This window comes from Pristis pectinata, chromosome 5 (genome assembly GCF_009764475.1).
Source record: "Pristis pectinata isolate sPriPec2 chromosome 5, sPriPec2.1.pri, whole genome shotgun sequence".
Classification (NCBI taxonomy): Eukaryota; Metazoa; Chordata; class Chondrichthyes; order Rhinopristiformes; family Pristidae; genus Pristis; species Pristis pectinata.
In genome coordinates, this window is record NC_067409.1 from 58,532,067 (window position 1) to 58,635,994 (window position 103,928).

Below are 103,928 nucleotides of genomic sequence, written 5' to 3' on the forward strand. Positions count from 1 at the left end.
ATCTGAAGGAGAGAGGGAGGAACCCAGAGGTTGTGAGTTACCTGAAACTGGAAAATTCACTGTTCACACCCCTGAGTTGCAGACTATCCAGGCGAAATATGAGGTGTTGGGACTCACCCTGGTAGTGCAGAACAGACAGGTCGGTGTGGGAATGGGGGAGGGTCAGGTGTTGCCGCCGTCGCGTCACGTGTCACGTGAACAAACACGGCGCGCGCGGGCGAGGGCGCGCATGCGCTGGCCGGGGCTTCGGCTTTTCCGGATGAAGCCGGTACTAACGGACGAGCTACCGGGTGAGAGCCCGGCTTTGGGTTCGCGCCGGTCGCCGGGTCGTAGGTTGTGGTGTCTGTCCTCAGTGCGGCTGGTTACCTGTGGTTAGTTGCCGACGCGACGCTACTGGTGATGTAGGTTGGGAGAGAAAGAAATTATAGAGCGTCGGTCGGCCGGGCCGTGGGGCGGGTTATTCGGCCCTGTGCAGCGGCCGCTGAATCGCGACGTGGAAGCGGTGGGAATGGGACTGCGGCCCCCTCCCCATGGGGGTGGGCCGGGGATGGGGGTTACGTGTGGGCCGGGGATGGGGGTTACGTGTGGGCCGGGGGTCACGTGTGGGCGGGGCGCGGAACTATTTGGTAGCGAGATCAGCAAAAATAAGAGTGACGTGTGTCAATCACCGGCAGGGGCGGGGCTTGGGTCACCGGCCCCTCCCCTTTAGCGAGGGGAAATTATTTGCGCTGGAAGCCCTGCGGGAAACTTAAATCCAGTATCCGGATCTGGTCGACGTGTCATTTTTTTTTGAAAAGCAACGTTGTGAGTGTATGTGAGATTGCAAAACAACTTAAAAGCTCACGGTTATTCCTTTTTAAAAATCATTTTTGTAAGCTACAAGCAGCCGCGATGAGCACTTTTACAGTGGGGGTTTGAGGTTGTGGCGAACTGTTGGAGAAGTGTAGCTGAGGCCAAGATCAGGTCGGCGTTAATTTTCATGAATGGCGGAGCAGGATCGCGGGGCCCACATGGTTTACTCCGGCTCCTCTATTTTGTTCTTTGGTTCTGTAAGGCTGACTGAATGTCAAATTTGGAATGGAAATACTGAGTTCATGCGGCATTTGTGGAGATAAAAACAGTTAATATCGGTGAAGTTTCTAACACATTAGCTTTTCGCTCCACGTATGTTCCCTTATCTGTTGAACATTTCCGGCTTCTGTAGTATTTAGCTTTTAGGATGAATGTTAGATTTGTCCTTTGCAGGCATTTAGTCCTGAGTATGCATTGGCTGCTCTATTGAACAAGTGGAATTATAACATACTCAATTTGGATAGCCAAAGAATCTCTTTGTATTGCTTAAAAGATATGTGGGTCATTTGTTCCAATTTTTGATTACTACCAGTTATTGCTACTACTTTGTTCTTTAGGATAATGCAAGTGGGGATATAACTGGATAATATGTATTGTAATACATAACTTGCTGTTGAAAGTGTGAATGCACACTTAAGATCAGCATATAAGATGTTTCAAAAGTTTCATGGTTTAGGAGTTAGTCTGATTTCCTCCCTTAAATTTGCAAGATCAAACACCAAAGATGTCTGACAACAAACAATGCTGGAAGAGCTCAGCTGGTCAAGCAGGATCTGTAGAGACACAAGGAGTATGTCAATGTTGCAGGTCAAGAACCTGAGAGGGAACAGGAAAGATTTCCAATATATAGCAGTACATGGAAGGTGGGCTGGAAGCTGATAGGTGAAACCAGATGGGCAGGGGATGATGGGCATATGGAATCTGGATAATGGATGATGGGCAGAGGGTAAATGGAAGGGGGTGGGAGAGATGAAGAAAACTAGGTGAACAGATGAGTGTGTGTGGGAGAAGAACACCGGGGGTGTAGGTTACCTAAAACTGGAAAACAGTGTTCATACCATTTGGCTTGTAAACTACCCAAGTGGAATACGAGATTGAACGAGAGGTGAAATGTTCAGTTCTGGTCACCTCATTATAGGAAAGATGTGGAAGCTTTAGAGAGGGTGTAGAGGAGATTTACCAAGATGCTGCCTGGATTAGAGAATGTGTCTTATAAGGAAAAGTTGAGCAAGTGAGGGCTTTTCTCTTTAGAGTGACGCAGGATGAGAGGTGACTTGATGAGAGGTGTATAAGATTATGAAGGCTCTTCACAGAGTGGACAGCAGCACTTTTTCCCCAGGGTGGCAATAGCCAATACCAGAGGATATCTGTTTAAGGTCAGAGGAGGAATGTTCAGGGGAGACGTCAGAGGTAGGTTCTTTACACAGAGAGTGGTGGGTGTCTGGAATGCACTGCCGGCTGTGGTTGTAAAGGATGATACAATGGAGACTTTTTAAAAAGGCTCTTAGGGACATGGAAGTAAGAAAAATGGAATGATATGGGCTGTACAGGAGGGAAAGGTTAGATTGATCATGAAGGAGGTTTTCATATAGTTTGACACAACATCGTGGGCCGAAGAGCCTGTACTGTACTGTTCAATGTTGTCCTTCCAACGTACATCTGGCCTTTCTGTAGCAAGGCTGAGGACAGACAGGTCGGTGTGGGAGTGGAAAGGAGAGTTCAGAGACACGTAACTGGAAGGTTGAGGTGGCTGTTGCAGACAGAGTGTACGTGCACTACAAAACGATTGCCTATTGTATGCTTGCTTTCACCAATGTAAAGGATGCCACATTTGCAAGTGCCAAATGCAGTAGACCAGGTTGGAAGAAGTGCAGGTGAACATCTGCCTTACCTGGAAGGACTGTTCAGATTCTTGGACAGTGGTGAGGGAGGAGGTGAAGGGACAGCTATTACACCTTCAGTTGCAGGGGAAAGTGCTGGGGGATGGGGAGTCCCATAGAGAGTGGTCCCTGTGGAAAGCAGAAAGTGAGGGTGGCAGAAGGGAAGATGAGACTGGTGGTGCGATCACATTGGAGTTGGTGGAAATGGCAGAGGATGTATGTTGGATACGAAAGCTGGTGGAGTGTTGTCACCAAAAATGTCCATTTGATTTATGGTCAAAACCAGAGGCAAGTAGTGAGGTCCTGTTGGCGCTCAACTGTCAGAGTATCTTTTGGGGGGGGGGGGGGGGGTGGATGTTGAGAAAGGCCTTAGATTGCAACAGTATTTTGCTCTTTGTATTTTAGAAAAATCCCAAGCCTTAAATCAGTAGCTTCATTGTGTCACATTCTGATTCGCTCCTGGAATCTCTGCTTCCGTTTTAAAATACTTCTTACAGCACCCAGACCCAACCTTTTGTCACTGAGCCTGTAATAGTGTTGTATCGTGTTAAGGATGTGGTGATGTTCTTCTGCAAGAACTTTGAAATGTTTTAAATACATTTACAGATGTAAGTTGTTGTTATTGATATTCTATATTTGGAGTGTTGAGGTTGCTGGAATGGCCTGAGTAGTAGGCCTTCCATCAGGAAGCGCTAAAGTTGAACAGGAATCTAACCTTGTGTGTGACCAATGATTTGAAAGAAATTATTAGAGAGACCCTATATCCATCTGCCCCATTTCTTACCTTGCTCTTGGGTCCTTAAGGGTAAATTCCAAGTAAATGCACATCTTGCCTTGAGCTTGTGGTCTAGTTGGAGTCTCTCAAAATGAGTTTTCACTCCTGTCACACTTCTTGAATGTCTCTGATCAATAACATCCAATGTGACTGTCAAAGGTAATGTTTTCCTCCATGTGCTTTCTTACTTTCCAGCAGCCTTTAGTTTGTTGAATACATTGTTGAACAGCTGGGTAGCACCACACATGTGGTTCCGTTTGTACTATTTGGTCGTTGCTAGAGGATAAACAATAAATGCTTCTATCCATGCCGACACTACTGCCTCTATCTCTATAGGATGTATTCTTGGCTGCTTCGTAATTCTCATCATCTTGATCTTCCTTGTGTATACCAATGATACCCTACTTCATCATGTTCCCATATCTCTTGAGCTATTCAGTCTTTATCTGTGCTCCCTCCTGGCTCTACCACAGCATTGAATCACCCACAGCTTGATTTGGGGAGGCTGTTTGTTTGATGTAATGTAGGACTTGGGGTAGGGGAAGCATCTTGGCTAGCAAAGTGAATACTGTTCATTGCTGGGGCTGGCATCTCAGATTGTTACCTCTTGGTGGATGTGATGCCTCTTCCCAGGCCAGAAACTTCTCTCTATGGTAACAAGTTCATGGTCACTGGCCACTAAGTGCAGAAAGAGGTAGAGAGCAAGAAGAAAAAAGGATGACAGCGTGATCACAGGATTGGGGTGGTCTGTCAACACATCGATCAGCTGCTGCCAGTCCCCAGCGATGGCTTGCATTCACTATTCCAGCAGGGTCTAGTTCTGAGCCTCACACACCAGGGCCAAGCAGCTCGCTGCTTACCCCTGCTCTCACAGGCAGCCTTGCCACACTCAGCCAGAGGATTCTTTGTAGGTTCCTGGTGCAGCAATGGAGAAGGCAGTGGTTATGTCAGGTCTCTGGCACTGCAGAGTTGTCTGTAATACTTCTATTTATAATGCTGTTATGACCACCTTTGGTGCTAATTCTATTAATGGTCTTGTTCTTGGATGTTAAGCAAGATACCGGTGTATCTCCTGGACTGAAAATTCAGCTCAGGGGGAGCTAAACATACTGTTTTAATGTTCCGTCAATTTTTATTCTTGATTGTATTCCTTGGAAGAAATTCACTATTTACAACTTTGCTAAGGCTTAAATACACCAGTAGTGCTCTTGACCTCTCTGTGGGAAGTAAGTGCTACTTGATAAAACTGCTTAAGATATTTTCCATCAGTTTGCTGATGGTTCCGAATAGTCTGTTTGAGCAGAAATTATTTGGTTTGAATTTGTTATGCTTTTTATGAAGAAGGCATAGCTGGACAGTTTTCCACACTTTCAGGTAGATATTAGTGTTGTAACTGTACTGGAAAAGATTAGCTAACATTGGGGCTTATTCTGGAGTGAAAATCTTTAGTAATACAGTAGGATGTTCTCTAGTCCCTCACTTTTTCTATATTTAGTGCTGTTAGCCGTTCCTCGATAATAATAGGAGTGAATTGATTTTGCTGAACGATGGACATCTCAGGAAGAAGCCATGATGGATCACCCACTTCTGACTGAACGTGATTGCATATGCATAAGTTTATCTTCAGCACCCAGATGTTGAATACCGCCATTGTTAAGGATGGCGTTGTTCTTGAAACTCCTTCCATTAGTGTTTACTTGTTTACCATTCACAATTAGATGTAGTAGGACTGCAGAACCTTAATTTGATCTGTTGGTTGTAGGGTCACTTATCTTGATCTGTTGCACACAGATTTTGCTGTTTGGAATGCACATAGTTATGTATTCCAGATGAGCATCTCATTTTTATATACACCAGTCATTGCTTCTGACATACCATTAACTGCTACTCATTCAAAATTGCAGAATTAAAAGCAACAGCAACAATGGAGTTCATATTGGTGCTACACAATAACATTACAGCTGATCCCACTCCTCATTGACCTACATATCCCTTCCTTTCGATACCTAACCAGTTCTTTTTTGAATATCAATTGGCAATTCAGTCAGGATCTTAACCACTTAAGTGCAAAAAAAAATGCTTCCTTGTGTTACTTTTGCTGCTTTTGCCATTTGCCTTCATTCTACGTTTCCTAGTTCTTGACCCTTCTGCTAATGGGAACAGTTTCTCTTTTACTGTATCTGAACCCTTAATAATTTTAATACCTCCATTAGAAACCCTCACGCCTTTCTCTATTGCAAGGAGAATAACTCCAGCTAAATTATAATTAAAGAACAGAATCACTAATGAGAAAAGCAGCTAGAAAGTCTGTCATGAGAACTAACCTCTAGAGAAAATGGAAAATGAAACTTAATGAAAACATTGTTATTACTCCTTTAGAATCTATAACTTCAGGTGAATTTTTGAAATGTAAACTGTTTCCCAAAACTGTAATTTAACACAGTGTTGAAATATATTCATTAATTCATTAAAACATTTTACTGGAAGACTCCATGCAGTGGAACTTGCGAGCCATTATTTTGTATGTTGAGATTGTCAGCGTCTGCTATCTTAGATCGAAATTGACAGTAATTTTATTGTCATTGCTTTGCTGCTCCTGGACAGGGGTATTGATTGTACCAACAACATAATCTTAAGAAATCAATGAGTTGACAAGAACGTCAAGTTTTTATGTACCATTTTTGTTGCCTTGGATCAGACCCTGAAAAAGATGTGCCTTTCTGCTTGAGATACAGTGGCATGCAAAAGTCAAAATTTCTGTTACTGTGAATAGCTAAGCGAGTAAAAGATGACCTGATTTCCAAAAGGCATAAAGTTAAAGGTGACACATTTCTTTAATATTTCAAGCAAGATTACTTTTTTATTTCCATCTTTTACAGTTTCAAAATAACAAAAAAGGAAAAGGGCCTGAAGCAAAAGTTTGGGCACCCTGCATGGTCAGTACTTAGAAACACCCCCTTTGGCAAGTATCACAGCTTGTAAACACTTTTTGTAGCCGGCTAAGAGTCTTTCAATTCTTATTTGAGGGATTTTCACCCATTCTTCCTTTCAAAAGGCTTCTAGTTCTGTGAGATTCTTGGGCTGTCTTGCATGCACTGCTCTTTTGATGTCTATCCACAGGTTTTCGATGATGTTTAGGTCGGGGGACTGTGAGGGCCATGGCAAAACCATCAGTTTCTGCCTCTTGAGGTCGTCCATTATGGATTTTGAGGTGTGTTTAGGATCGTTATCTTGTTATAGAAACCATCCTCTTGTCATCTTCAGCTTTTTTACAGACGGTATGATGTTTGCTTCCAGAATTTGCTGGTATTTAATTGAATTCATTCTTCCCTCTACCAGTGAAATTTTCCCTGTGCCACTGGCTGCAACACAAGCCCAAAGCATGATCGATCCACCCCGTGCTTAACAGTTGGAGAGGTGTTCTTTTCATGAAATTCTGCACCCTTTTTTCTCCAAACATACCTTTGCTCATTTTGGCAAAAAGTTCTATTTTAACTTCATCAGTCCACAGGACTTGTTTCCAAAATGCATCAGGCTTGTTTAGATCTTCCTTTGCAAACTTCTGACACTGAATTTTGTGGTGAGGACGCAGGAAAGTTTGGAGTAAAAAGGGTGCAGAATTTCATGAAAAGAACACCTCTCCAACTGTTAAGCACGGGGTGGATCGATCATGCTTTGGGCTTGTGTTGCAGCCAGTGGCACGGGGAAAATTTCACTGGTAGAGGAAAGAATGAATTCAATTAAATACCAGCAAATTCTGGAAGCAAACATCACACAGTCTGTTTAAAAAAAAGCTGAAGATGAAAAGAGGATGGACTACAAAATCCAGAATGGATTACCTCAAGAGGCACAAGCTGAAGGTTTTACCATGGCCCTCACAGTCCCCAACCTAACCATCATCAAAAATCTGTGGATAGACCTCAAGAGCAGTGCATGCAAGATGGTCCAAGAATCTTACAGATCTAGAAGCCTTTTGCAAGGAAGAATGGGTGAAAATCCCTCAAACAAGAATTGAAAGACTCTTAGCTGGCTACAGAAAGAGTTTCAAGCCGTGATACTTGCCAAAGGGGGTGTTACTAAGTACTAACCATGCAGAGTGCCCAAACTTCTTGCTGCGGGCCGTTTTCCTTTTTTTTTTGTTATTTTGAAACTGTAAAAGATGGAAATAAAAAAGTAACCTTGCTTAAAATATGAAAGAAATGTGTCATCTTTAACTTTATGCAGTTTGGAGATCAGGTCACCTTTTACTCGCTTAACTATTCACAGTAACAGAAATTTTGACCAGGGGTGCCCAAACTTTTGCATGCCACTGTCTCAGTGAGACTTTACTGCCTAATTGTTTTGGCTCTGCATTCTCTTAAATTTTTAAAGTTCAATGGGCTTTTTTTAAAATCTTTGTATATAATCTTTTGGTCTGTACCTTAATCTTGTGTGTGTCTGTGTGTCTCTCTCCCTCACTCTCATTTAAAAATGTGTAGTTCCTTTATTTGCTCTTTGTTGACTTCAATGCTAATTGATAGCTGGTAACAGCTGACATTGGGAAGATTTCCTTAAATATCTGGTTATCTCCAAGGCAGGGACTTGGAGATAACCAGATACTTACGGAGATCTTTCTTTGAGATCTGATTCACCTTTTATTTCACTGCAGACTGCAAAATCTGTGCTAATATTTCTGCACAAAGCTGCACTGTACTCTAAAAGCAGGTTCTGCAGGGTGATTAATTTCTCGCAATGCATCAAAAGCATTTTAACAGCACAACTACTTGAAACGATAGTAATGTCTGAATGAGGACAAATTTCTCATTTATTAGTTCGTATTGGGTATCTTGTACAATAACATATATGAAACATTACAAGAAGTTCATTCCTTCGAGCCTTTTATGTTCAAATTGTACTTAACAGAAAAGTAACTTGCCTTTAACAGTGCTTTTTTAAAAAAAATGGAAAAACTAGGAATTGACTGAATCAGTTGGACTTTAAAAACATGCAGCAGATTTAGTTTACTGATGCTAGATTTATTAAATTCAATTTCACAACTTGCCATGTTAGAATTTGATTCATTGGTTGCTGGGTTAATGGAAAACGCACTAGCGCACTTCAGGGGGTGGGGAGGGGGGGATAAATTGGAAGTGTGTCATGTTGAAATGATATCTGTTGACATCCAAAATTTAGGGTTTCTTTTTCTCTCAATTCCCTTTGGGTTCTTTTGCCATTTTGCATTGGGCCCATGCCTTAAAATCAGAGAGCCAAACAGTGGGTCCTTTGGCCCATTGTCCATGCCAACCATCAAGTACCCTTCTATTTTAATCCTACTTTTCCTCTTGCATCCTCACCAACCCTTTCTTTCCCCCCTCACTTTCTTAGCACCTACTTCCTCTAAGGATATTTTACAAGGACCAATTGACTCACCTAGAAACATGTCTTAAGCATGTGGAGGGGAAGAACTGGACCACCCAGTAAAAACCCATTCACAGGGAAAATGTGCAAGCTCCACTCAGACAGGATCCAAGCTCATCAATGAGCTTGGGTATCTGGAGCTGTGAGGCAGCAGTGCTAATTGCTGCACCACTATGCTGGCTTAATTATTGATTGATTGATTCTGATTATTGACCCTTGGTTATTTACGGTTTCAAAACATTTTGAGCACCTTTTATTAAATTTCCTTCTAACCTTCCACGTTCTGGAAAAAAGTGCTACCTTGGCATCTCTTATCTCTTCATGACTGAAATCCCACATTCTTTAATATTTTAAGAAAAATTCTCTGTACCCTCTCTTAGAATAATTTATATTTTTAGTCCTGAACATTCTGAAGGAATCTGCTGTAGCTTGTTTGTTACCTATATAATAATGAGTGTTGCAGTTCATGTTGCAGAGCTGAGGGGATTCCAGGCTGTAGGAGACAGAGTGGAAATGTATTATTTTGCTTTGGGTTTTTTATTAATTTGATTTTAATTAACTAATTTTAGTTTTCACTAAATTTGAATACTTTTTAAATGTTTCTGTTAAATTCAATGGCACCTGTGACGTGGATGCTATTTGGACCTTGTAGTTGTACTTGAATGCAGAGGGCCAATGAAATAAGCCCTCCACATTTAGCCCATGCAGACTCTTCCAGTCAGTTAGGCTCAATCCAGCATGACCTCTCCCGTTTTCTTAGCACCAAAGTTGGAAAGTTTTGGATGGATAGAAAGGTAATTAAAATATTATTTATTTATACTTCTTATTGAAAGATGAGCATGTTATAAACTTTCAGCTGGCTATAGCTAAACAAAATTATTTACTATTTATAAACCAAAATAATTTATTTTTCTTACAGTTTTGTAATGATACAAACACATACCCTTCACTGTGTATCTCTTCAATCAAATCGATAATGGAAATGATAAAGCTTTTGGAATGAATCATCTTCAAATCTAGCAGGAAAAAAAATGAGTGGTTCAAAACCTGATATTCTATGGGCTCCGCATCATGTGGACAGATTTGTCGTTTGTGACTCTGAACTTTGTCTTTATCGTACTGAATCAGTTGGAAATTTTGAAGCTAAAGCTGGTTCTTTGAGGCTTTCCGAGGACACCACAGCCACATTGCTGGCAATTAACTCTGACACCCCTTATATGAAATGTGTGGCTTGGTATCCTAAATATGATCCTGAATGTTTACTTGCTGTTGGTCAAGCCAATGGACGGGTTGTCCTTACTAGCCTTGGTCAAGATCGCAATTCTAAATTCAGAGATTTGATAGGTAAAGAATTTGTTCCTAAGCATGCTCGTCAGTGTAATACACTAGCTTGGAATCCTGTGGACAGCAATTGGCTTGCTGCTGGATTGGACAAACACAGGGCAGATTTCTCTGTACTCATTTGGGATATCAGCAGCAAATATGCACCAGAAATTGCAGTTCCAGCAGAAAAAGTCCGGCTTTCTGCTGGTGATACAGATGCAGGACTTGTAGTGACAAAGCCATTATATGAACTAGGCCAGAATGATGCAAGTCTCTCCCTTTGCTGGCTCCCAAGAGACCAAAAACTGCTTTTGGCAGGTATGCATCGCAATCTTGCAATTTTTGACTTGAGAAACACCAGCCAAAAGATGTTTGTCAATACAAAAGCTGTTCAGGGTGTAACAGTTGACCCTCATTTCCATGATCGTGTGGCATCTTTCTTTGAAGGGCAGGTGGCAATCTGGGACCTGCGGAAGTTTGAAAAGCCAGTACTGACGTTGACTGAGCAACCCAAACCACTAACAAAAGTAGCTTGGTGTCCAACAAGAACTGGTTTGTTGGCCACATTGACTAGAGATAGTAATATAATTCGTCTGTATGATATGCAACACACACCAGCACCCATTGGGGATGAAACTGAGCCTACCATAATAGAAAGGAGTGTTCAGCCATGTGAAAACTACATTGCCTCATTTGCTTGGCATCCAACAAATCAGAACCGTATGGTTGTGGTGACATCAAACAGACTGATGTCAGATTTCACTGTCTTTGAGCGAATATCATTGGCATGGAGTCCAACTACTACTTTGATGTGGGCATGTGGCAGGCACTTGTATAACTGCAGTGAAGAGGGAGAAACTAGTTCTGGAGAAAAGGATGTTGCCACAAAAATGAGACAACGAGCACTGTCAAGATATGGGCTTGATACCGAGCAAGTGTGGAGAAATCATTTGTTGGCTGGAGATGATGACCCTCAGCTGAAATCTTTATGGTATACTCTACATTATATCCTTTTGATTAAGATTCTTGTTAGCAAAGGAATAGTTCTATCAAAAAAAAATAGAAATTATTGTTTACAAAGTGATAAATTTTGCAGTAATATTTTAAGGCCAAAATTTAAATAGAGTTTAGAATCTTATTTTGTTATACTACCATATTTCAAAGGAAATGAAACATGCTATGATTTTTATTTTTGATTACCGGAAGGGTCTGTATCTCAGACGATGTGCAAAGCGATGTTTTATGGGAAATTAAACCAAGGCAGGACATGCACATTGAATGGCAGGGCCCTGGGGAGCGTTGAAAAACAGTGGCCGAGGGGTACAAATACATAGTTCGCTGGAAGTGGCAACACAGTTGGACAGCATGGTGAAGAAGGCAAATGGCATGCTTGCCTTCATTGGTTGGGGCATTGAGTATAAGAGTTGGGACGTCATATTACAGTTACGCAAGATGTTGGTGAGACCACGTTTGGAGTACTATGTGCAGTTCCACTTGCCATGCTATAGTAAGGATGTGATTAAGCTAGGGAAGGTGAAGAAATGATTCACAAGCATGTTGCCAGGGCTAGATGGCTTGAGCTATAAGGAGGGGCTGGGACTGTTCTCCTCGGAGTGAAGGAGGCTGAGGGGTAACCTTTGAGGTTTATAAAATCATGAGGGGGCATAGATAAGATGGATGGTCAGATTCTTTTTCCCAAGGTAAGGAAGTCTAAAACTAGAGGGCATAAGTTTGAGGTGAGAGGGGAAAGATTTAAAAGGGACTTGAGGCACAGGTTTTTCACACAGAGGAGTTGGTAAGTATATGTAATGAGTTGCTAGAGGAAGTGTAGAGGTGGGTACAATTACATTTAAAAGATGTGGAGAGGAGAGATTTGGAGGGATGTGGGCCATCGTATTTTTCATCTGGATTCCAGTATCTGCAGTCCTTTGTTTCTCTATGGTTATCTTAATGCTTGGTACTAAGCATAATAAACATCCTGTTTGCACTTCAGTCTGCACTGCTTGTAATGTTTACACTTTTTATAAATGAAAAATAGAATTGCAATATGCATTGCTCAAAGGATTTTGGAAAAAATCTGAAAATGATAAAAATTGAACTTCAAAAAGGTATGTTTACTATCATCTATTAGGGAAAAAAGTTGCAGTTTCTGATAGAGCCCCTAGAAATATTTCTCCATTGTAATTTTCTCTTTATTGAAAGTTATCAACGGCTTATATGTTTGCCAGATACATCTAGCTATTGTAAAAGTACTTTAACATTTAATTAGATCTCTTTCTTTGATATGATCACACAAATGACTATTATGTGTTACAACTTTTTTTGAAGTTATTATCCCAAAGTTCAAGAAGAAAGGGAGAAATTTCATTTGTCATAGTGCCTTCTACAACCTCGGGGCATACTAAAGTGCTTTACACCTAGTGAGATGCTTTTGAAGTGAAATCATTGTAATAGTTTACTGTAGTACCCAATTTTCACTGTAAAAGAGATTGAACAAAATGATGTATACAACTGGCTGTGAGCTGTCTTGAGGCTAATATGTCAGCCATCGGTGCTGATTAATGAGGACTGCAGCTGTTTGATGGCAGAAGTGCGATTGTAGGTTTGAATAGGGAATGTTCAAATTGTGGAAAATTAAGGTTACAGTATATTACGAGGAGATGCTGAAGCATTTAATTTTTTATTTTGCCAACCACTATTGAAGCTAGGAAAAAAGATCTACAGTCAATTCTTTTTCCTTTTATGTTGCTTTCCTAAATTTGTGATCACTCATGAAACAATATGCTGAAGATGCAGAACAGAAATCATCTGTGAACAAAGTGCCCCTTGTTTACTCTGGCATTAAAACGATTTTGAAATCAAGTGCAGGTGAGTATGAATTAATCTAATTGCAATTTCTGATATATATAAATGCTCGTCGTTTCATGTTCCAAGTTACTTTTCATGTTTCTTGGGATCTGACTTTAAATAACAATGAATAATTAAAAAATGTACATTATTTAATCTACCTGTTTATGCTTTTTATGGGATTTAACTTGTCTGTCTATGCTGAGACAGTTTGAAACACTGTCTATATGCACGTTTCCAGATGTAAAAACTTTGTTGCAGATTAGAACATTGGAATAGTCAGGTTCAGTTAACAAAAGCATGGATGTATTTATTTTCTAGAAACCAATTTATTCTCTGAAGCACCGTTATCACCTTTATTTGTTTGAAATTACTCCATTACCAGAGAGAAAAACAGAGAGCTATAAACATAGTTGGACTGGATCGGATCGACAGACAGATGTGATCAGGTACCAGAGTGAGGAACGATGTTTGGCTCTTCAGCTTTGTGGCTGGATCCAAAAGGGTCCAGATATTGATGTGGGTCCTTTTCTGAACTCATTGGAACAAGGAGAAGAATGGGAAAGAGCTGCTGCTGTTGCGCTTTTTAACCTTGACATCCGAAGAGCAATAGAGATTCTCAATAAGGGAGCTGCTTTAGGAAAAGGTATACCATTCATTCTTTTATATTGTTTGAAGCCATTTAATCACAAAAATGTCTCTTTTATATGTATTATTGCCTTTTATTTCATTCAATGAGAGGAAAAAGACTATTAGTTTGTTTTGAGTGACCAAATGAGAAGAATGCAGGATAGATGCTCCTTTTGTGTGTGAAGGCTTTAAATGACAACATTTCTCAAACTTTAGGACTAGTGTTTTCTGTTGGTTTTTGTTTGTAATTTTTAAGGTACTGTGTACTTTTAAGTTGACGTTCCATGGAATCTAAATTGAACTTCCATATGTTGGTTTCTAAACGTTGTACTAGGAATACAGATTTACCCACAAATCGGCACAGCTCCAGCTCAAAATAATAAGCATGGTTCAGGTTTGTGCCATTTATGACCCTTTGAAGAGACATTTACAAATCTCATTAGTTTTTTTTTAAGTTGCAAAATCTAACTAGATTTGTAATGTCTCTAATGGGTGCTTGGATGAAGTATTTAATTTAATAGGAACTGAAGAGGCTAATGCAAATGAGAAGGTTTAATAGAAATCTGTTTTTTTCCCCATTGATTCAGTTCACTCACTGGTAGTGCAGTTTTTTGGGATGAATGCATTTTGGGGTATATTCATAAAATGGTACCAGGTAACCTTTAGTACATCATTTAGTATTTATATGCAGATTAAAAACAAATTCATGTTCTATTATATGTCCTGATTGCATTGCTTCATGAAAACAAAATTGAGTTGTGATTATGCAAATGATTTTGTGTGGAAACTTTTAACCATAAATTTACCATTGTAACATATTGCACTATTTAACTCATATTGCACCTAGTTTGATAATGCTGCCCAGTGCCAAAACAGTAACCAATGTGATCCTTGTTGAAATTTATAATTGTGTGTATATACACATACATTAATGTAACATGTATATAAATATGCTCCACACCAGCTAAATTGTCTATGTTTAAATAGAGAGGTACCTATAATAATATTATTGTAGTTTTCTCTCATTGTTGATCTGAAGAGCCAGTTTAGATTTATGGTGTTTTTTTTTGTAAGAGTAGGATTTTAAACCCCATGGTCTTCTGACTAGGCTAAGACTAATACTCACTTTCATAAAAGAAAATATTAATTGTCCCACTAATTTGAAAATACACCATTTTTAAAACAAAACGCCATATCTTGAGACAACTAAGTCCTGTTTGTAAGAGCCTAACCGAAAGGGGGCTGCCAGTACTGACCAGGCCAAATTATGTAGAATTAGGGGAATCTATCTTGGTGCACTTTGCATAAGTGTGATTAGCAGCAAAACCCAGGTAGTCTGAGGAGAAAGAGACTATATAATGTGGAGGATGGTGAATCTTTAACAGAAGTGAGCCCATCAGAAGAATAAAAGTATGGTTCAATCTTTGAGGTCCTGACTACAATTTAGATGTAAAATCCTCAGTTAGGCTTGTATCTGCTGGATGACATTCTTACTCTGACTTTTGTTATGAGGCCAGGGGCTAGTAAACATCAGTATTTTTGTTTGTGTAAATAGAGACCTTACAAACAATACACTGGAAAAGGGCAAGGTCAACTTGAATCCAGTGAGTCTTCGCATCAAGGATGCACTGCATTTCTGTGGCTTTTCAATTAAAATGTGTTCCCTGCACTGCATATTTGATTATGGCAGAAACTGTAATCCTCATCTGGATCAGGTTGTTAATGGAAATGGGGTGGAGCTGGATATTTGACAGGGAATACTATTTTCAAATTGTTTTCGACAATATGTTTTTGAATAAAATTTAAAGTGGTAGTTTGTAATGAATACTTTGTGATTTGCAGCAGATTTGAACCTGAATGTTGTAGCTATGGCACTGTCAGGTTACACAGATGAAAAGGATTCTTTGTGGCGAGAAATGTGTAGCACCCTAAGACTGCAGCTAAATAATCCTTATCTGTGCGTCATGTTTGCCTTTCTGACTAGTGAACCAGGATCATATGATGGTGTACTGGTAAGCTCTTTTTGTAACATTTAATGTTTATAATTTTGATCATTAACATGTTTTGTAAGTCAATTTTGTCATTTTATTTCCATTGCCCGCTTTAGTATGAGAGCAGCGTAGCTGTACGTGACAGAGTGGCCTTCGCTAATATGTTTCTTAATGACACCCAGGTAAGTGTAAAAGTTCATAAATCCATACTCAATACACCTAACGTAATATTTATGCTGTTTGCTATTCCAGGCTAGATGTGGTAAGGCCCACTAAACTTATTTTGCTGATGGATGTCAAATCACTTGGATGTGTCCTTTGTTGCCTTTTGGAGTTTTGCATGCAGATAGCTCTATTGTAGCTGTACCAGGTTGGTAAAATATGCCTAAGTGGAGGCTGTGCTTCCCCCATTAGCCTCCCCAGGACCCATAAAATAGGAGTTAGAACATAGAACAGTACAGGGCCTTTGGCCCATGATGTTGTGCTGACCTTTATTAACCTGATCCACATTCAAACTCTTCACCTCCCATAACCCTCTATTTTTTCTTTCATCCATGTGCCTACCTATAATAGTCTCTTAAATGACCCTATTGTATCGGCCCCTACAACCACCCCTGGCAGTGCCTTCCAGGCGCCCACTGCTCTCTATGTAATAAAGAAAAAAGAAACTACCTCTGACATCTCTCCTGAACTTTCCTCCACACACTTTAAATGGGTGACCTCTAGTATTGGCCATTACTGCCCTGGGGAAAAGATGCTGGCTATCCACTCTGTCTTTGCCTCTCATAATCTTATGAACCTCTATCAAGTCGCCTCTCATCCTCCGTTGCTCCAAAGAGAAAAGCCCTAACTCGCTCAACCTCCCCTCATAAGACATGTTCTCCAAAACAGGCAGCATCCTTGTAAATCTCCTCTGTACGCTCTCGAAAGCTTTCACATCCTTCCTATAATGTGACGACCAGAACTGAACACAATAATCCCAAGTGTGGTCTAACCAGAGTCTTATAGTGCTACAGCATTACCTCTCGGCTCTTGAACTGAAACCCCTGGCTAATGAAGGCTGACACATTGTACACCGCCTTAACCGCCCAATCAACGTGTGGTAACTTTGAGGGATCTATGTACTTGGACCCTAAGATCTCTCTATTGCTCCACACTGCTAAGAGTCCTACCATTAACCATCTGCCCTGCATTCAAGTTCAATCTTGCAAAGTATATCACTTCACACTTCTCCAGATTGAACTCCATCTGCCACTTCTCTGCCCAGCTCTGCATCCTGTCTAAATCCCATTGCAACCTTTGACAACCTTCTGCACTATCTACTACACCACCAACCTTCGTGTCATCTGCAAACTTACCAACCCACCCTTCTGCTTCTTCAACCAAGTCATTTATAAAATTGATCCTTGCTTCTGATGGACTGTAAGAAGGAAAATAAGATGCTTACTAATACACCAGTACCACTTCTTTTACTTTCCATTGAACCAGAATCAATCTGACTTGATGCTGATTTTTTAATATATATATATAGATATAGATATAGATATATATATATAGATATAGATATATGTAGGACATCCTAAGATATGACATCCCAATATGTACTGATTTACATGTGTGCTGGATAATGCAGGCCTAGACTTCGGCAGATAGATTTGTCCTTGGTCTGTCACAGTTAATGTGGCATTAGGCCCTTATTAATAATGGAAGCTATCCTCAATATGATGACAAGGTATTAGCTTTGTAAAGATTATTCTTAACCCATCTGTTATTGACAGAAATGCCCACGACAGGTATGTTGGAGTAAGAGGGCCCAGTGGATCACTCTGTTGCTCTGCAAAATACTGGAAAACCATGAGTTTGTGCAAATGAAGAAGTAAAAGAAATTAGTATTAGTTGGGGGGTGGGGGTGTGGAGTTCTGGAGAAGTTAATGAGCCTGAAAACTGATAAATGCTAGAGTTTTGAAAGAGGTGACTATAATCAATGTACTGCTTATCATCTTCCAAAATTCTCTAGATTCTGGAATGATTCTTGCAGATCAAGGGGTAGCAAATGTGACCCTACTATTCATGAAGGGAGGGAAAGAGAATGTTGAACTGCAATGTGGTAGCCATGAAAATGCTGGTATCCATATTAAAGATATCAAACCACTTAGAAAATAGTAATTTGATTGAGCAGAGCCAATTTTTGGCTGCCCAGCCAAAAAAAGCAATGGATGACCACCAGGTGGAGCAGTAGGTGCAGGTGGTGCTGGAGTCCCATGAGCTAAACCATCTCAAAAAGATGTACTCTGTTGAGCTGGTTGTGGAAAACCAAAATAGCCATGTTTGTGGCACCATTGATGATTCTGCTGCAAAGGAAAGGAGGAAAAAGATTAGGAGAGCTAAAGTGATAAGGGATTCACTTTTAAGGGAAACAGATGTTTTTGTCACTCTGAACGAGATTTCCGATAGTATGTTGCCTCTCTGGTGTCAAGGTTGGCTGCAGGACATTCTAAAAGGGAAGAGTAAACACTCAGATGTTGTGGCCCACATTGGTACTGACAACAGGTAAAAAGAGGGATGGTGTCCTGCAGTACCAACTTGGAGAGCTAGGGAATGGATTAAAGAGCAGGACATCCAAAGTTGTAATGGCTGGATTACTTACAGTGCCACATGCTAGTTAGTATAGGAGTAGGAGGATAGGTCAGATGAATGTGTGGCTAAAGGGATGGTGCTGGGAGGAGAGCTTTCTGGATCATGGGTTGTTTCTAGGGATGCAAGAACCTGTATCAGCTGACGAGTCATTCCTGAACCAAAGCAGTACTAATATTCTTGCTGGTGCTGTTGGGGAAGATTTAAAATAATTTAGCAGGGGAGGGGGGCACAGAATAGATTCAGGCAGAATTCCTGGCCTCCACTCTTGTGAGACAAGTAAATTCTCCTTTTCTCTACCAATCACCAAATGTATGTTCCTCGGATACAGACTTCTCATCCTCAGAAAATGGGTCTCTCTGCTGTTCTATTGGAAAACCAAATCCACTCTGTGCAATCTTTTCTCATAACTAAATATCTCTGGTCTAAGAATATGTTTGAATATCTCTTGTACCATCCCAAGTAATATTGCATTCTTCCTTTTTATGGTATGACTAATGCTGCATACTCTACTCTAATTGTGAGCTAATAATATTTTACGGTCATTGTATAAAATCCCTGCAATTACTTGTCTTTGTTGAAGGGTAGGTGTATAAATATGTCTTGACCATCCTACCAACTGGTTATTCCAATTTCATGGACTTATTTTCATGACCAACTTCTTTGGAATTTTTTTATGGAGTTGTAGAAGAGTCTAGGGACAGGTGAGAGGGTAGGTCATTTAGGACCAAAATGAAGAGAAATTACTTATTCAGAGGGTGGTGAATCTGTGGAATTCTGTCCCACATATGGGCATACAGGCCAAGTCACCGAATATATTTGTGGAAATATGGTATTAAGGTAGAAGATCAATCCTTGATTGGATTGAGAGGCATAGAAAACCCGAAGAGCCAAATGGCATACTCCTATTTTTCTCTGTTCTGTGTATGAGTTTTTCATTATAAAGGTAAGTGGAAATTAAGTTTGTGGATATGAACTTAAAAAAAACTTATATTGAAATGTGGTCATGACTTTCACATCCTTGCATTTATAATTGCCATGGTATTTTTGTGCAGAATTAAGAGAAGCAAGTTTTACTTTTCCCAGATGCTTCAAATGTTGCTTGAATTTAGCTGCCTAATATAAGAAATTGAAATGATGCTATTTTTAGCTGTTTTGCTAAACTAATAATTGATACTGTCCTTTAGATTCTTCGGTACATTGACAAACTAACCAGTGAAATGAAAGAAGCTGGAAACCTAGAGGGAATTCTATTAACAGGCTTGACAAAAGATGGCATTGACCTCATGGAGAGTTATGTAGATAGGACTGGTGATGTACAGACAGCAAGTTTCTGTATGCTTCAAGTAAGTAAAATAAAATGGTGACAGCAATTACTATGTTTTATGTATGGAAAGAAAAGTTTGCACACTTGTAGTGTCTTTCATGACTTTAGGATGTCCCAGAACACTGTACAGCCAATTATGTAGTCTGAAGTGAACTTGTTGCAGGAAATATGGCAGACAATTTGTGCACAGCCTGCCCCCATGACAACATTGTGGGATATTGGTTGAGGGATAAAATCATCCAGGATAACAAGATAGCTTCCCTGTGCTGCTTCAGAATTGGTGGCATGGAATCTTTAATGTACTCCTGAGAGCAGATGAGGACTGATTTTAATGTCTCGACTGGAAAAAGGCATCCTTGAGAGTGTACAACTCCCTTTAATACCACATTGGGCTGCTAAAACTTTGTTTTCAAGCCTCTGATCACAAAGCCTTAAAATTGAGGTAAGAATGCTAACAACTGAGCCACAGATGTTTGTTGACTTTGTAATACAAGATTCTAACTGAGATTTAAGAAAAAAATATTTCCAACCAAAGAGCACTAAAAATTTTGAATGAGCTGCCATTCAAGGAAATGGAACTAAAGTTGGTAGTTGAGGGTTAATGAACTGGCAGTATAATTTGCAATTGAGGTGAGCTGAAGTTTTTGAGGAGTGAACTACATTTCTTGTCCTGTGTGCTTGTACATTAATGAAAGAACATCTATTTTTCACCAAATGTTGGCCCTCTTTGTGTATTCTTTGTAGGATACAAGCTTCATGATGTTAGCATTTCTTTGCATTTCCTGAATTGCTTTTTAAGGTAATCGTGCACTGCAGTTGCTGGGTAGTCTTTTTTTTGTTGTTTATACAACTGAGTGGGTTGTTTTTTTTGAGTCAATCATGCTGTGAGTCTGAAGTCACATATAAACCAGGTAGAGATTGAAGATTTATTTCCATATTTAAAAAAAAAACAAAATAAAACATTTATTTCACTAATGGCAATCCTGTAATTACTGGCAATTCCTTTCCATTCCAGAGTTATTTGATCAGCTGAATTTAAATCCTCCAGTTAATGTAGAAGTATTTGAAGTTGTCACTCCAGATCATTAATTGCAGTTTATTGATTTACAAGTGCAGGAGCATGACCACTATTCCACCCTTTCATGAAATATACTGGTTTAAATTACTGCTTTAGTACTGAAGCTTAAAACTTCATATTTTTGATACTTTAATCAGAGTCCCTAATTGTAATAAAAAGAATTCATAACAAGGAGCCAGTGATTCACGCTCAACATGCAGCCAACCAGGATGTCCTATCTTGATGAAAAAAATCTCCAGCATCTGCAGTCCTTTGTTTTGTGTCCTATTTAGTCAAATGAATGAATTGTGCAGAGCAACTCAAAGGGATGATGATTATTTTAAACAGTTACTGATTTGATTGGTAATTGCATAGAGTTAGCATATAAATGGTGGAAAGGAGTCGTGATTGAAGCATTTGTATAATATTTAAAAGAAGGCATGGTTCTAGCAGATTATTGTGAACTGTAGCTGACTTTGATGTTGCCTATGAAAATAGTTTTAAATTATTGGCTCAATGTCTTGAAAAAATGTTAACTTTTTCTAACCATGTTATAACTCTTGACCCATGGATAACTTGACTATAGTGTAGCTTACTTAAAGTAAATGTTAAAATTGTTGTGATTTTTCTATCTCTTCCCCCCCCCCCCCCCCATTTCCCCCCTCCCTCCCTCCACCCAGACAAATAAGTTCTGACCTCTGTTAAATGTGATTTCAGAGTATTTGTGAAATTTTATATTTTAACATCCTCAGGGTTCTCCCAGTGATGTTGTGAAGGATCCCAGGGTCCAATATTGGATTGAGAATTACAGGAACTTGCTTGATGCTTGGAGATTCTGGCATAAGAGGGCTGAATTTGACATCCATAGGAGTAAATTGGACCCATTTTCAAAACCTCTTGCACAGGTGAATGGATTTTGAACAAACTGAACAGTATAGTTATGTTAAAAATGTTTAGTTATGATAACTTGTTTCAAAAATAGATTAACTTGTTAACTTTCATTGGTTTCTACACTACGATAGAGTTCCAAGAACATTGGTACATGTTTCCTAGGGTTTTGTAGGAGTTGGCTATGAAGATGGTGCATACATTGGTTGTCAAAATTCTCTTGATTGTAGTACGTTTCCCGTAGAGTGAAAATTGGCAAATGTAACTCCACTATTTGAGAAAGGAGTAAGAGAGGAAAAAGGTGAACTATAGACTATGGTAACAGAGTATTTCGGAAGTATCAATTGGAGTGAGCAGAGTCGTCATGGGTGTATAAAAGAAAGTGTTTGACAGATCCGCCAGTTTTTATTGAGGTATGATATGGGGTAATATATAGGTGACCCTTACGTTTTGGCTTTTTGTGTAATGGAAATTACAGAATTCAGAAATCACTACCCAAAAATTTAAGATGCAGAGTAAAATTTGCTCTTACAGAATTTATGTGGGGGGATTTAAAAAAAGTAAATAAATTAATTTTTTTTTCAACTGGTGTTTCTTGATGCATGTGCAGATGATGCAGCCTTACATTATGGAAAATTGTGACTTGGACAATTTTCTACAAACGTGACCCCCACTGTAATGCAGGGATCACTAGTACTAGCTTGTATTGGTTAACATAAATGAGTTGTTGATGAGACCACATCTAGAAGAAACTGTATGAAATGCCAGTTTTGGTAGCATTGTGCAGGAGAAAAAGGGATGAATCTTGAGATAGGTGGAGCACAAAAATTGTGTGGGAAGTCATGGGTGCAGGAAAAGTAAGCTTGGGATTGAATTTAGGATATATTAAGACTATTCTGGGATGTATTCCCCTCCCTTTCTCCCATATGTTAAACTATGTAATTTTCTTTTCATAAGCTGGTAGCAACAGAATGTTATATTCATCATATTCTGGTTCCTTTGCTATCACAAACTTGTAACAGCAATTTCACCAAGTTGCATTTGGGTTCTCTTCAGGCATTTTTTTTAATTCCTGTATTTACACGCGATGGAACCATCCTCAAAACTTAATGGCTTTTCAATTTAGCCATCTAAATTGGGAACATTCATCATTTGCTGCTTAATTGTATTACTCTTACACAATTTCTATTTAATTCCTCAATCTTTCAGAGTGCATAATTCAGAATTGGTTATGGTTGGGGGTGAGCAAAGTACTTGAATTTTGGGTTACCCATTTAGGTCAAAATCATTGTATTAACTAATTTCAGATCTTTCGTAGTTACTAAGAGTTAATGTTTTTTGAGTAAATAATTCTATGTAACATTTTAGTCATGGCACATGAAATTTAAAAAAAAAACTGGCCTCGAATACTATGCCATTAAACAAGTTGGTTTTAGAAAATTGTCATTAGTGGAATTATGCAACTGGCTTTGGTGGTATTGATGGGAGAAATTCCTGAATGTTTATTTTTAATCTTTTAATTACTCTGAATCCATTTGTGTACATTAAGGCGGCACGGTAGTGTAGCGGTTAGCGCGATGCTACTACAGTGCCAGTGATCGGGGTTCGATTCCCGTCGCTGTCTGTAAGGAGTTTGTACGTTCTCCCGTGTCTGCGTGGGTTTCCTCCGGGTGCTCCGGTTTCCTCCCACATTCGAAAGACGTACGGGTAGGTAATTTGGGGGTTTAAAATGGGTGGTGCGGACTCATTAGGCCGAAAGGGCCTGTTACCACGCTGTAAATAAAAAAAAAATCTGTAGACCCAATACATAAATCTAAACTCATTATTTCGTCATGAAGATTGTTTAGTTCTAATAAATCAAGATGTTAATGTACTGAAATAATTTTCAAGCTTTTTATGTTTTTATTAGGATTCTTTAAATTTCACATTGTTAAATACTTAGCAATACAAAAAATTTTATAGTCTTCTAATTTAGTGCTCAGGAAAAAAGAAAAGAACTTTTCTTAACAGAGTGATGAAGCCTGTTTCAAAGCTATGTTCTTACTGTGAAATAAATTGCCAGCAGGATGCATCAGTGTTTTGTATGATCAGATTGTCCTTGCTGGAAATTCTCTGATCAATCTTTTGCCAGTAAGAGAAGTATTAAAGGACATAGTTATAATGGGTGAATCATGTTAGGATGCAAATCAGCCATGAATGAATTCTGAAGGGCTTGAGGTGTTGAAAAGCCTTCTGTTTATTACTCTCATTTGTCCACACTGGAGAACTTGAGTGCAAATTGATAAGATAATGGGCATGAAATGACAATGTTTGCAAGGATTCTGCCAGACTTAATAGACCTAAGAACAGGTGGTTGTCAACATAGCATTTGGTAAGCTGCCATCTTGTACAACTAGAACCAGTTCTTGACTCTGGAGCATTGCCTTCGAGGTAATCAGAAATTTAGTAGGAAAAATGCAGTGGTTATGAATGTATCTTCTAAGCTTCATGTTATGAGCAAAGTTCACTGGTTATTTAACATTATCACATGTAGTACTCCCGATATGTTAAGCAGATCAGTTGATTGAAATCTTCCCAGAAATAACATCTTGGAATTGAGAGAGATTTTTAATACTCCACCCCATTCTAGTCCACTTAGGGCAGTCACTTCTTGATCATATCATTAGCCATGCACAGTGAGCAAAATAAACTGTAGATGAATTCTGACCTCACTTTTATGAGTAGCATAACTTGACACTGACCTGAACATGCATAGCTATGCACTGTCCCCATCAATTCCAGTTGTACTAGATATTTTATTTGGGAGAGGAATAAAACCAACTGTTGAGTAATGGTGATAGTAAATTGTGCATGATTTGTGGAAGAGGCTTGATAGATGTGTGCAGGTTCAATGCAGGCCAGATGTGACACTATGCTGCATGAATGAACTAGATTATCTGATTGGATGTCTGCCCATGACTCGCAAATAGTTTGTGGCTGCAACACCTACAGCTCTCTTTACTGACAAACCCCTCAATTTTCCCACTGAGATTGGTAGGCTGGTCCTCAAGTGAAATTTGCTTCATTCACTGACTGCACCCCAACCCCACAATACCACTTTACTTTCTCCCAGGCAACTGCATTTCCTGCTGAGCCAGAGATCCCAGTTCTTTCTGGATCTTGTTCAGAGGGCTCCAACCATCACAGATCCATGCTGATTTGGCAGTGATCAAGAGATGCAGCCAATCTGGCCCTGTTCCAACCAGAAACAAATTACCAACAATTACAGTTGATCAGCAGGTTGAATAATGCAGCCCAGTGTGCAGCATAGAACCTTCATCCTCAGTTTGTGACTAGCACCCCCGAAGTGTAACTTTTTCTTCTAACTCGCTTGTGTGATCTCCAAAGTGAGAATGAAAGTTTGTATTTGTAATGTAACTGAAACATGGGCTCCGCATACAATCTATGTTGTCAACTTGTATTCTTGCCAATTCAAAAGCTTGCATTGATTTAAAGGGGGAATATTGATTGGTTCTAGGTTTTGAGGTAGATGAATGTAGGAGGCAAGGACATCCAGTTGAATGTTACTAACTTGCCTGAGCAAATTTTTGTGTTGAATAAATTTTATGGCAGTGCTACCCTTAAAATGTTATTTGGTTGTTTGAAGATGAATGTATTTTGATACTTTTTTATATAATTTAGATAAATTTTACGTTGTTAATTTTGGTCAAAATCAAGTTTAAATTTCTGTGGCTGACACCAAGATTGGTGGTATAGTGGAAAGTGATCTAAGATTAAAACAGGATTTAAATCAAATGGGGAAGTGGCCAAAGAATGGCACATATAATTTAACACCTCACAACTTGGTTGAGTTAAACTTTGGTAAGTTAAACTTTGGTAAGTTAAACCAGGACAGGAAAGTGTTGTAGAACATAGACCTAGGGGTACGTAGTTCCCTGAAAGTGGACACCCAGGTAGGCAAGGTGGTGAAGATGGCATTTGGCATGCTTGCCTTCGTCAATCAAGGCATTGAGTACAGGAGTTGGGACGTTGTGTTACAACTGTGCATGTCATTGGAGACCACACTTGGATATTGTGTGCAGTTCAGGTCGCCCAAATATAGGAAGGATGTCATTAAGCTGTAAAGGGTGCAGAAAAGATTAATGAGGATATTGCCAGGACTGGAGGGCTAGAATTATGAGGAGCGGCTGGATAGGCTGGGGTGACTTTCCATGGTGTGTAGGAGGCTAAGGGGTGACATTTGTAGAGGTGTATAACTTCATGAGGGGCATAGATAAGGTGAGTAGTCAGTCTTTTTCCTCAGGGTAGGAGAGTTTAAAAGTATAGGTTACAGGTTTAAGGTGAGGGGGAAAGATTTAAATAGGACCTTGATGACATTTTTTCACACAGAGGGTGGTGGGTGTATGGAACAAGCTGCCAGAAGGAGCTGTAGAGGTAGGTACAATTACAATGTTTAAAAGACATTTGGATAGGTACATGGATGGGAAAGGTTTAGAGGGATATGGGACCAGCTGAGGTAGGTAACTTGGTCGGCATGGATGAGTTGGGCTGAAGGGCCTGTTTCCTTGCTATATAACGCTGGTTGTAAAACATTTTTGGGTCTGTTTGGGAAGGGTGAAAACAGTGAACTTGGTTTCTTACATATTTGTTACTACTGTTTTTGGCATTGGCTTTCATTTCATTTGTTAGGAAATGAAGGTCAAACCTCTTTATAGTAAAGATATTGCATGTTTTTTTGTTCACAGCTGTGTATTATTGCATATATTCCAGGTGTTTGTGAGCTGTAACTTCTGTGGAAAATCCATATCGTATAGCTGCTCTGCCATACCACATCAGGGGAGAAGCTTCAGCCAGTATGGTGTGAGTGGTTCTCCTACCAAATCAAAGGTTACAAGCTGTCCAGGATGTCGTAAACCCCTTCCTCGCTGTGCACTCTGTCTTATCAATATGGGAACTCCAGTTTCAAGCTGTTTAGGTAACCACTAGTTGTTTATATGAAGATACTATCTGTTTGAAGTGTAGATCAGAGCAGTCATTTAACAACCTAGGTCGTTGTCTTCTTTGCTGATAACAGGAAAATAACTTGCCATATTTAACTTCTTTGCTGTTTTAGAATCACATTACAGTAAAATTCCAATGATCTGGCACCCTTCGGGCTATGGTGGTGCCACACTGGCAAATTTGGATTTTACTTCTATTGATACCCTTTAATTTGCTTTTTCTTTGAATATTACACAGTAGCAGTATAATAAATTTTCCAGTGAACTGAACAAGGTGAGAGTGTAAAGGAGTGCAGGAAACGGGATCCCAGGTGCGTAGGAACATGGCCTGGGGAAGTTAAAGGGAGCATGGGGAACAGAACCAGGTGAGCCACATGCTGAGCCATTGGGCTTTCCAAACAATTGCAAAATGAATTGTCACAGCTTTACTGTACCTTTGTTAACCCTGTCTTGACTCCTTTAAACATAAAATGGGCTACGTCTACCAGTTCCTGTAGCAAGTTAGTTTTAGATCTATGACCTTCTGTCATTTATGATTTCAAGTATCTAGGATTTTTTTTAAGCTTTTCAGTAGGGCAATCTTATTTTGTACCATCTATAAGCTTGTGGAATGGCTCATTCTTTGAAGCATTGGTGCCTTTGTCGATTGGCCTCTCTTCCTGATGAGTTAGTGGGTTTTCAGCACTGATGAATCAGTAGACTAACTTCTTACAGAATCAGAATGAGATTTCATATCACTGACATGATCTGAAATTTGTTGTTTTGCGGCAGCAGTACTGTGCAAAGACAAAAATCTATAAATTGCAAAAATAAATAAATAGTGCAAAATAAAGGAATAATGAGGTAGTGAATAATGGTGAATATTATGGCCAGATTATATCATGATCTCATGACCTATCATCTGTTATGACACGATATAGAAGCATTAGGCCTATGCTCAGGCCTACTATGGACATCTTTTAAGCAACAAACAATGAGGATTCACCTGTGGGATAAGGCCAACGAACTATGAAAACTCATGAATGAATGACTACCCAGTAGAGGTCTTCACTCCCAAGCTCTTCAGTATAGACAAGTGATGTATGTGCCTACAACATCAAGAAAATTTGACTGTATTGACAACATGGCTCAGGCTGTCAGGGACTTGGAATACATTCTGACAGCAGACCTAAATGCATGGGCCAAGTGGAAGATTCAATGGAATGTGGTAAATCCATGGTTGCTGCATTCCATCTCGTAAACTGTTTGGCAACCACAACATATTCCTTTACTTTTTGTGGAGATGAAAAATCTTGCCACAGTGCAACACCAACACTCCTTGTAGTAACCCTTGACAGGTCACTGACATTTCTTGACCATCTGTGAAAGATTGCAGCCATGGTGAAAATAAAGACTAACACAAGCTCACAGGCACTATCTTGGGTGCTAGCATTATACGACTGCTATTGCACTCTACCTTCGTGCAATGTGCTCCAGTTTGATCAGCAAGTCATCACACAAAACCTGATGGCATGTGGCTGAACTCGTCATTAAAGCCTTGTGTGTAAATTTGTACATCCCACAAAGTAGACCATTAAGTCAATGCCAGCATTTGCTGCAACTCCATCAATCCCATTCCCCCAATTATTTCCCAGTAACCTGTTCTCTCTCAATCAACACCCCACCCTCTGTCAACCCAAACTCATTGACTCCTGATAATGATTAAAAATTCCTTTTCCTCCTATCTGCTGATGTTATCCCTGAGGTTTTTTGAATCAATGTAACATCACCTACCAGTCCATTGGGACTTCACTTTTATCTTGCTGTATGTTTTCAAGAATCCCTTTCTTGTCCACTTTCCTTCATCGATTTCAACAATGATGGTAAGAATAAAGCTCTGACAGAAAACATTGTCCAAAAGAAGGTAGTTGTTCAAGATGTAATGGTAAGACTCCTTTGGTTTCACCAGCCTTGAAGAACGTGAATATGGTAATATGGATCAAACAAAGGATTATGTTGGTGTATCCTATTCTCTGTACAAATTTGATGCAGATTTCTGAAGGAAATGTTACTCTTTCAAAAGGCTGTAGAGTGGTTTGTGAACTTCAGTCTCAATCTATAAATGTTGCTCCAGCCAAACAAATGATGATTGACTCCCAAACAGATCAAATAATCTTTTCATTCTTCTGAGTTCTGGTAAATAAATCTTAAATGTCCTTTCAGCACTGTGCTGATATCACTGCCAATAAAAATTCTGAAGCATGGCATTGGTTACTGTGCATAAGGGTAACAGAACTCCTGTTGAGAATGATGTTACTTTGACTCCTGAAGATTAGATTAATGCCTTCTAGAACATATTATTTGAATGTACTATCTGTTTAATAATGCATCATTTTGAATATCACTTAACCTACTTTTCCTTGATGAGCATTGGTAGAATTGCTTCTTAATATATTTTGATTACAAATAGCTGCCATCCAGAACAATGCTCACATTTATTAGATTATTTGCAAATTATTCTTCTAAGTAACTGGTGCACACGTTATCAACTGGTCTCTCCTTCATTGCAAGAAATATGGCATTGTATCCTGTTAGATAGTAAAGTCATTTTTTTCAACCATGTCAATTAGCAGAATTTATGTTATGTTTGTGTTAGAAATCAAAAGAATATTTATAACCTTTTAGAGATTGTGTACCTTTTTTACTAATTATAAATAACTCATCCAAAAATACACGGATAACTAGAAAGCAAGGGGTTCATTCATTGCTGATTTTTTTTTCCCCTCTCTTTGAAGGTGAAGTTCCTACAACAAAATCAGGAAGTGCAACATTGGAGAATAGCTATTTAATATTAATATTTGGAATTGTAATGCATCTTTGTCTCTTTAGCTATAATTGAATTTCTTTGTTTGAATAGGAACTGGAAAGTCTGATGAAAAGGTTGATCTCAGCAAAGACAAAAAATTGGCTCAGTTCAATAACTGGTTTACTTGGTGCCAAAACTGTCGTCATGGAGGCCATGCTGGTCATATGCTCAGTTGGTTCAGGTAAGTGTCGGATACCCATGTGACTGTTATTTGCATAGGTACAGCAGGGGCAGTTGGTACGTGTATATAATCAAGAAGTACAAATTCTCATTTACAGAAATTGTATTTCATAGACATGTTTAGGATTTGCTTTTTCTAAAAATAATTTTAACCTTTCATGGTAATGCTGATTGCCATATTAATGAAAATTAATCAGGTAGCTATTTCAGGATTATTACAAACATAAAAATGTATGAATTGGGAGCAGGAGTGAGCCCCTTCGTCTCTCAATCCTGCTGTGCCATTTAATAGGATCGTGGCTGATCTGTTTGTAACCACAACTCTGCATTCATTGCAGTAATCTTTCACCTCCTTGCTTATTAAGTAGCTGTTTGTCTCTGCCTGAAAAATATTCAAGAGCTCTGCTACTGTTATCCTCTTGAGGTAGAAAGTTCTAAAGATCTGAGGAAAATATTTTGTATAATCTGTCTTAAATGGATGACCCTGTGGCGACTCACCTTACCAGTATCGAACCGGCTCCCAAGATCGCAAGCATCGTCGGAGGCCCCGACCCAAGGTGGCACGGGGCCCTCCTTCTCCATCGTTGGGCTAGGAAAGCCCGCACGCGGGAAGGTTGGGTAACCCGCGCATGACATCAGCGCGGGAATTGTAACGCGGGAAGAGTTTCGGTATTAAAGGGCGCACCGCACCCCTGTTGAGCAATCGATTTCTGACTCCAAGCAACAGAATCTGTGTCTTTATTCTATAGTAGTGTAGCTAGCCGCTACGTTGGTGACCCCGACGGGCCCAAATGTTTTTGGACCCACGATGTCTGTGCAACAAGAGGTACAGGCAGTCGCCCTTAAACTGCCCACCTTTTGGACCCTCCGGCCACGTGTCTGGTTCTACCAGGCCGAAGCCCAGTTCCAGATTTGCCAGATCACCAGGGACGACACGAAGTACTACTACGTGGTGAGTGCCCTCGACCAAGACACCACTGCCCAGGTCGAGGACTTCATCCAGGCGCCCCCGGAGGAGGAGAAGTACGATAAGTTCAAGACCTTCCTTCTTGAGACTTTCAGACTTTCAGCCTTTCCCGACACGAACGGGTCTCCCGCCTCCTCCATCTCGATGGGTTGGGTGACAGACCCTCCTCTGTGCTCATGAACGAGATGTTGGCCCTGGCAGACAGCCACAAGCCCTGCTTGATGCTTGAGCAGGCCCTTCTAGAGCAATTACCTGACGACATCCACCTGCTCCTGGCAGATGCTGATTTGAGTGACCCCCGGAAGGTGGCCGTCCGTGCTGATGTCCTTTGGCGGGCGAAGGAGGAGAGTGGGGCGTCTGTTGAGCGTATTGCCACGCCACGTGCCCAGCAGGCCAGACCTGGCAATCGACCGCACCCCACCTGCCACCAGGTCTGAGACAACCACCGACCAATGGTGTTTCTACCATCAGCGGTGAGGCGCAGATGCCCACAGGTGCCAGCCACCATGCAGGTTTCTGGGAAACGTCAGGGCCAGCCGCTGCTAATGGCTACGGCGGCTGGCCACCCGGGTAGCCTCTTGCATGTATGGGACAGGCGTTCCAGCCATCGTTTCCTGGTAGATACCGGGACCAAGGTCAGTGTCATGCCTCCCAACAGCCACGAGACTCGCAACCGCACACCAGGCCCTGCCCTCAGAGCCACCAACGGCAGCGCCATCCGGACCTTTGGCACCCATTCGGTGCAACTCCAGTTCGGCACCAGCAACTTTACCTGGAAATTCACCCTGGCCGCCGTTGCGCAACCACTCAGGGCAGATTTCCTTCGCGCCAACAGTCTGCTGGTTGACCTGCGGGGTAAGCGTTTGGTACATGCCAGGACCTTCCAAACGTTCTCATTGGGTGAGGCCAAGCTACCAGCCCCACACCTCGACTCCGTCACCATGTTGACCAACGAGTTCACCAGGGTCCTGGCAGAGTTCCCGTCTGTACTAACGCCCAGTTCTCCTCCACCTTGCCCAGGCACGGCATCCAGCATCACATCCCCACCCAGGGCCCACCCCTCCACGCCTGCGCCCAACGGCTACCCCCGGACAAGCTCCGCCTCACAAAGGAGGAATTCAAGAAAAAGGAGTTGGGGATCATCCGCAGGTCGGACAGCCCATGGGCCTCTCCGCTACACATGGTCCCCAAGGCAGCCAGAGGCTGGCAACCCTGCAGCGATTACCGACGCCTGAACAACATAACTACCCTGGACCGGTACCCCGTGCTGCATATTCAGGACTTTGCTGCCAACCTGCACAGGCAGTCCATTTTTTCCCAAGGTCGACCTCGTCCGCGGCTATCACCAGATCCTGGTGCATCCGGATGACATTCCAAAGACGGCGCTGATCATACCTTTTGGCCTCTTTGAATTCGTCCAGATGCCCTTTGGCCTCAAGAACGCTGCTCAGTCCTTTGAACGACTAATGGACACGGTTGGGCACCACCTTGACTTCATTGTCTTATACCTCGATGACATCTTGATCGCCAGCAGCAGCTGACAGGAACACCTCACGCACCTCTGCCAACTGTGTTCTCGCCTGAGGGATTTTAGCCTGGCCATCAACCCAGCCAAGTGCCAGTTTGGGCTCGAGACAATCGATTTCCTGGGCCATCGGATCGACAAACTCAGCGCCTCGCCCCTGCCTGCAAAGGTCGACACCATCTGCCACTTCGCCAGACCCACCTCCATCAAGGGCCTGCAGGAATTTCTCGGTATGGTAAACTTTTATCACCGGTTCATACCATCTGCGGCCTGCACCATGCGCCCATTGTTTGCTCTCCTGTCAGGTGGAAGCAAGGACATTGTTTGGTCGGAGGAGGCTGACACTGCGTTTGTCAAAACCAAGCAGGCCTTGGTGAATGCGGTCATGTTGGTGCATCCTCGTATGGATGTCCCGACTGCCCTCACGGTCGACACCTCTAGCACAGCGGTCGGAGGCGTTCTAGAGCAGCTCATCGAAGGGCATTGGCAACCACTGGTGTTCTTCAGCAGACACCTTTGACCACCAGAGCTGAGATATAGCGCCTTCGACCACGAGCTGTTGGCGTTGTACCTGGCCATCAGACACTTCCAATACTACTTAAAGGGCAGGCTGTTTACAGCTTTCACTGACCACAAGCCGTTGACCTTTGCTTTCAACGAGGTCTCAGATCCCTGGTCAGCACGGCAGCAGCGGCACTTGTCATACATCTCAGAGCACACCACTGACGTCCGCCATCTGTCTGGGAAAAAGAATGAGGTCGCGGATGCACTTTCACAGCCCACCATCCAAGTTTTGTCCCGGGGGTGGATTTCGGTGCCTTGGCGGAGGCACAACAAACGGACATGGAGATGCCCAGCTATTGCACCGCAGTCTCGGGCCTGCGACTGCAAGACCTACTGGTAGGCCCCGGTGAGCGCACCCTGTTCTGCGATATCTCCACCAGTAAATCCCGCCCCATCGTTCCAGCTGCCTGGCGTCGACAGGTGTTTGATTCCATCCACGGCCTGGCACACCCATTCATCCGGACTACTGTCCGGATGGTGTCCGACAAGTTTGTCTGGCATGGCCTGCGTAAACAGGTTTCCGAATGGCCCTGGTCCTGCACACACTACCAAACCTCGAAAGTACAGCAGCACGTCAAGGCCCCTCTGCAGGACTTTCAACCTACCCACCGGAGGTTCGACCATATCCACGTTGACCTTGTCGGTCCCCTCCCAGTCTCCCGAGGAGCGCAGTACCTCCTCATGATTGTTGACTGCTATACCCACTGGCCCGAAGCCATTGCCCTTGTGGACACCTCCACCCAGTCCTGCGCACGGGCCCTTTTGACAACTGGGGTGGCCCGTTCCGGTGTCCCGGCCCATATCACCTCAGACAGGGGAGCTCAATTCACCTCCGGCCTGTGGTCTGCCGCCGCCGACTTGTGGGGTTCCCGGATCCACCTCACCACTGCCTGTCATCCGCAATCCAGTGGGCTGGTGGAGAGGTTCCATCGACACCTGAAGTTGGCACATGGCCCGCCTTAGGGGCCCAACTGGGTGGACGAACTCCTCTGGGTCCTGCTGGGGATGCGTACCGCGCCAAAAGAGGACCTGCATGCCTCGTCCGCAGAGATGGTCTATGGAATGCCCTTGGTCGTCCCGGGCGAGTTCCTACCAGCCCCTCGGGGGCCGGAGGAAGAACCTGCTGCAACGCTCGACCGGCTGTGTGAGGGGCTTGGCAACCTGGCCCTGATACCCATATTGCGATACGGACAGGCCCTGACCCCTATGCCGATGTCCCTCTGAGACTGTAAATTTGTCTTTGTCAGGAGGGGCGCGCACCGAACACCGCTGCAGCGGCCGTATGAAGGGCCATTCCGGGTCGTCAAGAACAATGGGTCTACGTTTGTGCTGGACATTGGAGGGTGCAAAGAGGTTTTTACAATTGGCCGGCTCATTTAGACCTGGACCAACTGGTAGCGGTCCAGCGAGCGCGACGCAGGGGCAGGCCACCCAAGTCATAGTTTATTTAATTCTGGTTTTCGCGACAGTATCACCAGTTCCGGCGGGGGGGGGGGTGGGGTGGTTATGTGGCGACTCACCTTACTGGTATCGAACTGGCTCCCGAGATTGTGAGTGTCGTCGGAGGCCCCGACCTAAGATGGCACGGGGCACTCCTTCTCCATCATTGGGCTAGGAAAGCCCGCGCGCGGGAAGGTCAGGTGACCCGCGCGTGATGTCAGCGCGGGAAGAGTTTCGGTATTAAAAGGTGCACCGCGCCCCTGTCAAGCAATCGACTTCTGACTCCAAGCAACAGACTCTGTGTCTTTATTCTATAGTAGTGTAGCTAGCTGCTACAACCCCTTATGTTTATGAATTGACCCCTTCTAGATTGTCCCACCAGAGAAAACACTGGTTTCTTATCCATCCTGTCAATACCCTCAGGATTTTGTATGTTTCAACAAATCCTCTTTCATTCTTCTAAACTCCGGAAGATACAAGCCTAGCCTGTCCAGGCTTTCTTCATAAGACAACTTGCCTATTCCAGGTATTAGACTGGTAATCCTCCGTTTCTAACTCCACTCATTTCTCAAGTCAAGCCTGCAGTTGTGGGAACCTCTTCAATGCGTTTCTTTGTGGGATGTATGAAACATTCTTGGTTTCAGTCCAAGTCAGGGCCCTCTCCATCTTCTCTTTCCCTGGTACAGATACCTACATTTGTGCGGCTTCCTCCTTTCATACAAAATTTAAATGTTTCATTGTCTTTGCTGTGAATTTCCACTCTACTCTGATGTTCACACTGTCCATCTCTGAATCTTCCTTGTCATTTTTGTTCTTTCCACACCAATGCTTTTGAGATGGGTTTCCCTTCTTTATAGCTGACGGTGCTTGGAATTGTGTCTGTTACATTTCCTGCATTTCTCTCATTCCCTCTACTCCCACCCAGAGCAAGGATAGGGTTCCTTGACATTCACCAGATTCCACATTCAGTGGATAATCCTTTATAATTCTATCACCTTCAAAGAGATGCTACTATCAGACACTTCTTCTCCCCTTTTGGTATTCAAAAGGGAGTGTTCTCTCCATGAACTCTGGTTCCATCTCCTCCATTACACACTCCCTTTCTTATGACACCTTCCCATGCAACCATTGAAGCTGCAACACTAGACCCTGCATCAGGATTGAGTGTGTAGCAGGAAGATAGCTAGTATATGTAAGAGCGAGAGAGAGGCTCGTATGTGATAGGTGGAAACATAAACGGGTGGAAAATTAAGCAGATGGAACTGGGTGTGGTGAGGAGGAGGAGAAAGACAGATGGGGCCTAGTAGGTGATGGGTGGAACCATCTAAGGGAGGGATGATGGATAAATGGAACTAGGTGGGAAAGGGGATAGGAAAGGTGAATTAAGTAAGAAGAAACATGGGTAGATCTGTGGGTGATGGACAGGTGGAACCAGATGGTGGAGGGTAACAAGAGGCAAGCTTTTCATACAGGGTAGTGGATATATGGAACGAGCTGCCAGAGGATGTGATAGAGGCAGGGACAATTGCAACTGTCAAAGATATTTGGATAGGTATATGGATAGGAAAGGTGTAGAAGGATGTGGGCCACATGCAGGCAAATGGGATTAGTGCATCTTGGTTGGCATAGACAAGTTGGGCTGAAGGGCCTGTTTCCATGCAGTATAAATCTATGAATCACTGGTAAGGTTATTATTTGTTTCCTTTCTATAATTTTAAATGAAGGTGATGATGGGCCACTTTTGAACTACTGCAGTCTGTGTTGTAAAGGTATTCCCGCAATGCAGTGAAAGGATTCCAGAATCAACTTGGGGCCGATGGACAAATGTCAGCATAAATCCTGGCAGCATCTTGCGTTACTTGGTTTTCTTGTGCCTGCTGCTTGTCCTTCCTGGGCTATCATGCAGCTAGCAGTGCTGTTGCCCTCTGTTTCGGCAACCTGGGTTCAGTCCTGATCTCTGCTGTAATGTGCAGTTTGCATATTTTACCTTTTTAACTGTGTTGCTTCTGACATCCTAACAATGTGTGGGTTGTAAAGTTAATTTGCCAGTGTAAAATTGCCCTGAGTGTGGAGGTGAATGGTGGAATCTGTGAGGAATTCATGGGAAGAATAAAATTAGATTGATGTGGAATTTTTGTAAATGGCTGCTTTATGGTTGGTGTCCCAGTGGGCCAGAGGACCAGTTTCTTTTCCCTATGATGCTATTGCAAAGTTTGCTACTTTGGGAGGTTTTGCTGTGCAACAGTAGTGTTAGATGTCAAGAGAAGGCGATTTGGTTATCGTGTAGAGCAGACTTGCTACTTTAAAATCCCATCAATGAATATTATATAGGTGTGTGTGAAGATAGATAGATAGCTTCATCACCTTGGGAGTTATGAAGGGAACACGTATATCCCTATGTTTGATAAAGCAGCATATGATGACTTCTCCAGTGATGTCAAACAAGCTAACTTTTATCCACCAATCTTAATTTCCTCAAAAACAACCAATGGTTTGTATTCACAAGTTGAGTTTCTCTGAAAGCTTTTATTGTCAAGGTGCTCAAAATGTATTTGCTTGATCAGCCAGACTTCCAATGAATCAAGTCCCACTGTAGTAACAAGTGAAATGCCTGGTAATTTGTATGTTGTATTTCTAATTTGTGGGTGATGTAACTCAACTACACTCTATACACCACTCTTAAGGCTTCTGGCAAGAGGCTTAAGCCTCCTGCCTAAGGCTTCTCTGCATTATGAAGATAGGGATATGTAACTTGATCTTTTAAGATTGGATAATGATCAAATAAATTGATAGAAGAAATATTGTCATAAAAGGCATACTAACATAAGAACAAACTTTACAAAGAGTTGGAAACTACTTGTAGCTGGCTTTAAAACCTAATAGCACTAATTGCTTGGAAAGGAAGGTTGGGATTTTAGAATATCACTGGCATAGGTATGGATTGAATGGGATTTTCTTGTTCTGTTAGGTTCCACAATGAGACTAGCATGGACTGATGTAACTCAGAAATGAGTCAGTCCAGTACTTCCCCTACCTTTAGAAGGCAATCAGACTTGACCATTTTTATTCTTGTCATCTTCCATTTTCTATACTCTTTAACACAAATCTGACTTTTACAGGTTGGGATGAATGATTTTAGAACACCTTTAAAATGCCTACAGTTAAACTTTCAGTGTAACAAAGCTGATGTTGCTTTTGCAGTCTTGCACATTTTTTCTCTTCCCTACTGTAATCTATGCTAATATTTTTTGATTTTTCTCTATAGGGATCATCATGAATGTCCAGTGTCTGCATGCAACTGCAAGTGCATGCAATTGGATACAACAGGAAATTTAATCCCAGCAGAAACATCTTAGAACTAAAGCCATACATCTATTACAGCTTCCTCCATATCCTTCAAGATCTTTGTATACAGTCTGTCACTGAGGAGCCATAGGTCAAGATAATGGGGAAAAAATGGTTCCATCAACTTGGCAGTTCTGGTATCTGAATGACTTTGTGTACAAAATATCATTTTGGGATGGCTTTTGTATTCCAACCAGGGAATAGACCTGAGAAGTTCACTTGCCACTAGAAATGAACCACCATGTGGATACGCTAGGTTGAATACAATGCTCTTGTACTAAAAATGCATGGATTCCTGTATGAGGAAGTTAGAATTGATGTACAGTAGGAAAATCAATAACAGGGAATTAAGCAAAAGATTAGAGTGGGTTATTATTCCATTTGGTTTATTTGCATTTTAAGTTCACGGTATCCCTAAATTAGAATATTTGTGCACTGAATGTCTGTCACTCAACAATTGTTGTGTTACTACAGATGTTTTCCCTTCCTGGGGATATTGTAAAGAATGTAGCATGCAATTCACTACCATTTCATAAAATTAAATGGAACACGTTTAATTTCCACGTAAATATTAATAGGGTATAGAGTCCATTTACTGAAGCAATAATTATTTAAATAAACTGCTAATGAGGTGATTTAAAATTGTGAAATCTAATGTGGCCTTTGTTTTGCTAGTGGAACCTATGTTATTGTGCAAATTACATCAATGTATTAATTTAAAAGGAATTGTAGAAAATGCAATACTCACCTTGCACAATTTTTAAGATGTTGCATTTACCATGTGGTAGTGCTTCTGATATTTGTTGTGTTTGTGCCTAAAACCAAAGGTGTTCTATTTTAAATTTGTTTTACTGATTTGTAAATAAAGTGTAAATCTTTAGAGGTGTTTTCAACAATGCATCTGGACTATTGTCAATGATGTGTGGGGGGGGGGGGGGGGGAGAGAGAAGAGAGGAGAACAGAAATATTTTGGCAAAAGACCTCTGGTACTGTAATTTTGCAATAACCTAGATGTACTTGTTTCTCTGAAAAATTTCTATCCAAACTTAAGGTCTGCTATTCTGCCAGTGAAAGGTTAAAAGTGCCACATTCATAATTGATATCCATAGAATGACTTAAGCTTTAATCCCACAATGTTGAAATGAAGTGTTAATGCAGTATACCTGCAGTTCAGGGTACTGAATTATTAAAAGCACCAGAATGAAAACATACAATTAAAGAAACAAACAGCTTTGCAACACTTTAATTTAAAAAAAACTTCAACATTACACCTTTTTCATTTAAAAAAGAATCAATTTTGAAATTCAAATCCAATAATGGAGAATTAATCAATAAAGTTTTGTATAGTAACAATCTCTTCTCATCTCAGCTGTTACTTGTAACACCAAATGGATAATATTGTGAGAATTCATGCAAAATGCACACTGCTTCATTGTAAAGACCAAGATCTGAAACAGCAAAAGATCAAAAAAAAAGTTTAGTGGAGCCTAGATGATTCCACTTAATTGAAAGGGCACAGATAAAAGTTAAAGTACCACACTGCAATACTGATCCCCCCCAAAGTTCAATCAGGTAATTATAAACTCCTTTCAGGGAATGCCAGTGTTTCACAATTAAGTGAACTTTTTTTGAAAGATAATCTATTACACAAGCAAATCTGATTTTGGTAGTGGTGCAGGAAAGAAAATTCCCTGCTTAGTTAGAGTATTTTAACATTCTATAATGTACCTCCAAGTCCAATCATATGTCTTTTTCTATCAAACCACATAAGGAATCAAGTATAGTGTACATTGGCCAAAGAACTGCAATATAAAGCTCTGCATCATTAGTGTCACCTCTCATCCAATCTATATCTTCAGCTCTAAATGCATTGATAGTGGATGTAGAAAATTAAAACCAAGCTCTTTAAATGTAAAAAGATTTTTTTAAAAATCTAGTTGCATATTCTTACTATCAAATGGATTTTTCAAAGTGCACAATGAAATATGTAAGTAACTTTTCTGTAAACTGATCTTAGATATTCACACCAAGTCACAGCAAGTTCATGTTGCTCACAATTTAAGACCAAATTTAGCATAGACTTATAATTTGTCTTGCATAGGATCTTTTGACTCCTGAATTTCAAGACATGGAAATGTTTTAAAATACAAGACAGGTATAAATTGCAAGTTATAATTGCAAGAAACAAGTGCAACTTAAATACCAATGCAATATAGACAAAAACCAAAAATATTGGAACTAGGTTATGTTGTGCTATATTCAGAAGTATAAATTGCTACTCTTGTTAAAGCATCTTTATCCCAATCACCAGAAGAACTCTCTCAATAGGGTATCCTAATTTGCCTTATTGTCTACCAGATTACAAATGGCCAAAGAAATGATTGGTGTACAAGTCCAAGGAACCCTGAACTAGCTGCACAGGTAGATAAGGTGGTGAAGGTGTATGGGATACTAGCCTTAAGCAGGGTATAGAAAATAAGAGTAGCAGATTATATTACAATATAAAAAAAAAGTCAATTACACCACAACTGGGTTACTGTGTGCAGCTCTGGTCATCAATTAGGAAGGATATGATTGCACTAGAGAGGGTACAGAGATTCACTGGGATGTTGCCTAGGCTGAGGTGTTTTGGTTATGAGAGGGTGGATAGGCTGGGTTTATTTTCCTTGGAGTGGAGAAGGTTGAGGGAAGACCTGATCATGGTATACAAAATTACACGGGGCATAGATAGGGTAAACAATTGGAAACCTTCCCCTATAGCAGCAGTGTTTAACACTAGAAGGCATAAGTTTAGAGGGATTAAAAGGAAGATTTTTTTCATGCAGAGGGTGGCTGGAATCAGGAATCCACTACCCACACAAGTTGGAGAGGTAGGTACTCAAAACATTTAATGAGTATGTAGACAACCATTTAATTTTCTGCATAGAAGGCTACCAAATAAATGCTGGTAATGGTATTAATATAGATGGGCATTTGCGTGGACATGGTGAGCCAAAAGCCCTTCTTCTGTGCTTATGACTAAAGATTGAACAGCAAACAACTTCCAAGTGGTCTGCAGTTAATCATTAACTGGCAGCAATCACCAAGACTTAAGAATTGTTTTTTTTAACCAAACTGCAAAACACAGAATTAATAATCTTGCATCACAACTGGCCAGTCTTAAACAAACAAGAAAGGTTTACAATTTGAAATTTAATATTGTGTCCTGAGGGTTGTACTGTGCCAAGACAAGATGAGGTGCTGTTCCTTGGGCTTGCATTGTTCTTTGTACCAAGGCACCAGCTAGTGGTTGCTGCCTTGAAACTACTATTGTGCTGCATCAATGTTCTCATTTGCAGTGAGGGAGTGCAACTCCCAGACAAATCTTACACATGATTAGATGTTAACATTTTAAGATAAAAAGGAAATAATCCTTGTCTCTGTGCAAAGAAATGCATTTCTTAATCTCCCAAGCAGAAAGTAAAAACACTGGGAAATGCTAAATAAAAATCCTAGATTGAAAAGAAACATAACCAGAAAAGATGGAGGCATTTAGTTTTTATGAAAAAGGGGAGGAATAAAAGGAACTATGCCAAAATGTAAAGAACAAAGATTAGATGCAATAAAAATAGATTTTGTAGAAAAGCATTCTAATTAAGAGATTTAATGCCGATTTCTGTGAAGAACATGATTCACTGATAATTCTCTCCGATTTTCTCCGCTTGAACAGCCTAATATGCAAAACTTACAAGACAAAAACAAAAATCAAATTACAAATAGGTTGTTAACTTTGTTGGGGTGGGGAGTGGGGGTTTTAAAATAAATTCATATTATGCTACATACCAAAACTGTTCTTATCTTCTCGGAAAGGAGTGTAGTACGCAGCTTTGATAGTGGCTTTCTGTGTGACCTTTCCAACCACTTCAATTACTCCACTCAACTCTTCTTCAAGCTAGATAAAAGCATGTTTAGTAGACTACATTATATTAATTTTAAAGAGTTTATTTCCATCCCTAGATGAATGCTATTAGAAAAAAGTACTAAAAAGAACTTGTACTCTAATTCACTCATGCATTCTTAGAAAATTATCACAATCTGATAGCAATATGCATGTTACAAAAATCTGTAACTGAAAACATATTTAATTGTTGTATACTTTCTCAATATGAATAATTTAATAATGATAACTGGAAAAAATCTGAAATGAACCACGACAATCATTTCTCTCACTTAAAGATTTCCAAGATATTAATTTTGTGATATGAAATATTTAGTAATTTTCTTTTGAGATGGGGCATTTATCTTTTAAATGATTTAATACCTTATTGGTTAGGAGTAATGAGTTTTATTTTTCACGCATAGATCAAATCATGATTGTATATCAGTATTAGTCTACAATACAAATGTGTCTACATAAAAAGTTTCACTACCTCTTTAAACATCACCTTCTGTCTCAAAAGCCTTTATTCTTTTCTACAAAGTATACTGGAGGTTGCTACTTATACATCTGTTGTAACGCTGTTAATGGACACTTTGAGCCAGAGTTCAAGACCATTGATTCGGAGATAGGAGTACAAATCCCAGCTGGGGAATTTAAATTTAAGTTATTATATGAATGTGGATATTTAAAACAAAAATTGTCTCAATAGTGGTAACCATGAAACTACTTGATTGTAGTAAAAACCCATCTGGTTCATTAATATCCTTCAGGGAAGGTAATCGGTCATCCTTACCCAGTCTATACATGACTCCAGGTTCACCAATATGGTTGACACATAATTGCCTATTTGTTTCGGGGCAATTAAGAATGAACATTTAATGCTGACATTGCCAGTGATGTCTACATCCACTGAATAATTTTTAAATAAAAAAAAATCAGCAAACAGTTGGTCAATTTCCTCCACTGCGCCTTTCTTATGCATTTTGTGGCATAAACTCATCTTTATGAAAAAAATTCTGGAAACAGACTGAAATATATCTAAAACCATACACAGCAATTTGTTAACATTTGATTTCATTGCTCATACATACATTAGTAAACTTACAATGGTTTAAAGTGTTCATCTACAGTGATTCTTTCGACTAAACTGCTAAAAAAGCCAAGTAACTTTCTCAATTTAACATCCAGAATTGGTTCAATTATACACATTGCTTCATTAAAATAACTGGATTGAGTGGGTAACCCAGGACAAAAATATTTCTGCAACCTCTTCAAAGCCTTCACACCCTCATTCCAAAGGCTTTTACCTTTTGCCAACCTATACTGACTTCCATTAATTAATTCAGATTTCCAAGGAACAATTGTTATTCATGATTATTGTGGTTAGTTGCTTTCTACTGCTGAGGTTATACTGACCACCTTACAGTTGTTCAGTTTCCCTTTCCTCTTTATTTGAAGGGCATAACAGATGCAATTTCCCTCAAGTAAAACAATTACTTGTCCAACTCTTTCCAACGTAATTGCACTCCCCCTTAGAATACCAACCAATTTGGTCCCAGTATTCCACAGTAGTTATTACCGCTGACTTTCAGTAAAAACAAAAATCAACACACTATACCGTGATTTTGCACCTCAGCATAAATTCCGTGCAATAACCTCACATCCACTTATTTTTAAAAACCTACTTACTGGATCAGTCATTTCCACTGTTACATTCTTCCCATCTCCATCTGATACAATAAATGAGGTCCCAGTGGGGTGAATCTGTTGTACAATAAACACAAGGACACACTTCAATATTAACATATAGTAAAAAGTCAAGAGATCAATCCTTTTCGATCACAACTATGGACAAAGAGAATTATCTGATGTATTTTGGATCATCAACTGAGAAATGTTACATAGCAAATTGATTTTCAGAGGTGTTTAAAGGTATTGCCTCCTTTTAAATAACTACATTTCATGTGCTGATGAAAGAATATCATACTAATCCTGAAACCACATTAGTTCATCGGTTTAATAAAAAGTATTATTGGTATTTTATATATTATTGGCAGACACCCGGGGGTGGGGGGAGGAGGGAGAAAGAAAGAGATGGTGTGGGGGTGGTGTGTGTCTGTGGGGGGGGGGAGAGGGTGGTGAGAGGGGGAGGGGGTGGTGAAGGGTAGAGGGGAGTGGTGAGGGGGAGGGAGGTGTGGTGGGGAGGGGGTTGGTGAAGGGTAGAGGGGAGTGGTGAGGGGAGGGAGGTGTGGTGGGGAGGGGGTGGTGAAGGGTAGAGGGGGGTGGTGAGGGGGAGGAAGGTGTGGTGGGGAGGGGAGTGGTGAGGGGGAGGGAGGTGTGGTGGGGAGGGGGTGGTGAAGGGTAGAGGGGGGTGGTGAGGGGGAGGGAGGTGTGGGGAGGGAGGTGTGGTGGGGAGGGGGGGTGGTGAAGGGTAGAGGGGAGTGGTGAGGGGGAGGGAGGTGTGGTGGGGAGGGGGGTGGTGAAGGATAGAGGAGAGTGGTGAGGGGGAGGGAGGTGTGGGGAGGTGGTGAAGGGTAGAGGGGAGTGGTGAGGGGGAGGGAGGTGTGGTGGGGAGGGGGGTGGTGAAGGGTAGAGGGGAGTGGTGAGGGGGAGGGGGGAGTGGTGAGGGGGAGGGAGGTGTGGTGAGGGGGAGGGAGGTGTGGGTGGTGAAGGGAGAGGGGAGTGGTGAGAAGGGCGAGAGATGTGGGGGTAGAGGTCTAAGAGGGAGGGGGGGGGGAATGCAGACGCCCCCTCCGGGCCGTCCTCCCTGCCTACCTTCTGCATACGGCCCACCAGACACACGGCCCTGCCCGTGAAGTCCGCCACCAGCCCCGCGTTGATCCTCGGCCGCGGAGCCTCCAGAACCTCCGCCATCCCCGTCCCGCGCACTTCCGCTGGGCGCGAAACTACTGCCGACCTAAACTCTATCCCACCTGTGCACCGCCAAATAAAGTCCCCCCGACGCACCAAATTCCACTACAGTTGTTCCGGTCTGTGAATAAATGTACAACTCGTCAAAAATGTTTCCCTGATGTGCCGTCCTTACCCTTCTGTCGATGACACGTATGATTGAACTGAAGCGTCAACGCTAACTTGGATATCGGTCTCGAAATGTGCCCAGATCCAAGTCTCATTTGTGTACTGTAAAGGGATGACCGATGTGTGACCGTGTTTATGAGGCGGAGATGATGAAAGTTGAACGGTCTCCTGTGTCTTGCAGACCGACTGCACTCCAGCGGGAAAATGTTGGTGCAGTCCTGGAGCAAGGACGATAGATAAACTGTTGTTTTTATGACACAGCTTTGTTTTACCCCAGTCACTGGGCTTTGTCGGTGGCTAATCCTTTGTTGAAATCATGGCTTGCATTTCATCCTGCAGCAGATTTAGGATGCTGATTATTTTCTGAGGACAGTCATACTTAAGAAGGAGTCTCCATAATCCTATTCAGTCGGGGATCTTGGCCGGCGATTGAATACTGACATTACCAACACCAAAGGACTGATTGTACTCAACCATTTCCTGACTCCGGGCTATATCGTCCACATGTCTGTCTCCCAGATCGAGTACTCTGCACAGCAAGAGGATTCTAGGGGGGGAAAAAACACTTCAAGAATGTTCTTATGAATTCTTCTTTAAATAAAAATGTAACATTCTCATCAGCTCATGGGAATCCTGAGCTCTTGCCCATTCAAAATTGAGATGGAGCATCTAGGAAGGCACCAAATATCTCTGGTCTCTATGATGGTAGTACATGAGGGCCATTCATAAACAGCAGAAGGAAACAACAAACCCACCCACCCTGACAAATACTACCTTCTCCACAGTTTGAGATTCCGACAGAGAATTCTTAAGGACCTCAGAATCCACAGAACTGGAGTAGAAATAAATCATGCTTAACATTGATGTTTACATTAAGATTCAGCTAGCTGTGGTGCCCTGTCGCTTCTGCATAGAATAAAGCTACCTGATTAAAGTGACAGAATGATTGTCATATATCTAAATAAATTGTAACTACACTTTGAATAAATCCTTAGTTAAGAATGGAACATCAACGTGAAAATAGAGAAGGAAATCTTTCACTTTTGTGCTAGTTCATTTTTCTGTACTTCACAATACAGCACAGAAGCAGGCCCTTCAGCCCACCATGTCCATGCCACCCATTGTACCTGTCTACACTAATCTAATTAGGTCTATAGCCTTCTATGCCTTGGTGATTCAAGCAGTTGTCTAGATGTTTCTTAAATGCCATGAGCATACCTATCTCACAACCTCTTCAGGCAGCACATTCCAGACTCCAAACATCCTCTGTGTGAAGAAATTCTCCCTCAGATCCCCTCTAAATATCCCACCTCGCACCTTAAACCTATAACTTCTTGTCTTAGACACCTACACCATGGATTTTCTTTACTATCTACCCTGTCTATCCTCCTTATAATTTTATATACCTCTATCATGCCATCCCTCAGCCTCCTCTGCCCCAGGGAAAATAAACTCAGTCTATCCACTATCTCCTTATCACTGTAATGGTCCAGTCCAGGCATCATCCTAGTGAATCTCATCTGGATCCTCTCCAGTGCATTTAGGAAAATGTCAAGACAATAACGTAAAAATATGTTAAATACTTTGATCCAAAATGCAACTAAATTTATCAAACATCAGTCTTGTTTAAGTTTAGCCAGAAAACACAAGAAATGTAAGAATAATTTGTCTGAAATTCCTCTTCAATTCTCAATTTGAGTCATTCAAAAGTTAGCACAATTCACAAAGTGAGCAGTTGTTTTGTATAACTAATAACTAGAACTGATGTTTGACGCAGAAAATCTAATGTTAAGACTCTTAAAATTCTAACATCAGCTAACAACAATTCACATCTATATTGGCATCTTTTATATTTAAGAAAGGGCTATAACACTTTACAAGTTAATGAAATACAGGAGATATGCATGGAAAGGATTGAAATTGAAGGATAATGTATCATTATGATAGCCTGGTAAGAAGCAATTGAGTTAATGTGGGCTGTTGGGGATGTTGTGAATTTGTGATGGTTGAGGAATTCATTTTTGTGCACCTTCCAGAGTCTGACGACATCTCTGTCCTTGGTAAGTATGCCTCCATTATAGACTGTCAGCTTGTTTAACATGTTTAACTTCAACATTGCTGAAAAATCCACCCATATTACAGTTATCAACTTGTTGCTGGACCTCTTGTGCTCTTTCCACCCACCAACTTTGGTTATGGATTGGATTTTTCTGTTGGATCTCGACTTTCAGTGGCTGCACAGCTCTTTCTTTTCCTTTGAGACACAGTAGAGTTTCCAATCCAAGATCACCTTGAACCTGTAGTTAATTAATAGCTGTGTCTCACAATCATTCTCATTAAATCAATTTTGCTAATTTCAGGTGGAGAAACTAAGTCTTTTCACAAGTTCACATTATGATAGACTTCAGGGTAGCCCAAATACTGTGAACAGTTTGCATATCTTTTTGGTTGGGTATTATTAGATTGTCTGTGACACTCCGAGAGCAATTTTTGCTGAGCCTTTGACATCTTCAATAGTGCTTTTCCTACAGCAGTATTTCTGTGCCCAGGGCTGGGTTGATGGAGATAACAGGCTGAATTAGACAGGAATCAATTTGTGGCAAAGTCTGTTGGTCCCATATTGGTCTCATTAGCCACCTTAGAACCCACGGAAACAGTGAAAGTAGTTCTTACTCAACACCATGGGACTGCTTAAGGAAGGAGGTTGGGTTGATGATGTCAAGGCGAAAGAAACGCCATTACTAAAGGGTATGAAATGTTCTTAAAAAATTTTTAAGAACAAAAATTTAGTTTATTTACAGTACAGTAAGTGCAATCAGACATGTCTTTCTTTCATTGTATCCTTTATCAGCACCACGTATGTTTCCTCAAACATATGCCTGCAGATGTGTTTGAGATGCTGTTACACAGGACAAGACCCTTCAATGTCCAGTGGCAGCAGCACCCTACACTTCGCTCCTTCCTCACAGATCCTTTGCAGTGACTGCACTGAGCTGCAAGGCCTCCCTCAGCACGTGATCCTGCACCTTGGAACACGCCAGTCCACAGCATTTGCTTGCAGACATCTTCTCACACTGGAAGACCAACAAGTTCTAGGCGGACCAAAGTGCCTCGTTCATTGGGTTGATGATCTTCCAGCATCGGTTGATGTTATTCCAATACACGTCCCTGGGAACAGCCCAGAGGTCTGTAAATTTATTGATTGCCATAGTTGTGCACCGCCTTATCCAGCATGTAGCAACACAAAAAGCGCTGGAGGAACTCAGCAGATCAGGACCAGTCCAGGTGAAGGGTCTCGACCCGAAACATCGGCTGTTCGTGTCCCTCCACAGAGATGCCGCCGGATCCGCTGAGTTCCTGCAGCGTGCGTTGTGTTGCTCCGGATTTCCAGCATCTGCAGTCGTGTGTGTTACCCCGGCGTGTAGGCTGGAACTCGGGCCGACTCGGTATCAATGAGGCACGGTACACGGCAGGGGTAGGGGGGCGGGTTCAGTCCGTGGTTTCACCACCGTGTAGGGTAGACGATAAGGCACCGGCGCATGACTCCACGTCTGCTGCTGGATGTGGCCCGCACCCATTTATAAGCGAGCTGCCGTGACGTCATGGGCAGAGCCGCGTCGCAATGACGTCGAGGCCAGGAAGTTGAGGAAAACAAGTTGGAGCTGCCGCCAGTAGCGTTAGACGTTTCTTTTAAAGCAGAAACCCAATGTAAATGGTTTTGTTTTGAAGTAGGGGGGCGTTGTTTGCCGGTGGAAAAGCTTGGTGGTTACGGTTTCCTTCAGCTGGCAGGTATGCACGGCGTTTATTGCGGCTAGTCCGGTGACACAGTTTGCGGTAGGTAGTGGGCCGGAGGCGGCCGTTGCCTGTCACTCGGCGGCGCATGCTCAGTACCCTCGGGCCCGGCTGCTCCGGCAGCGGAAGGTCTGTTGCTCTGCAGTCGGTACTGCTTCTGTGTGAATGTTTGCAGCAAATGTAAACACCACGATATGTGATCCGATGCTCAGTGGGTGCCGCACAACGTTTACATTTTAAAATATTTTTAAATAAGCCAAAAAAGTCGTTATTTAACGACCGATTTTGCGATAAACAACAAGGACACATTGTAAATCCATCGTGTTGTATTTATGTCAAGGAGTAATCATTTATGTTAATCTTATATTGGAATGAACGGTTGGTTTGTGAGTCGCGCATGTCTCTAATTATGTTAATAATTCAAAGGGATTTTGATTTTTTTTACTAATTAGGCTAATTATTTTCATAAAAGAGAAAACATTGGAGGCAATCGTTAATCCTCACCATCTCGAGGGAAATGTCGCACTCTTGCTTATCGTATAGTAGTTGCATTACATTTTGCACCACAGGAATGGAAGATGCCTGAGATTTTCGCTGACAGATGTGGCAAAGGTGTAAGAGCTATTTTAGTAGAAGCAAACAAGTTTTGAAATGAATGTCATTTGTGCTTTGTTGGTAGCACACCTCCTAAATAGGAAAATCCTCTGAACAACTCCTGTGTCGGAGGGCGGAACACAAAAATGCAGGATGAGACTTTAAAACAGAGGCGCACGTTTGGCCTCTCTATTGGTTAAAAAGAGATCATTTAGCATTGTTTCCAAAGAAGAACAGGGGACAACTGAGATCACTGCATAAGGTAAAGGTATGGGTCCAGATGAAGGGTGTTGACCCGAGCCATCAACTGTCCATTTCTCTCCATAGATGCTGCCTGACCCGCTGCGTTCCTCCAGCGTTTTGTGTGTTGCTCCAGATTCTAGCATCTGCAGTCTTATGTGTCAACATCCATGAAGAGGCACTCTAGAACTAACTAGATTGTTCCAGTACAATTACAACACTGGCATCTAACCAATAATGGGGGAAAAAAAAACAGGGCATGTCCAATTTGGCTAATTACTGCCCAATCTGTATATGCTTATTCATTAGTAAGGTGTTTTCAATGGTATTATCAAGTGGATCCTGCTCACTGATGTCTGGTTCGGGTTTCATCAGGACAGCTTCAATTAAAACCTTATCACAGCCTTAATCCAAATATGGACTAAAGGGCTGAAATCAACGGCGAGGTGAGAATGACTTATCTTAACATCCAGGCAACATTTGAATGAGTGTGGCATCAGAGAGCCTGGTAAAACTGAAGTCAGTGGATGTCAGAGGGAAAACTCCCTTATACCTTGGAGAATAGTCATACCTTGGACAAAGGAAATTTGTTCTAGTTGCTGAGATGTCCATCATCCCAGGATATTGCTACAGGAGTTCCTAAGTCCAACCATCTTCAGCTGCTACATCAGTGACCTTCCTTCCATCATAATGTCAGAAATGGAGATGTTCAAATCTATTTGCAACTTTGTTTTAAATAAAGCAATTCGTGTTTGCATGCAGCAAGACCTAGAAAAGATTTAGGCATGGGCTAATAAGTGGCAAATAACAATTGTACCACTCCAAATCAAGGCATTGACTTTCTCCAGCAGGAAAGAGTCTGTCCACCTATGCTAGGCAATCATTCACATTATTACTGCTGAGTCCCTCACCATCAACGTCCTGGAAGGTTGCCATTGACCAGAAACTTAACCGGACTAGCCTCGTAAATATCACAGCCACAAAAGCAATTCAAAGGCTGGATATTCTTTGAAAAGGGGGGTCACCTGACATCCTAAATCTTATCCACTATCTACAAGGCACAAGTATGATGGAATACTCTACTCATCTGGATGAATGCAGCTCTAACAACACTCAAAAACAAAAACTCAGCAACGCCTGGAAAAAATAGCTCTTTTGATTGGCACAGTTAAATGTTCATTTCATTCTTCACTGTGGGATTGTGGTTTCACTGTGTGCCAGCTATAAAATGCAGAGCTTTTCCCGTAAGTTACTCTGAATACGTATAATAAATTTCTCAGTGAACCCAAAGAGTTTAAAAGAAGCATGCAAACCAAGATCCTGGTGAGCTGAAAGGGAGCATTGCAAACCTCAACTTGTGAGCACGTGCCAAGCCATCATGATTTCCAAATAGTCAGATAGTAGATTATTGGAGCTTTACTGTATTTTTGAATGTTGGTGTTGCTGGATTAACGGCCAACATATGTCAGAGTGCAGTAATGGTGGATGAACAGGACTTGCTGAAAGTTAGGATGCTGGCTGTAAAGTTTCAGTTGAGCTCAATTTCATTTGAAAGATGAAAGAATGAGCAGGAGAGTATTGGAATTGTAGCTTCAGTCAGGACAATGGCAGAGTTAAATGCTCTTGGTGGTGAAATTGAAGTGTGTTAAAAGCCAATGCCAGGATCAGACTCCAAAAATGGGCATTGCAGTAAAACTTCAGCAATCTAGCATGCTTGGAACTTTGGTGCCGAATTGACAGATTTTCTGAACTATTGTTCTTCTATTAATATTTAAAAACTCTTTAATTCAGTTTATTTTAATATGTTGCACAGTTTGATAATTTTTTAGTGAGCCAGGTAGGTTGAAAGGGGACACAGGAACTCGGTCCCTGTTGAGTGGGAGAAGGGAGTGTGGGAAACATTACTGAGTGAGGCAGATGCTGAACCATCAGGATTTCTGAACAGTTGGATAGCAGATTATCAGAGTTTACTGTACATGAGATTGCATAGAATACTGATATTGTATTCTGCCTATTATTACTCTGTTTAAAAAAAAAAATAGACATTTTCTGTTTATATTTTGGATTTCCAGCATTTGCAATATTTTTCTTTTGTATTACTGTTGTTGGTTTAAATGGAAAGTCAGGTTGGGGTGTAAGGCTGGTATTGCCTGGAGACATGTTAGCATAAACTTGTTACCCTTTGGCTTGTTATTGGGGTGCAGTTTTACAGTTGCAAGATTTCCCCCAAATGTTTCACTAAAATGTGGATTATCTTTTTATCTTGCAAGTACTTTCTGTTTCACAATAGCAAAGAGAGTAAATGTCCTTTACCTCCATTCCTGTTTTTCTTAATCTCTCACCACACACACACACACACACACACACACACACACACACACACACACACTTTTTCTAAATAATTTGTAAATATTCCTTTGTCGAAAGGATTAAGATGGAGGAAAGAATGGGTATTAATGCGCTTGCAGTAAAGATGTCTGCAGTGATTAACTTCACTGCTTGAATTTGGCTTTGTGGATACACATCTGCAAGTGCAGAATACCTATCTCATTAGCAGAAGAGTGCTGAAGAACTGCTACCATAACTTTTATTATCAGTAACATCTTAAAGCAAGTACCCAGCTGCAGCATAACTGTGCAAAAGCCAATCTTAAAAAAACATGGTAGTGATCATGTTGCTAAAATAGATGTTGAGATTATTGTGATTTCCTCTAAATTTGTGACATTTCTAGTTCTAGTCCTCAGTTCATAGTTTGACTTGTCTTTCAGCCAGCAAAGTGAAATGCTGAATCTTTTTGGAATTCGAAAGAACACCGAGCCGTCTAAGAAAATCATAATACCTGAGAAAGAGGTAGATGGATTTATAATGTTAGGTAAGTTATAATGCTTTATATTTCCTACTGTTAATCTAAAAAAAACCTTATCTCTTGGCAAGTCCATTCCATAAAATAAAAGATAAACTATTTACCGATTGAAAGGCTAAATTATTCTCTAAGCCACATTCCAAAAGATCATTATCTTGTGCTGGGAAATGATACCCAAACACCAAGCAAAATACTGACTGAGTTTGGGCACCGCAAGATAAACATGTTAAAGCTTATGCTTTGAAATTTTTTTGATAAATTGCAATTTTTTCTTCTTTCCACTGTGTGTCATACAAGAGCCTTATAAAAGAAGTACAATTCAAAAGCTTTGCAGCAAAGTAAAATGTAGGCACCAGCATGATTGTTACTTTATAATTCTAATACATAAGTGACATTCCTATGTGTGCAAGTAAATATAATTTTGGAAATTGGTAAAATTTTTATGTTGGTCTATTTTGTAGCTGTTTCATGACCTCTGGAAAAATACAAAATGGGTTTGTAATGTAGTCTAAAAATTTGCATTCCATGAAATATATATTTGCAAATAGTTAAAAACATTGAATACTAGATCAGAAAATGGAATGTTATAGTTTACGCACGATAGTCAAATTGCTTGTTTCAAAAAACTGCAAGGTGTTGGATGTTTCCTTGGCAATGGAAAAGCACTTGAAATATTATTGAGGCTTGTGTGCATCCTTTTGCAGACAAGTTATCACTTTAAAAGCCTCTTGATCGAATTGTAATTGAGTAGAACTGGGAAATGTCTACGGGTTTTTGGCATTGTAGAGAAAAGATATTAGAGTCATACAGCATGGAAGCAGGCCCTTCACCCCACCAAGTCACTGGTGCTATGAGGCAGTGGCTCTAATAGCTGCGCTATTGTGCCATCCCATTCTAGGATTTTTTAAATCTGTTTTGTCTGATCAGCTATGCAGCAGGTGGGGACACAATTACATTTGTGTTCAATGCCAAAGCTGACAGCCTGATAGCACTAATTGGTTAGAGCTTTGTGTGCATTTCACATAGGCAACAGCAATATCCAGAAATACCACTTTTAGTCTGAATGAAAGTTTAAGAATAAAAATCAGGTTTCATCTATTTGGATCAACTCCATTTGTTGAACGCGATATTGAAAAAAATGTACAAAGCTCCTCAAGAACATGCTCTCATTCAACCAGAGATAAAAAAAATGGTTTCCTCAAATGCACTGCTCCAAATTTATCTGATTCTAATATCAATGTGGCTTGCTTAGAACTTAGGGATGGCTATGTATAGAAGATGAATCTCTCCAAGCACAAATCTTGAACTTGAAAAGTAAAAACAAAACTGCAGATACTGGAAATCTAAAATAACAACAAAAAATGCTAGAGATTTTCAGCAGGTCAGGCAGTATTTTTGGAGCGAGAAACAGAGTTAAAATTTCAGGTTCATGAACTTTCTTCAGAACCTTTCCACAAACTTTGAACTTGCATTTACAAAAATATTGGTATTATATTTTATGAACACTCCACAATTTATTCAATTCAGGAGTCAGCGTCAGCTCAGAGACTGAATCCAAGCCACAGCTGAAATATGAGCTGGTATACTTGGCTGATGTTTCATGTGCGGTGTCAGAATCTCCGTCTTTCAGATGAGATGTTAAACTGATGTTGCAATATTTATAGGAAGGCAGAGCCATTCTCCTGGTATCCTGCACAATACTTCTCTCACAACCAGTAGTGCAGAAACAGATATGATCATTCAGCCTTAATACTTTTTGAGAGACTTTGCTTTGTGAAATTTGACTTTTTTGCCAACATTACAACTGCGACTACAGATCAAAAGTATTTAATTGGCTGCAAATCACTTTGGAATACCCAGGGACTTTGGGCAGCACTGTGATACAGCTAGTAGAGCTGCTGCCTCACAGCACAAGCGATCTGGGTTCAATCCTGACCTCCAGTGCCATTTGTTTGGAGTTTGCAGGTCCTCCTTGTGACCATATGAGTTTCGTCTGGGTGCTCCGGTTTCCTCCCCCGTTCCAAAAATGTGTAGATAGGAATGTTAATTGACCCCTAGTGTGTAGATCTGTGTTAGAATCTTGCTGGGGGGAGAGTTGATGGGAATACGGGGAGAGTAAAATGTGTTGGGTAGGATTAATGTAAAAATGGGTGCTTGATTGTCAGTGTGGACTTGGTGGGCTGAAGTTTTTTGAGCTGTATCTCTCTAACTCTAAGATGCGAAAGGCAGTATATAAATCTTCCTTAATTTCTCATAATTACCAACTATTGAGTCAATGAACAGGTCACAGTGTTATGAGTGAAATTTCTAATTCTCTGCTGCAGAATTGGGAAGCAATCGGATTCCATCTATCCCCTTTGGCTGATGCTCATTCTCTTTCCTCCTCCTACTCCAGGGTATTGCTCTGAGTTTAGCTTCTGTTCTCCCCTAAAGCATCACTCTTGATAATTCTTACCCTTAAATCATTGCTGTCAGGTTATCTCATAGTCCTTACTAAAAGAATGCTCTTAAGTTCACCCCATTATCTTCAATATTGTTCATTAGTGCTCTCCAAGCTGGTGCATTTGTGAAGGCTAATGTACTGGATTTGCTGTGGTATTGGTCCGTTCTTTGAACACTGTGGAAGAAGTGTAGTGTTTTATTATGGTTTGCTTTTATACCTTTACCTTCAAGTTTTTACTATAGGTCACTGATGACAGGTGTTATTGGAGAATAAATGTATATTCTGAAACATAAGCATATAGGAATATTTGAATTATTGAAATGAAATCATTGTACCTGCTTTCAAAAAGATTCTGATGCACCTTTCCTTGAACATTCCATGTACCTTAACCAGTAGTGCTTTATAATAAGTTTGTTTCTGTGCAGCGTAGTGCTTGTTTTCTCACCTTTTTAGTAATGATGAATGGTACTTGACCTGAAAGCTCAACTCTGCTTTTCTCAACAGTGAAGCTGCTTGACCTGCTGAGTTTTTTCAGCTTTTTTTGTATTTTTTGTCACAAACTTGTGGTTCCTTTCAGCAGGAATCTTCGATGTATAAGCATTCCAGTTTTGAAATGCATTCAGACTGAATATTTTCAATTATAACATGGTTCATAATCTAGTTCAAATCATATGATTCAGTTGTAGGAGTTGCCATCTGTCACTAACTAGATTTACTGCAACTGCTGAAGAGAAAAGCCTAGTTGAACTTGTTCCACAGGCTTCAGATGTCTGTATAACACAGAATAATATGATGGATTGTGCATCAAGGATATAACAGATCTCAAAGTTCTGATGACATTGAGAGCCACTCAAAATTGCTCTTATGGTTTATGTGCTATCTGATTCCCTCAAATTGTTACAGGTTTTAATATACTATAGCTATATGTTCAGCATGGAACCTGATACTTACTATTCTACTGATCATCTCTTTATCACTTTGGTACTTTGGACTCTGTTTTCATTAATATTTATTTTACAACATAATTTAACATGTTATAGTACTAAACCTGTTTTATAGTAATTAATTAAGTTTTAAATGAAAACTAATTTTAAACTGAATGTACTGTACAAATATTGTACTTGCAGCTTATTATCAAATTTGTTACTAGTTACAGAAAATATTTTGTTAATGCTTTAATTAGTTTAGAATTCCTGTCTAAACAGTATTGTCATTAGATTGGTGAAAACTATTTTCACTCCATTGAAGTAACTTAGGCCCCTAAACTTAATCTGGCAATCATTAAGATCATAATTTCCCTTTATGATCCATATTCTTCAATATGCTTAGCAATGGAAATTTGCAGTAACTAGAAAATCCTAGTGGGGGGGGGGAGAAGCTGCAATGGCTTTTTAGTCTGGGGTGTTCCATATTTCACTTTTTCTATGAGTGTGTACATTTGATCTCACTTCTGAATTGTTTAATTTTAAATCTCTGCACCCTTGCTGCTACTCCACCACCAGATAAAATAGCACCTTTGTGTCAAATTTATTATTTTAAACGTATTTGGTTAGATTACCTTTCAATCTTCTAAATAAAAGGAACATAAGCCAAGTTATGTAAATCATTCCTCATTTTTTAAAAAATTTAAACTCTGGGATCATTTTTGTGAAGTTGCATTGCACTGTCTCAAATTATAGCGCTTGAGGTACAGCATCTACAACTGAATGCAATACTCCAAATGGGGTCTGATCAAGGTTTTGTATGATGGATGCATTGCATAATTTCCTTTTGCATTGGAACCCCTTTGAAATACAGGCCAAAATTCCATTAGTCCTTTTATTTGCTTTTTGTGCTTGTGCACTGTCTGTAAATTATGTATTTCACTCTTAAGAAAATATAATGATTACTCTTTCAAAAATTCAAAGAAGATGGCATCAGTTTTTCCCATCATAAGCTGCATTCCATAGTTTTGCCATTTAATTACTCCCAAACATGAAGACTTTGTGGGGATTCTCTTGGACAGGTTTCCCTGTGACAGCATTTCATGGTTAATGCTCATCAACCTTCTTCGGTAGCCTGGGCTGTCAAAGTCTTACTCAAGCTATCTGGTGAAAATCTGCTTTCCGAAGCTCAGTGAAAACAATGCAAATAAATATTTCCAAAGTAGATAATTATTTTTCAACAATTATTGTATTGTGTGCCTCATAGTTCAAGCATTGGTTTTGTTTTCTCTCCTTTGTCATTCACCTTCTCCAGGCAAATTGGCTATGATTACCAAGCTTTCAGCACCTTCTCAGATGGCATCAATAGCATCTGCGACATCTGAATTCTTTCGGTTTCCACCTTTCAGAAATTCCTTTTGTTTTCCCCATACCTCCCTTTCACTGCAACAAAAAAATGCTTATTTTCTCAATTTTCCCAGATGCTGCCTGACCTGCTGAGCATCTCCAGCATTTTCTATTTTTATTTTAGAATTTTTACTTTTATTACAGTGTTATGTGATGGGTGTGGTCATGTATCCAAATAATTAATATGCTGCAATTAACTGAATATGATTGTGTTAGCTTGTAATCACGGAGTATAAGGGATGCTGTTATGTCATTCTGTACCTCTTTGCATAATGTCTGAAGGTATATGCAAGGCAATTAAACATAGCTTTCAAAGATAGCACCTGAAAATGCTAAAAGTATTGGTTTATTATTGTCACTTGTACTGAGGTACAGTGAAAAACTTGTCTTGCATACCGTTCGTACAGATCAATTCATTACACAGTGCATTGAGGTAGTACAGAGTAAAAATAATAACAGAATATAGAGTGTCACAGCTACAGGGAAGTGCATTGCAGGTAGACAATAAGGTGCAAGGTCAAACAAGGTAGATTGTGAGGTCGAGTCCATCTCATCATATAAGGGAACTGTTTCATAGTATCTTCTGCCTGATGGGAGGGAAGAGAGAATGACCTGGGTGGGTGTGGTCTTAGATTATCACAGAAGAAATACAAAATACTCAGCAGGTCAGAACGTATCTGTGGGGGGAGAAAAAACATGGTTACTATTTCTTGTCAAAGACACCTCTTCAGAACTCTGTACATTTCCATTCCCCATCAGGAAGGCTGTAAGGCTCTCCACTTCTTTCAGTTCCCTGGCCCTGACCGCCTCATTTTCACTATGGACGTCAAGTCCCGGTACACTTCCATCCCCCATCAGGAAGGCCTCAAGGTTCATCATTTCATTTTTGCTCCAGATTCCAGCATCTACAGAATCTCTTGTGTCTTCATCAGAACTCTGTTTCTCTTCCCAGAGATGCAGCCTGATCTGTTGAGTATTTACAGCATTTCTTGTTTTCATTTTGGATATCCAGCATCTGCAGCTTTTTTTTTAATTTTCAGAGTTTTCAAAGAGTTGTAGTCAGGCCATAAAAGAGCTGAATATATGCCAGTTTACCATGTTTCCATCATGTAGATAGAAGATCTTATTTATTAGCTAACAAATTATGTAATTCCTTCTGTGATTTGGAAATTCCCAAGATGTATGCCTTCTAGTGGCTCTCTTGGGCCATTGCAAGTCCATTAAAGGACTTCCTTAAAAGTATATTAGTGATATTGTAGGAAAAGAATATACTAGCTTGGTAGCAGGGATGGGACACATGGCCCTTTAAATCTGATTTGCCACTAAATATCAAGGCGGATCCGATGTTATCCTCAAATTCAATTTACTACCTAACCTTTTTATTCTTAGCTTCCCTGTAGCCCAAAAATCTATTTCAAACTTGAAAATACTTGCTTACTTCGCAGCCACTAATCTTGGGGGCAGCGAATTCCAAAGACTCTCAATCCTCTGAAAGAAGAAATTCCACATCTTGGTCTTAGCCTTAGTTGGCCTACCTGTTATCCTGACACTGCACCCACCAATTTTAGACTCTCCAATGTGGGCATTATCCTCCTAGGATCAGAAATGCAGTGCAGGGAAGGATACCATTCAGCTCATTGAGTCTTAGTACAGCAATCAGTCCAATTACACTGCTCTTTCCATATTGTTTTTCAAACTATCCTTTCTCAAGTACCTATCCAATTCCATTTTGAAGGCATTGATTTGGTCTCCACCACCAAAAAACAGTCAATTCCAGATCATAATTGCTCTTTGAGTTTAAAAAAGAGAGTTTTTCTTCTTGGTGTTTTATACAATACAAGAATTATCCCAGGGATGATTGAAAGCCTTAACACACTAGGAGTATTTGATGCCTCAGGGCCTGTACTCGATGGAGTTCGGAAGGATGAGGGGGGATCTCACTGGAGCTAGATATTGAAAGGCCTGGATGGAGTGGCTATGGAGAGACTGTTTCCATTAGTAGGAGAGTCTAGGGTCTGAGGGGACAACCTCAGAATAAAGGGACGTACCTTTAAAACTGAGATGAGCAGGAATTTCTTCAGCCAGACGGTGGTGAATTTATTGCCACAGAGGGCTGTGGAGGCCAAGTCATTATGTGTATTTAAGGCAGAGATTGCTAGGTTCTTGATTGGTAAGGGGGTTAAGGGTTACGGGGAGAAGGCAGGGCAATTGGGTTGGAAAAAATTAGCCATTATTGAATAGCGGAGCAGACTCAGTGGGCTGACTGGCCTAATTCTGATCCTATATCTTGTTGTCTAATGGTTTTAGATGGGTTCAATATAACTTTCTGCTGTTGTGCTCTGTGCCTGTTTATGAAACCGCCCTGCCACTTTCAAGGATTTACGTAATGCTCATCTTGATCTTGCTGTTCCTGTGCATCCTTCAGAACCACTTAGTCTGTCTTGTCTTTCCCTATACTTTCTGTCAAAGTACAATAGTTCATACCTCTGTTTTAAATTTCACCAAGCCATTCAGCCAGCCTACCTTTGTCTTCTTGCATTTTATAACTATCCTTCATGTTGAGGTTAAGTAAACATCCCATAGCAAGCCTAGTCACATTTTGTCCCTTTTATTTAAATGCAATGTTGGCAACCCTATAGGAAACAAATGTGCAGAAAATCAAAGGCCAGGAACAAGAGAAAAGCACAACATTATATTGCAGGGGTATAATAAAAAATCCATTTGCTGAGGAGTAATATCGGAACAGTTTTTTCATTGTTTTTGCTCCTTCATTCAACCTTAATGGATTTATACGCTGGAGAGAGTGCAATAATATAATCAATACTGTGATGTTTACACAAAACCCATCGCACCCACATGAAACTTTTTCCATTGATTAATGATTAAAAATATTATGAAGAAAAACTCTGCATTCATATGGAGGGTGTGGGGAGTGATACAATCTTATTTATACTAATAATGCACACTTATTCCTTCCCCACCCCCAAACTAGTGTTGGTAGCTTTGCAGAACCTCAATAATGAATCTATTTGATGAAGAAATTTTGTCCCATAATTCTTGGATGTGAGTCATGGTAGTCTTGTTTAATTTTTTTTGTACAATCACTTCTACATTTGTACTGGTAATTGATACAATATATAAGGCATTCAGTTATTCCAAGAAGAAGAATCTAACTAAAATGGGAAATCCTATTAGATATTTCTCTTATTTATGAGGAAACAGTAAATAGATTTATGCTTTTATGTTAAAAGAAATATAGCACGAGGAGTTCCATCAGCCAGAACAATTTACGGCTGGAGTCTCTGCTCATTCTCTCTGGTTCAATGAAATGTCTGTATGGTGAGTGAAAACTGTGGCTATCATCAGTAGTCCAGAAGTTCTGCTATCATGATTTTATTTATACAAATATCTTCTTATTGCTTTGGAGGAATGCAAAGAAGTTTACTGGTTAAAGTTTTGTGGCAGGACAAATGCAATGGAATTCAACTGGATGTTAACATGGTTAATCAAAAACAATGTCCTGACTATAGATGGTTTATAGAATATTTAAGGATTGTTAAAATTTTTGCTGTCCAATTAGTCTTGTTAAATTCTTGTTATAAATTCTTTAGGCAGAAGTTGTATGCTTGATTTTTAAAAAAATAAATCCAGTTGAAAGCTCATATTTTTAATGATTCAAGTTGGCCAATGTTTGGGCTGTGCTTGTTACTACCTACACTTAGTCATAGAGTCCTAAGTTGTACAGCACAGAAACAGGCCCTTAAGCCCACCCTATCCATGCTGACCTTTTTGCCCATCTCCACTAAAATCATTTGCCCACATTCGGTACATATCCTTCTATGCCTTGCCTGTTCAAGTTCCTGTCTAAATGTATCTTAAGTGCAGTGATTGTACGTGCCTCCACTTCCTCCTCTGACAAGTTGTTCCAGATATCAACATATGTATATATACATACATATATGGAAAAGAAATTCTGGTCAACCCATGAAAAAGCTTTACATATTTTAAAATAAATCCTGTTCTCTGCACCAGCTCTTCCCATCTCCCTCAAATCAGCTCCATGGACCGACAGGAAGTTGATTCTAAAGCTTATCACAAGTATCACAAGATGTGCAGCTGGAGGCCTTGATAGAATGGAGGAGACACGAGAGAATGTATTTTCCTGTTTCGGCAACAACGTTTTGCTGCTGATGTACGTTGTCCTCCCTGCTGTTTCCAGCACAATAAGGGATAACATGTGCACCACTACCAACCCCCCCACCCCCCCCCCCCCCTCCATGAATCAGTTCAAGTATGCTACATTCTAGTTCCAAGATGAAATATCATATTCAGGATGATGAAAAAACTACTGCAGTCTCCTCATGTTGATTCAAAGTTCCTTTTTCTCAATAGAATTGACATCATCCATAATCTTGAATTTCATTATGTGTATGAAACTGCTCAAGAAAATTTGAAGTGAACAGTTTTGAATTAATTCTTTTTTTACTATTTTGTCCAAACAATATGCACTTGAATACTTTGCATTGGTTCTGTTGCTATACAGCAATTTTGGAGTGACTTTTGCTACTTCTGATTGAATGGTGTTTTGGTGCTTTCGCACTTTACAAACTGTTTCAAAATTTGAGTATTTCCAATGAGCATAATCCTGCATGTTTGTTTAAAAATACATAATTTACTCCACTTTGAGATTTTAGTTTTATTTTAGAATCCTGTATGATCTGCCTCACATTTGTTAGTAATTATTGTTGCTTATTTTGCATAGTTTGATGAGTTGCAACTATGCTTAAAGAAAACAAATGGTCACACTTAATCCACAAACCTTAATACCCAAGGTACCTGTTTTTATTTCCCTTTTTTATTTCTGTCTCTTAACTCTCCGTAAGTTGAACCCATTAATACTAGTCACACCAAAGTTTCTAGGTGGAGTGTTGATGGTCTCCTGTAGGAACAATAGAAGACTCTGAATCTGTGAATGATTTTGGGCTAATATATTCTGTGTGGTGCTGTAGAACGGAAAACCTTGCATTTTCATTGTGCATTTCAGCCTCAGGATACCCCAAAATACAAGGCAGCCAATGAATTACATTTGAAGTGTAGATACTTGATATGTGTATAAATGCATAGCATATTTGTGTACACAAATGTATTTATTAATATACAAATTAGTAACAGACCCTACAAGTCTTCTCCATCATTAATTAAGATCATAGCTGATTTGATTGTAATCTCAACATTGCAATCCTGTCTCCCTGTGGTAACCTTTCCACCCCTTACTTATTAAGTATTTGTCCACCACTGCCTTAAAATTTAAAGACTCTGCCCTTTGAGAAAGAAAGTTCCAAAGACTCACGACGCTTGGTGAAAACATTTTACCTCATCTCTGTCTTAAATGGATAACCCCTTGTTTTTAAACAGTGACTCCTGATTCTAGACTCTTCTGCAAGATGGAACTTCCACCCCGTCAAGACTCTGCAGGATCTTATGTTTCCATCAGGTCTTGTTTCCTGAACTGCAGAAGATACAAGCCTAGCCTATCCAACTTCTCCTCATCAGACAACCTGCCCATTCCAGATATTAGTCTAGTAAACCTACTTCCCTGATGTCTTTGACGGCAAATTAATCTTTTTAAGTATTTGATTGAAGGATGAAGATTTGTTTTCACACTGGGAGAACTTGGTTCTCAACGGCAGTGTATAATGTTTTTTAGTTAACTGAACAGATTTTAAAAAAAGCAACTGTACCCACAGTACAGCAATGTGGCATTTATGTGTCACCATACATTGTGTGCTTGTATTGGAGTGCAGTTTGAAAACATAACCTTCTAACTCAGATATGAATATTATCTGTTGAACCAAACTTGATAAAATGACTAGACTGTGCATCACTCATTTTGCATATCAGATTCCATTTTTAAGGGAATCCATTGGTACAAGTTAAAATAAATAGGAAATATCTTGAGGAAACAGCCATTTAACATTTTTGGTCTATGGTCTAAAACTTGGTGCCTAAACATATTAATAGCTATATGTGTCTTTAACATGTTACTTTTGGAACATCATTATATATAGATGAGGGTTATGACTATCTGAAGCTAATTTAAAAGATTCATCTTTTGTTGTCCTATTCTGCTGCTTCTCCCAAACAAAAAAACTGACCTAGACAAATTAATATTTTGTTACAAATGGTTCAAATAAGTGTTTATTAGATGAACCTTTTGTTTTTGCAATAGTTGTATGTTATATTCAGAGTGATTCCTTACATTGCCTCATTTACTTCAGGCATTATGTTATTTTTATTTCCCTGTTTTTGGTTGCCATGCCTAACCTTGATGGGTTTTGAGGTATTTTAAAAGAAGCTTGCAGCAGAATTGTTGAAACAACTCATTTTTGACCACTTTAATATGTATATATGTATAGCTTCAGTTGTGTGATGTAGGCATGTTTGCAAAGGTTTTTTTTGGTATACAAGTCCTCATCAAATATGGTGTTTTTTTTGTAATGTATTTTATTTTCACCATTTATTCAGATGCAAGAACTGGCACAACTAAGAGCTTTTCATTTATGTCTGAAAACCATATAATTCATCATTGTAATACTCTGGCGCTAAATTTATAAATTATTGATGACTTGAATAAGTCAAGTAGAAGGCTGACTTGTTTTAGACCTAATGACATGATTGATGAGAATTTTTTTTGATATTCATATGTACGTAGTTATTTAACAGTGCAAGCTTAAATTATGGCAGCTTCAACACAGGCTACTAAAACATTCACTTTGTTTATTTTTTATTTTTGCAGGTACATTAAAGCTGTGTAGATTGTTTGCATCACTTTCTGAAATATGACTGTGCTAGTGCACGGCATTGTTTTCTGCATGTTAGATAAAATATCTCTTCCTCCTCGTCATCTCTATGCTGCTCCATGGAGTACATACTTATGTCGATGATATATGGCTAACTTCAACCTCTCCCACAGTCGTTACTATTTCCAATTTATCATACTACCTGTCTGACATCTTATTTTGAATGAACAGAAATCTCTCATGATTAAATATTGGGAAAACCTTAGCCATTCTTACAGTTTCTTCTCCACGCCCCCCCCCCCCCCCCAAAAAAAACCCTTTCCTTAGCTCCCAACTCCATCCCTGTTCCTGCTGACTCTGACTATTCTGAACCAGGGAATACTATGTGACATAAAGCTATGTTTCTGATCCTTGCCTTATTTCCATTACCAAAACTGGCACCTTTCACCTCTATAAAGTTGCCTAACTGAACAGATCCTCTGCGAAACCTTTATTCTCTATGAATTTGGTAGACTTGACCACTCGATTGCCCTACTGGTTGGCCTCTTAATTTGCACATTTTATGCTTGTGTTTTTCCAACTCTGCTGCCTGATTAAACAGGCCAGGGCTCATATCTCTAGAAAAGTGAAGGGTTGACCCAAAATAAGTTCAACTAAGATTATGAAAGGATTTGGCAAGGTCTAGAGGAGACGTTGCCACCTGAAGATGAGACTAGAACTTGGGGGGCTATAACTATCACATAGTTAATGACAACAGTGGGGAAAATTCATGATAAATGTCTTGACTTAAAAAAGTGATTAGAATGTAGTTAAGATGATGAGCATCTAAGTATTTAGGATGAAGCCAGATAAACATGTGAGGGAGAAAAGAATGGAAGATTGTTAGTGTTATATGAAAAGAGATTGGAATGCTCAAGGAGGACAAAACTAACATGGACTCTGTCAACCAAATTACTTGTTTCTCTATTGTAAAGAATATGGAAGACCAAGCTAAAATTGACCTGCTGTGAGAAGCAAGTGTTCCAATCACAGATAAAAGGTGATATCAGAAGCTTGCGTGGAAAATGGCAGGCAGGAGATAAATATATGACAATGTAATAAAATCTATGGAGTTTTAGAGTGGGGGTTGAGATCAGTTACAATATTCTGGTCAAGCACAGATAGAGGTTAAAAGAGTTGGACCAAAAATAGGTATAAAGTGGGAGAACTGGGTTAGAAGATGGAGCTGTAGATGGAGAGGGAAAAAGAGAAAGGGGAACTTGGAGGAAGAGAGGGGGAGTGAAAATGAAGAGGAGGAAATAGTAGAATTGTGGCTGTGATTCCTGTGATAGTAGATAATAATCAACATCACTTTGGCCATAGCACTGAGATGGAACTAAAAGGCAAAATCCCAACTAATGTTATTTACATATTTAGTTGAATTGTTTCATCTGCCTGAATACTAAAATGAGATATTTTATAGATTGTTTTGATATTGGTAAGATGCTTGCAATCAAAGTTGCATAATATTAGCACGTTAGGAATTCCCACTGTAAAAATTAGTATTTTAAAAAAAACAAGAAGCCTGGTGGAACTACGAGCAATTCAGAGTTCCTGAATGCATGCAGGAAAATTGAACTTGCTGGCCATTTTTTGCCAACTATTTTCCCCACTATGATTCAACATTGGATTTCTTGTGGAGTTCAGCAGTTCCCCAACATTTACACTGGTAATGGAAAAGCAAATCTATTCATTTGAGTAGAAAGGAACAGCTGCAAAAAAAATCATTTCAAGTAATTTACGGTTTTTAAATTAATTGCGCTTGAATATTTTTAACTTTCTAAAATGTTCTTTGAGTGTTTTAGATTTTAATATTTTCACTAATTTTTAGTTTTAATTGTTAATTATATCTGAATGTCAGAAAGAAGATTGACAGCTGACTAGCAAAGGGTGTGGCTTTGTGAATGGAGTATGTTCTTCTCCACCTTGCCCTCCTCCACCTCCCCCTCCCCCCCCCCCCCTCCCCCCCACCACACACACACAAAAAAGGAAATGTGATGACATAACATCCTGCAAGTCCCCACAATGTGCAAGTTGATAATTTTAGGTCTGCAGTATGTAAGCACATTCTTACCAGGTGGGTTAGAAGCAAGCCCAGGTAGCCTACCACAGGGAGCAAATCTGGTCTATAATATGTAAGTTATACAATACATTTGATAGGAATGGTTTACATGCAACATAGAAAAAGTTAAGGAGGCTCTTCAAGGCTATGATAAGGTTTCAGATTGCATAGTATGATTTTGTTTCAGTTGTTAATATGCTTAAGTTTTAAAATTAAATCTGAATTAAAGTTGTACTAATCAAAAACAATCTTGAGTGCATTTTTGCATCTGTATAATGCACAAAGCAGTGTTGGATTCTCTACAAACACTGTTAACTTTAGAATTTGATTTAATAGTAAGTTTCATAAATTCTGATGTTAAAGTACTGTTCAATGGATTAAATTTGAAGTTTTCTACGTGAGCAGGTCAAATTTAACAGACCAGTAATGTTTCTTCATTCTCACTAATAACAAATTAATCATGTTTCTAATATTACCTTAAAGATGTAAATTATGGCGCAAAGCATTTTTAAGTAATTTAATTATTTCAGTGAACAGTTGTGTTTTACACGGAAACTTACCACAAATATCTAAAAATATGTTAATGGAAAGCATCCTTAAAAGGTTACTGTTGGCTTTCTGGAAGAGGAAGATATGTCAAATGTCCTACCCTTTGAGAATGACTTATAAGGGATTTATTGTAACTATTTGTGCAGAGTACTGGCGACCCATGCGTTACAGCCATTTGGGTAACAGGAATTCGCCCTTACAGAATTCACAAATCACTACCCAAATGTTTGACACACAGAACAAAATTTGCTCTAGTGGAATTTATGTGGGAAAAAAAGATAAATATATACAACCTTTTTTAAACTTGTGTTTCTTGACACATGCACAGATGACGTGGTTTTGTTACAGAAAATCGCGATACAGATGGTTGTTTAGGAATACAACCACACCTCACCCCATTATTCTCCAAACACCAGTGAGATAAAAGACCACAATTGTACAAAATTTGCAGTCAGTTGCAAAGAAGTGCCACTAGTTATTCACTTCATTGACAGCTATTTGTATTTTTTGTCTTTCTGAGCAAATAGTTATGCTCATCTGCCCCTGATCTAGCTTTGTGCTCTCTGCAGGGAATGCGTGGCAAGTGTGAATTCTTCAAATTCACTGAGATGAAGGGCTGGATTATTCTGGCAGCATGCAGATGGTTCCATAGTAATATGCCAGCAAACTGCGGCATGCTACCATAATGTTCCAAACTTCCACAAATGTGCACTGCAGCATGGAAGCACATAAAGTGCTGCAATTCAGGTTTGTTGCATCTGTCTTGCTACTGAGCCCAGTGGCAGACCACAGCTTATTGACTTGAGAAGACAGGTAAATTTAGTAGTTGGTTCCTTAGCTATACCTTGCACATGTCAACCTTCTTTAAAAAGGCAAGTGGTTTGTTTATTTTATTAATTTTTTAAAACTATTTCTAAATGTTCTTGAAACATCAGAGAGATTTCAAAATGGTGAAAGGGTTCCAGCAGCACAAACTGTCAGATTGCCACCAGAACTATCCATGAGCAGGGCCTTAATTTCTGATAACTATGATCTAGTGTCTACTTGTGGACCACTCTGGTTCACAGGACAACTACTACAGCATTGCTGGCAGTGAATTGGGAGGCATGCGGCTGCTAAAGTAAAATGCTAGGATGGGGTGACCACAAGCCAGGAAGTATAAATTAAGTATCAGTCTTGTAATGAAGATGAAATAATGATAGGAGAAGACGCACTAGATTAAGACAAAGATCGATAAATGACTATTTAAAAAAAAATATTCAGCCTTAATTTCCAACAGAATTTAGAACCTGAGAATTTTTCTGGCGATGGTCATCACTTATGGCATTTAAAATTCACACCAGTCCTAACATTTTTGTGGCAGATTTTTCTGGCAAAATACTTTAAATATTCTAAATGTCACAGTCGTGAGTCTATTTTGAAAGGTTAGCCTCCTGTCTTTGGAAGAGCAGGTAATTTCTGAATTTTCACATTTCACTGCACATGTTTTCCAGAATCTGTTGTCCAATTGACTCTTTAGTGATGTTGGGAGCTCTTAGCCTCCCCATTGTTATTAAATCAAAATCTGGGCCTTTTTTTTGATGCCCTAGATGAGGACATTGTAGAACTCCCTGAAAGAAGAAGAAGAAGAGAAATAGATTTAATCTCTCATCTGAAGGACATCTCTGACAATGCTGCACTCTGTCACTACTGGAGTGTCATTTCTGATTATATGTTCAAATCCTGGATCTTGTTTAAATCATTTTGGGTGCGAAAATCAAAGTTTGCATTCTAAATTGGGTCAAGTAAGTACACTGCCAGCAGCAGCTCAAAAACAGAATTTTTGAAGACTGGAGAAAGGTCACCTCCTTGTCTGATATACAAGGTCCAAGGAAAGAAAGGAAAAGAAAGAGGTCGAAAGTCCATAAAACTGAAAAAGAACATTTCAAAGGTGGGGGGGGGGGGGGGAGGGATGTGTTATTTTATTAACACAATACGATTCTGCATGTGCTATGTAATATGCAGTGTAAAAGATGAGAGTTTATTCCACACATGAATAAGCTCATATCCAATGTACTTTTATGCTTATGATAATTGAATTATACTTAGAAGCATTAACCTACAAATGACACTTTAAGAATGCTTAACATGTTCATGTAAAATTTATTGTGGGTGTTATTTGAACATAGTCTTTAATTCATTTGTTTTCAGTGCTCTGTTAAAATTGAACAAAAATAATTTCATGTTATCTGTTCAAAGGTTAATAGTGCACAGTCTACTTTGTAGTCTGTTTCTGTTTCATTTTCTTCATCTTTTATTGGTTAATTAAAGTTCTGTTTTTTTTTGATGTAGTGTGAATGTTACTCTACTAGTCTGTGAAAACCCAATTTTAAATTCATATACTTTTGAGGTTTGTTTTTGTTATGCTGGGTTGTTCATGCAGATCACAAATGTCTTGCTTAAATCCTCTATGATATTGCAATGCCATTGTGCTATTATAAAGATAGAAAGTAATTACCTTTCACCTGTTAACTTATTGTGGTACTAGTTATTCACATGAGAACTTGTGTTAAGATTTCTCATATATATACACATTACCATAGACTTGTTAGCTCTATAATGATAGCCTACTACAATATACTTAATCTTTCTTGCATGTCAAGCTTTCTTGTTCCAGCTTTTGCTCATCCCCAATTGAACTGGGCCCACTGAAAGAGTGGTTGAATACTTCACCAAGTACACCGGATTGCGTAATCTTTACTATAATTTTGCCAAGACAGGCTCCAGCATGGAGGCTTGTTAAATAGGAACACAGACTAGAGAGAGCTAGTTACCCTCTGGCTTGTGCTGCTGTCTCAAAAGGTTGTATGCTAAGGAAAAGAGCCTTCTGTAATTATCACTTAGTGGTCTGACATGGTTGAATGTTAATTTTGCAAAATGCCTCTCACACATGCATAGAAGACAAATTGACATTGAGTTATATATTTTTGGTAGAATGAACATCAAAATTATGTGTTTCTCTTTCAATATATTTTGTTCACAAGATGCAGATGTTGGAGCGTTTTTTTGCTCCTGAACTGAGCGGCTTGGTAGGCAATTTCAGAGAGAGTTAAGAATCAATCATGTTGCTGTGCTACTGTTCTAGCAGCATTGGAGGCAGTCCAAAGGACTAATTCCTGAGATGAGAGGCTAGATAGTTTGTGTCTATATTCTATGGAGTTTAGAAGAATGAAAATTGACTTTATTCAAACATATAAGATCCTAAGAGGACTTGAGGAAAATATAGAGATGTTTTCACTAGTAGGAGAGTCATGCATGAGGGGATATAATTACAAAATAAGAATTTGGTGATTTAAAACTGAGGTGCATAGAAATTTCTTCTCTCAGAAGGTAGTGAATCTCTGGAATTCTCTGCCCCTGTGGGTGGTGGCGGCCACATCATTAGATATATTTAAGGTGGAGACAGATAAATATTTGAAAGATCAGGGAATTGAGGGTTATGGGGAACTGGCACAGAAGAGGAGTTGAGGCCGGCATAGATCATCCGTGGTCACATTGAATGGCGGGACAAGCTTGAGGGGCTTGTTTTTTTTTACTGTGGTGACAGGACTGAGTAAGAACAGAAAAAATCCATGAAGTTCATTGATGAATCAGATGTTTTTTTTCTACAATCTGGTTGTTTCAGGGTAATGTACTAGCATTTAAGTCCTGATTTACTTAATTCCTTGAAGTTAATTTTCCCAGCTTCAAACTTGTATCTCCAGGTCAATAGTCTGGAACTCCGAATGCTAGTCCAGTATCTTAACTATAATTCTAATATTGACAGATTTGATGCACAATGCTCAACAGGGGTTCAGAGTGTACATAGCTTCGGGTTCAACTCGTGCATGAGGAGTCAAAATATAAGTTTTTGTTATAGTCTTTCAGATGCTGTAATAAAGCAAGGCAATGCCAACTTTTCCGATATAAAATATCCAATGATGAGTGGGATCGTCTTGTGTTCTGGAAAACATTTATTCATTGGCTGTTTTTTATTTAGTTCCTATTTGTGAGAGCTGTTTACAGATCAGCTGCTGCATTTCCTTTAACAGTGGCTATGTTTTAGACATGCTTAATTTGCAATGGGGAACGCTAGTGCATTCTGAGGGAATGAAGTGCAAGACTTTTTCTTCTTATTTTAGTATTTGTTTTCTGTTGCATAATCCCGTATAAATTAATCATTCAATTTCAGATGAAGTGGTTATTCAGTACCTATTTTTATTCAAATTAAAATTGGACGCTAGTCAAAATACTCAGCAGATTAGGCAAGATCTGTGGAGAGAAAGACACATAATATTTTACATTATTAACAATCCCCAGAACTAGGGATAAAAAACTAAGAGATGAAACAAGTTTTAAGATCCAGGACAAAAGGGGAGGGGATGAAACACTGAAGTGAGATTGTGTGAAACAATTAAATGAAAATAGGATTGAAAAAAACGGGATGAGAAACATAAGATATTTCTCGAAGAGCTGTAAATAGGAATCAGAATCATTACTCAAGAAGATTTTATAAAATAATTGTTGTTATTCCACTGTCGTTTGCACTACATTTTCAATGTTAGTTCCTATTCTTAACACAAGATGATTAATATTCAGTGAGTTATAAAACATTATCCTATAGTACAACATGGGACATGCATAAAAACAACTCCTGATTTGTTTGTAGTCAACTCTCTTCAAAACATCTTGTACAAACTGTTCAGATTTCACAAAATGGTGAGTAAAACTACCTACACTATTGTATAAAATGCCACATCACCCATAACAAGCCTGTGGATCAATTAAAGATTCTATAATAATAATATGCAATTCCCATAATGATTATACATGGTTACATATGATGACATTTCGTAAGATGACTTTGTACATTCTCGATGTTTTTTGCAGATTTTGTCTGTTAAGTTGTGGAGAGATTATCCTACTGATTTCACTGACCTCAAATTGGTTCTGATTACTATGTTTTTTCACGTTTCTTTTGGTATTTCTTGTCATCAGCAAACATTATTGCCCAAGGAAAAATTTAATCAAGCTCGAACTTCCAAAAGACAGTGGCTTGAGAGGTTTGAGATTTGGCTTTATCTATGGAAAATTATAAGCATTATGTTGGGCTGGAACATACTGAGGTTTAGCCCACAGTTCCAGTTTACTGCAGTGCATAGTTCAGCTTGTCTCTGATCTTTGTGTCTGCATATTGAAACACAGAAAGAAAAGCTAAAAGCTCATCATTGGAATGCACTTTTCAGCTGGTCCTTCAGCTTTATGCCAGTCATAGCTGTCATAGTTGGGAGACCCCATTAATTTGAATAAAGACACTTATTTTACTTTGTTTTAATTTGCAATAGTTTAAGGAATTTTTAAGTAAACGCTTCTTTAGTTTTGCATTTTTATTGTAATTATTTATATCTATTTGAACTGATTTATATGTATCTAGTTATCGGAGATACTTAAACAAAAAACAGCTCAAAAGGTATTTTGACAATGGTTGTTCATCAAAAGGCCATCAGAGCAATCCAAGGATAGGACCTTGGGGTCTGCTACTTGAGACCTAGTTGCTGCTGGCGACCTGCCCTGTCTTGTGATCGCTCCTACAGAGTCACAAAAGTTCCAATGGCGGAAAAGTGTAGACAAGGACCAAATTGAGCTCAATCAGGCCCAATATGAAAAGATAATGATTTGAATAGCTTTAAGCAGTCACTGCTTTGTATTTAAGGACTATTATTATGACACTTCATGTTTTTGTTTTTATTCTGTGATAAAATAAACTGAAAACTTTTACAAAGGTTTAAATTGCAAAGAAGATCTTTTTATAATTTATTAGAGTACACAATTAAAATGATGTGTCTATGAAAACTAAAATATTCATAATTTCATACACAAGAAAGAATCTGAGTTTTAGTGTATGGTCTTAAAAAGCATTCCAGTGATGAACTAACCTTTGTCAATGCAATGTAGCCATAATATGAAAGACTCAGCTAATAATTTGTTGATATAATTTGTTACAGGAGAAACAGCAAATGAAAGGCAAGTGTTGCAGGCTCGTGAGCCAGGAAACCAAGCAACGAACATATGCTCCCAAACAACTCAGGTACACAATATAAAAGTATGACAGTCCTTGGTTAACATTCAGTTTGCAGTAGATGAGAGGGCATAAATAAAATCACTATACATAAATTGGGATTATAAACACTCCAGACACCTTGACATACCAATATTTCCATGATCCAGTATTTGAACACCCATTGTGTATTTGCATTAACGACAGATATTTAATGTAAATGTCATACACTATCTACAAAGTTAGACTGAAACATAGATCATATAGATTTGCTTTCATTTAATATTGCATTAATGGCAATCATTTAATATTTATGCATACTTCTACTATGTATTAGTGAGGTTGCTTTTAGGATGTAAATATTAACGTTTCAGACTGCTCCCTGCATATTCACTGTGTGCTTTTAGAAGAAACCTTGGTTGCCCTTTTAGAGTAATTTCATCTTTCATAAACTGTGATTGTACCTCTACCACAACACATACTGTCTTTTCATTCCACCCCCATAGTCCTTGCGCCTGGAGTCCTGTATCCTACATCTCCTCAAACTTATTTGCATGTGCAAAATCATTCATGAACCAGCATAGATAACATTTAAAACAAATGTTTTAAAATATATTCCTGATAATATTTAAAAGTGGTAACTTGATAAACTTTAATTGATGAAACTGAAAATTAGTTTATTGTGGGGGGGAAATCACTGACATCCGCCTTATGTGGGTAACTCAAGTTATTGCAAATGACGTAGGAAGAAAAGACTGTTAGCCAGTTTATTTCCGATATAGTAGTCAACTCCTGAACAGATTTAAAAAGAGAAATGTGTACATCTTTATTAGTTTTCTTCAGCCAGGGAAGATCTAGGTTACTTTTTAGAGCCTGCAAACAAGAGCAATGATTGGATATTCCCACAAATAATTTATTTACTATAGGAGCATGGATGATTTTATGGGTAGGGCCTAAACTTAGAATGATTTTAGAACAAGCTCAAAAGATCATGGAAATTTAATTTATACTGAAATTGCAGCCTGTGATTTATGAAATAACATCTACAGGGTGGAAATAGAAGGACTACAGAATTTGTGTTCTCACCCATGTGCCACATTCCAGAAGTTGGGGAGAATGCCACATGCATGTTGTAATTCCCCATGGATTGAAAGAGATTTAATGACATTGATCATAAGTGGTCTTATGACAAGTTGTCTGGGTTAAACTGAACAATTCAGTGGCTTAATTAGTAGTCGGTTAGACTTGTTTAGTCATAAGACCATACAATAAATTTGGTGGAAAAAGCCCTTTGGTCGAGAAGCTTGAAATGTATGTTGGCAATATCGTTAAAATGTTTAATGCACACATTTTTAATGTTTGCTTATAATGTGGGTGTCACCAACAAGGTCGGAATTCAATGCCTATTCCTAAATGTTCTTGAACTGCATGACTTGTTAAGCCATTTCAGGGAGCATTTAAGATGATCATATATAGTAGACTGGTAAAGGTGTCAGATTTCTTACTCTTATACAATACATTAGTGAGCAAGAAGGGTTATCATGACAAGCCAGTAGTACTCAATCCAACTTTACAATTAACTAAATTTAAATTCCCCAGTTATCATTGGTGTGATTTAAACTTGTGTTTATTGTTTGTTAGTTTGTCTTTGGAACTTGTACCTGTGTGTATCTACATGAACATGAAATAGGGATAAATATGATTTATGATAGTGATTTGTGAATGAACATTGATAATCCAATGGGAACATGCCATGTATGCGCTCTTGAGAAAATTGGGAATAGAGACCCTAAGTTTGCAGTACTTCTAGAGCCGACAAGTATACTGCAATATCCAGGGTGAGTACAAAGAAAAATGCTAACTTGCACTCTCATTGATGTTTACGATTTTCAAGCCTCTGGTTTGCATAACCACAGAATAATATATTTAAAGTGCATTGGCAATATTCCAACTATGTACTGGGCCAGATTGTGGTCAGAAGTGCCAGCTTTTAGCTGCTGCTTCAGAACAATGTTCATAATGTACTGACTGACAGATGCTGGCATATCTATCATTCTGCTTCATTTGCTTGATCTGGCTTCCTGTTTCCAATACCTACCAGTTTTCCCAAAATCTGGGTAACCTGGCCAGTTAACATTAAATGTAAATCAGGTGTCAAATATGATGTGGGAGCCTACTTTAAATATAGTAATAAATTGTCTCTTAAATCTGTCCTCTGATCTCCCCTTCCGCAACTGCTTTTCAAGAGCTTAAGATAAACAGGATATACAAACCACCAAAAAATTGCATGTGGGGTTGTATGTCATGCATGTGGTAGATATTCTGAGATACATTAAGCACATTGCATTTGCCTGTAATACCTTAACCTCCAAAAATAGAGTGACTTTGATTATTACATAGAGCAGTGGATGTTGTCCCCTAAACAGCAATGAAAAAGCACAACAGATAATCTATTTTGGTGTGTTGGTTCTGGAGAGAGCATAAGTTTAAACACAGAGTTTTCTAAATTGGAGCTGAGAGCACTACAGGCAACCCAATTTGAACTTTCATGAATGAAAAGGGGAAGAACTTGCACTAACATAATATCTCGCATGTTTTTGGAGGCTCCAAAAATGCTATGAAACCAATTAATTAATTTGTTGAATTGCTGGAAATGTAATGACCACTTTATAAAAGGCAATTATCCTCTCTGTGAGATGAATTGTTTAATGTTTAAACATTTTCTAAATATTTTCACTCCAAAAGCTTCCAGAAGTAGTCTAGGACCTCACTTTCACCAAGGATGGCATATCTATTGTTAGTATTATGTTTTCATACTACTAGATGTGCTTTAGTTTAAGAGTTTCCAAGTACTTTCTGTAGCTTGTGGGAAATCACATTAAAAAATTCAATTGCCTTTTATTTTGTGGTATGTTGTAGACATATTTTAGTCCCCTTAAGCTGGCTTCCAACCTGAAAATATTAAAATAACCACATTTTAATGGAGTCTATAATGCCAGGTGGATTGCATTTTATTGTAATGGGCAACAATGCTCATTTTTAAACGGATAACTTTCAAAGTTTATCATTCACAATGTGGGTCGGTGCTTAAGCCAGAATAAATAGATGAAAAACTGGTGTTATCGAATCTGTTCTATGCCAGCAATAATATAGAAGGATAAATAGCAAAGTTGTTTGGTGAGGGATTACAGCATGTTTAAGTTAAGAGGACATGAACTGGCATCATGACCAATAGCAAATGCACACCAATCAGATTAGATTTCCTCTATTAATGATGAGAGGCCTCCATTTCTATAACTGATGATGTGAAATATATAATAGGAAGGTGCTATTACCAAAGTCTGTTAAATAAATAAAAATTGTCGGCAAAAAGATTGCAATTGTAACGACTCCTAGAGATTGTTAGATCTTTTACAATTTCCATAAATTATATTTCAAAGTGTTATTTTAGAGCAACTTAATCCTACTAGTTTCTTTATACCTGTATTACCACCACCTCTTCCAACTTTTGAGTTTATATTCGCAATCCATACAATATTAGTCAATTTTTTGGCATCTAGCCTATCTCTTAAACGGATAACTGTACATGTATATTTTTGCTTATCATCTTTTAAAGTCAAAACACGTGATCATTGAACTATGTTGCATTGTGGCTAGCATTTGTGAACTGTAGGATTTAGTATTTATTTGACAAAGTGTAGAAATCTCCACTTTCTTTTTCCAGTGTTCCTTCTAAATTAGAATGAGCAAGTGTGAGGCTGCATCTTAAATTTGAGAAAACGTTTTCCCCAGTGCTGATCAGAGCTGTCTCTTGTGAATATTGTAAAATTTGATGAGTGGTCCATAAATAAGAAGAATAAGATAAAGATCCATGTCATCTTTTGTATTCAAAAGTTCTCTTCACTTCATTTGAGAAGAGACAAGGTACAAGTAATCGAATTGCAGTTCAAGGTGGTAGCATGCAGCAAGGGTTAACTTTGCCTTCTTGGCCCACACTGACTAACACCTTTTCTCACAAATCACTTAGGATGTGAAATAACACAATGTAAAATGCTTCCTAATATATGTTAGTAAAATCTAAAACCAGAAACAACATTATTATTTGATCAAATCACTAATTTTACCTATAACTAACAGTACACCTTGAAGCAGTGTCACAGGCTGTCAGGAGGATAGAACGTAGAACAGTTGGTGGAAGGTTAAAAGGAGGATAGTATATTAACTTTGCAAATATTCAATTTTATTTTTTTTGTCCTGTATGGGTCGTGCTTGTTAGACTCATTTTAATTGGTGAGTCTTAACTGATGTCTTGGTGCATGGTGAAAGCTATTTCAGTGAAGATTTGGACCCAGTGTGCAAGAACATGGAATGTATCTTGCCATTTTATTTTCTGATGAGGATTGTCTTTTGCACAGGAGTTTCTGAGCACAGGGTCCAGTGCCAGTGGCATGGCCACCATTATATTGATCCACAGCAATTTTAGGCATCTGAGGAGCCCAGATATAGATGTGGATCAATCAAGTTTGCCTGTCTGCTAATTGCATGTAAAGAATTAGATGGAGCATGCACCATCAGAATTTCCCTTGCAACAGAATAAAATTTGATGCTCACGTTGGGCAAACTGCCTCTGGAGGTCCTAGCAGCTCATCTTTTTATAAAAATGAAGTTTGAGGCTCAACTTTGTAAGGATTACTGGCCCTGAGTTCTGTTTCTGATAATTTTAGCATGGAATTGGTGAAACACTGAGATGATGATTTGGATGTCATGGTTATTATATTGATAATTACATAATGCATCTTAATGACATTTATATGGAGAACATTGACAAATTTTGATTGCTGTCATTTTAAGGAAGATACCAGTCAGGAAAATTCACTTAACTCACCATTGTACTTGTGTTTGTCACCATGGTTTGCCTAGTTACTATCATTGAATTTATGTCCTTTCATCATAGATATTTGTATTTACAAGTTGAGCACATGGTTTTTGAATTCATATTGACAAAGAAGTACACAATTAACTTCATAACTTATGTTTGCTTTTATAATCTGCCAAATGAAACCAAATTTATTTTGGATCATAAACTGGACTGTTTAGGACTAGTACAGACGTGATAGTGAAGATTATTGATAGAGCTTAAGTGGACCCATTTTGTTTCTGAATAAACTAAGATTTTTTTTTGCAAAAAAGCAATGCTTCTGGTAGTGATGTTTTTCTCTAGTGAATGGTAGTGTAGTAGCCACCAGAGTAGCCTTCCCCTTCAATTACATCTTTCAACTGTTCCTCTTTATCAGATACTTCGGTCATGAAGTCTTAATAATTGTATGACTGTAAAAAGAAAAATTCCAATGCACCAGCATTTTTCTTTCAAACTACAGAGTACAATTCTGACATTCTGTGCATTAACTATCTGTTGAAACCCTGTCCCTGTCTCCCTCTATCAAAAGGTGGACCTATTGGCTGGCTAGGATTATGGGCATTTTGTGCATGCTCTGCTTAACAAAGTCACTTTCTTATCTTATTTTCCCAAAGGAAACAATTTGCTTGGGAATGCAGTTGTTTTATTGTATTCGGGTTTCCAGATTTATATTTGGTAATTTTTCCAAAAAAACACCCCTGAAGTGCATGGTGTTGGAAAGCTCTATAGTTGCTTTGTCTCTACTGAACCATATTGCAGTGCATAACTACAATATCAGGAACATCATATACAAGCATGACACGTACACCAGGGTGGATGACAGAGGTTTCTAACACATTGTAGACGTGCAGCACAGCACAGTCTTTGTTAGCTGGATGAAACTGGTCCATTGCTTGGATATTTGACTCCTGGATTGTGTAATGGTCAACAAAGAAGTGATAATGAAAACCAAATAGACCTTTTTTTCAGGCCCTGATGAATTTTTGACAACTACTTGAATTTATTTGGCACCTTCACAAATGGAAAATGATTTGAGGTGTTCCAAGGAGTATATTCAAAGGGAAAATTAATACTGAGCTGAAGATGGTGACTAAAAGCTTGGTCCCAGCCATAACAAGCCTAATAGAAGGTGGGGTGTTTTTTTTTCACAAAAATGTATACTTGCCGTCCATGTTGTATAACCATTTATCCACCACTCTCCTAGCTCTTCTGTACCACAGCCTGTGGGTATACAGTTGACAATGGAATTTTTTTCCTTGTTGCCTCCATTTGGGTGAGCAGATGGAATCATTTGTAATTATCACTTTCAGTCTAATTAGCTATAACATCATGTCTAAGGTTCTGACTTGGTCCAGTCCATTATGAAATTCATCACTAATTTTATTTCTCCCTCAAACGCCTGTCTAGATTATTCTTTCAAGATATGCTGATGAAAATTGCAACAGTTGTACAAAAGCATTTAAAAATTCACATTTATAGCACATGGTTTAATTTTTACCATCAACCTGTATCATCAAATTCCAATTAAAAATCTGTTGTCAGTTCACTTTAAAGAGTAGAACATGACTTGAGGGAAGGAATTGTTGCCGTTTCGGATCAAGATCCTGCATCAGGATTGTTCAGGGTAAGTTTCAAAAGTTGTTCAACATATTAATACGTGGCAGGTTTAGTTTAATTTAGCTTTAAATGTGACTAACACAGATAATTTGTTTGCATATACATGATACCTGATGTAAATAAAAAGCCATGGCAAGACTCATGATAGGTACAGTATACTAACAGTTTTAATTGTCCTAATCCTCTTTGATGTATTGTTCCATAACAATTCCGATGGTTGACTTGAAAAGACATAGGAACAGAAGTGGGCATTCAGGTTCTCAAGCATTTTCAGTTCGATCATGACTTACTCCATTTATCTACATTTGTATCCCTTCACAATCCAGTATGAGGCCAGTTTTGGGCAATTTTCTCACTTGACACCTCCAAACATTAGGTGACAGGAGAATTATGCAAGGCTTGCTATAGTCAAATGCTCGCTAGATCTGAGCACTGATCTTTGCCAGGTACTATAAGTACTGTTTTCTCTCTGGTAGCTTGACCAAGTTTGACAAATAGTGGGCTGGCTATTTGATTGTGAAGGTGGGTGTTGTGGGCAAGCCCAACCCCACACTCTCCACTCCCCATTATAATGCATATGCATATTGCAGGCCAGAGCTGTGATTCACATCATGTTTGTCAGCTCCTGCGTTGGCTTACGTAACAACCAAAGGAAGTTTAGGCTAATTATCCACTTCCACTCACACCCTGAATGGTGGCCAGCTGACTCTATGAAGAACTAAGTGTAAAGCAGGAGGACACTCAGAGTTAATAACTATGATAAATTAATTGACATTTGGAATTTCTTTTCATCGAAGAAAGATGGTGCACAATCCAAAGATTATAACAGTAAACAGAAAGGGGAAAAGCAGGGGTGGTGGGTTTGGTGAGGAAAGGGGAGTGTTGTTTTTCTTATGGTTGCATAGAACTGTGACAGGGAAATGTGTGTAGTGAATGGAGTTGTTTGACGGAAACCTGGGCCATAGAGAGCTGGCTCACGCCCTGAATGTAAGCCCAGCAGTCATACTTAAACCTGCTCTAACAAGCGACCTTGTCAATGAGACTGCAATGCGAATTCATTCCCAAACTTCCCCAAAAACCCCAACACCATCCAACTTCAAATCGGCCATGAAGCTGTGGGATTTGCCATGGAATCTGGTCCTCCAGTGGGGAGATTGTCTAAAATAAAGGCCTCCAGAGTACTTTGGAGATGTACCACCATGGCCCTATCCCCAGAATCACAGCCTAGGTAGTGGCAAGTAGGCTTTGAAGAGAACCTCTTTGATCGGGGTTCTCCCTGTGCACACAGACCTACTTGGAATAGGAAAGAAAAGAGAAGTTAAATTGCTCATTCATTTGTGGGAAGTATAAAAGCTGACCATAAAATCTTCCTTAAGTTCATAAGGAGAGAGTTTAAATGAATATAGGCCCCTTAGGAAATGAGGCTAGGGAAATAGTTGTAGGGAAATAGGAAATGGCAGAGAATTTAAATAGATATTTTGCATCAGTCTTTAAAAGGTACTACAAACATCCTATTAATATTAAAAAAAAATAGGGCAAAAGTAAATATATTCCCCATCATGAGGTAATTAGTATTTGGCAAACTCATGGGGCTAAAGGCTGATAAGTCTGCTAGACCTGGTGGTTTGCATCCTAGGATCTGAACAGTGGTGGCTACAGAGGTAGCGATACGTTATTCGTAATCTACTTGAATTCTGGAGACGTATCAAAGGATTAGAAAACTGTCTATGTGATACCGTTATTCAAAAGTGGTGGGAGGCAAAAGGCAGGTAAAAGAAGTCCAGTTAGCCCAACGTCTATATTAGAAAAATGTTAGAATCCGTTATTAAGGAGGTAATAGCTGAACATTTGGAAGGTCATAATCTCATCAAGTGGGATCAATGTGGCTTTCTGACAGGTAATCATGTTTTACAAATCTATTAGAACTCTGAGGAAGTATCAGCGAGTGTGGATTGAAGAGAACCAGTAAACGTTATATATTTGCATTAGACATATCATTAGTATGGGAAGAGATTTGGCCAACTGAAGGAAGTGGTGAGTAGGGATAAGGGAGTCATTTTCAGGTTGGTGACCTGTACCTAGTGAGCTACTGGAAGAATCAGTGTTAGGATTGTAGCTAGAGAAGCAAAGGACTGCAGATCCTGGAATCTAGATGAAAAACACAATGATACTTGAGGAACTCAGCAGGCCAGGCTTTTCTCCATGGATGTTGCCCTGACCGGAAACGTTGACTGCCTGCTTTTCTCCACGGATGCTGCCACGGCATGAATATTGAATTCTCCCACTTTAAGTAATCCCCACCCGACCTTCCCCACAACTACCCCCCCCCCCCCCCCCCCAACCATGCTGCTTCTCTTCTTCCCTTTCTCCTAGTCTCTTTTTTTCCTACCTTTTTCTTTTCTCTCCTTACCTTTGACCCATCCTCCGGTGGATCTACTCTCCCCTCCTCCCCTGCACCTGCCTATCACTGTCTCTTACCTGCATCTACCTATCACCACCCTGTGCCCTCCCTGCCTCCCCTCTTTTGTCCACCTATCACTGCTCTGCTTTTCCCTCCTATACAGTATATTGGATTTCCCCTTTTCCTATCTTCAGTCCTGAAGAAGGGTCTTGACCCGAAATATTGATCACCTGCATTTCTCCATGGATGCTGCCTGGCCTGCTGAGTTCCTCTAGCATCATCGTGTTTTTCATCTAGGGTTGTAGCAGTTTAAAATATATATTAATGATTTAGAGAAAATGAAGCGAGTGTAGCCAAATTTGTGAATGATACAAAATAATGGGGAAGGGAAGCTGTGAGAAGGATATAAATGGTTTACAGAGATATTGATCAGTGAGTGGGCAAAAAATTGGCAATTGGAGTACAATGTTGTGAAAATGTGAAGTTGTTCGCTTTGGAAGGAAAAATTATAAAACATTATTTAAATAGAGAAATCTATAGTACCAAGGTATTTGGGAGTCCTTGTACATGACATGCAGAAAGGTGGAATCCAGATGCAATAAGCTAATGGAATGCTGACTTTTAGTTCAAGGGGAATTGGAGTATAAAAGTAGTGAAATCTTGCTATGACTGTACAAGGCACAAGTGAGACTGTGTATCTAGAGTACTGATCTTATTGAATGGCAGAGCATGCTGAATGGCCTACTCCCATTTCTTATGGTCTTGCATCACAAAAATCTTTTGCACTGTAATAAAAATTCTAATTCACAGGCTTTGGACGATTGATCCACAGCTATTTGTAAACAAAAAATTGCTTTGCTGAGTTCATTGAAAGATGGCTCAGTTTGAATTTTAAGATAATGTCCTCATTCAGGATTTTAGAAACAATGTTATGGCCTCTGGAATTTGGTGCAAGGATTAAGGGACCAATAAAGTGGTGAGACTTGTTTTCCTTGGAGAAGACTAAAGAGGAAATTCAGTAAGGGGTTTAAAATCATGAACAGTTTTGATAAGGAGAAATTTATGATAAAAGATATTTGCAGACAGAAGAGGTAACTGGAGGGCACAGACTTATGATGATTGGCAAAAGAACCAGAGGTGATATGCAGGAACAATTTTTCTTCCACGGCAAGTTGTGACCAGATGTGGACTGGCTAGAAATGTAATGAATACAGACTTGTAACTTTCAAAAAGTAATCACTGTAAAGAAGGAAGTGCACAAAGCTTTTGGGGGAAAAGGTAGGGATGGGACTTATTCAACATCTCTGTGCAGACATGTTGAGCTGAATGGCCTACTTCTGTGTTATATCATTCCACAGTTCTATTAACTGTGTATTTTAGATTTTGGCAATTATTTTCCCTTGTCTAAACATTAACTGAAGATTTAACTTCCTCAATATAACTTATCAGTCTGTTTTTTCATCAATTAATAATAGCAGAAACACTTGTAGTGTGGAAAGTGCAAGAAGATCAGCAAAGGCCTTTCAGAGACAGGAGCTGAATGAAAGTTCATTAATAACTGATTCTTATCCTGTGACAGTGGCTGACTGTAATCCTGATTTATCATTGAAGTAGTTTTAAAGTAATGAGTCTTTGCATTTCATTTTCCAGAATTTCAACAGACACAGACTTGATGGGCTTCAGTCTGAGAAGACAAGGTGGTGAAGCATCATCTATTTAGCAAAAGGGATTTGGCATAGATGTGTGAATGTAACAAAAAATGTCACAGTGTTCACAATGCCACTGCAAATATACCTTTTAAAAAATGAATTAGATAAATGGTTATATTTTTCACATTTTGTACAGTGCTTTATTGTGCATAATGTGTTTGGTAAATGCAAAGGAAATTATAGAGGAACGGAAAAGAATAACTTAAATTTGTAGCAGTTGGGTGCAATTAGAAAATGGGCAATAATTAGACATAAAATCATCAATGAATTAGGCAGCATTTTTGAATATTTGTTTACTTTTTTCATTTAATTATTATTACCTGATGTGGTAGATTGCTTCAGTTTCATTAGTACAGTCTTAATGAATCCAGGTAACCATTTGTTAACAGCCTGATTTAAAATCACTGAAAATGACTTAAATGGCTGGTTCTTGGTAAACTGAGTATTTCATCATTGTCTACTTTGGCCCTTGCACCTTATGAAATGAGCTTAATTTGAAGTGCTTCCTTGAGTGACTACAAATGGGTGCGATTGATGTAACCTCGGTATTTTTATATAAAGATTTAACCAGTTTCATAGATGTGGCCGGTGTGATATTTGTACACCAATGTTAAAGATGGCAGAAACCTGAATCTACACCAAGTATATGAATTGAAACTCTGTGATCATTTATATTGGTTTTGCCAATTTTGGGCAAATTGTGCTGTTTTTACCAGTAATTAGCAGAAGCTCTAGGCCTGTAAATCTATCATTATGTGATATGGATAATACGAGTTCAGAGAAGCATGAATTTGTTAGCTTTAGAGTTGAAGCTGTGTCTTCAGTCTGACCTTTTTAGTTCATTAAAATGATGTGTCTTGCAAATAGGTAGCAATTGATTTAGTCTATATTTATTTTCTGGCATTAGTTTGTAGACACTACCGTCAGGACAGATTAGAATTGTGATGAATCTGATAAGGACGCGATGAAGACAGGAGCTGGCCAAGTGCACAGCAACCCTTAGGTTGGCCCACTGTAAGATGATTGACATTCTACCAATACATTGTGGATAGCAGAATACACTATTCTGCTGCGATCTCCTGCAAATGTAGAGTATAGACGAAATGAGTTGGCGAGGGAATTCTGGCAGTGGTGGGAGTTGCAGTAGGGCAAGTTTGGGGAAATGGGGGGAGCTGTTCTGTGGATACAGGCTTCACGAGTTGTGCTCAGACCAGCATCCCGGGGAATTGAATAACCAAGGTTGTAGACAAGGGTTTAAACTAAAGTAGTGGTGGAATGGGCTCAGATAATGGGAAATTTAGGCTGTTAGAAAAGACAAGGTGATACTATAGATATATGGTCAGTGATAGATAAACTATTATTAATGCTGAACAGAATGTGACCAGAAGAGACAGGATGTATAGACCATGACATCAATCTAATTGCATCAATGTATTTTTGCAACATCCTAAGAGCTGTGGCCTCCTCCCACTACAGCTTCTTGCATATCTGATTTTCTTGGCTTCACCACTATTTATAGATGCTAGGTCCTCAACTCTGAAATTCCCTCTCCACTCCACTGCCTCTCTCCTCCTCCAAGATGCTCTTTAAAACCTATTTGATTGAGCATTGTTCACTTGTCCTAATATTTATTTATCTGGTTTTAACTCAAATGGTATTGTTAATCACTTCTGATATTTAAAACACTACAATCAGGTGTGACCAAACATGTGCTTTCAAAGCATTTTCCAGGTCAGAGAAAGTAGCTATGAAACTGAATCTGTTGGTAATGCTTCTGCGCATGTGACAAATTAGTTCCTGTGGATCACTGGGCATGCACAGAGATGCCAAACAGCATACGATGTTTTAAACAAAAACCTATTGTGCATACAAGGCCCGCAAATGGCACGGGCTTGAACACTAAAATAAATCAGCTGAAAGATAGAAACTTCCTTTGGTGTTACCCTACAGGACCATTGCCAGAGAGTCCCAAGGAGCCAGCTTCCGGCAGAGAATATATTCTTGAATTTTCTCCCTTGGATATTGCTTCCCACTGCTCTCTATCTTATTAATAACTTCCTCAAAATCCCCCTTCCCCAGCCCCAGCAATCATCTCACCAACTCTGTCCAAATCAACTGCCTGATGGTCTATTCCACTTCCGATCCTTTCTTTGTCATGTGCTCCACTCCCATCTTGTTCCTCTCTCCACCTTCCTAAAATCACTCCCTAACACCTCCTCGTCACTCTCTGCTTATGACTCTTGGACCTTGCTGCAATGGATTGTTTTGACTGGGAGTTGTACAGAAAATGAAGCAGAAAGCAGAAAGATGCTGCTGGAACATTATGGCCAAGGTTGGAGAAAAGTTGCAGGGCTGGCTGAGATTACAAAATTAGTTAAGGAACTATAGATTGATAATATAAAGAAAATATCCTGAGCACAAACCCGAGATAACATAATTCAGCTATTATGTAGTCTGATTGTATGTCACAGAGTTAAATACTTAGCTTTGAAAGTATCATCACTTCATGGTCAAGAGAAGTAACAGGTTCAGCATATACTCGTAATAAGCCTTAATTAAAACATTAACTCTACGTATCTAATTTCAAATATAATAATCAGGAATAGAATGGTATCTCTGTCTTCCAATTGTATTTGTTTTTCTGAAAGTTTTGTGGCAAACATTTTCAATTTAGTGGACCCGTCCACATCCAAGTTTTGGTCTCGTACTGGCTATGTGACTTTTACAGGAACACCTTAGGAGAATGTAGCTTTGCTTGCTGCAGTATTCTAAGGTTTGTGATTCTCTTAAATTATGAGAAGATCATCTTTCCTTTCAACTTCTATTTATCCAGACTGAAAAGTCTTCAGAATTGAAATAAAGTAGTCACTGGAAATGAGATTGACACTCCATTAGACCACATAGAGCAAACCTAATTAGATAGTCTACAGAAGTTATTCCTTCTGTGACATGTTTTAATAGTCTTGGAAAATATAAGACAGGAAAAATAACTTGAACTGTGTTTATATTTACTGTTATTTTCAGACATTTACATTGGTTGCATCAGAACTTGCATGCTTTAAATACCTCAGGCAAAATGTGCACTTTTGGTTTTAAAATTAGAGGAAAAGATTACTGAACACGAAAACCGCCATTCATAGTCTTTTTCAGTATTTTATCTAAACTAGAAATTACTTTTGCTAGGATTTATTTGTGAATTCCCCATAGAGCTTAAAATAATAAAATTGACTACCTTATAAGTTAGACCACTGGCAAATAACAAAAAGCTACCAGTTAATCTTTGTAACACAACATGCTCCTTCCCACTTTTTTTTAATGGATAATCTGATTAGTGCTGACGTTAAAAGATTAATTTTTATTATTTGATACTCAAACCTTGAACTACTTGGCATGTTTTGTACAGGACCACTAGTTGTAAATCTGTGACTTATTCCAGGTACTGCAAACATTGAATAAATAAAAGTTTGGTAAATGTGATATGTTTATCTTTTCTTTAATATTGACATAGAAGTTGCATTCTAAAGGTTTAGCGGTATTTTCTGGCAAATATCATAAAATGTCAGTTTTGACTATGCAATGAAGTCAGTTTTGAGAATGAATTCTTGCCTTTGAGGATAATCATTTCTGTATTACTCTTAGAAAATTTTGTTATTAAATCTAAAGCTGGAAGAATCTATGAACTTCTAAATCTCTAAAGTATCTCATTCCTTCTGGATCCTAATCTCCCAGTTACATTCTATGCATTTTGTTGATTAGGCCTAAACATTCTATACATGAATTAACCTTAAATGCTGTCTCTATATTAGGTACTGTCATAGGTAGGTATAGTATACACTTATTCTTCAATAGAGGATGGTACTAAAATGAATTGGGTTTGATTTCTCAAAATAATCAATGCTGAGTACGAGTGTCCATCACTGTACTATTTATAGCCCCAGAAATAGGATTTGTTTGCATTTAACTCATTAACTAAACTACAAAACTGTCTTGTAGAGTATTAAGAATTATTCTACTAACTTAAGTGGTATTGCAAAAGTGCAATAATTCTACCTGGTTATAAATATGTGGCATTTAATATGTGTAATTATTCTTCTTTATAACTACACACAGTCCTGCTGTCAGAGATTCAGTTGTGAATCTGGTACATCTGGCCTCAGAGCCTTTGGTCACTTCTAATAGCTGTCCACCACTATTTGGGAAAATTTGGCAAAGTCTTCTTCCATAGCATTAAAGGTTCCCATTGTAAACGAGGACGTCCAGTTTATGTATCCAGTTTGTAGTGTCTTAAAGTAATGCAAAATCTTACAATGCACATCAACTTGAGCAGAAAAGTTTTTGCAAAATTATATGTGGATTTCCAGACATTATAGGAGTTGAAACACACATGAGCTGGCTTACCAGGAGGTAATAACTATTGAAAGGTGTAATTAAGATTACTGCAATATGATAAGTTGACCCAGCTACACAAACCTGCAAACATTTGTTCATGATGTTCGTGGGAGTAGAATAATAGAACATTTTATAATAGCTGTTTAGCCCATCGTATCCATTGCCAGACAAAAAAGTGCTAACTAACATCATCCCACCTTCCAGCACTTCATCCGTAGCCCAATAAGTCTCTGCTCTTTAAGTGTAAAGGTTAGCGTAATGCTATTACAGCGTCAGCGACCTGGGTTCAATTCCGCCGCTGTTTGTAAGGAGTTTGTACATTCTCCCTGTGTCTGTGTGGGTTTCCTCCGGGTGCTCAGGTTTCCTCCCACATTCCAAAGATGTACAGATTAGGAGCTGCGGGCATGTTGTGTTGGTGCCAGAAGAGTGACGACACTTGCGGGCTGCCCCCCCAGCACATTCTCAGTAACGCAAAAAGACATATCTCACTGTGTGTTTTGATGCACATGTGACTAATAAATATCTATATATCCAGACACGTTTTATATGTGGTGAGGGTTTCTGCCTCTACCACCCTTTTAGTCAGTGATTATCTTCTGAGTGATTTTCTTTTCCTCATATCCCTTCTTAGTACTATTATCTTTACCAATTACTTTATATCTCTGCCCCCTGGATTTTGACCCCTGATGAGGAAAATAAATCCTTCCTATTTATTCTATCCAGGCCACTCATAATTTTACATGCCTTGATTAAATTCCCTGAACCACCTCTGTTCCAAAGAAAATGACAATAGCTCATTCAGCCTCTCCTTGCAGCCAAAATTTTCCAGTCCTAGAAACATCCTTGTTAATCTCCTTTGCACTTTCTCCAGTGCAATTGCTTTTTCTTGTCAGGCTGTGACAAAAACTAAAGCTGTGCCCTAAGAGGTGTTTCATAGAATTTTAGCATTACTATCCTGCTTTTATATTTCTGTGCTTTAGCTAATCTTGTAGGCCTTTTCAACCACCTTATCTGCCTCTCCTAATACCTTAAAGGTTATGTGGACAAAACCTCCAGGGTTTCTATGTTCCTTCATACTTCACTATCCTCCGATTAATGGTACATTCCATTTGAAGATGACTGCAAATGCACAATCTCACTCTTCTCAGGATTAAATATCATTTGCCACCTTTCTGCCCAACAGACGAGACCATCCATACTCTCCTGAGAACAAAAGTTGTTTTTGGTCTGACAACCATATGACCAATCTTTGCATCATCTGCAGACTTCTTTATCATTTCCCCTACTTTTAAGTTTAACGCATTAATATATTGGAAAAGAAAGGATGAAGGACTGAGCATAGTGGAACCCTATATGTAACTGTCTTCCAGTCACAAAAGCACTACTTGACCATTACTCTCTGCTTCCCTGTATGGATCCAATTTGAACCCCCATGCATCCTTACTCTTTTGACCTGGCTGTATGCAGGATCTTATCAAAAGTCTTGCTGAAGTCCACATGGACCACATCAAACACACTGCTCTCATCAACCATTCCTTTCCTTCCTTGGGGGGAGGGGGAAGTAATCCTATCAGTCAGACATAACTTTCCCTTAACATATTCAGTAGTACATCTTCCCTTAAGGTACTAGATTCTTATAAAACCCATCTGCTTTGCTAATGCTTTTGAGGGAGAGGTCTGCAACCCTTCTCAAACATGAGCAGAAACATTGACCTGATTGCATAAATCTTCCATGGTAGTGCAGCATGTTGAGAGCACATCCAGTAAACCATATGGATATCTGGCTTTATAAATATAAGGCATAGAGTAAAAAAAACAGTGATCACCATAAAATACTCAATTTATGGATTAACCAAACAAGCACTTTAGGAAGGATGTTATAAAGTATTTTTTTTCTTTCAATTATTTCTAATGTCTTGTTGAGAATATTAAATTAATATAATTGAGATATTTGTATCATGAAACTCTTCAAATAATGCATTGTACTTTGCTGCCTTCTGAACTAATAACTGTGGCTAATCTCATACATGTTATTGTTTTAACAAAAAAGGCTGTTATATGATTTAACTGTAAAATCTGTGTATTAGTTAACCACTGCACTATTTGTGGAATGCTAAAACAGAATACCGTTTACATTTCTTTGCTTTTGTCATTATTGCTTAATTTGCCTGAATTTAAGAGAAGTTTGTCTGACTTGACAGTTTTTTGTTGAGGAGGTGACAGGAAAGATCCACAAATTGAAGTGATCACAATGGATTTTAGTAAGGCTTTTGACAGGTCGCATGAAGATGTTAGGGCAGGAAGATTGCATTGGCAGTGTATAAAATGATAGTGAATTGGGAGGTGTTATTGATGATTACTATTGGAAATGAGGGAGAACATGGATTTAAAGTAATCAATAGAAAGATTAAAAGGAAGCTGAGGAAAAATATTTTCCACACGAGGACGTTGGGGATTTGGAACTCTATGCTTAAAAGAATACTAAAGGTAAAAAACCTTCTTTGCATTTATGACCCTTGATGTACCTTAACCTATAAAGTGTGAACATATTTTCAAAGGTGGAATTAATCAAATAGTAGAGACACGAGAGATTCTGCAGATGCTGGAATCTGGAGCAACACGCACAAAATGCTGGAGGAACTCAGCAGGTCAGGTAGCATCTATGGAGGGAAATAAACAGTCGACGTTTCGGGTCAAGACCCTTCATCAGGACTGGTAGGGAAGAAGGCAGAAGCCAGAATAAAAAGGGAAGGGGAGGAGCACAAGCTGGCAGATGACAGGTGAGTCCAGGTGAGGGGGGAAGGTAGGTGGGTGGGGAAGGGAGGGATGAAAGGCAGTGATGTAAGAAGCTGAGAGGTAATGGGTAGAAGAGGCAAAGGGCTGAAGAAGAAGGAATCTGGTAGGAGTGGACAGTAGACCATGGAATAAAGGGAAGGAGGTGGGGAATAGATGGACAGGTCATGAGGGGAGGGGAAAGGAGGGCAGGGGTTACGGTTAGCATAACCCCTGCCAACCGTAACCCCTGCCAGTGCCAGCACCAGCAACCCGGGTTCAATTCCACCGTTGTCTGTAACGAGTTTATATGTTCTCCCCGTGTCTGCATGGATTTCCTCTGGGTGCTCCGGTTTCCTCCCACATTCCAAAGATGTACACATTAGGAGCTATGGGGCATGCTATGTTGGCACCGGAAGAGTGGCGAAACTTGCGGGCTGCCACCAGCATGTTCTCAGTAATGCAAAAAGATGTATTTTACTGTGTGTTTCGATGTACATGTGACTAATAAATATCTTTTTTAAAAAAAATTGATGTTGAGGCTGTCAGATTGGAGAATCCCAAGGCGGAATATGAGGTGTTGCTCCTCCAACCTGCGTCTGGCCTCAACCTGGTAGTAGAGGAGGCCCTGGATAGGCCTGTCAGTGTGGGAAGTGGAATTGAAATGGCTGGCCACTGGGAGATCCTGGCTGTTGCAGCAGGTGGAGTGAAGGTGCTCGACAAAGTGATTTCCTCCAGTCTGTGTTGGGTCTCACAGATGTAGAGGAGGCTGCACCAGGAGCACAGGATGCAATAAATGAGAACTTCAGATTCACAGGTGAAGCACTGCTTCACCTGGAGGAACTGTCTAGGGCCCTGAATGGTGGTGAGGGAGGAGTTATAGGGGCAGGTGTAGCACTTTGCACAGTTGCAGGGATAAGTGCTGGGAGGGTGATCGGTGGGGAGGGAGCGATCCCTGTGGAAAGCAGAGAGGGTGGAGGGGAAGATGTGTCTGGTGGTGGGATCCCACTGGAGGTGGCAGCAATTGCGGAGAATGATGTGTTGGATGCCTCTGCATCCAACACAACACAGGAACCCACAGAATCCTGTCCCTGTTATGTTGGGGGTGTGGGGTGGGGGATAGGGTGAGGGCAGACGTGCGGGAAATGGAGGAGATGTGGGTGAGGGCAGCATTGATGATGGTGGAAGGGAAGCTCCGTTTACTGAAAAAGGAGGACATCTCTGGTGTCCTGGAATGGAAAGCCTCATCAATGGGAACAGATGAGGAGGAGGAACAGAGAGAAGGGAATAGCACCCTTACAAGTGACGGGGTGGGAAGAGGTGTAGTCAAGGTATCTATGGGAGTCAGTGGGTTTGTAAAAGATGTTGCTGGTTAATCTGTTTTCGGAGATGGAGACAGAGCGATCAAGAAAGGGGAGAGGAGTGTTGGAGATGGACCAAATGAATCTGAGGGCAATGTGGAAGTTGGAGGCAAAGTTGATGAAATTGATGCAGGAAGCAGCACCAATGCAGTCATCAGTGTAGCGGAGAAAGCGTTGCGGAGAGTTACTGGTGTAGGCCTGGAACATGGACTGTTCCACGTAGCCAATGAAAAGGCAGGCATAGCTGGGGCCCATGCAAGTGGCCATTGGCTACACCTTTGGTTTGGAGAAAGTGGGAGGAGCTGAAAGAGAAGTTGTTTTCCCTCATTCCGGTGGCCCCCCTCACCCTTTCTCTTTCCCCTCCCCTGCCATGACCTGCCCATCTATTCCCCACCTCCCTCCTTCCCTTTATTCCATGGTCTACTGTCCTATCAGATTCCTTCTCCTTCAGCCCTTTGCCTCTTCTACCTATCACCTCTCAGCTTCTTACATCACTCCCTTTCATCTTCTCTCACCTGGATTCACCTATCACCTGCCAGCTTGTGCTCCTCCCCCTCCCCCTATCTTTTTATTCTGGTTTCTGCTCTCTCCCCTTCCAGTCCTGATGGAGGGTCTTGGCCCAAAACATTGACTGTTTATTTCCCTCCATAGATGCTGCCTGACCTGCTGAGTTCCTCCAGTATTTTAAGTATGTTAATCAGATAGTTGTTTCTTGGCTAATATGGTTATGAGCTGAATCACCTTTATTAATGTCATAAATTTCAATGATTCTATGCTACTTGCCGCTTTCCAAAACCAAACTTGCATGTCCAGATTTTGCAGCACGTAGACATGAACTACTTTGTTAGCTGAGGAACTACAAAAGGGTGAACACTGCATTCTTCAGTGACCAGCCCTACTCTGACCATATGATGAGCGAATATCATTGATGTTGTGGCTGAAGGTATTTGATCTGGGCTTTTGTTTGATTAACTCCTGCAGTGATATCCTGGGCTGAAATTATTTTCTTTCAACAATCTTGATAACTTTTCTTTGTACTGGGCACGACACCAGTCACTCAAGAATTTCCTTGATTCCCATTGACTTAAGTTTCAGTAAGGCTCCTTGAAGCCATATTCAATCAAATGCTGCTTTGATGTCAAGGCACTTCTGAGTTCACCTTTAGCATCCAGCTCATGAGTCCACGTTTGATTCAAAGTGGATGAGGTGTGAATCCATGTGGTCCTAACAGAACCCAAATTACTGTTGTTATAACTGTTAAGGATTCCTTCCATTATTTTGTTAATTTGGTGCTGTCTGTTAGGATAGTAATTAGCCAGTAAGACACTTTTTGCCTTTTGTGTGCTGGATATGTTTGAGCAATTTCCAATACTGACAAGTAGTTACCACTGTTATGCCTAGTTAGGAGCACAGTTTGTCTGGAGCACAGCAAAGGTTTAGCCATCAAGAGATGGTGAGGATGTTGGGGGTAGGGTGAGGAAGATTATCTACTGAGTAGTTCCTGCAGTGAGCATTTGCAGATTTGGAATTTATTAAATGAGATGACAGGGTGTGATGCAAAGTTCACTGTGTAACCTTTAGCCTTTGCTGTGCCTGTGTCTTGAATGTCATATGGAGTGAACTAAATTGGCAAAAGATTGCCATAAGAGTTGGTGAGGATCTTGGGGGGTAGGGCAAGGAAGATTATCTACTGAGTAGTTCCTGCAGTGAGCATTTTAAATTGAAGCTTTACAGGTTCTGATCTGTGCTTAAATCTGTTGCTCATCTCTGACAGCCTAAAGAAAAACCAACACAATATATGTAATTAGGCTTCTTCACCATACAGCTGTTGTACTCCCTTTCATGCCCACTTAATCCAGCCATACCATTTCATGACCTCTGTGCAACCCACTCTGGGTGTCTTATCAGCTGACGCTTGCAGATTTGGAATTTACTAAAGGTGATGACAAGGTGTGATGCAAAGTTCACTGTAACCCACAGTGTGTAGTAAGTTAACCAAGCAGCAGTTTGTCTTCCTACACCTTGCTGTTAAGAATAGCATGTTTGACTGAAAATTTAAGTAACTTAGAGTGCTTGTATATCAGTCAGAACTCAAGACACAAGAAAAAATCTCACGAGTAGTCCTTTTGATATAAATTATATTGGGCGGCACAGTGGCACAGCTGGCAGAGCCTCACAGTGCCAGAAACCCAAGTGCTGTCAATGTAGAGGGGGTTTGCATCTTCTCTCTGTGATTGTGTGGATTTCCTACCCCATTGCAAATAGGTGTGGGTTGGCAGGTTAATTGGTCGCTGTAAATTGCCCATAGTGTATAGGTGAAAGGAGTTTGGGGAGGGTTTTAGAATGTAAACAGAATAAAGAATGGGATTAATGTAATGGGTGGTTGATGGTTGGCATGGACTCAGTAGGCCAAAGGGCTTGTTTTTGTGCTGTATCTCTTTAATGACTTTAAAAAGGGGATGTTTTGGTTCCCAATCACAGGTGGTTTTGTTAAAATGCAGCACTAAGTAACATCCTTCCTTGTGTTTTTGACAATGTATTTGGTGAAGTGGCTCAGATTTTATTAAATTATCTGGTTTAGACTTTTTGTTTCTTATCACTAGAGGTGTTGTGAAATTTTGAGTCAATTTATATTTGAAGTGTAATAGCAACAGCATAAATTTTGAATAGTCTTAGAGTATGCATTAGCCTAATAAATTGTTCTGATTGCATACTCTATTTATGTTATTTTCAGCAATAAAATGGAGAACTAATCTATCAGGGAGAATGAGTGTAAAGAAAATTGTTAAATTTCATATCTCCAATGAAAATATTTGCTGAGAGGCTTAAATGCACCAGCAAATTATTGTGAACCTGACAATTATACAGTTTGCGGCTTCTATCAAATAATAACTCTGAACAGTTTATGAAAGATTTGATAGAATGTTTTACAGATTGTGATTTCCCATATCCATTATTGGAACAGTAAAAGTAAAAATTTGTATGTACCCAGAGCCAGCTGAGACTTGGTGGCACGAGGGGAATTGTAGACCAGAAAAAATAACTGAGCTGGAGCCAATGTCTTGGAGAATTGAATGACTAAGGCTGTAGAGGTGTTATGAGACCAAAACATTTGGATGATTCTGAGAGAAAAATGTTAAAATTTAAGAAGTAACATCAAGGCAAAATAGCAATGCAGTGATTTGGGTAAAAATAACCAAATTTTGTTTGGAAGGGATAGAATTTAGCATTGAGATATCAATAAAAAGGATCCCAGCAAAGAAATTGGCAAACGGTCGAAGATAAAAACATTTTATCTCAATGCCTTAAAACACTCATAACATTACATTGAATTTGTTGCATCATTTCATTTGACTTGATTGCCAATATGGAGATGTGTATGGGATCCAAAGTTAGGAAATAAATAACCTAGAGTACAATTTGAAGGCATGAAGAATAGAAACACAAGGACATCGATTGGGTTTAGGGAATCCTAAAAGGGTGACTAAAGTAATGAATTGGACTTAGGCGATCAGGAACTAGGATCAGTATAAGCAGAACATAAGAATAGGAACAAGACGAGGCAGTCCACCCTCAAGTCTGCTCAATCATTCATCAAGGTTATGGCTGATTTTCTATCTCAGTGCCATTTTCTTGCCCAGTCATTTAGCATATCCATATCCACAGAGATAGCACCCAAGGTGAGGATCAAACTTCGGTCACTGGAGCTGTGAGGCAGCAGTATTGCTTGCCGTGCCACTTTGCCACCTCCTCAAAGTAGTTCAGCAGATTAGTCAAATATGATTTTGCTTTTATAAATCGACATTGGCTCTGCTCAATCCTACTATTCTTTTCAAGGTGTTATTACATCCTCCGTTATAGATTTATCAGAGATAAATAATTGAGAGGCAGATAACATTAGTGGGTATAGCTGATAGTTCTCCCAATAGTTTTTACGTTATTGGATAGAACATAAAGCAAGAACTAACAGGAACTTGTAATAAGAATAATGCAATAATCAGGGGACTTAGGATTTTCATATACACTGGACAGTCTAGTTGGCAAGTGTCGTCTGGAGGACGATTTCATAGAATGCATTTGACATTTTACTGGGAAAATATGCCAGGGAGCCAACGGGGATATTTTAGACTTTGTCTAATATTAATGGACAGAATTTATTAGTAACTTAATAGTAAAAAAGCATTAACAAATCCTTAGGGGAAAAGTGCTCATAATATGCAAGGATTTCACTGAGTTTCGTAGTGACATCTGAGTACTAAACATGAGTGTTAAACAAATCAAATTGCATAGGTTCTTATGGTAAGCTAGCTAAATGAATTGAGAAATTAGTTTAAATGACATAACTGTAGATGATCAATGGTACACCTTTAAAGTTAAGAAACAAAAGTTCCATGGGGAAAAATGATTCACCCATGGCTAACCGTTAATGATAGTAATTGATTAAAAAGAGATGCTCATAATGTAGTAAGTCTGACGATTTGGAGATATAATAATAATCATTGGATCACCAAAAGAAAATCGATTTAAAAAAAAAACCAAAAACCAATTGAATCTCAGAATAAACAAAAAGGAAATAGAAGATTAAATTACTGGACAAATGTTAAAAGGAAGAGTATGAAAGTAAGCATGGTTCCCTTAGAGGCTTAGATGGGAAAAATAGTGATGTGGAATAAGAATGTATGCCGGCAGGTTAAACAAGTATATTGTATCAGTTTTCATTATCAAAGACGCAAAAAGCATTCTGGATATGATAAGAAAACAAATGGCTAATAAGTGAGGAATTTTACAAACAAAATCTCAAAGCTGATGGCAAATTGGAGTACGGCAAGTTGGAGCACTGCAAATGAAAGAAAATGGGGAAATAGGAATTACAGGCCATTTAGCCCAACACCAGTTGTTGGGAATATTTTGGAAACCATTTATTAAGAAAGTGATAACAGAACAATTAGCAAAGCCCAGTATAGTTTTATGAGAGGAAAATTATGCTTGACAAATTTCTGAGTTTATGGTCAGCAGAGATAGTGGAGTTGAACATGGCATGTTTTGATTTTAGAAGATGCCATATAAAAGGTAAAGGCTTGTGGTAGTATTATATCAGCATGGACAGAGTATTGATTAACAGACAGAAAACTAGCAATAAACAGGCCATTTTCACACCAGTAGTTTGGGCCTCGGCTATTTACGGTCAACACTAATGATGTGGATGAAGGGACTGATTACAATGTATGCAGATTTTCTGGTAACAAAAAATTAAGTGGATATTAAGTGAGATGCAAGAGTTGTGTAGCTTGCCCTTCTCCCATATAACCCACCATTTTTTCCAATGTTTACCCATTTCTACTTTGAATGCCATGATGAATCTGTCTCCACTAAATCCACCACCACCCCATTCCCCCAGCCCCAGCTTTGTATTGCAGATCCTAACTGCATCTGAAAAATGTTTTTGCAAATATCACTTAGCTTCTGTAGCCAAACAGATGACTTCAGGTTCTTGACCCTTTTCCCAATGAGAACAGTTTCTCTCTTTCAACTTTGTCTATAGTCTGTTTGATATTTAAATGACTCAGATCCCCTATATAGCTTCTCTGTTCCAGGGAGAACCACCCAGCTTCTCCAGTCTATTCTTAAAACTAAAATCACTTATTCCTGTAATCATTCTAGTAAATCTCTTCTACACCTTTTCTAAGGCCATCATATCTTTCCTAAATTATGACAACACACTTGGATACAATACTCCAGCTATAGGCAAGCCAGGAAAGGTTCGTCATAACTTTCATACTCTGAAATCATTATGCACATATACATACAGACCTATTTTCCTTTTATAATTATGTCCTTCAGTTTATATTGTTTTTCTCTAATGAAATGTAACACTTTGCACTTTGCTGGATGAATGTTCATCAGCCACGTACCTGCCCATTCCACCAACCTGCTTGTATTCTGTGGAAACCTATTACTGTTGTTTAGAACTGAGATCAGCAGAAATTGAGGAATTGTGAGTCTGTGACATTCCCTGCCCCAAGTACATTCAAAGCTGACATCGATCCATGTTTGGAATCCAGGGGAGTCAAGGGATTTGGAGATCAGCAGAAAAATTGAAATAAAATATCATCCATGATGCTGCTGAATGTTAAGAGGAGTGCAAGGCTCTCGAAGGCTGTGAGGTCTACTTCTGCTCTTTATTTTTTTCTTGGTAAAAATAGTTTCCTTAAAGATAGTCTTACACTCCACTTAACATACCAATATCACCATTGCCAAAATATGCACACCAATAGCAACCAGGAGATTCCCTTTTGTTCAGTAATTTGACTGGACTGGATGCATAGGAACTGTGGCTGCAAGAGTAGATCAGAGGAGTGGTGGCGTGTGGTAAATGACTCCTTCCTAGCTGTCCAAGGAATCTACAAGGCACGTCACCAGTGTGATAGAATACTTCTCACTTATTTACATTTACAACACTCAAGAAGCTCCACAACATCCAGGACAAAGCAGTCTGCTTGTCATCCCATCCAACACCTTAACATTCACTCGCCCCAACACCAGCACACCATGTGGTGCAGCAACTTCTATGGCATCACCTTCCAAATCTCTACTACCTGGAAGACAAAGATAGTCAAGGGGGACCCCACCACCTAGGCGGCACGGTAGCGTAGCAGTTAGCGTAATGCTATTACAGGGCCAGCGACCTGGGTTCAATTCCCGCTGCTGCCTGTAAGGAGTTTGTATGTCCTCCCCGTGTCCGCGTGGGTTTCCTCCAGGTGCTCCGGTTTCCTCCCACATTCCAAAGTCGTACAGGTTAGGAGCTGTGGGCATGATATGTAGGCGCCGGAAGAGTGGCGACACTTGCGGGTTGTCCCCAGAACATTCTTAGCAATGCAAAAAGATGTATTTCACTGTATATTTTGATGTACATGTGACTAATAAATAAATATCTAAAAATATCTATACTGTCCAACTTGCACTCCCAAATGATTTGGAAATGTATTGCAGTTTCTTTAAATCCTGGAACTCCCTTCATATGGGAATACCTTCACCACAAAACTAGCAGTTCAAGGAAGTTCATTGCCACCCTATTAGGGTGGCACAATAAATTCTGGCCTTAAACGTCTTTTTTTAATTCAGCAAAAAAGACAAATTTTGAAAATCTTCCAATGGAAAGATATCAATCAATATTATTATCTTTTTAAACTAAAACATTTCTGTGCTGTGTTTTAGATCTTTCAGAAAACCACTAAGTTATTTTTAAACATTTTTCTCTTATGATTCTGAAAATAGTAGTCCTAAATGCAAAATTATAAGGGATTTTGACAATCTTCAGTTCTCTTTTTCCCTGTTTGTAGAAGTCACTGGGATAGCCTGCTTACATAACTGATGCACTGTCAGAAAACATAAGGGTAAATTTTAAGTTTGTTTTCCAGCCATAAAACCTTACTCAACAGGAGGGCAGATTGCCTGCTAGAAGCAGAGTTCAGCTGGACTGACTTGAAGTCCTCTCAATTTTCCATTCATTAAAATTATTATTTAGGACAGTGAAGGTTGAAGATTGAGCACTTTGTACTTTTAAGTACTCTCTACAATCTGCCCTTCAAAATAACTGCAGCACTCTGGAAGAAGGCTTACCTTGTAAAACGTAACCCACAATAATGTATTAGTTATGAAATTGATTACTTGAATTATGGGTAAATTTTGGCAATACCCTTAGAATTTGCCATATGTCAAATTTGTTTTTTGGTATAAATTTTTTCAAGTATAAACAATGAGCATCATCATAAATAACTTTTTTTTCCTTTTAATAGGGTCAAACAGCAAATTTATATCCAGTATGTACAGATGAACCATCTACTGCTGAACAGATGAACCAAACATTGAAAGGTTTTGGTATAAGTGCGGAGCTCCTCAGTGATGTGCCTTTCACCCTAGCCCCTCATATTCTAGCAATCCATGGTGGTTTTCAGGACCTCCCAGCCAGCTTGCTGAAGAACATGAATGAAAACTTGGCAAGTTTTGGATATGATTTTACGCTTGAAAATTCTGTACTTCATAATTCCTAACAGATGAATGTAGCTATTTTGAATGAAGTATGTGCCATTCTTCTAAATATTTAAATAAAACATAATTGTTGATGTATTCCTTATTTCTCTGTATTAATGACATTCAATATGTAACTGGTATTGTACCTTCTCGTGATCCATCTGGAAAATTGCAAATACTTGCATGAAAACCATAAAACTTTCTTGACTTAATGATTGGCATTTCTTGTGGAACTAATATGGCTAATCACAGAGGACTGGGCAATTATCCTGCACACATTCTTTAAGGTTGGAAGCCTTGGGTGGGGGTGGATGGAGGTGTTGGGGAAGGGGAAATGGAAGTGATTCTGCTAGTTCTGCTGGTGTCATGCATGCTCTGTCAGGATCATGACTCTCTGTGCTAACTATACCTTTGTATACCAGGCCATTCCACCAGAAATTCTCCTCTCTACCAGCAGGGCACCTCAGAGACTTGAATCTTGCCTCTTACAAAGGAGCCTATCGCTAAAATTTTACAAACAATATAAATGATCGTCTTTGGAAGACTGCTTCCCTGACTTCCATCTCTTAAGTGCTTTGATGTATAGAAATAAAACTGTGATTGTGTTGTGAGATGGGAAAGGAACTGAAATTAATAACTGTATTGGTCACTGTCATGTACTAGATTATATACACACACTTAGAAGAAAATGTATGTGTGTTTTTTGGCAACTTTTCATTTGATTATTGAGTCCTTTTATTGGTTTGTCAATCTGGATGGTTACATAATAGTCCAGAATAACTCAATCCAGTTAAGTAGAAAAAAATAGATCCTCCATTTTGTGTATATCAAAACACACATTTACGACAGTAGTGATTGATGTTAATATTAAGTTTTGAAAGAATAAAAATGCTTATACAGCAGTTGAATGTACATTATAACCATAATGCACAGGATTTGAATGTGGTTTCATTTGAAACTTTGGTGTCCCAATAAAGTATGTCTCCATAAAATAGAATGTTTTTACCTTTTTACATGGTCTTAATAATGAGAGAATCAACAGCTTGGCCTTAATCCATTTTGTAGACATTTAATGAATTTGGGAACAAGAATTATTTCCCAGTTTCTGCATTAAATATATCCAGAGTAGTGTGATACAGTCTCATTTATGATGTACTCTGATATTACTCACCAGCATTGTTACTCAGCAGTAGTGGTCTCATCCTTGCTTACCAACATTATGGAGTAATTCAGAGCAATTTCTGGTGCCTCAGCATGCATTAAACTTGAAAACTGGTAAACTCCTAAGATACTGCATTATAAACATATGGCAGGGCAACATTTTTTGGTACTTGCCCATTAAACACTCACTAAACCAGGTTGGGGCATGTCTATTCAAGTGTAAATCAATTCATAACACAAGTTTAATCAGTGCTAAACAATCCCTTTGATACTGAAAATTAACCTTAACAACTGTGGAGTCGCTTTCCTTTAAAAGGGCCACAGTTCACCAATTAATAAAACTTCGCCAATACACACTGATTTTTGTTCTGTTCATTTGAATTCATGCCGATGGGTTGGATTTTGTAGATATGTGTTAATAGCTGAAATAAAGCAACTGAGTTATTCTTCATTCAGTAAAATCCACTGAAATTGAACCAGGTTAAATTCAATATAGTAATGAAACCTTATGCTGTACCACAAACCAATGATATTTTCTATACTGACAGATGCTACAGAAAACATTGAGGAGTTGTGGGGTATATTGTACCCCTGAACACATCAGAACCCCAATGTGTCTCTCACTAGGTTGGAATAACATTCTTGTTCTTCCTCTCAATCATTTCTATTGATTGGGTTAATCCTCTTTTACACCTTATACAGTTGTGTAAAAAAGAGTAAAATTAGGCTAAGTTCAATTTTAGATATTAAAACTTTTTTTGGTTGACACCACCTTTAGTGGAAAAAAAATAAGCATTTCTATTACTAATTGCACTGGGAATGAGAAATAACACTTCAGCACTGAGAGAACATGAGAACACTACTGGAGCCTGCAAGCCTGCTCATATGATTGTAATCTCATTGCAACCTACCTTGAGGAACCTTTCATTCCTTTGCTTATTAAGTGTCTATTGGCCTGTGCTTTTGAAAACTCAGATTCTGCTTACAACCAGCAGAGAAATAAAAATTGCCTCATCTATCTTTAAATGGGCAACACCATAAAGCAGTGATCCCTAGTTCTATGTCCTTCTACAGAAGGCAACATCCTCTCCACATCTACCAGGTCAGTGCTGCTCAGTTTCTTATATGCTTCAATCAAATCACCTCTCACCTCAAAAGGAGCTTCAAGGTGACTTCAATGGGATCTGGCATAATTTGGAGATAGACAAAGTTTGATTATTTTGGTGGACAAATACTCAGAGGTCTGACGTTCAGCAGTACTTAGCACAGAGTTGGAGTACATCCATAACTCAGTAACATTGTCACCTCTCGAACAGAGCATAGTGGGTTCCTCTTCCACACCAGAAACCTAAGTACAAAAACTTACACTGACATTCCAAGGTCCTTCTGAGGAAGTGCAGCATTGGTGAAGGTGTTGGTTTCAAGAGTTGTTAAACCAAGGTGAAAAACATTATGATGCTGGAGGAACTCAGCAGGCCAGGCAGCATCCGTGGAGAAAAGGTCCTGAAGAAGGGTCCTGACCTGAAACATTGACCGCCTGCTTTTCCCCACGGATGCTGCCTGGCCTACTGAGTTCTTCCAGCTTCATATTGTTTTTCATCTAGATTCCAACATCTGCAGTCCTTTGTTTCTCTTGTTAAACCAAGGCCCTGTCTGCCTTCTGCTGTGGACTTAAAATTCCTGCAGAATTATTTATCTCCCTGGTGTCCCAGTAAATATTTATCCCTCAATAAGCATAAATAAAACAAATTATCTGCTCATTATCATATTATTTTTTATTGGACCTTGCTGGCACAAAGTGGCTCCTATATTTCCTATAGTACCGTAATTCCAGACCTTCAGATTTCTGTATCAGTCATCTATCCGTGATATTGGCTCAGCTTGTTTGTTTTTCTCCCCCCCCCCCCCTTTTTCTCTCTTTTCCTCTGGGAGTGGAGGACACACCCAGCCTGATTTGCAAGACATGTCTTCCTGCTCTGCATTTTGCAACTCCCACTTTCTTTTGTCTATGTTCTCACCCTGATTGCTCCCATTCACGCATTGACCAGACAACCTAGTTTAAGGCTTATCCCCATGGTCACTCTGGTTTTACCCTAACAGGGACATACCCCCCCGTGCTCCCTCCCCCCCAGCTCTCTGCAGTTTAACAATCTTATATCTCCATCCCAGTTCTGACAAAGGGTCTTCAACCTGAAACATTGACTCTCTTTCTCTTCCCACTGAAGCAGCCTGACCTGCTAAGTATTTCCAGATTTTCTGTTTTTATTCTAGACCTTCAGAGTACTTTGTTGGCATAAATGCTTTGGGAAGTCCCAAGATCAAGATAGATAGTACATAAATGCAAGTCTTTCTTTTCGAAAAACCAATGCAGGTATTACCTAGGACAAATTTAAATCATAAAGGTTGGGGCTTACTAAAAATATCAAAAGAATCCAGGATTTAGGAGAAATCTAGAAGACTGAGCCCAGTTTCCTCCTCCTGTATCTACTGCAAATTAAAATATTAGTCTGCATTTTAATATTAATATTAAAATATTTATAAATTATTTAATATTTGCAATTAAATAAAGAACAATTTTTCAGGAGCAAAGATTCCATAAACCTCAGACATTTCCAACTTCATATTTCTGAAATGTCCTGTCAAAAAAAAGAAAATTGGTTTGCTAAATGCACAGATAGTAGATTTCCCTGGAAGATTGAGATGTCTTAAGACTATTAACTGTCAAAGGGTGAAGACCAGCATTATCAGAACCCAACACATAATAGTAGAAAATCTGTGGAACCAATAAAGAACTCAGACACTAGATAAAGAGACAGACCCATACAAAACAAAGTTTTTCTCGGTATTCAATCTTCTAGATAACATGCAAGAGGTAATTAAGCTAAACAAAATTCTCCAAAAATGTAAGCAAGGAAGTTCTGGTTGATACTTTTACAAATTCCAGAATTATGAGTGTCAATTCAATGACAATTTATCCATGCACTTTACTAATGTGTGTCACTGAAGTGGTCCATTTACAGAGAACTGAATTCAGCAAAGTTTCTGTTTTCTGGGGCTTCATGTAAGCCTTCATAACTTTTTAAAAAATTATAGTCTATTATGTGCAGGTTGTCTGGTGTCAAATCAATGACCCTCACTTATTTGATTCTAAAAAGTGTCATGCCCCATAGAGAAACACTGAACAGAAAAACAATGGTGCTTGTGCTTCTGCAGAGTTCTGGTAAATGACAATGATCTGTCTACCCCAAGGCAAATTCTGAAACTTGGGCAGGTTGTAGGGTGGGCTGCTGCTCTGTAGTCCAGATATTTCTCCAAACTTAACAAGAGGCAGAATGAATAAACACAGAAACACTCAG

General features: G+C 39.4%; 3 protein-coding genes across 9 annotated transcripts; 2 read left to right on the forward strand and 1 right to left on the reverse strand.

Annotated features, from left to right (window-relative positions):
- The first annotated feature begins 222 nt into the window (after positions 1–222).
- mios (missing oocyte, meiosis regulator, homolog (Drosophila)) lies at positions 223–38,365 on the forward strand. Of its 6 annotated transcripts, none has more exons than XM_052016764.1 (11): positions 223–290; positions 9,824–11,232; positions 12,997–13,095; positions 13,460–13,720; positions 15,547–15,716; positions 15,812–15,877; positions 19,517–19,675; positions 21,466–21,618; positions 26,372–26,576; positions 29,498–29,627; positions 37,388–38,365. In XM_052016764.1, the coding sequence occupies exons 2-11, from the start codon at positions 9,936–9,938 to the stop codon at positions 37,476–37,478; spliced, it is 2,631 nt and encodes an 876-aa protein (XP_051872724.1). In that variant the 5' UTR covers positions 223–290; positions 9,824–9,935; the 3' UTR covers positions 37,479–38,365. The 6 variants fall into 6 exon arrangements, with proteins under 6 accessions (XP_051872724.1, XP_051872722.1, XP_051872728.1 ...); XM_052016762.1 differs by having other exon boundaries at positions 243–401; XM_052016768.1 differs by having other exon boundaries at positions 243–401; positions 15,550–15,716.
- Positions 38,366–38,694: 329 nt separating this feature from the next.
- On the reverse strand, positions 38,695–44,328 carry rpa3 (replication protein A3). The gene is made up of 4 exons (XM_052016777.1): positions 44,162–44,328; positions 43,076–43,150; positions 41,290–41,398; positions 38,695–38,915 (listed from the first exon to the last, which is right to left on the reverse strand). Exons 1-4 carry the CDS (start codon positions 44,258–44,260, stop codon positions 38,833–38,835), a joined length of 366 nt encoding a protein of 121 aa, XP_051872737.1. The 5' UTR covers positions 44,261–44,328; the 3' UTR covers positions 38,695–38,832.
- Positions 44,329–46,906: 2,578 nt separating this feature from the next.
- Positions 46,907–100,397, forward strand: umad1 (UBAP1-MVB12-associated (UMA) domain containing 1). Of its 2 annotated transcripts, none has more exons than XM_052016775.1 (4): positions 46,907–47,610; positions 51,820–51,923; positions 72,161–72,243; positions 99,177–100,397. In XM_052016775.1, the coding sequence occupies exons 1-4, from the start codon at positions 47,552–47,554 to the stop codon at positions 99,429–99,431; spliced, it is 501 nt and encodes a 166-aa protein (XP_051872735.1). In that variant the 5' UTR covers positions 46,907–47,551; the 3' UTR covers positions 99,432–100,397. The 2 variants fall into 2 exon arrangements, with proteins under 2 accessions (XP_051872735.1, XP_051872736.1); XM_052016776.1 differs by lacking the exon at positions 46,907–47,610 and adding an exon at positions 48,035–48,214.
- The last annotated feature ends 3,531 nt before the right edge of the window (positions 100,398–103,928 follow it).

What these genes read in the sequence shown, in the direction of transcription:
- mios (XM_052016764.1), top strand. Translation starts at nt 9,936, where the DNA reads ATGAGTGGTTCAAAACCTGATATTCTATGGGCTCCGCATCATGTGGAC. An exon ending in GATCATATGATGGTGTACTG is followed by an intron (nt 15,717 to 15,811) that starts GTAAGCTCTTTT and finishes TGCCCGCTTTAG; the next exon opens with TATGAGAGCAGCGTAGCTGT. An exon ending in TGTTTCTTAATGACACCCAG is followed by an intron (nt 15,878 to 19,516) that starts GTAAGTGTAAAA and finishes ACTGTCCTTTAG; the next exon opens with ATTCTTCGGTACATTGACAA.
- rpa3 (XM_052016777.1), bottom strand. Translation starts at nt 44,260, where the DNA reads ATGGCGGAGGTTCTGGAGGCTCCGCGGCCGAGGATCAACGCGGGGCTG. An exon ending in TGGTGGGCCGTATGCAGAAG is followed by an intron (nt 43,151 to 44,161) that starts GTAGGCAGGGAG and finishes ATTGTACAACAG; the next exon opens with ATTCACCCCACTGGGACCTC. An exon ending in AGAAGATAAGAACAGTTTTG is followed by an intron (nt 38,916 to 41,289) that starts GTATGTAGCATA and finishes TTGCTGTTTCAG; the next exon opens with ATCTTGGTCTTTACAATGAA.
- umad1 (XM_052016775.1), top strand. Translation starts at nt 47,552, where the DNA reads ATGATCTTCCAGCATCGGTTGATGTTATTCCAATACACGTCCCTGGGA. An exon ending in TCCCTGGGAACAGCCCAGAG is followed by an intron (nt 47,611 to 51,819) that starts GTCTGTAAATTT and finishes CTTGTCTTTCAG; the next exon opens with CCAGCAAAGTGAAATGCTGA. An exon ending in AGATGGATTTATAATGTTAG is followed by an intron (nt 51,924 to 72,160) that starts GTAAGTTATAAT and finishes AATTTGTTACAG; the next exon opens with GAGAAACAGCAAATGAAAGG.